This window comes from Budorcas taxicolor, chromosome 2 (genome assembly GCF_023091745.1).
Source record: "Budorcas taxicolor isolate Tak-1 chromosome 2, Takin1.1, whole genome shotgun sequence".
In the NCBI taxonomy this organism is placed as follows: Eukaryota; Metazoa; Chordata; class Mammalia; order Artiodactyla; family Bovidae; genus Budorcas; species Budorcas taxicolor.
Window position 1 is genome coordinate 156707757 of NC_068911.1, and position 144179 is coordinate 156851935.

General features: G+C 43.9%; 1 protein-coding gene and 1 pseudogene across 1 annotated transcript; both read right to left on the reverse strand.

Annotated features, from left to right (window-relative positions):
* Positions 1 to 2517: 2517 nt before the first annotated feature.
* Positions 2518 to 70537, reverse strand: SERPINE2 (serpin family E member 2). Its single transcript, XM_052664043.1, has 9 exons — positions 70411 to 70537; positions 31641 to 31921; positions 28359 to 28586; positions 22494 to 22691; positions 12339 to 12537; positions 10226 to 10326; positions 7983 to 8069; positions 4665 to 4748; positions 2518 to 3421 (listed from the first exon to the last, which is right to left on the reverse strand). Exons 2-9 carry the CDS (start codon positions 31897 to 31899, stop codon positions 3384 to 3386), a joined length of 1194 nt encoding a protein of 397 aa, XP_052520003.1. The 5' UTR covers positions 31900 to 31921; positions 70411 to 70537; the 3' UTR covers positions 2518 to 3383.
* A 21388-nt stretch (positions 70538 to 91925) lies between these two features.
* LOC128043773 (GTP-binding nuclear protein Ran-like) lies at positions 91926 to 92519 on the reverse strand (annotated as a pseudogene).
* Positions 92520 to 144179: the final 51660 nt, after the last annotated feature.

The following is a 144179-nucleotide window of genomic DNA, read 5'->3' on the forward strand; positions in this document are numbered from 1 at the left end:
CTGCAATGAGATCCAATCAGTCCATCCTAAAGGAGATCAGTCCTGGGTGTTCTCTGGAAGGACTGATGCTGAAGCTGAAAGTCCAATACTTTGGCCACCTCATGTGAAGAATCGACTCATTGGAAAAGACTCTGATGCTGGGAGGGATTAGGGGCAGGAGGAGAAGGGGACGACCGAGGATGAGATGGCTGGATGGCATCACTGATCGATGGACGTGAGTCTGAGTGAACTCCGGGAGTTGGTGATGGACAGGGAGGCCAGGGGTGCTGCGATTCATGGGGTCGCAAGGAGTCGGATACGACTGAGCGACTGAACTGAGCTGAACAGATGTATATGGGCTTCTCCCGTGGCTCAGAGGGTAAAGAATGCGCCCACAGTGCGGGAAATGTGGATTCAATCCCTGGGTCAGGAAAGTCCCCTGGAGGAGGAAAATGGCAACCCATTCCGATATTCTTGCCTGAAGAGAATCCCATGGACAGAGGAGCCTGGTGGGCTACAGTTCCCAGGGTCGCAGAGCTGGGGCCAACTGAGAAACCAAGCACATGCTCAGATACATACAGCCCGAGAACCTTGACATCATGAACCTTCCATACGCTGTTTCCAAGTTTTATGTATGATAAATTTGAAACATTATCTTTTGAAGAGGCATTCAGAAACGAGACCAGATACTGCCAAATTTAATATGCCCAGTAAAATCGGACTAATTTACTAGGGAGCAGAATGCCTGTATCACATAACAGGGCCACTACATTGACAACACAAACTCTTTTGGTCCTTTCTGGAATGAGAAGTGTAGAGTCAAGTGTTAGCACTGCAGGCACTTTTATATCTTCCTGGACTAACGAGCACTTAGTCCTACTTCCTTATTTTACATATACACTTGCAATAGTTAAAGACTTTTCTAGGCTAACATTCTCTTACCCTTCCAAAATCAAGCCACTTAGGGAATGGTCATATTTATCTTTGTACTGCCCGGTACTTGGTACCCAGCAGGAATACAAATGAATGAATAAAGTATATAATTCTCAAATTACTACTCACATTGTACCTTTTTAAAACTATTCAAAATAACTGGATGGGATCAGAAAATTGAACACCAGTAAAACTACTTTAAAAGGCTTTAGTAACTATACTAGCACGTTTGCTAGAATATAAGTGGTCTTAGGTAACCATTCAAAATAATTTTTTGGCATTTACACTTAAATCAGGAAAACAATTGTCCCCTTGCTCCCTTCTCTCTTGGTTAATAATCAAGGTTGTTATTGTTCAGTTGCTGAGTCACATCTGATTCTTTACGACCCCATGGACCGTAGCTAGAGAATACTAGGGAAGGTTGCCATTTCCTTTTCCAGGGGGTCTACCCAAACCAAGGGATCAAACCCAAGTCTCCTGCTTGGCAGGTGGATTCTTTACCTCTGAACCACCTGGAAGCCCTAACAATCAAGGTATCCACATTTAAATAGTTGCAAACAGCCACACTCAGTCCATCTGACAAATAATTGTAAACGACAAACTGGTGAAGAGTTGAATGTGAGGTTTTAATGTACAAGGAGAGGAACAGAGCTAATAGGTTTTTTAAAAAGTAGTTTTTGATAACTACTGTTCTTACAAACTATTCTTATTTAGATAAGGGTACCCAAATCTCTAGAAAATTAATAAAAACAGACAAAAAATGGTAAACTTAGAATTGTGATGAGCTCTCCAAAAACACAAAAGACAAAGAAAAAATCCACAAAACTTGCTTTGAAAAACAAGCGTTCTAGCTGTCATCAAAAATGAAACAGCCACTGTTCACCAGGTAATTTCTTTCTGCTCTTGCTACCAAACCCCTCCCTACCTTTGCTGGGAAGCCTCAGCCCTGGCCTGAGGAACCCTATCTAAAATTAGAGACAGGATTTCTCTGTGATAGTGGTTCCCCTGAATTGATGCTTTTGAACTGTGATGTTGGAGAAGACTCTTGAGAGTCCCTTGAACTGAAAGATTAAACCAGTCAATCCTAAAGGAAATCAGTCCTGAATATTCATTGGAAGGAGTGATGCTAAAGCTAAAGCTCCAATACTTTGGCCATCTGATGCGAAGAACTGACTCCTTGGAAAAGACCCTGATGCTGGGAAAGATGAAAGGCAGGAGAAGGGAACGACAGAGGATGAGATGGTTGGATGGCATCACCGACTCAATGGACATGAGTTTGGGTGAACTCCGGGAGTTGTTGATGGACAGGGAGGCCTGGCGTGCTGCAGTCCATGGGGTCGAGAAGAGTGGGACATGACTGAGCGACTGAACTGTGTGTGCTGTGCTAAGTCACTCAGTTGCATCCGACTCTTTGCAACCCCGTGGACTGTAGCCTGCCAGGCTCTTCTATCAACAGATTCTTCAGTCAAGAATACTGGAGTGGGTTGCTATGCCCTCCTCCAGGGGATCTTCTCGACCCAGGGATTGAACCCAAGTCTCTGGTTTCTCCTGCACTGGAAGGGAGATTTTGGGAGGTGCTGGGGCAGGAACAGTGACTGCCAGATTTAGGTGAGGGACGGGAAGGCCAGGGTTTTTTTTTGCTGTTTGTCTAACTGCAAAGGTTTATTAGAAGAGACTGAGGTATTTTTAAAAGGCTGTTTCTTTTGTTGTATTTTCAAATAGCAGAGAAATGGCTTTTTCTTCTTCTTTTTTTTTTTTTTTACTACTCATAACACTTTATTTTTACTTTGTACAAAATACAAAAATGCAAATCCAAAGAGTACAGACCAGTAGTTGACAGGCACACTGCACAACAGCAAACCTTATCTAGCAAGACATTAGTTTTTTAAACTTTATTTTAGTGGATACATGCATTATATAAAATAATAACAACAAAAACACACAAAGAGGCTAAAGATTTCACTATTTCTACCCCCAAAGTAATGCAAGATTACTTTCAAGACTTTGGATGAGACCCAAAAAAATTTTTAAAAGGCCAATAATATTTTTTTCATATAAAAGTAAAAGCTACCATAAAATGTCTTTTTTTTCCCCTCCCCCATCACACTGATTAAATTTTTCTGAAAAGCCACACATATAAACAAAACAAAACAAAAATCCTGAACTGGATAGTAAATACTCAAGAGGGTTGTTAACCTAGGTAACCGCTCAGTAGTTTAAAGAATCTTTTAGACATTTTGAAGCCTTTCTATTCATTTCTCAGTACAGTGTTCCACCATCCTGTCCCTTACCCCCCTTAAGACTTTTCAGAACAGAAATGCTGCATCACTGAGTCTCTGAACCTAAGAACTAGTTTTGAAAAAGAAAGTCATGTACAAAAATATTTAACAGAACTAGGCAAGATGTAGGAAAGGAGTCTTTTCTTCATAGCAAAGTAGTCTTTGCTCTGCATGGTTCCTTCCGTATACTCTTCAGGGTTTGTTTATCTGCCCCATGAATAAGACAGCACCTAGAGAATTAAAAGGAAACAAAGCATAACTCTAGTCCTTCAGATAAAATGGAAGATATATCTAAGGGGAGGTTTCTGGGCTGTCTTTAACCCCACTGCTCTTAAGCAATGCTATCCAATGGAATTTTTGCAGTGATGGGAGTCATATAACTGCCCCCTTTGCAGAGAAAGGAGAATCAGACTGTTTTTACACAGTGTGATGGCATCTCTCAAACACAGGATTTTAGGTTTTGTCTCTTCATTGTATGCATCTTCATTGTCCAATATGGTAGCGCTGGTCACATGTGGCTATTGAGCCTTTGAAATGTAGTTTAAGAAACTGAATTTTAAATTACATTTCAATTGTTGTTGTTTAGTCACTAACTCATGCCCAACTCTTTTGCAACCCCACGGACTGTAGCCTGCCAGGCTCCTCTGTCCATGGGATTTCCTAGGCAAGTATACTGGAGTGGGTTGCCACTTCCTTCTCCAGGGGATCTTCCCAACCCAGGGATCAAACCCGAGTCTCCTGCATTGGGGGGTGGATTCTTTACCTCTGAGCCACCTGGGAAGCCCTTCATTTTAATTAAAGTCAAAAAGCTAAGTCTCACGTGTGGCTAGAGGCTCCCGTTTGGACTGTTTGGCTCAGGAGCATACTAATTATAATGATTAAGATGCAATGAGATAAAAGGATAGGAAGCAGCTTAGGTTATTGATCAAAAGCAGAGTAAAAACTAGAATATGTTAGTTTCTACTCTGCACCAACATGAAGACAACCTCTTCACAAAGGCAGTCTTAATTATTCTTTATAACTGTACTAAGAGGTAGGAATTACTGTTATTCTAATTTTAAAGATGAAGCTAAAAGACAGAGCCAACTTTGAACCCATGACTCATGGAGCTAAGACTGACTGAACTAACAATTCTCAGGTCATAACAGCAGGGTGCCCTTACAAAGGTTGAAGACATGTAGCTTCCTGAAAAATTTACCTAATTGCATTTATTTAAAAAAAAGTTAGCAGACATCAAAAAGCCCCAAAGGACTGCAGAGCTCTTCAGATGTTTAAAAAAAAACAAAACAAAACAAAACAAAGAGACAAAACCTAAAATCCTGTGTTTGAGAGATGCCATCACACTGTGTAAAAACAGTCTGATTCTCCTTTCTCTGCAAAGGGGGCAGTTATATGACTCAAAGCATTGGCACTTGTTGACACATGGGAGAAGGATTCAAAGCTAGTGAACAATGGGAGAAGACAATCACTCACCTGTAGGATTATGTCGGATGAAAAACAGAAAAGGTCTGTCTACTATAAACCAGGGAGGCGATGACCTTGCAATCAGAATCGCAGCTGCAGGAAGAAAAGGAAAACCCATTGTACACCCAGCATGGGAGGCCAGCAAAGGCAGCACGTATTTCAAGGCAGGACATCATTCCTGTCCCAGAGGCTGGCCACGAAACAACAGGCCCTGTGGTCACCACTGACGGCACAGCCACCATGGGCCAGGCCCTTTCCAATCTGCCTCATGTAGTTCACACAAGCCCAATTCCTTTAGAAGACATGCTTACTCCAGGTAGCGCTCTTACGAGGATGAACTGAAACATATGACAGCTCTCAGAACATTATGTATGTTTGTGCTCAGTCACTCAGTTGGGTCTGACTCTTTGCAAGCCCATGGACTGTAGCCCACCAGGCTCCTCTGTCCGTGGGATTTCCCAGGCAAGAATACTGGAGTGGGTTGCCATTTCCTCCTCCAGGAGATCTTCCAGACCCAGAGACTGAACCCGTGTCTCTTGCACCTCCTGCATAGGCAGGTGGGTTCTTTAACAGTGTATGCCACTTAAGAAGCACCCAACACATATTCACTGTTACTATTAACTGTGCTTCATTCATACCATCTACCTAGCTAAGGCCTGGCCCCTGGTCCTTCTGGCCTATCCGAATCCTTTCTCAGTACCAAGGACCAGCTCACTTCTCATCCGTTTTGCCTGTGCCTTCTCCCTTGGGCTCATCATCTAGACTTCCTTCGCGTTGGCAGTATAGACTGCTCATCTGGGGCCTACTACCTGGCACCGCTGTTCAGCTCACCTGGTGCGGACACTGGACGCAAACGTGTCTACGCTTATGGTCTTAAACACGTTTCCTCTGCCCTGTTTCGCAACGGTAGCTCTGATCTAATAAGCCAGTGATAAGGCCTGGCAGAAGGGCGGATATCTGGCATAACTGCCCCATGCTTGCTGCAATGGCCCAGTCTTCTTCCTCAAACCCCTGGGAAGCTGTAATGACTTAGGCTTGATGTTGTAAGGGACACAGCTATAGCTATGCTTGGACAAACTGCTCAACCTAGGGTTATTACAATCAAATCAAGAGTCAGCAAGAGATATGGACTGAACTGTATCCCTCAAAATCTGTCTGCTGAATCCCTAGCCCCAAGTGTGACTGTATTTGCATACAGGGTCTTTAGGGAAGTCTTTAAGTTTATTTTCAAATTTTTCAAATTTGATTTTGGCTGTGCTGGGTCTTCGTTGCTGCATGGGTTTTTCTCTAGTTGCGGTAGGCAGGCTTCTCATTGTGATGACTTCAATTTTTGGGGAGCACTGGCTCCAGGGCACAAAGGCTTCAGTGGGTTTGGCTCCCTGGGCTCCAGGGCACAAAGGCTTCAGTGGGTTTGGCTCCCTGGGCTCCAGGGCGCAGGCTCAGTAGCTGCGGTGCACGGGCTTAGTTGCTCCACGGCATGTGGGATCTTCCCGGATCAGGGATCAAGCCTGTGTCTCCTGTACCGGCAGGCGGATTCTTTACCACTGAGCCATGAGGGAAGCCCCAGGAAGGCTTTAAGTTTAAATGAGGCCATGAAGGTAGGGCTCAAATCTAACAGGACTGGTGCCCTTATAGGAAGAGAGTGAGAGGCCAGGGATGTGAACACACAGAAGAGGCCATGCGGGGGCCACAGGGACCAGGTGGCCGTCTGCAAGCCAAGGAGAGAGGCCTCAGGAGACACCAACCCTGACAACACCTTGATACGGGACTTCTGCCTCCAGAAATGAGAAGTCAATTTCTTTTGCTTAAGCCGCCTACTCTGTGGTAGCTTGCCATGGCAGTCCTAGCAGACTAATACAGCAGGGCTGGCTTCGAGGGCATGCGACCTGGGCAGTCACAAGACCCCACACGCACAGTGGCCCTATACTTGGTCTAGTGCTTTGTGGATGCTGACTTGAAATTGTTGTTGTTGTTTTTTAATATTATTTACTTATTTGACTGTACTGGGTCATGGTTGTGGCATGCAGGATCTTTAGTTGTGGCGTGTGGGTATCAATCCCTGATGAGAGATTGAACCCAGGCCCCCTGCATTGGGAGCACAGTCTTAGCTACGGGACCACCAGGGAAGTCCTTGAAATTCTTATTAAGTTTTGAACAAAAGGCTCCATGTTTTCATTTAGCATGGGGCCCTGCAACTTACGTAGGCGGTCCTGACAGTACTAACGGCAACACTTCTCAATAACTTTGGCAAAATTTAGATGTCACTTTCTAGCTCTTTGTTTTAAATGTTATTTTAAGGAAATAAAAATTAAATGTTTATTCTAGAAAGGCAATAAAGGGTCTATTTTGAGCACAAGTGGTACATTTTAATGAAATATTTGACCCAGTTACAAGTAAAGCTAAGACCGTCAGTTTATGAGTTCACAGAGTTTGGCCAGATCTATTCATCCAATTTCGTATGGATAATTAGGGGGTACAAAAACCAACCTAAGACTGTTCTGTTTTCTCCTCCATTATATGAGCCATTGAGGAGAAAGCAAATGTGGAAGTTCTAATTATCCAGGAAGGCTGCGGAGCAATCCTGCCAGAATTCAACAGTTGCTTGCTAATTCTTCACTTGGTCCTGGATAGACTCAATTGGCTATTTTCCTATTAGTAGTTGCTAGTATTTTGTGTTTCAATATGAAGATGGGGCTTTTCTGCCAATAAGAAGCCACAATATGCTTGATCCATCTGAGGGTGGGGGCGGGGGGTGTCAGTTAACTACCATCCCTAGGTCAAGTCTGAGGGGCAACCCCACAGACTGTAGCCTATCAGGCTCCTCCGTCCATGGGGTTTTCCAGGCAAGAGTGCTGGAGTGGATTGCCATTTCCTTCTTCAGGGGATCTTCCCGACCCAGGAATCGAACCTGAGTCTCCCGCATTGCAGGCAGATGCTTTACTGTCTGAGCCACCAGGGAAGCTGCATCAGAACACAGCCGTGCCTGTTTGCTTGTATAGTCAGTCTATGCTGCTTTCACACTGCAAAGGCGGAGCTGAGAAGTGGAGAGGGAGCCTGTACAATCCACAAAATCATAAACTAGGTCCCATCCAGCTCTTGATGGAAAAGGTCTGCTGACTCCTGTCCTGGAGGAATTTCTACTGAAGTACTTTCTGTAATGTAACAGACCCTGAGCTTCATGGACGCGGGTTTTCCCCAATTCACCACTGTCTCCCGAGGGTCAGCCCGCAACGCCTGGCTAGGAATTGCGGCTCAGGACACAGAAGCTGAGTCGATGAAGGAACTGGGTGTTCTTGCTCCCAGCCCCGAGACCCAGGGCTTACTTACTTGTTGCTGCTGAAGCTTTGGTTCCATCTTCACTGACTTCGATTTTTGCTTTTTGCAAGATGTGAGAAACATGAAGGTTTTCTGACCCTGTTTCCAGAAAATAAACAGAAACAACATTTGCTTGATATGCAGGCTGCTGGGTTGGGTGAGAGAAGCAATCCTGAAGCCATGGCAAGTTTCAGTCCTTAAAAGGTGTTAGGAAAGGGTGGGACGAATCCAGAGAGTAGCATGGAAACATATATTACCATATGTAAAATAGATAGCTAGTGGGAATTTGCTGTATGACACGCAGGGAGCTCAAACAACGACAACCTAGAGCGATGGCACAGGGTGGGAGGGGGTTCCAGAGGGAGGGACATATGTATACCTATGGCTGATGCATGTTGATGGATGGCAGAAACCAAGACAATATTGTAAAGCAATTATCCTTCAATTAAAAATACATAAAAAAAAAATCCAAAAATCAAAACAAAAAAGTGTCAGAGGAAGTGACTTCTGACAGTCCCCATGATGGAAGGGTGTAGCGTGACTGTCAACTGTGGTGAATTTCAGTCTCTGCTAAGTGAACTGTGACATCACTTCACAGCAGGGAGTCCGGGACCACAAGTGTGTTATTGCCTCTGTCGGTTCAACTCCTATCACTTAAGAATTTTAAAAAGGGCAGAGCTTTAAAAAGGTAATCTAGTTTTCTGGAAGAAGCAAGCCAACAATATTACTTTTCAATTACAGAATCTCACATCCAGGAAAAATGTAGCACTTACACACGGGGAACCTGTGGCCGAGAGTGTTAAGAAGCTGTCCCCCCGTCACATGGCTCATTACTGGCAGAGTAAGAGCGGTCTTTTCCTAACAAAAGTCCCTCACTTAAGGGCAGAGTAGTGACAGAGGAGGAGGAGCCAGGCTCAGAAGTGCAGCTAGGCCCCTGGGACCTTCTGTTGAACACCCTTTCCTTCTCAGCAAACCTCACCATTCCAGCAATACCCACTGGGGTCAGCATTTGAGGAGAATGCAGACAGAAGTTAATGTTGACCCTGATGGGACGCAGGTCTGGTGCAAAGGGAGAAAAGTGCTTTAGGTGTTGTCTGCTTTTAAATCGTCTGCACTGGTGCTCAGCTCTAATGTGACTGATCATGAATGAGAGACACGTTTCCAGGGCCCTCGTCACCTGCATGGTTAAACAGAACGTCTCAGGAGAATTTCTGGCACCTGCTCCTCCCTCGGAACACCTGTGAGCGCCCTGTCACAGGTATCTAGTATTTAAGCTACAATGCGTAATCCGGGAGGGGAAAGTGCAGGGTGAAAGCACTTCCCAGGCTGCACTGGGATGAGCTTGTTCAAGCAAAGACGCTGACTCAGTAGGTCTGAGTCAGACCCACGATTGTCAATTTCAGACAAGGTGATGCTAATGCAGCTGGATGAGGGAAGAGAGTTTGGTTAACACGGGATGACAGTCTCAGAACATCCATGGAGCTGCAGTTTTACCAGGGGAGTCACGTTAATCCCCACGACAGGTACCCAGGTGTTCACTACCAGGCAGCTGAGGTTGGTGCTGAACTATTCTCTTATCACTCAAGGGGAAAAGTATGAAATGGAGCAAAAATAATGTTTAAGCCTTGTCTGTGGAAGGAGCTGGCTATGCTATCAATTAAAAAGACAAAGACCAACCACTGAGATATGACTCCAGGGGAAAAAAAATTACATGCAACTGGCAAATGAAGGGATATCATACCAGCTGTGTCCTAGATGGTTTGGCAAAGGCAATTAATGAGCCTCCTTTGAATTTATATTTCAGATTAATGGGATTGAGATGCCAAAATCCTATTTGCACATACTGGCACCTGCAGTTGTTTGGTGGAAGTTAAGCCATTTGAGAGCTCAAACATTCTTGATCTTGAAAATTTGAAAATACAGGAGAAAATTGTGCATTTGGGAAAAGAAGAGACTAATATCTAATTAAGAGCCAAATTTTTAGGTAATGGAAACAATACATGAAATGTTTCTTTAAATGCATGCAGTCACGTAGGTTTCCCATGAAATGTACATGGGAAAGGTAAGGGATGGATGACTCGTGCTGACATAAGTGATGAAGGCTTGGTAGCATCATTTGGTGAGGCATCCAATGAAACCCTGAAGAGTGTTACAACAACACATTCCTAATGTTGACCTTTTCCTTCTGAACAAATCAGAAATTCGGTTTATAACATACTGTTCAAGTTTAAGAGCAAGTTTTAAATTGAACATACTTGTTATTTTTGCAAAATTCGCCTTTGATGGATCAAACATATCGGTGATGCCAAGGACTTTCAGCGGCTCCTTCAAATCTGTTTGTGCCACAGCTGTGAACCTAGCACAAAAGCAGAAAACGGGGAAAACCATTATAAATGATACAGAATGATATAATCAATCCCAGTGGGAAAGAATGTTTACAAACGTGTTTTTAAATGTATACTCTGAACAGTCATATCTTAAATTTTAACCCCAAGATTTAAGTACCAGGTAAGTAGAGAACAATCCATCTCTCAAACATATATATGGCAAAACGGAACAGTAACAGCAAATAGTGGGGTCCTCACCCTCGTGGGCAACAGGCTCCCCATTCTAGCCTGAGGAAGAGCTATGCAAGTACTTTCTCTTATGCTGAATGGGGAGATACAGGGTTGCAATAGGAAAGAATCTCTGTATTCTCTTACAAGTTAATTGCTAAAGGGATGTTGCCTTTAAGCTTAAATTATACCTGCTGGCCCATCTCTGGGAACCCTGCCTCCTAGGTAATCAACATTAAGCTAACACACTTTTGTTTGGCTCATAGGAAATAGGCCAGGCCCATCTGTGAAAGATTGCAGGGAGGAAGAAATTGACACATCCTCTCTGGAGACTGATGGAAACCAGGAAATGTTCAACTTTACTCCCTCCCCTTTTAGTATAAAAGAAGCCTGAATTCTAACTCAGGCAAGATGGGTCTTTGGAACACTGGTCCACCATCTTCACAGTCTGCTGGCTCTCTGAATAAAGTCGCTATTCCTTGCTCCAGCAACTCATCTCTCTCTCTCTTCCCTTTCTTTTAGAATATTTTTTTTATTTGGCTGCTCCAGGTCTTAGCCGTGGCACTTGGGATCTTTGATCTTCATTGTGGCATGTGGGATCTTTAGTTGTGGAATGTGGGACCTAGTTCCCTGACCAGGGATTGAACTCAGGCCCCTTGCATTGGGAGGAGGAAGTCTTAGCTATTGGACCACCAGGGAAGCCCCAGCAACTCATCTCTTTATTGGTCTATTGCTCAATAAGCAGTAGACTCAGTAACAGGGTATTGACAAGTGTTTAGTGTTCTACAGTGTTCCCCCGTATCCAACCACAGAACCACCATGGTTACTGGGATTGTGGATGCTCAAAGGGAGGAGATACATTCCTGATAGTTAAGTGTTTGCATTCTGGAAGCATTTCACCATTAAATCAGGGGGAAACATTAGGAATGATATTCCTTTGCATATGATATGGATTTGTGGGATACTTGGACTATCTGGCATTATAGCTATACATATGTAAATGTCAGTTATTAAATCTGTCAACAGAAGATGTGTTTACCAGATTTTATCACATCCTGTGGCAGAGCAGCAAGGGTAAGTGAGCAGACCCATCACAGATGGGTTGTAGTGGTAATTTACTTACAATGATAATTTATGTACCTCACCAGCCTATTCATTTATGGCAAGCATTGCCTTATGTGAAGGCTTATTTTACAACAAAAAACTCTTGGGAGGATTATTATAATACTCATTATGAATATATGCCTCTGATTGCTTATCTCAGTGACTAGAAAATTAAAAGCTATCAGAACTGGAAGGTATGCGTGCGTGTGTGTTTGATCCCATCCAACTCTTTGCGACCCCATGGATGTAGCCTGCCAGGTTCCTCTGTCCATGGGATTTCTCAGGCAAGAATACTGGAGTGGGTTGCCATTTCCTATGCCAGGGGATTTTCCCAGCCCAGAGATCAAACCCTCATCTCCTGCACTGGCAGGTGAATTCTTGACCACTGAGCTACCAGAGAAGCCCCCTTTGAACGATGAGATATACTAAAAACCCTTGTAGTGGCACAGCAGCTTGTGGTCTGGTAGAGGGCTTAGTGACCAGGATGTTTTCTCTCCTTCCCCATTGTCATTATCCTGCCACAGAAGAGGCACAGGGATTGAAAACCAACTTCTACAAAAGCATAGCTTTGTATTCCCACCATGCAACTTCCGCAAAATAAAGCGGGGTTCCATGATGCGTCAGCCTTCGGTTGTGCGGTATGTGACACAGTCACTCCCAGGGCTCAGGGCTCCCGCGCTTCTCTCTTTTGGGGACAGGGGCTACTTACTTGGGCAGGATGACCTGCACCCGCTTGGGCACCATGGTGCTCACCCAGCTGTCGATGGTCTTGGTGCTGATGTGAGGGACAATGGCCGAGAGTGGGACGGAGCTCTCTGTTGGCAGCGCGATCAGCATGCTGATGCTTTCGCCGTGGTAGGGCAGCTCGATGAAGTTGTACCATAAGCCACTGGGGGTGCTTGTAGACCCTGAAGAAATCAGAGGCAGGTTCAGGGCACCCTTGGTGACTTCCAGAAGGAGCATGCATGGTTGCTGATGGCCAGGGTAGTTTTTTATTTATTTCTTTGTGATGACTTTGGGGCACATACTTTAATCGTTCTCCATTTTTTATATGCCCATTTCCCAAACATGCTTATTCACCTTTTGAATCTTTCAAATCTTCGGGGCCTGCCACATAGTGTGTGTGTTAATCCCCCAGTCGCATCCATCTCTTTGTAGTGCCATGGACTGTAGCCCACCAGGCTCCTCTGTCCACGGGATTATCCTAGGCAAGAATACTGGAGTGGGTTGCCATTTCCGTCTCCAGGGGATCTTCCTCACCCACCCAGGGATCAAATCTGCGTCTCTTACGTCTCCTGCACTGGCAGGCAGGTTCTCTACTGTCTGAGCCATCAGGGAAGCCCCCACCATATACCACATAGCAGGCATCAACAAACATTTCATTTTCAGAGGATGGCCATTCATGCATCCGTTCTCCTTTTAATTGTAAGAAGACAACTGAAATTCAAGCCCCACATGTATATTTTTAAAAGATGAGGAACAGCTCATTTTCAAAATCATGATAACATTCAGGTGAGTGTGTCAGGTGGTTTGGTCCTAACTGCTTCGCCTTTGATTTCATTTTTTGTATTATAAGATCTCTAGAAGACAAATAAATGCCCAGCCACGTTCGTCTACACAGCACTCACTGCTTTCCCCCTTCATTTTCTGTTTTTATGAAAGCTTCCAAAAATAGCTTTCTTAGAAAGTCAAAGACAAGGGCAATTATTTCTTCCTTCCCTGGTAAAGAATTCTTTAGTCTAGACATGTCTAGAATGCCTTTGGCCACACTAAATCTAAGTAGAATTAAACCAGATCACAAGGCATGTAGAATACAGTGCTTTGTAAGAAGTTGACCTTTATCAGATGGATGAAGGGATGAATGTGAGCTGCCTAAGCATGATTCTTTTGGTGGAGTGTCTGTGTGTGTGAAGAGGAATTGTCGGGGTGTGGGGGTGTAGTAAACAGCTTCCCCTGTTTAGAGTCCACTCTGTGCCAGGCCCACATCTACTATGCAAACACATTTAGAATCTACAGCACCTCACAAAGTAGATTTAAGCAGTTCTATTTATAGCTGTGAAAGTGAAAGTGTTAGTCACCCAGTCATGTCCAACTTTGCAACCGCATGGACTGTAGCCAGCCAGGTTCCTCTGCCCATGGGATTCTCCAGGTAAGAATACTGGAGTGGGCTGCCATTCTCTTCTCCAGGGAATCTTCCCAACTAAGGGATCTAACCTGGGTCTTCTGCATCACAGGCGGATTCTTTACTGTCTGAGCCAGCAGGGAAGCATTTTGTAGCTGAGGAGGCTACAATTAGAGACACTAACTAACTTGTCAAGCAGGGACACATGGCTGAGAAGTGGAGCAGAGCTCCCTAATGACTCAGTATGTCTAAACCCAAAGGTGCTCCTCCTTTACTCCCACTCCCTACTCATTCTTCATCCATTCTGGGAACCACCATGAGCGCTTTCTGATAGTTTACGGTGCCCGTGATCACTAATAAAGACCCAGCAATGACTTAAACCAGCACTTCTCACAAAGTCATCTAGAGAACACACAGCCTGCAAGACACCTGGTAGACAAAATGAATTCCACATCTCAGGAAGCTCCGGACACTTGATTCTTCTTGCACATTCATAATACACAACAGTCCGAGAAAGGCTCTGAGAGGTCCCGAAGAAAACTGTTTAACTCTAGTTATTCCCAGGTTTCCCAAATTTATTTGATCTTAGAATCCTTTTATCCCACGTGAAGGGGCTTCCCTAGTGGCTCCGTGGTAAAGATTCTGCCTGCCGATGAAGAAGACAATTCCTGGGTTCAATTCCTGGGTCTGGAAGACTCTGGAGAATGAAATGGCTGCCCACTCCAGTACCCTTGCCTGGAGAATCCCATGGACAGAGGAGCCTGGTGGGCTACAGTCCATGGGGTCATAAAGAACTGGACATGACTTAGTGACTACATAACAACAACAATCCCATGTGAAACATTCAAAACATTTAGCAACTAAGCAGTACAACCGAGGATCGCCCATCAGAGTCAGCACAAGTGCAGTCACGGCGGGTGTTGGGGAGAAGCCCAGGGTGCAGGTGTGGGGCCCAGAGGGGCCATGAGCATCCCAGGAAAAGAGCCTTCCACAGAGCATGCCTGAGCATCCCAAGAAACCTTTACATTAGCCATGCAATGGGAGACCTGTAAGAATTAACTACGTGAATGGAAAACCAGCATTTCTAGATTATGTGGAATTCTGAAATGTTTTCTTGAACACTTCCAACTTTAGAAGAAGACCTCAGTGATCCTGGTGAGGTTCCTTAACCTCTGTGTGCCTCCTGGTTTGGAGAACAGAGAGATCAGGAATATAAAAAGTGTGAAAAAGCGTAACCAACAAGATCCTACTGTAATAGCACAGGGCACTCTGCTCAATGTTAAGTGGCAGCCTGGAGGGGGGACTTGGGGGAGAGCGGATACATGTAAATGTATGGTCGAGTTCCTTTGCTGTCCACCTGAAACTATCCCAACATTGTTAATCAGCTATACTGTAATATAAAATAAGAAGTGTGTAGCCCACAGGATCATTGTGAGGATGAATTTAGAAGCCATACACAAGGTACTCAGTGGGATTTCCCTGGTGGCTTAGTGATAAAGAACCCACCTGCCAATGCAGGAGACGTGGGTTTGATCTCTGGCTTGGGAAGATCCCCCAGAGGAGGAAATGGCAACTCATTCCAGTATTCTTCCCTGGGAAAAATCCCATGGACAGAAAAGCCTGGCGGGCTATACAGTCCATGGAGTCGCAGAGTTGGACACAACTTAGTGATTAAACAACAAGGTTCCCAGCAAGGCCCGGACATGGTGGGTGCTCAGTGAATGCTGGCCCCCTCTTCCTCCTCCTCTGAATGACCAGGAAGGACAAAACATTTAAGAATGAGAGAAAAGAGCAAGTGAGTTTCTCTCATGATCTTCACTTGACTGTTCTTTGGGGATGACCTTTGGTAATCACTGCATCTGAGACAAGGAACTTCAGTAAGCCTTTTCTCCAGACAGGGATTGGGAGGGAGGTCCTGATGAAGGGAGAGACTGCAAACTTTGATATGTAGTGAAGTGAAGTGAAAGTCGCTCAGTCGTGTCCGATTCTCTGCGACCCCATGAACTATACAGTCCACGGAATTCTCCAGGCCAGAATACTGGAGAGGGTAGCCTTTCCCTTCTCCAGGTGATCTTCCCAACCCAGGGGTTGAACCCAGGTCTCCCACATTGCAGGCGGATGCTTCACCAGCTGAGCCACCAGGGAAGCCCAAGAACACTGGAGTGGGTAGCCTATCCCTTCTCCAGCGGATCTTCCCGACCCAGGAATCAAACCAGGGTCTCCTGCATTGCAGGCAGATTCTTTATCAACTGAGATATTGGGGATGTAAGAAACACTTTTAGCTGTGTCTGTGTGTGTGTGAGTCGCTCAGTCGTATCTGACTCTTTGTGACTCTATAGACTGTAGTTTGCCAGGATCCTCAGTCCATGGCATTCTCTAGGAAAGAATACTGGAGTGGGTAGTCATTCCCTTCTCCGGGAGATCTTCCCAATGCAGGGATTGAACCTGGGTCTGCTGCATTGCGGGCAGATTCCTTACTGTATGAGCCACCAGTAATATGACGAAATGGTGAGGCTCTTAGAATACATAACACTGCAGCAGGACACGGCAGGCTGTCCCTGAGGAAGAAGCACGCGAGCAACTCGTGGGTCACTTGGTGTCCCCTGTTCCCATCATATGCCTCTGCCTGTGGAACTGCCCAGGCACCTGGGGTGCTGGTCTCAGCTCAGGACACGTGGACCTCACTCTTACCCAGGTTCTGTCTCAGGCTGCCTGAGAATCCAAGATGAGATTCTGTGTCTTTCCCCTGCATCATAAAATAGTCTCAGCAGAAAATGAAAATGATGGGAAAGAAAAACAACAACAAACCACTTCCTAATAAACCTTTTAATTCTCAGAGAAAACATTAGGTTCCTATGATGGTAGAGCTCATTTTTGGAAACTCTGAAATCTGGGAAGTTGCTAATAAAGGACGGCTCCGTAGCATGAAATAAGGACCTGGAGGTGTTCATTAACCACTTCTAGAAGTGTTTTCTGTTCTGGTGAGAATCAAGGTCATGAAAAATGAAGTTATGAGCTGGAGTGTGTTCCAGGTGGGGCGAGAGCTGCTACTTCTACCAGGGAATCCAGCCTCGGGGGGACACATCGTTAACTGATCAGTAAGGTGAATAATGGCTAATCAATTTGCATCTAGTTGCTCAAATCTGCCTGATGTTCCATTTCTCCCCAGCCCCACTTCTCATCACAGGAGCAGATGACAAACGTCAGCTAGGATGACTCCATACACAGCCCCCTTCCACGCTTATCTTTGCTCGTGGAAAGTGAAAGTCAAAGTGTTAGTTGCTCAGTAGTGTCTGACTCTTTGCAACCCCAGGGACTGCAGCCCACCAGGCTCCTTAGTCCACAGAATTCTCCAGGATATAATCCTGGAGTGGGTAGCCATTCCCTTCTTGGATCTTCCTGACCCAGGTATCAATCTCAGGTCTCCTGCACTGCAGGCAGATTCTTTATCATCTGAGCCACCAGGGTGAAAAAACACTTTTCCTCTCCGTCCACCGAATCATGGAAGTACTGCTTTCATAGCATGGTTGTACAGAGGGCAAAGGTTAAAGACACGGTTATCTGGAGTCAGAGGACCTGGATTCAAACCCTGGCTCCAACACACTAGCTCTGGGACTTGGGCAAGTTCCTGAACTCCAAGTCTCAGTTTCTCTATATGTAAAATGGGATGATAGTACCCACTTTACAGAGCTGTTGTGAAAATTAAATGAGATAACTCATGCCTAGAGCTCAGCCTACAGTCGCTACACACAGAAAAAAGCCTTCATCTATGGGTGTGAGCAGCTTTGTAAGATACTTTACTTCCTGAGCGTCAGAATCAATCCATCAGGAGAAACCACACCTGCTTCAGAGGGGCACAGCTCCTGGGTGGAATGAACCAGGTGAGGAAGCGGCATCTAGGGATTTTGTGTCAAAGCAGAGAGCCTGTTGCCATCCCAGACCTCTTTCTGCCCCAGGCCCTCCATCCTTTAACATCTGGGAAGCAGACTGAGGGTTCTCCAGTGAGGAGAATTCCTGGAGTATATAGAGATGTGAATGGAGTAGCCCCATTCATTCTAAAAAGACGGGAAAGGGTGAGAGAGGGAAAAATCAGTTTTTTCTCTTAGATGAATGAAAGTGAAAATGTTAGTTGCTCGGTTGTGTCTGACTCTTTGTGACCCCATGGACTATAGCCTGCCAGGCTTCTCTGTCCATGGGATTCTCCAGGCAAGAATACTGGAGCAGGTTGCCAATTCCTTCTCTAGCGCATCTTTCCAACCCAGGGATCAAACCCGCATCTCCTGTATTCCCTACATTGCAGGTGGATTCTTCACTGCTGAGCCACTAGAGAAGCCATCTTAGATGAATGGCGATCCACAAAATCTTTTAATGAACAGGCAAAGACTCAAACATTGAAAATACGGAGAAGATTTAGAACTTTCTGTAGGTGGTACTTTGCGGATGGTCTGGTTTTTCTGGAAAGCCCTATAAAGTACTCTGATTCCTACTTTAAGTCCTATAATGGAGGAGATAACCACGGTTCTTAGTGTTAAGAACCCTTCTCAGCCTGTAAAAAAGGAGAGAGAATATTTTAAATATTCAGTATCAGGAAAGCCTTGTAGATGAAAGTCCCTCTAATTACTTCAACTACAAGCAGCTTTGTGGATTTCGGGGTTCTTAAGGAACTGTTCAGGCTATTCTTAAATAGAAATCGAAATATATATTTGAGAAAAAGAAGCACACGTTGATCCACTGTACATGGTAGTCTACAATCAGGCTGCAATGGAAAGGGAGTCTGGGGAGAGTTGATGGAGACGGAGATGTGGTTTGAGCAACTGGGTTGAGTACTGGTGCCATTTGTTGGGTGAAGGAACACTGTGGGGAGAAGCAGACGGTGAGGGCAATAGTGTGTCTACCTGCGGGACTAGAACTTGGTAGACAAACTAAGCGGACATGTAATACGGACACACGGGCATGAGCTGTAAGCTCAGAGGAGAGTGGAAGCTGGAAACATACTGTGTATTCACAGAACACATGCGCACATATTCATATACATGGATGTCTGGGTCTCTTAGGTCTAAATTCATAGCAATAAAAATAAAAAAGTTGTTAACAATGTTGACTCAGCAATTCCTATCCAAGGAAATTACTTTTATTCATTTATTCATGTGGCCATGCTGCATGGTTTGTGGGATCTTAGTTCCCTGACCAGGAATCAAACCCAGGGCCCTGGCAGTGGAAGCGCAGCGTCCTAACCACTGAACCACCGGGGAACTCCCAAGGAAATTATCTCTAGCAGTTCCAACACAAACATCTAAAGATTCATGTACAAGAATGCTCATTCTAGTGTTGTTACAGGAGAAAAGTAAACGGCCATCCAGAGGATACTATGATATGCGGAATGCTATGTAGCTGATAAAAGGATCAAGCAGATCCAAAGAAGTGACATAAAGTTTTCCAAGGGAGATTGTCTAAGAAAACAGATTACCGAATAGAAATTATAGTGTAATCCCATGTATGCAAAAAGTTGCACAGACATTTTATATACCCACAGGAAAAGTCTCAAATGATACACCAAGCACTTAATAGGAGTTTTTATACTGGAAAGGGGATTATAGGGGAATATTTTTTTTCTACCTTATATACTGTTATGTTTGAAGATTCTGCAATGAGTGTGAAATATACTTCCACTAATTTTAAGGCTTTTTTTTAATGGAAAAATTTCTGCCCTCAAAGTACTCACAGTTTATGGAACTTCAGTCAGAAGGGTTTTCCCCTCTTATTTCCATTCTCTTCCTTACTGTTTTACTAAGTGAATCCTCTCAGAGACCTTGAGATCTCGGGTGAAAAGTCAGGAAGGCTGATAAATGGGTAAATGGAAGAGCAATGTTCCAGCAAAGTGATCAAGGATGGCTCAGGTTGGCTGAGGCCCACAAGAAGCTGGGCAGCAGGCACTAGAGGCCATGTGAGTGACCAGCTGCCAGGACAGCCTGCCCCCCAACCCTGGCTGGTCATGTGGGTCAGACAGTGATGAGACAGGCAGAAAATGGGTGACCTGCTGGGCGGTCCACTGTCATGAAAACAAAGGCCTGCCTGCGGCCACCATGGACTACTGGGCTTTCTTCACAAGACAAACTGGCCCCCTCTTTCCATGAAAAGCTGCCTTGCCAGCCAAAGGGGGAAACCTAGGAACAGACAATGCCACTGGACTCTGCTGCATGGTCCATGGAAGGCCCTGGGTTCCAACCCCAGGTGCAGAAAGTGGGGCAGGAAAGACGGCCCCAGGCCACCTGCAGTGTTGACTTGGGACCACGGGGACTTTCACAGTCTGCTCTGAATTCAGCACAGGTGAGTCAGGGTCCAACAGTTAACAGGCAGGACACCAAACAGGGGCAATTAAGTTTCATGGAGGGACCATTTATGAAGCAAGGGGAGAACACAGAGGAGTCATAGGATGGTCCCCTGGGCCACAAACCTGAGCGCCACTACCAGCCCTAGGCGGTAGTGGAGGGGCTGGTGGCCCAGAGACAAAGGGCCCTTGGACAGGTCCTGACAGCGGGAGACCTTGCCTGGAGAGATGAGGTGCCCCGGTGATGCAGGGAGAGCGCTGGGGTGCCAATGCCTGACCCAGCTCTTCCCCTTTACTCCACCGCCTGCTGGTTCACCCCATCTGCCAACCAACAGGAAACCCAGGGGCAAGGAAATCCACTGATGCGGCCTCCTGGGGGCTCAGGAGGGGACGAGCGAGAACATGAATCAGAGAAGGCGGGGAAGAGATCCCCCACACTGTGGACCATAAGAACGCATTTGTCTCACTTTCTGTAAAGCGCACACATATTCTTAGATAAATTAGTTCTTAATTGAGAAGCCACCTGGAGATATAACTCCCTCCCAGGAACATCCTATATGTTCAAGAAATTCCTATGAATACAAACATTTTCATCTTCATGGGAATGTCTACAGAAGACTTGCATTTGAATCTTTCCTGACTTACTCATTATTTTTCAGCAACAGAAATATACAGTGAGGCCCTCTCCAATTTGGTTTATTAGAATGTACAAATACTGATCTAAAACAAAATAGCCTTTCTTCAGACAGGAGCTGGAGGCAATGCTAGTGTTCCAAAGATGTCTTCCTAGGAAACATAACCTCCAAGTGATTTATGGACAAAATAAGCCTTCTATTTTAAAATTTTTATTTATTTCCTTTTTTTTGGCCATGCTGTGTAGCTTGTGGGATCTTAGTTCTCTGACCAGGGATTGAACCCATGAGAGTGTGGAGACCTAACCCCTGGACTGCCAGGGAATTCCCAAGAGACTTTTACTCTCCTCAGTTTCTTTGCATGACATCTTTCTGTAGGACTTTTAAGTACATATTATCTTTAAAAAAATGTATTGAGTGAGCAGCAAAATACCACCTGGAAGCTTAATAAATGACAAAGGGGAAGAAAAGTGACTTTGTTTATTGTATCCCTCCCATGAGTCATTCCTTAATTTAAAGAATTAGGCAGTTAGACATATGAAGAGACGTGTTGATCTAATACATACTGTCTATGCAAACAGAGTACTTGGGACCCACATGTCCACATTGGAGACATGAAGGCTAATTTATAAATGAAAAGGGAGCTTAACTGGACCACGAGTATTTCAATGAAAGCAGGTTTATAAAATAACCGCCAGCCTTAGTTCTCTGTGGTAATGAGGCAGAAATGGGTCATTTTGCCCCCTTGACTATAAAACTGACATATGCTCATTTAAAAAATTTTCAAACTCAAAGAAAAAATAATCATTTTAAATACTACCACTTAACATTTTATTGAACATCCTCCAAGACATGACTGTATGAATATATAGCAAGTATTTTACATAAACGAGATGAAACAGCATCTGCTGTTCTGTAACTTGTTTTCTGAAATCAACCACATATTATATAACTTTCTACTTACATAAATCTAATTGTCATGTGTGTTCCACTACATGCACGTGTATAGCTTCTATTTGTTTGCCAGTGTGTGGTTATCGTCAGATTATAAATCCCTTGGTGTGACACTGTTGGGGCATCGCTTCTAGAAAGTCAGTCAGACCACAGCCCCCCTAACCCCACAGCACTCAAGGGCACCCATATCCCCCCACACCAGAGTCATGACTGGGTTGGCCTTGTCAACCTTTGCAATTTTTGCTAATCTGATCAGTGGAAAAGAAATCTAATTTTTACTTTCATTTTTAATTTGGTAATGTAAGATGGCTAATGATGAGTTGACAATGCATTCATATGTTTACTGTCCATTTATACTTCTTATGTCCTAAATTGCCCTTTTATCTTTAAATTTCAACCTAAAAGGGATGCATGTGTTACATACTAATACATGTTGCTGTTTAGTCGCTAAGTGGTGTCCCACACTTTCACGACCCCACGGACTGTAGCCCACCAGTCTCCTCTGTCCATGGGATTTCCAGGCAAGAATACTGGAAGGGGTCGCCACTTCCTTCTCCAGGGGACGTTCCTGACCCTGGGATCAAACCCACGCCTCCTGCAGTGGCAGGCGGATTCTTTACCACTGAGCCACCAGGAAAGCCCATAGTATATAACCTTTGTAAATAATGCCAAGACTTACCATGAGCTTTTAAAAAAATCCTGCCCTCCCCTCCCCTGTGCTTTTTAAAAACTAAAAAGGCAGACTGCCCCTGAACTTAGTGATAGCACTCGAGGGCCTTTTCACGGCTGGCACATTCTAGAACACAGCCTCACCCGGCGTGAACTTACCGCAGCGGAACACAGAGAGCTGGGCCAGCATGGGCACTTGGTAGGACTTCCCGTCAGCTGCCACAAACGTGCGCTTCTTGGTGTTCTCAGGCAGAAACCGTGATCGCCACAAACCCTTAAAATACACTGCGTTGACCAGGACCAGTCTGGTGAGGGCACCATTGAGAAGATCTGGGGATAGCAGATTGTCGATCATACCTGTGCAGGCAGAGAACAGACACGGAGGACACTTGGGACCGGCCATCCATTAGCGGGCAAAGGCAGCTGAGGGATTGGGGGAATGAAAAAATTTAACAAGTTTTAAGATTCAAAGATTTTTAAAAGACCTTTCACAATATCCTCTTGTCCTTCTAATTGTTTTCCTCACTAAAAATTAAAAGCTGAAAAATTAAAAATCAGTGAACTAGAAAATACTTCAGAGACCCTCTATTTAGAGTCACCACACTTTTCATCAAGAAATTCTTTTAAAGTTGTAGGATATAACAGCAACGTACTAAAAATCTGTATCTCTTTCTGTACACTCACAATGACCAATTAAAAAATAAAATGAGAACAAACCCACTTATAATAGCATCAAAAATAATCAAAGGAATATATCTGATAAAAGCACAGGACAAGAACACTGAAAAAAATTATTTTAGAACTAATACCCTATAAGCTCCCTGTTTTAAGACATTTTACTTATCCGCATAAGCTATACTCATTAATTCATTTCTGTGTTTGATAATAACTGACACGTATGGCTGCCATGGAGGGCTTTTGGTTGGTACAAGATAAACTGGTGTCATGTTGATTTATTTTAACTCTTGGGTTGATTTAATCCCAGTTAAAAATAAAGGAACATTTCAGCCTATCCAATGTTATCAAAGCTAAACGCTTAATTTCTCTTAAGATTTTAGGAATGTGGAGCATTAGTTTGGAATCCCTGGTTATTACAAAGCTACTTAAAGAAGAGGTGGGACTAAAATCGGTATCTATATTGATGGGCCAGGGATCCGTCTAGGCTCATATTACAGAGAATATAAAGAACCAGGGTCTGTCTGTACGGAAGAACTATTTGTTAAGAGCTCTTCACAAGACATCGGGATGGTCCAGCTTGTTTGTGCTGGAGTGGTTTCAGGATGCTCTTGTGAATGCATGAAGATCCCCCTCAAGTGCTATCTCTGCCTAAAGCTTTGGATTTTCATTTAGGTTCCTTTTGCTTGGCTTTTAAAGATTCAACTGTGTATTGGTGTGTGTGTGCACCTGTGTATGTGTGTATATCTGTCTCTGTGAGTGTGTACAGGTTTAAGAGAGATCACTAATACCAAAACTATTAAAAATGAGTTCACTGTAGCTTTTAATCCAAAAAGTACCTAATATAAATGCCTGTTACAATACATTAAATGGTGGGAATAAAACCAACAGCTTCTGAAGAAGCAAGACAATCTAATTCAGCAGAGAGAGCTTTAAGTCCTTTTAAATGAAGCTCAAGAAGACTCAGATGGACAATAAACAGATGTTTATGTGAGTCATGGTAAAGAAGCACACCAGCATGGATATACCCTGACCCGCAGGGTTCTCAGTAAGTCAGTGTCATCACTGCTCTTTACTTACACCAGGGGGCGCCAATGCCCCCTTACAGCAGGATCTGTAAGGAGAGCACAAGCGCTATAAATAGCCATCTTTCAATGCAAGGGGCCTCTGTGAACACTGGATCCCGTGGGAAGGAAGTGAGAATTCTGTGCTCCAGTGAGTCAGTTTCCCAATAGCTGTGTGTTGCCTTCGCTGGGACCATTATCCATCCAGTCCGACTCCTACATACCTTTGAGATACAGCTCAATGGTCCCCTCTTATAACTCTTGTCTGACCCTCCTCCCATCTCCCAAGAGTTTCCATAAAACCCAGGGCTCAGCACTGTCGTTACCCTGCAGCATTTTATTCTAGCCAAATGTAACATCTGTCTCCCTCAACTAAACTGTGAGCTGCACAAGAACAAGCACCCCATCATTGATTATTGAAAAATCACATCTAAGACTCTACGTTCACTCTTCTGTCGGTGCACACCAACAGTCTGAAGCAACCTCTTCTGCCCTTTTTCCTGAGACAGATAAAGCCTCTTACTGCCACCAGGTTTAGGCTAGCTCAGCGGTAAAGAATCCGCCTGCCAATGCAGGAGACACAGGTTCAATCCCTGGGTCAGGAAGTTCCCCTGGAGAAGGAAATGGCAACCCACTCCAGTATTCTTGCCTAGCAAATCCCAGGGAAAAAGGAGCCTAGTGGGCTACAGTCCGTGGGGGTCACAAAAGGGTCAGATACAACCTAGCAACTAAACAAGAACACTGCTACTGGTAGAACTAAGATATAATAAGGAAGCACAAAGAAATAAGAAAAAAATGCATGGTTTAGAGGCAAGGAGGGAGCTGCCATCAATAATTGTCACGAACATGCATCCATCATCTATCCACCCATCCATCTATCCATGCATTTGTTCTTTGATGCCTGCTTACCATGTGCCAGGAACTCTTATAGGTAAGAAAACAAAACAAAAATAAATCCTGCCCCTCAAAAAGCTATAGATTAGAGAGAGGTGGAGGCTGACATAAGTGACTTAGAAATACAATTGTAATAAATAGCCTGCAGTGAAAGTACTTAAGGATGTGAAGGCAAGTAAGAGGGGGATCCGATCTGGTCAGCGAGATCAGGGATGGGTGGGCTCCTTGAGGAAATATTATTTGAGCCTATAACTGTAAAAATAGTTCACATTCACCAAACATTATTTCCAAAGTGTCAACCACTCTGTTAAATGCCTTATGAGTATTATTCACATTCCCATCACAGCCTTAATGTTATTATAAGAATTCTAATAGGTACCGCTGTCTTTTTTTTTCTTTCCTTCAGTTTTTCTTTTTTTGGCTGCACCATGAGGCTGGAAAGATCTTAGTTCCCCCATTGGGCATCAAACCCGTGCCCTTGGCAGGGAAAGCATTAAGTCCCAATCACTGGACCTCAGGAAAGTTCCGGTTCCGCTATTATATCATCTCCCCATTTTACAGAGGAGGATGCTGAGGCGCGGGGAGTTTAAGTAACCAGGCTGATGTTACATGGCCAGTAGGTGGCAGAACTGATATTCAAACTACTTACTGCTTGTAAGGGCTATGCCATTCATGAGATAATGTGAAATAAATAGGCCAGGGGCTATCGGGGAGAGAAAGCATTCCAGGAAGCAGGATGCACGGGGGTGTCTGTGATTGGAGACAGGATGGCCGAGACTGGGATGGGGCCCTCATGGTTGGGTCTGAGGCCATAGAGAGGGTGTCCCAGGCAAGCCATCACCATATGCCTGGCACACTGGAAAGTCTCCCCCACCCCCTTCAGGGCAGGATCAGTCATCTCCACGTGGTGGTCTTCCACATGTAGACTGATTCACCTCCAGTGTCTCCCTGAGACCTCACATGTAGCCAAGTGCCTCTGAGTGGGGCTGTCTGAAAATCTGTAGGAGTGTTTCTGGCTGAGTGGACAGTGACCAGAGATACTACCTGTCTTGAAATGTTCAAAACAGCCCCACGCAATGAACGGTCCTGCTTCCTGCATAACTTTCCAACACTCTGCTGCAGAGTCATGTTGCTGAGAAACCTGCTCAAGGTCATCTGAGCCCAGAACCTCACTTTTCTTGCTTATAAACACAAAGTATTTTTTTTAATAATTTATTTTTAACTGGAGGATAACCACTTTACAGTAGTGTGTTGGTTTCTGCCATATATTTTGCGTACTATTGATGGACACTGAATTTGCCGGGAAAGTGATGACCATGCAAACCAAGAGGAGCCTGTACTTGTTTTGATTGGAAATTTATGAAGAGTTTTGCAGGGTTTTAGAAAACAACTGCATCAATGATGGTAACACAGCCTGTGGTTTCTGTGTTACCAGTAGAGCAGGCCTGACGCAGTCTGCTTTTGCGGCTGTCAATTCACAGTGTGAATGTCAATTCCCATGTCAGTTCTTACTCTAAGATTCTGTTGCATATTCAGGGGTGGCTATACCCAAGGGTTTACCTTTTGAACTACATCCATAAACTACTTTTGTTTTTCCTAATATTACAGCTTGGCATTATATTAATTTTTTAAAATTTAAGTATGTGTGCATAGGTTTCAGGAGCTATGCATTTCACTTCAAGAGAGTATGAAAATCTTTTTTTTTTTTTTTTGACAGCGGGAGTTAGGTCTGCAGGGTTGAAGAGCACTTGTTTAGCCTTACTGCTTTCCTTTCCCCAGATGCTGTGAGCAATGCATTGAGTCAGTGTGTGTTCAAAGTGGCCTGAAACTGTCGGGCGGCATCCTGAGGGACTTACTGCTCCCAGGACACAGCAGAGGAGAAGACTAGGTGGCATCTGACATGTCACATCACACAGCCACTCCGCATCTGAGTGCCATCAGCTTCCTGCCTCTGTTCTCAGTCTTACAGGCTCAGAAATCACACTAATCCCCTCCCACTCGCTGGTCTCCTGATCATTTCGTGGTTTCAGGAAGAGAGCCTAGGTTGCACCATGCAGGGTCCTGTTAAGAAGGGATGGCACGGGTTTACCAACACCACCCTGGCTCTCCTCCACCCTCCAGAGCATCTTTTCTAGCCCCTCATGTGGTTTGCAAATATTTGCCTTGACAAGTTTAGAGGAAGACTGGGGGAGAACTTGCTTTAGTGCAGAAGGCTAGGCCCCTGTCTCAGAGCTTCTGCCTCAGCAGACTAGGGGTTCAGTGATCAGAATTCTAAACACATGCCCTGGGCTGTTCTGGGGCTGGAACCATGCTTCAAGAGATGTGACCGGGAGAGACAGAGTTTCTCCAGGTTTCCTCTTTGGGCTTATTCTCCTTCTTGAGTCTCTTTTGCTTCCACTCTCATGACCTTAACTCCCCTCTTTGTGAAAGACGGTTTCCAAATCTCTGTTTTTAGCCTTAACTTTTCTCTGTTGTTCTGTACCTATCCCACCTCCTGAATGTTTCCCCTGAAACTGCACTTCACAAATGAACAGGCTAAAAGCACTGATGTTAGACATTTCTTCAGTTTCACGGGGAACATTTGTACACATGCACAAATGACCATCACGGTGGACGTGCTCTATCTAAGGAAGGGCACGGTTGTGTAAGCACATGCCAACCACAACCCACCAACACACCTACTTCCTGCGATGACAGAGGCAAGAGGGGAGGAAGGGGACGAGAGAGGCAAAACAGGGGCAGGGGGCCGAGAGGTCCAAACTGTTGTGTAGAAAATACACTACAAGGATGTATTGTGCAGCACGGGCATATAGCTAATATTCTGTAATAACCGTACATGGAGTGCAACCTCTAAAACCCGTGAATCGCCACACTGTACACCCGTACCTTATATAATACTGTACATCAATTATACTTCAATAAAGAGAGGCAGGAAGGTGTGGGGAGGGCTCAGTCCTGAACCTTACAGGCTGAGAAGCACATTCTGGGCAAGGGGGATGCAAATATACAAGCAGGAAGAAATGAGCAAAAAAAAAATCTGCGGAACAGACAAGGGCCTGGGGCAGGGACCTGGAGATGAGATGCATCGAGAAAGAAGAGAATCCTTGGAGCTGTATCCTGCCCTGGTCCCTGAGCCGCAGGGAGACAAGTCCCGGGGGTGGGGCGGTGGGGGGGAATGAGCTGCGCCCACAGCAGGAAAAGGGAAGGAAGAAGACTGAGCCGTGGGGCTGCTAAGAGGGAGAGGATGGTGCAGTCAGTGGGGTCCAGGGCTTTCAGCACGGACAGGCCGCTGGACTCACTGACCTCAGGTAGGGTCTCAGAGCCTAACTCATGCCTTTGTCCACAAAGCAGAAAACCACCCCCACTCGCCCCGGGACCCATGGCCACTCACCCTGCGTCTCGTTCCTGACCCACGCGTTGATGGACGCACAGGCGGAGGCCGGGTCCTCGAAGTTTGCATTACGGACTTCACACTGGAACACGTCCTTGTTCCTCGTGACGAAGGGCACTTCCATCTTAGAGTCATTCTTCACAAACACGGCGTTGGCCACCGTCACGATGTCTTTATTCTTCTTGGAGACAATGGCCTTGTTGATCTTCTTTAACATCTTACCGACTCCTGAAGCAGAAAGGAGAAAATGCAGAGATATTTTCATAAGAATTCAAGGCTTTCTTTTTTTTTTTTTAATATCATCTAGAGTATGGAAAACAAGAACAGTATAATAAAAAAGATGAGTATGAGCAGCAAGAGACTAAATCATCTGATTTTTCAGTGGCCTCCTGTTACGAAAAGAGGGGAGGGTGGAAAATAATACGTAACTGTTAACAACCCCTCAAGATCAACTGCAGGCTTCCCAGATGGCTCAGTGGTAAAGAATCCGCCTGCCAATGCAGGAGATGCAAGTTCGAACCCTGGGTTGGGAAGATCTCCTGGAGAAGGAAATGGCAAGCCACTCCAGTATTCTTGCCTGGGAAATCCCATGAACAGAGGAGTCTGGAGGGCTACAGTCAGTCCATGGATCGCAAAGTATCAGACATGACTGAGCACACAGACACACGAGATCAACTGTACGTCTTGCCTGAAAACAGGCATCTCCCTGGGCTGCTCCGCACCTCCCCCGTGTAGACCTCGCTCTCCTGGAAGAGGTTCCTGGCACCAGGCCAACAGGGAGACTAGAACCCTCGTCAGTTACGCACCCACGGGGGAATCAGCCCAAGGACTCTCCTAATCTGCCTCTCTCTCTTCTGAAGCGCTATTTCCTTTCCTGACAAAGATTTAATAGTTCAATTTCTTGTCTCTATTTTGGAAAAAAAAAAAAAAAGGTATCAAGAAACATCAGAAAGACTATGAAAAACTGCCATGTGCCACCATCCAAGAACAATGTGATTTTTACTTGATACCAAGCTCACAAAGGGGATTCATTTTATGGTGACATAAGCTTTATTTTTGACTCCCTGGTGGCTCAGAGAGTAAAGCATCTGCCTACAATCCGGGAGACCCGGGTTCAGTCCCTGGGCTGGGAAGATCTCCTGGAGAAGGAAATGGAAACCTGCTCCAGTACTCTTGCCTGGAAAATCCCATGGACGGAGGAGCCTAGTAGGCTACAGTCCATGGGGGTCACAAAGAGTTGGACATGACTGAGCGACTTTACTTTTCACTTTCCTCTAAGCTTTATTTTACACAAGCGACTTGTATGCACTCCATTTGGTTTCAGGGCATGGAAAAGAGGGAAAGAAGTCATAGAGGATGAAATGCGTGCCTACAAGAGAGCTTGACTCACAGATCCGTCTAACTCACTTGGGGTCCTTTCAAAATGACACTGTTCTAAAACAACCAGCAGGGTCACCTTGATGGTCACTCTGGAAGAGGGCAGGTGAGAGCCCCACGGTCCGGCCCTTTGTGAGGCCTCTGGGGACCCCACCCCTCGTGGGTTCTGAGAGGCGGGCCCAGCAGGAGCAGGCAGGCCCCCTGTATGATGAAGGGACCAGCCGCCGTCAGGGCCCAATCCTGGCACTCGTTCCTTCCAGCGGCATGGCCTCCTCCACCGGCCCCGGCCCCCTCCTCAGAAAAGGTCAGGGCAGGTCCTCCTCCCCTGCCCTGGATTGCCTCACCTCCCTCCACAACCCACGTACCGCCATCCTGAGTTCCTAGAGGCTGAGCCCAAACCAGGGCCTGACAGCCCACCCGGGCTCCCCCGGATGAGTCTGTCGTGTGAACTGACGGTGAGCGACTTTGGGTCAGGGGAGGTTGCCCACAGACCGATATGTCAACATTTCAGAAATACTACCTGACATGGATGTGGCTTGGCGGGAAAACAAACAAGAATCTAGTTGTTCTTTTAAAATGGTGTTGGCCGGCAGGGCCTGGCCGGCCCTGGGAGAGGCCAGGAACCCTATGGGTGGTTTGCTCTGAAGTTATAAATCACCAAGACTTCTGTGGGCTTCCAACGAGGGCAGCACAGTGTGTTCCAAGCATTTAGTCCTCCTCTGCTTCCAACAGGTGAACAAACTGCAAACTCAAGAGGAGGTTTCACGCTGTGTAAACAAGAGTGAGGGCCAGCGTGGGAGGGCGGGGGCGGGTAGGCCTCTGGGGCTGGTGGCCCCAGAGGAGGCTGCTTAGAGAAGAATCAAGCTGGGGTGCAGAGGGAGGCGCTCAAGCTCCCAAACCCCCATCTCTCTCCTCTGCTCTGACGGTCAACAGGGTCAAGACTCCCAGAACCTGATGGCAAGTGGGAGTGGAAGAATGTGGGTGGGAAAGCACCTTCACTTCCCAATAAAGCAACCAAGAACCAGACGTGAAAAAGGAATTGTTCAAGATCACGGTGTCCACTGGTGCCAAAGACCAGCGCTGCCCCCCATACACCATGCCCTGGAGGAGGTGGTGGATGGAGACTCGGGTAAGAAAACCTGAGCTAAGGCTGAGTGACAACACTTGGAGATGTAAGCCCCTAAGTTTAGGCAGGTAATTCAAACAGGGTTTCCTTTCAAGAAAACAAAACCATTCCTATTGGGCCTTACTTGAAAAAGAAATCAAGCTTTTGAGTTTGCAATAGTGGTAGAGTCACAGGAAGTTGCAAAACCATATATTTTTCCCTGTATATTTCTACCTTTCACCAATTTCCCAATGATAGTATCTTGCATGATGGTAGGATACAGATCTACAACCAGGAAACTGCCACTGGCCCAGTCTCCCATGCACTTGTTTTACATGCATGCATGTGGGGTGTGCGTATATGTGTGCAGCTCTTTGCAATTTCACCCCCCATGGAGACTCATGTGTCCACCATCAGTGAAGACGCAGATGGATTCCCTAGCACGAGGCTCCCCACTGCTGCCCTCCATGGTCACAGCCACCCACCTCCCCAAGCTTATGGATTTAAAAGCATATTCACAGCCATAATGCATTCTGAGCCCTGTACACCATGGGGGTGGGGCAGATGGGAAGTTTTGCTTGAGATGAGAAAACAGGAGCATCCAGAGATCAAGTGCCTGCCTGTAACCCTACAGCTGCAGAGCAAAGCCCAGAGCCCAGCTCTCCAGAGCCCCAGCATTGCCACTGGCCCCTAGAGGAGGCTGGTCCTCAGGCGCAGGGGGCGCTAGCGAGACCCCTCCCGGCTGAGCAAGGGGCCCTCCTGCCCGGGACACCTGCACAGCCAGGCCCAGACACACGCACCGTTCACGCCGTATCTCATCACTGTGGTGAGCTGCTTCTTGGTCCTGCCGTCGGCTCCCAGCTGTAGCATCCCCAGGACAGACGCGATCCCGTGCGGAGAAATGATGATGTTGTCATGAGGCTGGGACTTGACGATCTGATTGAACACCTGGATGCCCGTGTCGGAGCCGAGTTCCTCCAGAGACAGAGGGTTGAACTGGGAGCACACAGAGGGAAACGTCACGGAGGCCACCAGGAAGAAGGGGAAATGCCAATTCATGGTTCCTTCCAGCAAGGACAACCTGAAAAAGGAGACGGAGAAAATATTTATGTTCTATACTGAACAAACATTTACGGAGGAACTACTTTGTACTCGGGATTCCCTGGTGGCTCTGTGGTAAAGAATCTGCCTGCCAATGCAGGAGACACAAGTTCGATCCCTGGGTGGGCAAGATCCCCTGGAGAAGGAAATGGCAACCTTCTCCAATATTCTTGCCTGGAAAACCCATGAACAGAGGAGCCTGGCAGGCTACAGTCAAGGGGTCACAAAAAGAGTCGGACACGGCTCAGCGACTTAACAACAACAAAACAACTCCGTACCCAGGTAGCTATGATTTACTAAATTCAGTGTAACTGCAGATCTTTACTATAGACAAGATAGAACAGCATAGATGAAACTGTTTTCCTTTCTATTTTGTGAGGGGGATGGGAAGCTAGAGGAAGGAAACTTCCACTTGCTGGTCCCGAGACTGTGGCAAACACGACTCTAATCATTATTTCTTTTCCATAACCACCCTTCATCCCATCATACCAATATTTACTGAGCACCCGCAGTGTGCCAGGCCCTTGTCTAAGTGCTGAGCACAGACTGTAAAGAAAATGGTCATGAGCCCTGCCCTCCTGGAGCTTATATTCCAGAGGGTAGACAGAAAACCAGGAGGCAATAGAGTCCTTTCAGAGAGGGATCAGGGGCCCAGCAGTATGAATGGTGATGTAAGTGAAGGAAGCAGTAGAGGTGGGGCAGCATGGGCCTGGATGGGCAAGGAAGTCACTTCTGCAGAGGGACACACGTGCCAAGGCCAGAGTAACCAGAAGTGCGGATCGGGGGAAAGGATCCTCCACGCAGAGGGGCAGAGGAGAAGCAGAGATGGGTTATCAGAGGTCGATGTGGCTGCAATATAAGGGACGTGGGGAGGAGGGGAGGGGGAGAGGGTGAAGTAGAAAAAGGGGCCAGATTCTGAAGGGCTTGTCAAGCCCCATCCGGTTCTTGCATTTCATTCTACGGGTCGTGAGAAACCACTGGAGGGTTTGAAACAGGGAGTGAATCTCTCAGGTTGCTGAGATTATCTTATTAACTACACGTACACGATTTTTACCATAAGCATATGATTTTCTTAACTAAAGAATGCTTAATGAAACTAAATTTAAGTGAAATAAATGTAAACCTGCAAGAGGGCAGAGCAATCGGAGATGGCATTGTTTACAGATATTGTCAGTTGTGGTGATTCCTTTGAAATACGCTTTCTTCCTTGACTACTACTGAGCTTTCTTTGGCTGTGACAAGTAAGAGGTAGGAAATTTACATGTGTTTATGGAAAAGCAAATACTCTCGTTAAATAAGAATTTGGAAGCAGCAGCTGGTAAAACCAACACAGAACTCAAGATGTGGCTAACCTGGCTCCTCCCTAGATCTGGGCTCCTGATGGGCACAAATTTCTCCAGGAAACAACTGGTCCTCCTGTCATATGCTTCCCTGGTGGCTCAGATGGTAAACAATCTGCCTGCAGTGCAGGAGACCAGGGCTTGATCCCTGGGTCGGGAAGGAAGATCCCCTGGGGAAGGAAATGGCAACCCACTCCAGTATTCTTGCCTGGAGAATACCATGGACACTATGTGTATTTGCATGGGGAAGGTAAAGGGTGTGTCTTCAGAGAATAAGACAGAGGGGAACCTTTTAGCAGAGGTAACCTGGAGGGGAAAATAGTGTCCATGTGCTCCAGGGAAGGAAAGGGAACCAGGACAGCATCAGGCAAACACGGGAATGTGTGTTCCCTTAGTTCTTGTTTAGTCACTAAGTCGTGTCTGACTCTCTGCAACCACCAGGCTCCTCTGTCCATGGGATTTTTCAGGCAAGAATACTGGAGGCGGTTGCCATTTCCTTCTCCAGGGGATCCTCCCGACCCAGGGATTGAAGCCAGGTCTCCTGCATTGGCAGGTGGATTCTTTACCACTGAGCCACCTGGGAAGCTCCGTGTCTCTTGTCTTCCTCTCTACTTACTTTTCCTGCTCCCCACTCCAGGGGATGTTCAATAAATGCATGTGGGATTAAACTTGATGCCTTATATACGTTCTATTTTTGCTAATTATTTTTCATTGCAGCAAAATAATGTTATTGAGCATGACTACAAAATGATTCCTTTTAAAAAATTTATCTTATCTCTGTGTTTCTGGCTGCACACAGGCTTTCTCTGGTTGTGGAGCATGGGCTCTAGGCTCGCAGGCTTAAGCAGCTGTTATGCACAGGGTTAGTTGCCCGACAGCATGTGGAATCTTCCTGGACCAGGGATTGAACCCCTGTCTGCTGCATTGGCAGGTGGATTCTTAACCATTGGAGCACCAGGAAAGTCCTAAGAAAATGATTCTGTTTAGTCCTGAACATCACTCGCTTTTAGCTTCAAACGTTTTCCAACAGAGTAAAATGCACTAGGGTGGGAAGAGGCACCCACTACTTCCCCACCTGCTCCCTACTGAACATGCAGGGCCCCAAGGTGAACCACTAAGGTCATTGTTCAAAGATGATGGTGCAATATTCTTTATATTGGGAAACAAGCACGTTACAAAAAATTCAGAACATTCCGAGCTTAACTGTAGAATGAGAGTGTAAATACAGCCTGTCTAAATTCAAAACATGTAAGTGACCTACATACACTCCCACTCAGGGTTTTCCTATGGCCAGGGTGGCCTAGTCTGACTTTGGCACCTTGGACTGGCTCTAATACCACAACAATCCTCTGAGTTTCTTTTGGCCTGGTTGACAATGCAGAGCTCCCCAATCCTGACTATGGAAGCTTTACTCAATGCATCTAAAAATTAGACATTAGACACTGTGTCCATCCCCTCTCCCTCCCTTCTTCTCCTTTTTTTTTTTTTTTTTTCTGGAAATAAATGCCCGCTTTAACCTTTGAGATACTACAAAGCCAGCATAAATATAAAACAGTTGGTACCATCTTTGTTACAAATCCGGTGACTGGTACCAACTTCATCAATCTGAACTGTTGACTCTAGCATTTTGGTGGACTCTGGCAGCTGCCTTCTGTGTGCCATAATCCATACTCCCCAAACCTCCCAACAAAATTCTCCCGGATTAGCAAATATTTGAATCTGCATACTCAGAAAGGACACCAAATTGGTTTGGCCTCTGCTAGCTTAAAGTTGATTTATCCAAACACTATAGATTTATGTAGAAGATTGTAAAATGGGTAGAAAGGATCAGTAACCAGAAAAAGCTATGTTCCAAGGTCTTGCAATCAGCAAAGACTGTCTCCCAAATAAATAGCCACCTTATTTAGCAGAATTTTGCTTGGTTGTGAATTTTAGCTAAAAGAACAGTTTCATTATAAAGTGGGGGAAGTCTGCCAGGGGTGTTTTTCTTGGTTCCTTGGATTGGGAAGTTTTTGAGAGATGCCTGTGTGTAGTTTCATAACAGTACACTGGGACAGGGTCTGAGGCTGTGCAGAACTTGGAATCAGAGCTGTTTGTGATTGATGTTCTGGGCATAACTTCTTCTTGGCTTCAGTTTCATAGGCTAAATGCTCAGCTGTCTAAACTTACCTGGCTTGTGCGCATGTCTAAGATTAAGCTTTTACTTCTTCCCAAAGTTCCGTAGCCAGGACAGTGAGTATTAATCCAAACGTTACTATCGGCTGATAACATTCCTGATATGAATACATATTCATGTTCAAACAGTCTTTTACATGAAATAACTGGTAGAGTTATCAGGCTTTGAAATGCTTACTCTCTAGAAGGAAGAGATTCTCATTATGGGAGGAACATAACATCCTATTTTATTTTTTTAAGAGAAATTACACTCTAAACATTCAGGTTAAAGACGGAATAAAGATGTCGCCCAGATGTATTACACAGCATCAATATGGACGATCCTAAATCTATTTAAATGGTTCAATTTCTTGAATAATCTTTTCATAGTAGTGAAAATTCTCTACTTTAAGCCATTCTTGTAGGGAGATCACAAACCTATAAATAAAGTCATTACTACAGGTGAAAATGAAAGTCGCTCAGTCATGTCCAACTCTTTGCAATAGTCCATGGAATTCTCCAGGCCAGAATACTGGAGTGGGTAGCTTTTCCCTTCTCCAAGGGATCTTCCCAACCCAGGGATTGAACCCAGGTCTCCCACATTGCAGGCAGATTTTTTTACCAGCTGAGCCACAAGGGAAGCCCATTATTACAGGTATATTTTTCCAAATGTGGGCTTCTGTTTCCCCATGAACTTCTAGTTTCTCTTACTTCAAATCTTTCCTTTCCAGAGTGAGGAATGTTTTTGAACTTTAAGTGAGATTTTGTGTTGTAAATTTGGCTTCCCAAATGGCACTAATGGTAAAGAACCCGCCGGCCGATGCAGGAAACACGAGAGACGTGGGTTTGATCCCTAGGTCATGAAGATCCCCTGGAAAAGGAAATGGCAACACACTACAGTATTCTTGCCTGGAGAATCCCATGGACAGAGGAGCCTGGTGGGTTAGTCTGTAGGGTTGCAAAGAGTCGGATACGACTAAAGCAGCTCAGCATGCATGCACACACACAGTGTTGTAAACTATGGGTTGGCAGCTTTGCAAACAGGGCTTCCCTGGTGGCTCAGTCAGGAAAGAATCCACCTGCAATCCGGGAAGCAGGTTTGATCCCTAGGTCGGGAAGATCCCCTGGAGGAGATGGTAACCTACTCCAGTATTCTTGCCTGGAGAATCCCATGGACAGAGGAGCCTAGCAGGCCACAGTCTATGGGGTCGCAAGAGTTGAACACAACTTAGCAACTAAACCACCATCAGTGTTGCAAATGCCAGACTCAGAGAGCACTCTGACCACCTATATAAATGTACCACCTATCAAGGGCAGCCATTAGAGAAACACACTCTTTACAGGCCCTGTGACTCAACCATCACTTCTAGAAAGACGATGGCTCCAATGTGCAGCTCAAATGCTCAGCCAGTGCCATGCTTCAGTGCCAGGCTTCCCGCTGTTTGCTGACTATTTTCATCTGATTGTGCAGGATACTATCTCGGCCTGAAAACCCTTCACTGGTGGGTCGTGGAGGGCCACTGGCCTGAAATCTCTCATATTTATTTGGCCGCCCTGGGTCTTCGTTGTGGCACATGCGATATTTGATCTTCACTGTGGGATCCTTTTTAGTTGCAGCATACAAACTCTTAGTTGTGGCACGCGGGATCTAGTTGCCTGACCTGGCATCGAACCCGGGCCCCCTGCACTGGGAGCGTGGAACCTTAGCCACTGGACCACCAGGAAAGTCCCCAACTCTTCTCTTAAAGGGCTGGTTTCCCGTGACTGGGTCTGTGGCATTGCTTCTCTCCCTGGCCCTCCACCTAGCACACCAGGGCTTCCCCCAACTCCTTCCATGGCCTGTGGGAAGTATTCCCTTATTGTCTCCGATGGGACTAGCCACCCCCTTCTCTGAATTCCCATAGCATTTTCTATCTACACCTCTCATTTTGTTTTTCAAGTATTTTTCTCCCTCCCACCTAGACTGGAAGTTCACAGAAAGCAGGGCCAGAGCGCTTTAGAACCCCCATGCCCTCAGGCTCTCGTTTAGGGCCCCGCCATTGGGGAGGAAAGCTAAATCTGAGGTCTAATCCAGCTATGTGAGGGTTTGGTCTGGAATACAAGGTGCTCTAGAAATATTTCAGGCCAGCAGTCCCCAACCTTTCTGGCACCAGGGACCAGTTTCATGGAAGACAGTTTTTCCATGCACCGAAGATGGGAGTGAGGGGGATGGTTTCAGGGTGACCTGCACGAGGAACATACAACCTAGCTCTCTTGCATGCACAGCTCACAGTAGGGTTAGTACTCCCGTGAGAATCTATTGCCATGGCTGCTCGGACGAGAGGCGGAGCTTGGGATGTAATGCGAGTGATGGGGGCCGGCTGTAAATACAGATGTTTTGCTCACCTCCTGCTGTGCGGCCTGGTTCCTAACAGGCCATAGGGCAGTACTGGGACCCCTGTTTTAAGCAACTAAAAGTGAGAAGATGTCACATACAATCTAGATGTAGAGTTCTCAGGAAAAAGGAAAATTGATGGGTATCTGGTAACACAGGGCCCTTATTCCCACGGCAGACATCCAGCACAGCAACCGCCCCTGGTGCTGACGCCTGCTTTTCTGCTTCCCTGGTTCCCTCTGCACCCCACTGCCTCATCCCCGCCAGTTACCATCGCTCACATTACCTCCCTTGTAGAAAGGCCTTGTGGCCAGATTCCTGCAGTCGCTCATCAGTTAAACAACGGGGGACCAGTAGAGCTGGTCACAAAAGACGAAGCTTATTTTCAATCTTATAAATTCTCTCTCTTTTTTTAACAAAACAAAACTTCTTTTACATAGAACACATGAGCAAGTGATAAGTAATATACTTGTCAGCTCAAATGATAAATAATGTGATATCTGTCAAGTCTATTTAAAATAACAAATAAGATGTCTATAAACAGTTTTGGGGGGAAAACACTGGAAAGACTCTTCTGGTGCCAACTCTTAGCCAGATGATTCCCATCTGTTTTAAGAGGACACAGGAGTGTCTAATAAAAAATGCTCCATCCCTTCTTATTCTCCAAAATATGTTTAAAGTGATGTATTGGGTAAAATGTATATATTTTTAAAATCTTTCTGTCATAAAAGATTTCAAGTATATGCAAAAATAAATCCTCAATACCTAACATCCAGATAAAATAACTGTTAACTCGTGGCTTATTTTCTTTTAAAATCAAAGATTATTTTGGAAGTACATGCTAGACAGTATATAATTCAAAGTATTTTCAATATACACTCTAAACCTGAGGAATACATACACATATTATCCCCCTCAAAAATTAATAACTATTTATTATGTTAAATATCTAATCAGTGTTCAAATTTCCCTGATAGTCTTCCATTTTTGCAGTTTATTTAAATCAGGATCTAAATAAGCTCCATACCTGGCAACTGATTGACATGTCTCTTGTCTTTTTAAAAATCTTTCCCTGGTTACTTTATTTTTAACTTTTTCCTGGGAAGTCTTTCTTTGAAGAGACCAATTTGTTTGTTCCATCATTTCCCAGTCTAGACTTTGCTGACTGCATTCATGTGAGGCTGTTTAACAAGCTCCTCTGTCTTCCTTACTTTCTGTAAACCCATACTTAGACCTAGAACACTGGTCTGCAAACTCCTGGGTCCGATCTGGCCACACTTTGTTGCTTCGTCTCCGGCTGCATTTAAGCTCCTACCGCAAGTTGAACAGACAGCTGCCCAGTTGGACCGCAAAGCCAAGAAACATTTACTACCTGGCCCTTCATAGGAAGTTTGCCAACTTCCGCTCCAGAGGCTGATCAGATTTAAATCTCTTTTTTTGAAGGAGTATTTCACAGAGGTTTTGTACAAGGGGCTGGAATCAGGAGGCAGAGGCTGCATGTGTCTTTTTTGTGATGTTAGCACTTACTCATGATCATTGCCTAAGTGCATTGTTTTATTACGGCTTGCCAAATGGTGCTGTTGTAATTCTTTCTTTCTTTATTAGTTGGAATATTTCTATAAAAAGAAATTTCCCATAACCAACTATTTGGTTGTCTTGAGGTTCAGTTTGTATAGCAAAGGCAATAATCCATTCCTTATATCATTCTCTAAATAATGACTTGGTTACTCAGAATCTTAATGTTAACCAGAGGGGGTTTCCTTGTTTGTTTGCTTAGTATAATTATGAACGCATGTTTTCCAACATATTTTAAGGCTTTTGATTGACTGAGATGCTATTACTTTTATTGATGCTCAAAACAACCCTCTTCAGGCTGGCCCCTGAACCTTTTATATGACCCTGCAGTCTCAATAGCTTCCTTGTTTCTGGTTTGGCAAGATGTTCTAGGCTTGTTTGACATACTTCCTGTCCCAGTTGGAACCAGATACTTCTCTAGGGAACTCTGGTTCCTTTTAGTGGGAGACAATATTTAGAGACCACAATCTGAGTATCTTGATCAAATAAACCCTAAATTAACCGTGGGGATACTGGGCAACAACAATGTGGAAAAATACAAATTCCATTTACATCTCTCTCTGGACTACAGCCAAATATTAAAATTCAAATTATGGAAGACAGATTGCTTATATGTGAACTAGTTTGCTTCCCAGGGCTATACAGCCCTTATAGTCCTGGATGCTGAGAAGATGAGGGTATGAGCTGGGCATGAAAAGTTGGGCTAGGATAACTAAAACAGATCACCCTCATGTGGAGGTGGTAAGTCTCCTGGATCAACCCCATCCTCAGTGAGACCCTAACAATGCAAGCTCCTAGAATGAACAACTGGCCCACAGCATGACAAGGAGAGTCCCCCAGTTTACCAGGGGGAGAGGGGAGGCATGACAATCAGCTCCCTCCCCTTGATAAATGCTGACACATTCTCAAGTATTAGGAAACTGGAAACGGTTAATATCCTTCTGATTTCAGTGCTTCTAGGATCCTGGTTCTCGGAAACTAAGACCCTTCATTAATTTGCCTCTGGATTAACCAATTCTTCTAGCAGGGGGCTACAGGAGGTAGAGAAAAAGAACAGCATATCAGATTATATTAGAATCATGACATCTCCCAACAGATTTCTTGATAGAGCTTCCCAAAGAAGTAAATATGAAGGAAAGGCATTGGGCTGCCAGATTGAGACCTCTAAGAGGCCTGAAGTAGGACTGTGCTGCCTAGCCATCAGGCCAATGCTTCTCACCAATGCTCTGCCAACAGGCAATGGCCTAACTGGTAAGGGTACTTGGCAAGAGGCAGCCTGGAGAACTTCAGGAGTTGCCCTATGGAGGTGAAGTCCATGTCTGTAAAATGACTGTAGCTGTTAATGCACAAGTATCTGTGGTTAAGTCTGGTCCTATGATGGAGAGAGGGGGACTCCAGTCCCTCAAACCTCTACAAACATTACTGATAAATGTCCACCAGAATCTGTCCTCGTTGCCAAATATCTACCACATTCTCTTAAGATAGAAAATTAGATAAACAAGCAAAAGGAAAGGGCATCTTGATATCCTTCTTGGGAAGGTATGGAGTGTTATCTGAATGAGTTAGCATTCTTAAGACTTAAGAGAACAAACAGGAAATGCCAGCTGATCAAAGTGACAGCAGCTTGGTGGTTTTAAAATGTCTCCTTTCAGGTTACTAGAGAGAGGCTTAGAGAGACCTCTTTGGATTTTTTTCTTAAATTTTTTAAGACTTCAAAGCAGATGCTTGATCTGTGACACTAATTCCTTTTGCCAAAAAGGAACCTAAAAATTCCCAGGAAAGAAATGTTCAGCTACAGAAATGTATGGCAACAGCGTCTAAAAGGTTCCTTCAACCAAGAGACACGTATTGTAAGTATGCTCTAACTAACATCCAAGTGCCTTTCATCCACACACCATTCATTCTGAAATCTCTTTTGGGGTGAAAGGGAAAGGCTAGGAGAAAGAAGGTAATTGGGGTTTTGTTACTTTTCCATCTCTTTTTTTATGGTTCTTTTTTTAAAAATTGAGAATTGTCCAACTTTTAAAATATTTAAAATTGTCCAACTTTTATCTTTTAAGATAATGGGACGTTTATTTTCTTTTCCTCTAAGTGTCAGGGGAATTTTATCTAAGGTTCAAATCTTAGTTTTACCATCCACTAACAAAGAGATCCAAGGCAAGTCACAATCTTTATCAACTTCAGCTTTCTCGTTTACCATATTAGAAACTGAATTTCAAGGGTGGTCATGGGAATTCCATCTGCACAACAGAAAGACAGACAGGACCGAGCACAGTGCCTGGCTCAGAGCAGGGGGCTCAGTAAATGTTGTCTCGTCTCCCTCGATGCTCAAACAGTCTCTGATTTTCATTTCAATAGCTATTAAGAAAGTCTCAAGGATTGAGCTAAGAAAACAGGTCAAACAATACTTCCACCTTAACAGAGCCCTGTCTGTATATTTACAACTTCTTTAGACTATTTACAGAAAAGGAGACAGCAACCCACTCCAGTATTCTTGCTTGGAGAATCCCATGGACAGAGGAGCCTGGCGGGCTACAGTTCACGGGGTTGCAAGAGTCAGACACGACTGAGTGATGAAACCATCACCAGACTATTTACACAGAGCAGTACAGTGCTGGTGTGTTCCCACCTCTTTATAAGAGAAAGAAGGGGTTTTATATGGTGGGAGTGGAGATAGGTAGGGCTTCCCGAGTGGCGCAGTGGTAAAGAATCCACCTGCTGAGGCAGGAGACGCAGGTGTCAGAAAGATCTCCTGTAAGAGGAAATGACAACCCACTCCAGTATTCTTGCCTGGGAAATCCCTTGGACAGGGGAACCTGGCAGGCTTCATCCACGGGGCCACAAAGACTTTCACAAGACTGAGCAACTGAGCATAGGAGGCAGGTAAGTATGTTCCAAAAACCCTTTAATGGTTGTGTGATATGTTTTTTTAGGCTGCTGACTTGGGCCATTAAATGTTTTACATGTGATGTCAAGTCCTATAGACTTCCTCACTGACAAATCTTTAAGACACAACCATTTATATGGATGACTTTCTAATCAATAGCCTAAAATATTAGAATGATACGGACTGGTGGTTCTCAATCTTTAGAACAAGGCAGCACATTTTTGAGACCTAAGAAAAGTATTACAGATGCTTCATGATGAATTATATTTTTAGTACTGGTGAAAAGACACAATAAAATACTACCATGAATCCATAAACACCATTAAAATGCAAATTATATCTATCTATACATAGTAGCATCTTGATACATTTTAAGCCAATCATGTTTTGAGATATTATTTATTCAGTCTATACTGAAAGTCAGACCAGGAACATGACTTTTCTGACCCTTGAGAATAACTCTGTTGTCATCTACAGGTCTTCAATTCATAGGTAAGAAATCAATGCTCTCTAGACTTGTTGCTTAAAAAAAAAAAGAGTGAACAGTAAGTGCTGAAAGTATAAATTGATAAAATTCTCTCTGAAAAACAATTCTTGGTATGAAAATTCTTAAAAGTGTGTATACCTATTGGAACAGTAAGAGCTCTTCAATCTTAAGGTAACAATAATTATAAAAGATTTGAGCCTAAAAAGGTTCACTGTGGAGTTGTTTCTCGTAGCAAAATCACCACAATATTCTTTGCATTAGATAAATGCAACAGCAATGATCACTGCAACCTAAATTTCCAAGGGAGGGACACCGTGGGTGACCTCTTAGCAGCTCTGTGCCCTTTTCCTCCAGCTTCTGTGTGCTTTGATGCTAACTGTATATACCCGTTATTTTCAGAGGCTTGCCACTGCGAGTTGGAACCCACAATCTTAGTCAGTTGTAAGTGGCTGGGAGGTTACATACACCATTCTGCCCAGAAAAATTAAATAAACCTCCCAGCTCATACAGATCATACAAGGTGAAGAGATGTCTGAAAACTGACACATTTAGCCAGTCTATCATGCTGACTCTTGGGATGCAGTTTAAAGGGTCAGCTGAGGGAAAAGTAAAGAAACACTGCCTTCTTTCTCCCTCTCTGTCTTGTGCTTAAATCATCAAATACTCAGAGTAAACAAGTGACCACAGCTCTGCAGAGCACAGGGACTGAGCAGAATCCTTGTGCCTCTAGGGCCATGGTTCCAGCTGGGAGGGGGGTGACACTGCCCCCCGCCCCCGGCCCAAGGGACATCTGGCAACGTCCGGAGATGTTTGGGTTTGCCCTACGTGGGAGGGGGTGCTACTGGCTTTTCACGGGTTGAGGCCAGGGACGCTGCCTGAGACGGCTCCCCGCTGCAAAGAGACATCCAGCCCCAAATGTTAGTTGTGCCAAGGATAAGAAGGCTGTTCCAAAGCACAAAAAAGCACACACGTGCACTCTTCCCCATGTATCACGACTGACCTTCCTTAACTTAGAATCGAGGCCTCAGTCTGATCACAGACTTGTTTCTTGTCGAAGGGACAAATGTCACAGTAACTCTCCCTGGAACTCTGGGCCCAAGGCTTCTCTACCTAGGGGAGGAAGGCATCCTGCCCGTCCCTTCTGGGAATCCCAGACGGGAAGCTTTGTGTTACCATTAGAGAAAGCTGTGGCCTGTCAGCCGCCTTATCAAAGCGGGCTCTTCTACAAGCCTGTGAAGTTCTGCGGCTGGAGCGGGGGTGGTGCCCATGTCACCCCGAGCCCCCTGCAAGGCGCAGCATGGATGGCATTAACAGCAGGCACAGCTGTTCCTGCACCGTGGAAGGACCAGCCCAAGCGTCCCTCTGCTGTGGCTCACCCCGATGTCCCTCCCATAAAGCAGGAGCAACCAGTCAATACCCCCATCAGCCTGCCCCTCCCCACTGCCTACTCCTCCACACCCAGTGGTCCTTTCTTTCTCCGCCCCCCTCAATGGCTCAATGGTAAAGAATCCATCTGCCAATGCAGGAGATGCAAGGGACACAGGTTTGATCCCTGGAGAAGGAAATGGCAACCCACTCCAGTATTCTTGCTTGGAAAATTTCATAGACGGAGGAGCCTGGCAGGCTTCAGTCCATGGGGTCACAAAGGGTTGGATGTGACTGAGCACGCACACAAAGCAAAGCCCGCTCTATCATTCAGGCTCACGGCACCAAAACTGCCAGGTACAGAGAAAAGCCTAAACCGCTCACACGTACCCTACATTTATACTTACGGCTGACTGCGCTTACTCCTTGGCATGTTTCTGAACTAATCATATTCAGTTACATGCTTAGCTAAGCAAAACTGAGCCCAAACCTCTATTTTCCTCCCTTTCCTCATGAAAAGGGAGCAGAGGCCAGCAAGAGAGGGAAGGAGACTCAGCTGATGAATGCTGAATTGCGTCTCCAGGCAAGCCCTGCGCAAAATCACCCACAAAATGCCACCTGCAGGAGGTTCCCGTTCTGCCCGTAGAGATGCTCCTCGAAAGGAGCATTCAGAGGTAGTGGGAGGCCTCCCAGCTCTGGGAATGATGGAGGTGCTTTTCCTAGGCTCTGAGGGCCCCTGCCCTGGCAGTGTTAACCGAGGATGTGGGCTTTAATCAGGCAGGAAGTCGAAGACTCCTGCATCCTTGCTCCAGGCAGCAGGGGAAGGGGGTAAGGAAGCCGTACTCAGCTAAGAAGAGAGGAACTCTAGATTTCGAAGGCTCAAATTCACAATGAAACCTGCTTGGCTCTTTTGAAATCAGGTGGTCTTTCTGAGGATGTCACATAAAGAACTGATCAATGAGGAGGTACCGTTCGTCCATTTATCAATTTCACAAATATTTACAAAGCACTGGTGTGCCAGGAAGAGGACTAGGGGGAGAACCTGGACAGAATGGGCTCGGTGCCTACACTCTGGAACAATCTAGTGATGCAGTTCTCCACCGGGGTGGTCTGTCCCCCAGGGAACATCTGGCAACAGCTGGAGGTCTTTGGTCATGATAACTGGGTGTAGGGGGTAGGGCGCTATGGGCATCTAGTGGGCAGAGGCCAGGGTGGTGCTCAACACCCTCCAAGGCTCAGGACAGCCCTGCACAAGGACCTGTTCACTCCAAAACATCAAGAGGGTAGAGGTTAGAAACCTTGGTCTAGAGGGAAACAGATTTCAATGAGACCATCATGAATCCTGGGTGGATGTTTACATTCATACTGACATATCTGCTTTGCAAGTGCTCTGACAGCAAGTACAATGGACAATAGAGGAGCCGAGACACACCTGGGGAAAAGAAGGGACAGGCAGGGGCCGGGGAGGTGCTCTGAGGAAGGGCCAGCCTTGCAGGATGAGCTTGAAAGGACAAAGCAGGAGGGGGCTGGGGGCAGGGGAGAGTGCTCCAACAGAGGATCTCATGTGCAAAACAGTTTTATGTTAGGAGGTCCTGTGGATGGTTCTGGAAACAGAGATTTTGATTTTTTTTTTTTTTTTTATTTAAACTCCATCATCATTCTACAGTCCTTGTAGGACCAGGTCTACCCTGGGGCCATAATCTTAAGGAACAACTCATCATGACACACACCTCCTGAGTCTAAACTAGACGGAGGCTGGAAGAACAATGCTTCACACTCCAACATCCATCCTGCCCCCTCACGTCTGCCTTCGGGACCCACGATCAGACGCTGCACGGTAAAGGAGGCAGGAATCTATTCTGTCTTAGATTTGAAATTAAAAGTATGACTCCCAAAATGAAAAACTGATGAACTAGACCTGGTGGCTCACTGGTAAAGAATTTGCCTGCCAATTTGCCAGGTTTGATCCCTGGGTCGGGAAGATCCCCTGGAGAAGGGAATGGCTCCCCACCCCAGTATTCTTGCCTGGAGCTGGAGAATTCTACGGATAGAGGAGCCTAGTAGAGAGTAGGACACTACTGAGCAACTAACACTTTCACTTTTCATTTTCATCAAAAATAAGAACATTTGCTCTAAACAAACTTATGGTTGCCAGGGGAAAGGATAGGGGAACAGATAGTTTGGGAGCTGGGAATGGACATATACACACTGCTATATTTAAAATGGATAACTAACAAGGACCTACTTCTGTACAGCACAGAGAACTCAGCTCAATTGTATGTGACATCCTGGATGGGAGGGGAGTTTGGAGAATGGATACATGGATTCTGTATAGCTGAGTCCCTTTGGTATTCACCAAACTATCACAGCATTGTTAATTGGCTATGCCCCAATACAAAATAAAAAGCTAAAAAAAAAATTTGTTCTACCAAGGACTCTGCAAGGATGATGAAAAGACAAGCTACAGATTAGGAGAAAATATTTGCAAACATCCTATTTAAGAAAAGTCTAATATGGTATCTAGAACACACAAACAACTCTCATAACATAAAAGTTAAAAACAAACAAACAATTCAATCTGAAAATGGGCCAAAGAAACAGACTGACATTTCCTTGAAGAGAACATACAAAAGCCAAATAAGCCCATGAAAAGATATCCAACATCATGAGCCATTCAGTTCAGTTCACTCAGTCGTGTCCGACTCTTTGCAACCCCATGAATCGCAGCACGCCAGGCTTCCCTGTGCATCACCAACTCCTAGAGTTCATTCAAACTCATGCCCACCGAGTCAGTGATGCCATCCAGCCATCCCATCCTCTGTCCTCCCCTTCACCTCCTGCCCCCAATCCCTCCCAGCATCAGAGTCTTTTCCAATGAGTCAACTCTTCTCATGAGGTGGCCAAAGTATTGGAGTTTCAGCTTCAGCATCAGTCCTTCCAATGAACACCCAGGACTGATCTCCTTTACAATGGACTGGTTGGATATCCTTGCAGTCCAAGGGACTCTCAAGAGTCTTCTCCAACACCACAGTTCAAAGGCATCAATTCTTCGGCACTCAGGTTTCTTCACAGTCCAACTCTCACATCCATACATGACCACAGGAAAAACCATAGCCTTGACTAGACGGACCTTTGTTGGCAAAGTAATGTCTCTGCTTTTGAATATGCTATCTAGGTTGGTCATAACTTTTCTTCCAAGGAGTAAGCATCTTTTAATTTCATGGCTGCAGTCACCATCTACAGTGATTTTGGAGCCCCCCAAAATAAAGTCTGACACTGTTTTCCCTGTTTCCCCATCTATTTCCCATGAAGTGATGGGACCAGACGCCATGATCTTTGTTTTCTGAATGTTGAGCTTTAAGCCAACCTTTTCACTCTCCTTTTTCACTTTCATCAAGAGGCTCTTTAGCTCCTCTTCACTTTCTGCCATGAGGGTCGTGTCATCTGCATATCTGAGGTTATTGATATTTCTCCCGCAATCTTGATTCCAGCTTGTGCTTCTTCCAGCCCAGCGTTTCTCATGATGTACTCTGCACAGAAGTTACATAAGCAGGGTGACAACATACAGCCTTGACGTACTCCTTTTCCTATTTGGAATCAGACTGTTGTTCCATGTTCAGTTCTAACTGTTGCTTCCTGACCTGCATATAAGTTTCTCAAGAGGCAGGTCAGGTGGTCTGGTATTCCCATCTCTTTCAGAATTTTCCACAGTTTACTGTGATCCACACAGTCAAAGGCTTTGGCATAGTCAATAAAGCAGAAATAGATGTTTTTCTGGAACTCTCTTAGGGAAACACAAATTAAAACACCACCACAGGCTGGTACTATGCACCTATCAGAACGGCTAAAGTAAAACCTAGTGATGATACCAAATGCTGGAGAAGATGCAGAGAATCTAGACTGCTCACACATTGCTCGTGGGAAGGTAAACGGGTATAGCCATTCAAGGCAACAGTTTGGCAGTTTCTTGTACGTGTTGAACCATACGATCCAGCTATCTTAAACTTTATCTAAGACAAATGGAATCTCATCATCACACAAAAGCCTGCACCAATGTTGTAGCAGCTTTATCTGTAATAGCTTCAAACTGGAAACAACCAAGATGTCCTTCAACCAGTTACTGGTTAAATTAACTGTGGCACATCCTACATGGAACACAGCACAAAGAAGGGACAAGCCGTGGATACACACTGCAACTGGGATGGGTCTCAAGGGAACTGTGCTGAGTGAAAAAAGTCAATTCAAAGGGTTACCCACTAGGAAATTCTCTAGCAGTCTGGTGGTTAGGACTGAATGCTTTCACTGCTGGGGCCCAGGTTCAGTGCCTGGTTGGGAAACTAAGACCCCCTACAAATCACACGGCACAGCCAAAACAACAACAACAAACCGAAAGCCCAAAAATCACGTATGCTGTATGATTCCATTGATAAAATAGTTTTAAAATAACAAAATTATAGAGATGGAGAACACACTAGTGGTAACCGGGAATCAGCAGTCTGAGAGAGAGGTGGGTGGATGTGACTGTAAGGCTGACGTGAGAGGTCCTGATGATGAAACTGTTCTGTGTCTCGACTGGTAGTAACACGAATCTACAATATGATAAAACTGCATAGGAGTCAGTACACACACACACACAAGTACATGTAAAACTGGACGAAATCTGAACAAGGTGGAGGATTATACAATTCAATGCTAATGTCTTAGTTGCAGTACTGTAGTTATAGCATATATTGCTGGGTACTACAGTTGGGCACGGGCTTTCCAGGTGGTACAGTGGTGAAGAATCTGCCTGCTAATGCAGGAGACGCAAGGCATATAGGTTTGATCCCTGGGTTAGGAAGATCCCCTGGCATGGGAAATGACAACACACTCCAGTATTCTTGCCTGGAAGATTCCATGGACAGAGGAGCCTGGCAAACTACAGTCCATGGGGTCGCAAGAAGTTGGATATAACTGAGGGACTAAACACACACACACACACACACACATAGTTGTGCAAGATGATACCTTTGTAGGAACTAGGTGAAGGGTTACAGGCGATTTCCCTCTACTGTTTTTTGTTATGGCATCTTAAAATGAAAAATTAAAAATAAAAAGCATTATTTTAAAATTTTAGTCAGCAAATGCACCTAAGACAGACCTTTGCATTATTTACTTTCTTTTCCCAATACTGCAAGCACACTAAAAATGTCAATATTCTAAAAAAAAAAAAAAAAAAAGTCAAAACTATGTGTCTGAATAATTCTGCCTTTTCATAATTCTTTGAGAGAGCACCAATTCTTAGCTGTCTTGGCCACTGTAAGCTCTGGAGACAAACCACTCAAATTCAAACCGGGTCCCCCACCAATTCACTGCCTGATTTCTGACAAGCGCTATACTTCACCTCCCTACTGCACAGGACATGTAACAGTGGTCCCTGCTGATGAGCTGATGTGAGGAATAAAAAAGGGCGGCACGGCTCAGGTTCTTCGGACAGTTCCTGAACACCAAGGAGTCCTTGGGTCTCTGTCCTCAGTCTCCAAACAGCGACTCTTCAGCCCATCCTAACAGTTCTTCTTCAACTGCAAAACTTCCCCAAATTCCAATCTCTGAAAATCAAAGGGAATTGTTAAAGCTGCCTTTTCTGTTTTATTCATGGTCTCTTTGAAACTGTGGGCCGTTGCCTTCATTTCTCTGGGCCTCAAGGATCTACTGTATGACTTTATCATGGTTTCACGTGTGGGCGCAGGTCCTCAGGGAGGGGATCTGAGAGCAGCCCTGCCCTCCCAGGGCAGCAGCTGGGCCCCGTGAAGCCCCCTCGAACAGCCCTGGTGATGGTGTCAGGGCTGCTCTGGAAACATTTTTTTTTTTTTTTTACAAAAATGTATCTGATGTCACTGGGAGACCTGATATGGGTATCAGGCTACAGTGACTTCCTGGTACTCCTTCTGAGACTGCCAGGCTCAGGCATAAGGAGACATGTTTCCTACCAGCTGAAAATGAAATAGGGCAGGACCAGACCGATAAAATTCAGAAAAGAGTTTCAGCGTGGCAAAGCCAGACGAGCCCTGTCTCAGAAGCGTGAATGGTGAGCAGAGTCTCATTACTGCTTTATTTACTTAGGTGGAGGGGAAGTCTAATACAGAAAATGCTTGATGATTGCCCAAGGAAGCCATTTAGAAATCACTCTGAGCTGCACTGGAAAGCCTATTATGATGGTCACTGGAGAGAAGAAGCAACCCGGGAGAAATATGTTAGATTTTAGCTCACAGTTCAGTTCAGTTTAGTTGCTCAGTCGTGTCTGACTCTTTGCAACCCCATGAATTGCAGCACGCCAGGCCTCCCTGTGCATCACAAACTCCCGGAGTTTACTCAAACTCATGTCCATCAAGTTGGTGATGTTATCCAGCCATCTCATCCTCTGACCTCCCCTTCTCCTCCTGCCCCCAATCCCTCCCAGCATCAGGGTCTTTTCCAATGAGTCAACTCTTCACATGAGATGGCAAAGTATTGGAGTTTCAGCTTTACCATCAGTCCTTCCAATGAACACCCAGGACTGATCTCCTTTAGGATGGACTAATTGGACCTCCATGCAGTCCAGGGGACTCTCAAGAGTCTTCTCCAACACCACAGTTCAAAAGCATCAATTCTTCGGCGCTCAGGTTTCTTCACAGTCCAACTCTCACATCCATACATGACCACTGGAAAAACCATAGCCTTGACTAGAGGGACCTTTGTTAGCAAAGTAATCTCTCTGCTTTTTAAGATGCTATCTAGGTTGGTCATAACTTTCCTTCCAAGGAGTAAGCATCTTTTAATTTCATGGCTGCAATCACCATCTGCAGTGATTTTGGAGCCCCCAAAAACAAAGTCTGACACTGTTTCTACTGTTTCCCCATCTATTTCCCATACTCTAAAACCCAATGTTTCTTTTCAAAAGATACAGAGAAGTCCCCTTACCCGTTTTCACAGAAATTCTATGATGGGAAGAAAAAAGAGCCCTCCTCTAAACTTGCTGTTCCTCCCTGTACTACCTATATCCCAGTAAGGGCAGCTCCCCATCCATCCAAGAGTCTAAGCAGAAAGTCTGGGAGTCACCCTGCATCCTCTCCCTGACCTCATTTAACCATCAGCAAGCTCTATCCTTCTACCTCTAAGATGCTTCCTGAATGGTCTCTCCTCTCCACCTCCTTTGTACTCCCCAAGCCACCGACATTCCTGGAAGAGGACATCAGTCTCTCACACCCAACCCAGAGTCTGCACTGTCCAGTGACCTTGCTGATAGGGAAGGCTGACCTTGACCCTTGGCGCCAAGACCTGCATCAAACAGGTCTTCCCTGAGCTCTTACCCTCCCACAGCCTCCAATCCGGCTAGTCTGGTCTGATCTAGCTTCCTCTGCAGCTATACTCTCCCCCTGGCAGTATGCAAAACCTGCCAGGCTCTTTCCAGCTTCAGGTTTCTATAATCCTGCTCTGACTACCACACTTGTTGCCTCTTCTCTTTTTCCGGGAGTGGGGAGGAGTGTACTTTTTCTGTCCTGTTCACACTTCCCCAGCATCCAGTGCTGCACATGGGACACCACAGTGCTCTCTTGGTAACCAGGCCATCAGTGAAGAAGCCAGGCCTTTGGTAATCACTTGAATTCACCTCATGTAATAATACTGATTTGGGGCTTGCCTGGTGGCTAAGAGGTAAAGAATCCACCCTGTAATGCAGGAGACATGAGTTAGATCCCTGGATGGGGAAGATCCCTTGGAGGAGTTAGCTATAATTTAGCAACTAAACCACAGCTAACATCGATTACATAAGCCACCATCTTGCAAGCACTGAAAGGTTCGTTCAGATTTTTCCATTAGATGTTATGGAAAAATCCAAACGAATCTTTTGACCAACCCACTATTTGGGGAGTCATTTCTTTTTTTCTAAAAACAAAACCAAAAACTTTCTAGACCAGGGCTTCACAACTTTGGCACTACTGACGTTCTGTGTTGGATAGCTCTGTGTTGCAAGGCATGCTCTGTGTATTTTAGGGTGTTTAGTTGTCTCCCTGGCCTCTCCTATCAGATGCCTATCAGATGCCACTCGTGGCTGTGACAACCAAATGACTGCAGACACTGACAAATGTTCCTGGGAGAAAGGGGGCTCACCCCTGCCTAAGAACTGTTGATCCTGAGAAAAGTTAAACACTAGTGGTTAAGACTTCAATTCTGCCTACAGAATGCCTAATTAACCCATGCTTTGATTGAATTGCAGGAGCAAGAATGCATTTTTTCCTAATATCTAAATTTTATTTTTTAAAAAACTTTTAATTTTGTATTGGGGTATATCCCTGATAGCTCAGTTGGTAAAGAATCCACTTGCAATGCAGGATTGGTTCCTGGGTTGGGAAGATCTGCTGGAGAAGGGATAGGCTACCCACTCCAGTATTCTTAGACTTCCCTTGTGGCACAGCTGGTAAAGAATCCACCTGCAACGTGGGAGACCTGGGTGTGATCCCTGGGTTGGGAAGATCCCCTGGAGAAGGGTAAGGCTACCCACTCTAGTGTTTTGGCCAGGAGAATTCCATAGACTGTATAGTCCACAGGGTCACAAAGAGCAGGACACGACTGAGCTACTTTAACTTTTCACTATCATAGCCAATTAACAGTGTTGTGATAGTTTCAGGTGAACAGTGAAGGGATTCAGGTATACATAAACATGTATCCAAGGGATGCATTTTTGAGGGGGCTTGCCATGTGGCATAGGGGATCTTAGTTCCCCGACCAGGGATCAAACCCACACATCCCTGCAGCAGAAGCTCAGAGTCCTAACAACTGGTCTGTAAGTGAAGTTCAAGAATGCATTTTAATACAGTGTTACCTAACCGGCATTTACATCTTTTCAGTTCGATGGGAATATGCATTGCAAGCCTCTCATAACATTTATGAACAACCACGGAGGGGCTAGTGGGTCCGTCCTGAGAGACTCAAGCTAGCTTTCTGCACCAGTGCGCTAGGCAACAGGCTGAAGTGAAACAGGAAAAGTGTGGCAGGGGTGGGGGGATGGAGCAGGTAGTCCGAGAAGAACTGGGGGAAGGCTGAGGCTTCTTACTTTTGATCTAACCTTCTGTCTGTGCCTGGTGTGTGAAAACAGGAGAGAGCGCCAAGAGGACACCTTAATGCTTTGGGTCCTTGCTGAGTGCCCTCCTGCAGGCAGCCTCAAGTTCTCTTTCTTTCCATGCTGTGGCAGAGCCCAGGAATGAAATGGGAAGGATGGAATCTCAATGCTACTCTCAACCCTGTCGACCACCTGCCCCTTAGACTAACATAAGGCTATTGAGCTTGGAAGAATTCAAAATGACTTCCTACTTTTACCTGCCACACTGCAATAATATTTTCAATTATTGGTTAAACTGCAAATACTCCCACGAGTCATTTAAATAAATCTCACATGTATGAAATAGCCAATTGTGTTCTCAGAGCAATTCCCAGCTGTAAAAATAGACCCACACTGAATGTACTTTTTTCTGTAGCTAATTGAAAATACTGCACATAGAATGCATGAGTGAAAGCCCCCAGGAGGAATTTCAATTTGCGTTCCCTGTTTTAAAATGTACAATCAAATGCTGTCTTAAAGTGTTCTGCACATTTGAGTCAATACTGCTTGCCTGAAGCCCCAACACTCCTAAATTTTCACACCAGGAATTGATGACCTGAGGTTTTTAATGCTCCAAGTGACTTTTTAAACAATGGCTTTAAGAGGGCTGTGTTCTCCAAGAATACAAACATTCCTGGACTTGATGGATTCAGACCTCTGCGGCCCAGAGAGGGCTTCCCAGGTGGTACTAGTGGTCAAGTACCCACCTGCCAATGCAGGAGACACAGGAGACGCTGGTTTGATCCCTGGGTCGGGAAGATCCCCTGCAAGAGGGCATGGCAACCCACTCCAGTATTTCTGCCTGCAGAATCCCATGGGCAGAGCCTGCCAGGCTACAGCCCATAGGGTCACAAACAGTCAGACATGAATGAAGTGATTAGCACACACGAGGCCCAGAGAAAATCCCCCAGGAGGCAGCAACGAGTATTTAAACAAAATCCCAAAGGAACATTTAAGAAGATGACCACACCATATTTATGCCATCTTCCCTGGTGGCTCAGTTGGTAAAGAAACCGCCTACAGTGGAAGAGATCTAAGTTCAATCCCTGGTTCGGGGAGATCCCCTGGAGAAGGGGATGGCAACACACTCTACTATTCTTGCCTAGAGAATCCCATGGACAGAGGATCCTGGTGGGCTTCAGTCCACGAGGTCACAAAGAGTCAGATACAACTGAGCAACTAACACACCACTCTATATTTATACATTGTCTGTTACCACACCCTGGCAAGAACCATCCAACCAGCAAACTTATGCAAAGCTTAGAAATCATCCGAAGTGATGGGAAGTATAATTCCAAATTTGGCTTCAATCACCCAATACTGAGATCCTTCCTTTAGTCTGACTCAGTTTCCCTCGCTGAGGTCCCTGCTGGTGCTTTCTGAAGGAATCTGGCGAGGGGAGAGGGCACAGAGGAGGGAGGTGTTCTAACCCGTGTCCACTTGGACATGGTGGTGGAATAAGACTATTGAGCCCTAGGCCTGCCTGTGCGGGATAAATCACACCCCTGCTCTGCGACTCCGCTCTCCCATCAAATCAGTGATACCTGACCCCGGCCCCATCCAGCAGAATCCACACACGAGACACCATCCTGAGAGGTGACCTGACAACTCTGGTCCCACAGAACTCTTCCTCATGGGACAAGCCTTTACACAAAGCTGAGAGAGAACAGGGATTTCTGGAATTAAAAATCAGCGACTTACAATACTGTGTTGGTTTTCAGTTTTTTAGGTGTACAGCACTGTAAATCAATTATACTCCAAGAAAATAAAAAAAAAAGAATCAGTACCAGATACACACACACACAAAAAAATCAGTGACTTAATGAAAGTTCTCCTCACCCATCTCTAACCTCTGCTATAAGATACTGCAGTGAAAGATCATTAGGGATGGAGGAGGAGGCTGGGCTTCTTTTTGTCACGAAGTCACAGTTTTTTGGGGGGCTCCAAACTCACTGTAGATGGTGACTGCAGCCATGATATTAAAAGACGCTTGCTCCTTGGAAGAAAAGCTAAGCTAGACAGTATATTAAAAAGCAGAGACATAACTTTGTCATATAGGTTCATATAGTCAAAGCTACGGTTTTTCCAGCAGCCATGTATAGATGTGAGAGTTGGACCATAAAGAGGGCTGAGTGCCAAAGAATTCATGCTTTCAAACTGTGGTGCTGGACAAGACTCCTGAGAGTCCCTTGGACAGCAAGACGATCAAACTAATCAACCCTGAATATTCATTGGAAGGACTGATGCTGAAGCTGAAGCTCCATTACTTTGATCACCTGATACAAAGAACTACTCTTTAGAAAAGACCCTGATGTTGGGAAAGATTGAAGGCAGGAGGAAAAGGGGACGACAGAGGATGAGATGGTTGGATGGCATCACTGACTCAACAGACATGAGTTTGAGCAAACTCAGGGAGATGGTGAAGGACAGGGAAGCCTGGTGTGCTGCAGTCCCTGGGGTCTCAGAGTCAGACGTGAGTGAGTGACTGAACAACAACACAGTTTGTAGGGGAGAATGTCTCTCCAGTTTCTCAGGACCGGTTACGTTCACCAACAGGGGAGCTAGTGAGTCACTGCGCACAGGAGAGGGGAGGGCTAATTTATGAAGCTCTTCCTGTGTGCACAGCCCTGTGAATGCATGGTCTTACTGAATCTCACATGAGCCTTTTGGGTTTGAGCTGAAGTAACAGGTATGCAGAGAGGCTGAGTCATCTGCCTCACATCACACAGCAAGAAAGAGGCCTCAAAAGACATGGACATGCCCACCACCATGTGACGGACATTGCCAGAGGCTTCTCCCGGAGAGAAGGCAGAGGTGGTCCCAGAGAGAAGACAGGTAGTCTCGTCACTTGCCTCCCCTCATCCACTCCCTCTGGGTCCTCTTTCACTCCCCAAGTCAGAGCTCAGGATTGGCGCTGATCCCTTCCCCCAGCTTTGCCTCACCTTCTGCTCCTGGATGCTGAAAGTGTTCTGAGCACATCTGCCAAACCTCTGCCACGCTGCTGCAAGGGGCGCCCCTTCTTCCAGCATGAAAGTTTCTGTATTTTTTATGTTCTAAGTACCATCTGTGCTTGAGTACATGGTGTCTCCCAAACAGGACAGTTCCCTTGTCCAGCAGAGAATCCCAACACCTCCATCCCAGCGCCCCCATCCCGCAAGTTCTGGTCAACATGACTAAATAAACTTCATGACTGTATGTGAAATCACATATATTATGATCTAGAAATAGAACCTTTCCATTTCCACCTTCCATGAAGCAATTTAATTCAGAGTTTTCCCCAGACATCCTCTCCATGCCTGTCATCACTTTTTGAGTCTAACCATTTCCTTCAGCACATTATCTACTTTCCTTCCGAGCTGCCTGCGATAGTGTACTTTTCAAATCTGTGTGTGACACTTCATGAAAAAAGTCTATCCTAAGCCATAAGAAGCACCCCCACAGATCTTCAGAACAGTGGCCCTCACAGACAAAACTATATCTGTGATCCCCACAGCATATTACTGGCTGTGTTACATTTTAAAGTGACCCTTTGTGGCTTAGATAAAATTTGACCTGACAAAGTAGTTAACCTTCTGAGCAAACCCATTTCCTCTTCTTCAGAAGACAGGGCGATAGCTTGTGCTGTAGGTGGGAGTGACCATAAGACTGAAATACAGTCAACAAAATGGGAGTAGAAATGCTGCCTGCAGGCCTGGCCCATCCAGATCTGCCATATGCAACCTGCCGTGACCTTTCTGGTTCCACCAGTTTGATGCCGACCAGCATCATGCCCTTGGAATCCACCTGTTAAACGAAGTGGAACCACATGATGGAAAGAGGCTGCATCACTGAACCATCAGGCTGGAAAACAACACATCAATCTGGGGCTCTATGCAAGTGGAGAATAATGTTCCATCACGTCTGCGCCATGGCACATGTTTGGGTTTACTTGTTACAGCAACTAGCATGACCATAACTAACACAACACATTCAGCATTTGGTGACTGTGAAACCATGACCTCAGGAATAATGACTAAGCCTGTATTCAATTTCTCTGCCTTTTTAAAAAAATGCCTTTTCATCATGGAATCTCTCTAAGCACTCATACTAAGTACTGATAAAGGTGATTTCAGGCTTACGTGCTTTCTGTCTGTGTTCTCATGAGTCTCACCCATCCGGTGCTTTTGGTAAGCTCTGACCAATAAACATATCAAGATCTTTGCAAAATGGAAGATTTTGTAAGGACCCCAATATAGAGCAAACCTCTCTTTGTCTGAGAGACAATTTCAGAAAAATTTTCACTTCACATTCACACAGTTTTTGAACTAGGACACTCTCTTTTTCACAGACAGAATTCCCCCATTTTAGTGCCTTTGGGGGCTTCCCAGATGATGCTGGTGGTAAAGAACCTAGATGTCAATGTAGGAGATGTAAGAGATGTGGGTTCGATCCCTGGATTGGGAAGATCCCCTGAAAGACAGCAATGCAACCCATTCCGATATTCTTGCCTGGAGAATCCCATGGACAGAGGAGCCTCGGGGGCCACAGTCCATAGAGTTGCAAAGAGTCAGATACAACTGAAGTGACTGACTTAGCATGCCTGCAATGCTTTTTAGTGACTCATTAAGGCATCTCCAAGGTACCAGTTTGGCATACCTGACCCAGAAAAGAGCAGGCCTTGCTGCAATTTGGGACACTTCAGTGTCTTGAAGTCTACAGTATTTACTGAAAGTTACGTGCAAGTAACGTTTTACACTTTCCAAAGTCATATATTAAAACTGCCATATTTTTTATGAGATCTGATCTCTCTGCCATGGAGAAGTCATCTCCATGTATTTAGCCATAGATAGCCCAAGAGAGACTAAATAGCCAACTTTTATTACAGATACAAATAAGTAAATAGCAATTCGCCACAATTTAGGGCAAAATGGATTTTGTGGAGAGTAACCTGAAAGAAAAAGAAAGGGCCACATTACCCGAGAGGGCTGTGTGCACGTTTGTACTTGTCAGGCACAAGCCAATGCTTCACATTGTGCACACTCTTAGCTCTACACATACAGACACACGCAAACGAACACACATGAGTTGTAGCGACTGACATTTGGGAAACTCCTCTGAGGAAAGGGCTTTAGCATCAGCATGGCTGAGCCTCCCAGGCTCCTGGAAAGTGGGTATCACAGCGCTCAATTCAAGGGGGAGGAAACTGAGACCGGGACACAGTCCATTTCTTGCCCAGCTTCCTGACCCTCAGGGAGCCTCTGAGTTTCTCATTCATAGCACATCCTAGGGCTGGTCAAGTGACCTAATTCGTAATACTTCCTATTTCCCTGTCTGTAAAACAGGAACAGTTGAATCTCTCTCTGGAGTGAAGCTGCATTCTTTATCATCTCCATTCTTTAGCTTTGGAAATGATGCTCAGGACTGATGGCGGAAAGGTGGGGTGGAGGACGCGAGAGTATTTTGCAGGCATAAAACTACTAAGCGTAGAACAGGACACTTAAATCTAGGTTCATTTGACTTCCCAAGTCACCCTCCATCCAGTCATGGTCTGTGTGTTCGACCACCATTGTTTAGCCTTAGTTGTTCCCTGCAAACACTGTTTCAGAATCAAAAATCTCTACTGAGACACCCAGACCTGGAGTGAACATCCCGTGGGCAGGAATCTCAGAAGGGTGCTTCACACACTTGAATCTCAATGTTCTCACCTGTGAAATACAACTAATTTCCACCTTACTTAATTTCCATCTGTTTAGATTCAATAAGATCAGGTATAAAAGGTGTCTCACAGCACTTGACACCCTGATGACTCAGTGATCTTTTTCTTCATTCCTCGTCTCAAGCATCTTCTAGGCTCCTCTGTGTCAGGTACTATGGAAGGAGACCAGAGGAATAAAAGAGACTACAAAATCCTGAAGATTTCCTAGTGGGGCAGAGAAGACACACAAATAACTAGAACACATGATAGAGGGTATGAGAAAAGCACATTTTTGCCAATGTATATATATAAAATATACTTATCCTTCTTAAAGAAATTTTAGACTAATAAGTGATATATGTGCATGAAACAACTCTGTTTTCAGTAACTGCTGAATCAATCCACATTAGTATGACTAGCATCGGTCATGATTAATGACCTAGCTGCTCAAGAAGAGGTTCACTATGAACAGTTCAGCATCTCTGGCCAATCTTCTAAGTTGCTATTTTAATTAACGTGTCTTTAGGAAACGAACACAGGTTTGGCAAGACACGCTATGAGTCTATCACTAAAGTAACTTCAAAGAGAAAATTCATACTTTTAGAAAGAAAACTCTATAATTTAGTCATCACCCAGAATCTCCTTGGCATTTCCCAACTCATTGTCCGAGCAACAATTCAGGTTCAGGCATACACTGGGTGCTGTAAAAAGTCCCACATAGATATTTGCCAGTAAAATTCTTAAATCATACTAATGGCAGTAGAAAATACATTTCCTATCCAGGAATGTTGGCAATGGTTAGTCCAACATTCACAGAACTCTTCTGTATATTGAAGGAATCAAATCATAATTAGATGACCATGGGTTTTAAATATGTTCACCATGTGCTTAAAATGGCTATTTCTGGATATACGGACATCACTGGATACAATAGAATGACTTTTTCACAGTCGGACAAACAAGAACAAAAGGGGAAGACTTTGGATTCTGCATCTGCAGAAACCTAAATATTAAAGATTACTTTTACCTAAGATTACTTTTCCTATTGTATAATTTATTCATTCTTCATAACTACAATAAGAAAAAAAAAAAAAAACAGCACTCAGTCTGACAAGGCTAGCCTGCAATGCACCCCTAGAAAGACCTAATGGTAACACTTCTGCTTACATTTTCTCAAAGGTGGACTAAAAAGGAGTTTATTTCATGCACCAGCTATCCTTTGGTCTGTGGCCAATACTAGAGGAGCTGGAAGCTTGTGGAAAAGACAGATGACCAGCTGATCACTGGGAATACTGCTCACGAGAGTTTTACAGAAAAGGGGTCTGGAAACTAAGCATGCAAACACAGACAGCAAGTCACTCATTCATGAGGTCAAAGGCACAGTGAAAATGCAGGTCCCAGAGGAGTAAAACGTTCACATGGACTACTGTGACAAATAGAACCCCACCTCCATCTCGTCTCCTGCAAGTCAACTCCATTCAGAACTCTGCGCTCAGCACCTAAAGCATACTCTCCACTGCATCCTCACAACACTTAAGATGTGATTACCTTCATGCCCGGGCTTCCCTCATAGCTCAGTTGGTAAATCATCTGCCTGCAATGCAGGAGACTCTGGTTTGATTCCTGGGTGGGGAAGATCCCCTGGAGAAGGAAATGGCAATCCACTCCAGTATTCTTGCCTGGAGAATCCCATGGACAGAGGAGCCTGGTGGGCACAGTCCATGGGATTGCAAGAGTTGGACACAACTTAGTGACTAAAACACACAAAACACCTTCAAGCCCAGTTCACAGATGAAGAAACTGAGGCTTGGAGAAGTCTAGCAAACTGGCTACAGCCTCCTGACCTCCAGCTAGTATTCGATATAATCTAGATACAGATGAAAGCCCATTCATCTCTACATCCTCCATACTCTTGATTACTACACTATACAAAGGAGGAGGAGGAGGATGGGGAGAACATATACCACAAGATATGACAAACTCTGAAATAAAGTTAAATATAAAGAAAACCATAAAAACAAGTTAAATCTCAATGTTTTAACCTAAGTCTCTACACAGTTGTGGAGTAGACATCCTTTAAAAATAATGTCACCTTTGTTCTTTAGTTCAGTTTTATCCAGCTTAAACATATGTTATTCCCTTGGACTCCGGGTATATGCACTCTACCTTTTCAATCCAAAGGTCAGTATTAATTTTAGAGTGTGAGTCCCAGGGAAAAAAACAAGTATCTAAGAAACAACTGGGCCCAGGGGCCCAAAGGCGTGAAAACATTACTTCAAAGGTAACACAAAAGTATTAGCCTCTTTCCGTTTCTGTTTTGGTTGTCTTATTGAAGGACATCATACAGCAAGGAAAGAAGATAGTCTCTTGAAAGAAGGCCCGCGGTTTGACATAGGTTTCTTTTTGAGAGGTTATAAATATTGATGAATCATAAATCTTCGGTGGTTCGTAGTGTAGAGCTCACACGTTTACAGACCTGGGTTCAGGCTCTGGCATTGACACATACAGGCTGTATGAGTAACCACGGATATCTGGGCTGCTCTACACGGTTCTGCACAACTGTCTGAATGGGAATGATGTTAGTATCAGTCCTACAAGGAGCCATGAGGCTGGAGGAGGCGACGCTGAGCCTCTGCATACAAATACTAACCAGCACACCTCTCTCAATACTCCTTCTTCCTCTGACTGCAGGCTTTGGACACGTGACTCAGAACCTGGCCAATCACAGTCACTTATTCCCCTGCCCACAGCCATTGGTCCAGGGAAAGGCACATGACCCAACCTGAGCCAATTAGAGTGCCTCCCTGGGATTTTTTTCTGACCTGGACAGCCAGGAAGTTCATCTTTCCTCTTTGATCCGCAGACTGTAGGCAGGTCAGCTTGAAGGTGCCTGCAGTTATATTCAGAGACAAGACACGGCGGGAGAGAAAGGAGGCACAAAGACGTCTAGTTCCGGTCACCTCCAGGGTCAAAGCACCCTTGCCCTGGCTCGAGGTCAGCAATGTAAGCTAGTAGCTCCCCTCAGGCTCTCCGTGTTTTTGAGTCAGTTATTTTGATTACACTTGATTATACTTCTGCACTTGTAACCAAAAAGATCAGACAGTAATTAAAGTGCATATAATCTAATCAGTGACCAAATCCTCAATAAAAATAATTTTCTCCTAAGTGGATTCATTGGTTAAAAAGAAAAAAAAAAAAACTTTTTTTAAGTAGAAAAGGCAAACACAGCCATTATTTGTACTCAATTTTTCCAAAAGGAAGAATCTATTTTCATTTTCAGTCACCTTGTTCATTTTCCAGTGGGGTTCGTATTTCTCAGCTGCCCACATTCACTTTCAAGATTTGGCCCATAAAAACAAACAGTTATTTTTTTTCTATAGCTGTATTAGTTGACACTAAATGCAGAGGGTATGCTGGGGGTGGGACACAGGGCGGGGACAAAGGACTGATGCTATTTTTATCTTGCTCATAGAAATTCCCCAGGTTACTGGACTTCTCACTGCTGTAAGGTGGGGGAGGGCATTACAAAAACAAAACAAAGTATATTCACCAAGGTTTGCAATCACTGTAAGAAATCCTTTCTGCTTTTTCATAGGATTTATTTCTGTTTTACATTAAAATGTCTTCATATTATCATTCTCCCAAGAATGAACTGATAAAAATAAAAAGGCACAGTGGGCTTCAATTTTCCAATTATCTTCTGAGGCAAAGGGCAAAGTCTGAGGTCAGACTGAGGCAGGAGCATGGGGTGTTCCTGGTCTCTGCTTGAATTAGGGCATCCACCCCAACCTTTGAAGGAATTCAGGGAGGAAATGGGGATGAAATGTTTGTCAAAATGCATGAATGGAATTACAAATAGAAGACTGCTGAGGCTCAGTGGCCATCCCCATGCACAAAAAAGAGGCACAGAAGGAACGCCAACTTCTCTGGACTGGGCTGACATCCAGACCTGGAAATCTAACAGCAGAATAAAGGGAGAATCATTTACTGTGTAAATTGACTTGGCCTGTTAGGTGAAAGGTAGCATTTCTCAAAAGAGAAATAAAATTGTCCTAGTCTTTGAGTGTTCTTAGACAAATTGTGAACTTAGACATAAGAAATAACCTAAAGATGTAGTTTATTGCATTTGACTCCATTCCATACCTAAGGGTATTTTTTTAAACCCAATATTGATTTTTAGATTAGACATGCAATCTACTCATGAGGAAAGATGGTTCTGCAAAGAGAAGGCGGACACATTTATGAATGGAGACAGAGGTTTACAAAGAGGATCCCAATATATGGGACTCAATGTATCACACATTTTTATAAATGCCTCCAAGTAGGAATACAAACCAAATACATTTTCCCGTTGGGCCTCAATGCTATTCCTGAGCCCTAAAGAGCCAAAATGAATGATTTATTTGGTTGAAAAGAAAAAATGAAAGAGAAGAATTAATTTCATGAAGATAAACATAAAACTGCATTTAAGAAAAAATTTCATCTAGGCCTGATATTTATGAGAAAGCTGGATCAGAAAGGAAAATAAGCCAAGAAGTTAAACTGTTTTTCTTTTTTTTAAATAAGACATGTTTGAGATCACTATTTCAACATACCTATTGTATAGGTAAGGAAATTAAGATCCAAATGGTCAACTATATAAGTTCTTTATGGCACAGTGCAGACCCTCTCCCAACCCAGGCCTCCTTCCACTAAACTTAGCTTAAGACATTAGCCCAAAAACTGCCCTGGCAAATACTGGGGAAAAAAAAAATCGTAACAACAACAAAAAATGGGTCAGAAAGAAGACATGCTATCACCATCATTGAAAAGGTTAGTGGAAATAAGCTAGAAGGTATTCTACCTTGTGGGCTTCCCTGGTGGCTCAGTGGTAGAAAATCCACTTGCTAATGCAGAAGACACGGGTTCAACCCCTGGTCTGGGAAGATCCCCTGGAGAAGCAAATGGCAACTCACTCTAATATTCTTCCCTGGAAAAACCCATGGATAGAGGAGCCTGGTGGGCTATGGTCCATGGGATCGCAAAGAGTCAGACACGACTCACAAACTGAATAACAACAATTCTACCTTCTACAAATTGTGAAATACGAAGTATAGCCAGTGGACTTCAAGGAAGATGGAACGAAGCCAAAAAGGGTTCAAATGGGGATAACTGAAGTGAACACAGCCACAGAAGCCCTTCTGTGTTAGACTTCTACTTTTTTCTCAGTAATGTTGTCTTAGAAGACATGGTTGATCAAATATTCTTTTTATGTTAGGATATAGATTGATTAAGCGCAGAAGTACCAGCACCAGGGGTAGAGGTCTAGAGGCAAAGCTCCCCTTTAAGCCCAGAAGACAAGCACTGTTTCATAAAATGTGCAGCAAACGTGTGAAAGATATGAAAATGGTTTAGTTCAACACCCATTAAATGCCTTTGGGTCATACGCCATTGCTGGTGTAAGTGTAACCAGAACTCAGGCACTTCACACCACTTGGGAATCGGGTGGATAGAGCATTTTGCTATGACACAGTAACTACCATCAGAAAGGCATCCATTGGGCAGTGTACATGTGTGTGTAAACATACCACATGTGCATCAGGGAGGACTGGCAGATACTACCGGTCTTCAGGAAAGACTTTTTGGAACAGGTGACACTAGACATGAGTCCTGAAAAAGTGGAAGTTGGCCAGACAACAAATGCAGAAGATGGAGAAAGAGAATTCCAGGCAGAGGTCCAGTAGGAGCCAAGGTAAGGAGGCAAGGGCAGCATCATGGTGTGAGAATTCTGCAGGGAGTTCAGTTTTCCAAGAAAATAAAGTTGTAGTATTAGAGAAGACTCTTGAGAGTCCCTTGGAGAGCAAGGAGATCAAACCAGTCAATCCTAAAGGACATCAACTCTGAATATTCATTGCAAGGACTGATACTGAAGCTGAAGCTCCAATACTTTGGCCACCTGATGCCAAGAGTTGACTCTCTGGAAAAGACCTGGATGCTGGGAAGGATTGAGGGCAGGAGGAGAAGCGGGTGACAGAGGATGAGATGGTTGGATGGCATCACCGACTCAATGGACACGAGTTTGAGCAAGCTCTGGGAGATAGTGAAGGTCAGGGAAGCCTGGTGTGCTGTAGTCCATGGGGTCACAAAGAGTTGGACACAACTTAGCGACTGAACAACAACAAAGCAGGGAGGTGGGAAGGGACTGAAAAGCTTGGCCTTTGTCAGGTCATTACAAATGGCCAGCGGCCTGGGGAGGTGCTGGAGAGAAGGGCACTATGGAAAGTTCCCTGGTTGGATGCTGAGGACTTCTGGGATAGCACTGCCCAAAGGGAGCTAAGCGATCTTGGGAACACAGTGCCTGACTCTGGGCACCATGTGAAATGAGCTCTGCCACGTTCCAAGGGCTGAGGTCTTCTGGCTTTGGGACACAGAATTCAGCCTGCCCTGCCTCCTCCTATGGTAATGGGGCAGGAGGAGGGTGGTGAGGTCTGTGGAAATGGTTTATAAACAGCAGAGACTGCATCTCAGTACAGGTGAGACAACACCAGAATTATGTATCAGCAACTCTCCTTGAAGAGGCTCAAAAGTATTTTGAAAAACTCTGGTACAGCGCCTTTAAACGTGAACAGAAAGATCACGTCTTCAATCTGAGATACCTACCTTGTGACACAACACAGCTACTCCTTCCGAATAGGGCTTTGTCCCCAAGAGGGAGGCACTCAGCAGCAACGTGGACGATGGTTTGAAAGGGGTACAACACTAGTGTGAAAGACCAGGCAGGAGACGGTGCAGTCAGTCACTCAGGACTGCCCGTGGTCATCCCCCAGCCTGTGGCTGCCAGCTCAGAAGACCGTGGGCACTGGGAAGCTGCTGTAAGGAGGGACCAGGGAGTCCAGGGGGAGTAGAAAGCAAGCAGTCTCCAGCCTACCCGGGCCCTGGGAGCTCCATGCCAGGCACGTGCTGCTACATGGCAATGCAGGCCTCCTGTTCCAGGGCCCCTGGTTTTTAAGAGTAGCTGTAAATCCAAGCGATAACTTAACCTTTCTAAAGATTAACTCAATTTCTGTAGACTTGTGTTCAGGCCAATGACATGTCTGCCAGCTAGAAATGGCACACTGGCCATCACTGTGCCACTTCTGGACTGCAAAGCAGAATAGGACCACAGTGACTGCAGCAGAAGTTTAACGGATTTCACAGTGCCAGCACTAGGACCAGGACTTGGTGACTGTCTGGATGTAGGGGTCTGGTGGTTGCTGGAGGAGTCTGCTGACCCTGGGAGGTCCCTGCTTTAGCACCCTGGTGAATGGTGGCGCCATCACGTAAAATGGGACAGGTTTTTGCTAAGGATGAAACAGGTGTGGGGTGGATGATTAAAAACTAAAATTGCTTTTGGACTTATTGTGGGTTTTCTACCTCAAGAGCATGGATCAGCCCACTAGACTGTAGGGAGCTAGCTGGAGATACAATCTGGGACTTTGAACTGGTGAAAGTGGAAGCCATAGGAAAATGGTAACTCTAACACTCCTCATAGAGCTCAATATGGATGAGAACTGAGCCCCAGGAAACCCCAGGAGGTAATGGAGTTGCCAGGGAGGCAGAAGGCAAACCAGGAGGAGATGGCAACTAGGGAAGAAGAAAAGTATCCATGAGAAAAAGAAGAAAGATCCATACCCAGTCCTGCAGAAAGGTCTACAGGACATCCGCAGATCCTTCAGGAATTGTGGTGTCTAGACAGGGAAAAAATGGAAACAGTGACAGACTTTATTTGGTTGGGCTCCAAAAATCACTGCAGATGGTGACTGCAGCCATGAAATTAAAAGACATTTGCTCTTTGGAAGAAAAGCTATGACAAACCTAGACAGCATATTGAAAAGCAGAGACATCACTTTGCCGACAAGGGTCTACATAGTCTAAGCTATGATTTTTCCAGTAGTCATGTATGGTTGGACCATAAAGCAGACTGAGTGCCAAAGAATTGATGAGTTTGAGCTGTGGTGATGAAGAAGACTCTTAAGAGTCCCTTGCACATCAAGGAGATCAAACCAATCAATCCTAAAGGAAATCAACCCTGAATATTCATTGAAAGGACTGATGCTGAAGCTTAAGTTCCAATACTTTGGCCACCTGATGCAGAAGAGCTGACTCAGTGGAAAAGACCCTGATGCTGGGAAAGATTGAGGGCAGGAGGAGAAGGGGGTGACAGAGGATGAGATGGTTGGATGGCATCCTCAACTCAATGGACATGAGTTTGAGCAAACTCTGGGAGATGGTGAAGGACAGGGAAGCCTGGCGTGCCACAGTCCATGGGGTCACAAAGAGCTGGACACAACTGAGCGACTGAACAACAACTCCTACTGTGGGGAGACTGGCCAGGTTGCAGAGAGTTGAGAAGAAAGGGGAGCCTGAGGAAGGGTTAACTCACTTCAGAAGACTTGGATACACAGGTGGTCACTATAGCTGAGTTGGGGATGCAAGGACAAGGAGGTTATGGTGTTTTAAAAATACTGATAACATGTACACCCATGGCTGATTCATGTCAATGTATGGCAAAAACCACCACTATATTGCAAAAAGCATCAAAAGTAATTACCCTCCAATTAAAATAAATAGATTAATTTTTTTTAAAAAAAGAGTTCATGGGGAAACATGAGGCACTGTCATATGTGTGTCTGTCTCTCTGATCTTCTCTAAGTCCCAGTCCATCTCCTGATTTTTCTTCTATTACTCTACCTTATTGCAACTCTATCAGAGCATAGTTATGTTTGCTTTGTGTCTGTCTGCTTCCACAAGAAAGACTGTTCCAGGAGAGCAGGGACCTGCTGTTTACCATACATCAGGGCCTAACAAAGTGCCTGGACACAACAGCTGCTTAAGATTTCCTGGATGGGTAACTGTGGAAAAGTCTGCGGGAAGGAAATGGGGTAGGACATGGAGAGACATCAATCCAGTGACTCCTGTTTTCCCGACAGAATGGGTCATTCAGTTCAGTTCAGTCACTCAGTCATGTCCAACTCTTTGCAACCCCATGAATCACAGCACACCAGGCCTCCCTGTCCATCACCAACTCCTGGAGTTCACTCAAACTCATGTCCATCGAGTCAGTGATGCCATCCAGCCATCTCATCCTCTGTCGTCCCCTTGTTCTCCTGCCCCCCAATCCCTCCCAGCATCAGGGTCTTTTCCAATGAGTCAGTTCTTCACATGAGGAGTTTCAGTTTCAGCATCAGTCCTTCAGCATCAGTCCTTCCAATGAACACCCAGGACCGATCTTTAGGATGGACTGGTTGGATCTCCTTGCAGTCCAAGGGACTCTCAAGAGTCTTCTCCAACACCACAGTTCAAAAGCATCAATTCTTCCGTGCTCAGCTTTCTTCACAGTCCAACTCTCACATCCATACATGACCACTGGAAAAACCATAGCCTGGACTAGATGGACCTTTGTTGGCAAAGTAATATCTCTGCTTTTTAATATGCTATCTAGGTTGGTGGTTTGAACATTCTTTGGCATTGCCCTTCTTTGGAACTGGAATGAAAAGTGATCTTTTCCAGTCCTGTGGCTGCTGCTGAGTTTTCCAAATTTGCAGGCATACTGAGTGCAGCACTTTCACAGCATCATCTTTCAGGATTTGAATGGGTCATTAGTCACCTGCCAAAGGGGAAGAAGGTAGGGAAGAGATCTCCTATGGTCAAGAAGAGTTGTGATGGGAGGACCAGTCTGCAACCTGGAAGGCAGGAGCCTGCGGTGCAGAGACACTGAGATGCTGATTTCAGAAGCTGAGCAACTCTGGGTGAGGGCAAGACCCAGAGGTACAGGACCCAGTAGCGAGAGTGGGTGGAGGTCCCGGGAGTTGAGATGGTCAAAGAAGCAGGCATGGGAGCATCTTCCACATGAACTGTGGGACTAGGGGAGGAGAGAAAGCCCACGGGTCAAAGCTGTCCATGCTGTGGGAGAGGGACTGGTTGGCAGAGGATGGCCACAGAGACGGGTAGCTGGGACCTGACTAGGTCCCCACCTCATTTCCAACTCTGCCACCTCAAACAATCTCTGACTAGTATCTAGTTACTGACGTGTGGAACTGAAAATTACTGTCCTTTAGAAACTGACTCATTTCTGTCCTTTTAAAATTACACTAATAAGTGAAGTTCACGGGGGATGAAATTTTCTGCATAGATTCATTTTTTAAAGAATAAAAAAAAAAGATGACACCTTGCTGACCTTCAGTAATTGCCCTACACTGTACAATATTTTTGAACCTCATTTCAAGAAAGAATCAAACCTCAGAGTTGAAAGAAACCTTACATGATTTCAGCTAACACCTTCATTTGCATGCCTGAAGAAAATTTTCACTGAAATATTGCAAACAGCACATAATTACTAATTTAGATATGCAGACAGCATTGAAGGTATCTTCAATTTCTGAAGTGTGCTTTAGATATACAAATTAGCAACGCTTACATTTTTCCCAGTTATCAGTGTTCAACTTTCGATATAAAATCTCCAAAGTATAAAATTATCACGTAGATTGCTCCTGAACAGTTCAGAGAAGTAAACTGCTTCCTGGCTTGAAAGAGGAAGTCAAATCTTCAAACACCTTTTCATGTTGATGCTAAATATAAGAATATAAATATAAAAACGCTCCCTGAGAAGTAGTCAAAGCAAGCCACAGCAGCATTCGAGATTTCTCAAGAGAGACATAGGCGAAGATTATTTTTCGTTCATTAAAACAGTAAAACCTTTGAGAGCATCTTCCATGACACCTGAAGGTGGAGTGCTGTCTTATGTAATAGAAGCCTTCCCTCCGCACTCAGTTTGTAGGCAAATTAAACACCCAGTTCCCCCAGAATTTCTGAGTCCTTTGACCTTACCTGTAGGCACTGATTAGTATTGCAAGTCCCATTGCGACAGGCGATTAAAAACAAAAACAAAAAAAAAAAAAAGGAAAGATCTGCTTCACAGGGTTAAATCGGAGGCAGGAAACCAATTTAAAGGTTCTCCCCCAAACCACCGGTTACCCCCACCCTGCTCAGGCAGTGGTAACAAGTAGGAGTCCGTAGGGGTCCTCCCTAACAGGAGGTGCACCAGTAAAGTACGGGGTAGGGGACGCCCGCGAGTACCTGGGTACCCCAAGTTCAGGGTCAGGGGCGCCCGCTAGGACGGACCGGCAGCAGCCACGGCGGCTCCAGAACTCCCGGTCGCGGGCACACCTGGACGCCACCGCACGCGCGGCCCCTCGGCTCCCAGCCCTGGTCCCACCCCGGCTCCCCGCGGGGCCGGGCCCGCACGCCGCCGTGGCCGAGGCAACCGGGTCGGGAGAGACTGAGAAAGTTCCTCCGCCCGACGCCGGCGCCCTCGGTCCCCGCTCGCCCCGCAGCCTCCTGGCCGGGCGCAAGGTCGCGGCGCGGAGCCTGCGGCGCGCGGAGCCCCGGGACCGTCTCCGGCGCGGCGGGCAGCCCCGGCCGCTCCCCTCCCACCCCTCGGGCGCCGGGGATCGGCCGCGGGCGCGCAGCCCTGTACTCACCGCCCCTCGCTCGGGATCCCCAGGTGGCGGCCGCGGGGCGCGGCGCGGCGCGGCCCGAGCCGGAGCCGGGTATTGGCGGGGCGGGGGAAGTCTGAGGAGGAAGAGCGGCGAGGAGAGAGGCAGCGGCGCCCACACCAGCCGCGCAGCCCGGCAGCCCTACAGCGCGAGCCGCCGGCCACAGCGGCGGGGGCTTTATCGGCGGCCCGCGCGGCCCCCGCCCCTTCCTGCCGCCCCCGCCCCCGGCCCGCCCCGCCCCGCCTTCCCGCCGCCTTCTTTGTGTGCCGGCGGCTGCCGCGTCCCCGCGCCCGCACTCCCGGGCGCCCCCGCTCCCGCCGCCGCCCCGCCGAGGCCCCCCGCTCCCCGCGGGTCCCCGTCCCGGGGCTGCGCCCGAACAGCGCCGGGAGACACGGCGACCCCGAGGTGCGGCGCCAGCCCGGGCCGTGCTGCACGTGGGTCGCCGGGCTCGGCAGGGGGTGTGGGAGGTGGGGAGGGACCCGAGGACTCGCGGTGCGTCCCTGGGACGCCGGGCGAGTCGTCTGGGCTTGTTCCCCCACGCCTCCATTCCCCAGCCCGCCTCGGGAGAGACGGGGTGGGAAGCCTCGGGAGAGTGCCTACCGTTCCGGGTGATGGGGTGAACGGTGCCAGGTCGCTGCTGGGGACGGACAGATCGCCGGGTGCCCCAGAGCCGACTTCTGCCGGCCTCGGGGACAGAGAAGCGGCCGCTGGTCGCCCTAGGCAATAGGCAGACGAGGGAATCCAGAAAACTGAATTCCTGCTTGTGGTGACAGCGTAAGGTACCCGCAGAGCCCAGGGCATCCGGCCCTTCCCAACCGGTTACTGCCGCCGATGGGACCTTGTGCGCCGCAGAGAGGCACAGACCCCAGAGGCTGGCGACAAATCACTGTCCCACTTCCATCTGTGTTACCCAGATCTCCCGTCTTCAGCCCTCCTTTGCGTCAACTTAGGTTCGTGGGTACCCAACTTTAATGACATATAATTTATGTCGCCCTTAAACAGTGCGGAATCCTCATCACCAGGCCCACGGCCCCAACTGTGAGAAAAAAAAAAAATGTAAATTTGAAACACGTCCTTGAACTAAGCTTGCACGTACTGATGAGAGCATCTTGGACTCTTAGAAGGGTTTTCACAGCCTCTCATATAGGGAAATTATCTATGGGAGGTTTGGCCCTAAAACAAAAAGGAAACAGTCCACCAAGAGAAAATGCCTTTCACTGCTTTACTCTCATGTCTAGTATTTATATTCAGTTATATGCAGGATACAGATCCTTTTTCCTTGTTCCCTCTGCCTGAAATGCTTTTTTTTTTTCTCTCTACGGTCTTCGTAATGACTACTTCCTTTTACCTAGGGTCACAACTCAAATGTCACCATCTCTAGAAAACCTTTCCTGGTCACTTGAGCTAAAGCCACTTCCTCCTTTCTCCAACCCATTACATTCTTCATAACTCTCATCATGATTTTTTTCTTACCTGTTTCTTGGCTAGTTTTTCGCCCATCCTTCCTCATTAGAATATATACTCCCAGAAAGCAGGGAAGAGAAACCAGTTGAATGTGGTTTCTAACTCACCTAGTTCTTAGTGCCTGAAGCCAGTACTCCCTCAAAGTAGTTGCTCAATAAATCTTTGTTGACTAATGGGTGGACAAGTGCCAAGTGACTATTAGCAAGGTTAGGTATTGCTTCAGGGTCAGGGTTATCGCTTGGTCTCATCTGGCAGGGTGAGCTGGAGCTGGGAACAATGAGATGGAGGTGGAAGAGGATAGAGGAGAAAGCCCAGAGGTGGAGAATCTGGGATTCATGTGTTTGAGAAACTGGGATTAATGTCTTCCAGATAGGAGTCATCCAGGGGACTAGAGGAGAAACAAATGAGAACCAAGATGTAGGTGAAGCCAGCTTATGAAAGCCTGCCTGACCCCCCCCCCCCCCATCCATTTCTATCTCTATCACTTTTGAAAACATTTATTTTTGGTTGCGCTGGGTCTTTGTTGCTGTGTGTGGGCTTTCTCCACTTGTGGCGAGTGGGGGCCACTTTCTAGGTTCGATGCGCCGGCTTCTCATTGCGGTGGCTTCTCTTGTAGAGCACAGGGTAGAGGGCTCGCGGGCTTCGGTAGTTGCAGCACGTGGGCTCAGTATCTGTGGCACACTGGCTTAGTTGCTCCCGTGGCATGTGGAATCTTCCTGGACCAGGGATCGAACCCATGTCCCCTGCATTGGCAGGTGGATTCTTATCTGCTTACTCCATCACGTTTTTTAAACTGAACACTTTTATTGAGATAATTGTGAGTTCACATTGTAGTTGTAGGAAATAACAGAAAGGTTCCTTGTATGCTTTGTCCTGTTTTCCCCAAGGGTAGCATTTTATGAAACTACTGTATAACATCACAATCAGGATATTAATATGGCTAGATTGATTCATGTCTCAAACATTTTGATAATTACTTTCAATTTCAAATTTTTGGTAAAATTACTCTGATTTTTGAAAGAAATGCATATTATTTTAAAGGTGTCAGTCTCTTGTTTTAATGGAATCAACTTTTTTTTAAGGTGAAAAATGTTTTGTTTTCCCAGTTAGAACATAGTGAGGGTTCAGATTCTTCATCTATAAAAGACAGTCCAAAATCTTTGGAACTTGTCTCTGACCATTCACTTCCCTGCTCTACCCAGGACTGTCGAAGGAACGTTTTGAGCAATACTGTACATGACTTGTCAATTCTGAAATCAGACAGGATGCAGTGTTAACTAATATGCTGAACTATGCCTAGCCACTAATGGGCCTTTCTCTCTCCTTGGACATTGGATGAGACTGCCAATGAGTGCCTCCCAGAGGGAAGTGATTCAAGACAAAGGCCCATTCTGCCAGTGCGATATGCTGGGAATATCAACTATGCTTGCTACAGAATGTGCATGGAGGCTGCTGGCCAGTCTCCTCAATGCCAGCAAGAGGACATAGGTGCAATCTCTCAAGCTTTCCATGTCACTCAAGTGACCAGTCACGTTGATACCCATCATTAGGGGCTGCCCAAAAGAAGCTGTGTTGTTCCTACCTCACTTGGTGCCCATGAGCAGCAGTTCCTCTGGTGTTTGACCCTCACTGAAATGGATTTTTCATTGGTGTGCATTTTCAATCAGCATTTCCCTCCTGTCTCTACCTCTGTTTTGTTTGAAAAATCCAAATCGCTTAACACTCCTACCCACTTCTTTTTCTATGACTTCACATTCATAGCAGGATTTCGTTTTGTCCTTCAATTGTGTGGCTTGCCTTAATCCTCTGATAGAGCTTCAAATTGTTTATTCCTTAAAAAAAAATTTTTTTTTTCAAGTGACCTGGAGTTTAGCCAGCTCGAGCCAGTCTCTGAGTTTGGCTTTGTGTCCATAAGCTGCAGTTGGGAGAAACGCAAGAAAATGCCCAAACAGAATAAAACAAATGATCTATTTAGTCTCGTTTCCTCTCTTGGAAGAGGTCCAGCTTTGAGTGCTTTGGAAGAAGATGAAAATCCACCCCCCCCCCCCGCCCCACCCCCACCATTCCCTCAAATACCCAAACAGTATGACCTTGTATTTAAATAAAAACTACCCTTAGCTCCCAATGGGTGATGGTGTTTTGTCTGGAAGAACTACTGATGTTTCTATAATAAGATAATAATGGTTGCTCCTCTCCTATCTAACCCCTAATTTAAAATACATTTCATCACAAGTCGACTTGTTACACAACTTCACAGATGCAAATGCTGTTTCACAATATGGTTTTAACCAGAGGCAAGGAGATTGGTTACAACAGTTCACTTAGACAATTAGTTTCTGGGGCTATTGCTTTGGTCTGATTTCTTTTTTTTTAGCTTATAATAGGCAATTGTCTTTTTATTTCCCTTTCAAGTTGGCTTTCAAATAAATCCAGTTTCCTCTTGCTATAACTTCTGAAACAATTCACACTTTCCCATTGTCATCAATACTTTTCCCCAAGAGCTTCAGAGAAAAGACATCGCTAGGTGCTGTGTTGAGAATGACTTGCTACTTATATTTGACCAAAGGAAATGGAAAGCCCTGGGCGCTGATGGTCATTGTGATGCTCATCCATTAAGACAAGAGCCTAACTCTTCTTCTTTTTATCACTGAACAGGGATGCCACGTCTCTTCTTTTATACTCTCTCTGCCCTCTCTTCATACCTGTGTCACTGTGTCTCCCTCACCACCCTTCTCTCTCAAAAGTTACCAGTAACTTCCAATGCCAACCCCAGTGGTTTTCCATCATTCATTAACACCCTTGTTCTCTTGGCACCATGGAACTCTGGTGTTTTGTCCATTTTTGAAATTCCTTTGCCTTTTCTCTCTCCTCCAGTTCCTCAGCCAGCCTTCATCTTTGGCTCGTCAAATCTTCCTCCTTCCACATGTGGGTGCCATACACTTGTCTGCCCTCAGCTGTTCTCCTCTCCTTCAAATATTCTGTCAGTGGCAGGACCATTGATTGGTTTGTGGCCACCCCCGTCTATTCCCTGTCCTTTGATTGCCAAATCTGGTTGCCTTTGAAGAATTACCTCTCCTGCATTATGCATCACCTTGTTGGCAGTGGATGACATGGTGTGTTTACTTCTTCTAGCCAGGGGATGGACATATGACCAAACTCACTGGATCCCTTTCCAGGACCCTGAATTCTGAAAGGAGTGGGGAAAGTAGTTGGAACTGACTCATCCTAGCTTGCTAAGATTGTTTATGAGTTCTTCCCATCTGGATCTCCAGAACCATCTTGGTCCCTGACTCTTCTGATTAGAAGTCCTCACTGGACTCTTCTTTGTTAGATTTGGTTTCTGTTGCTTGTAACCAAGGACTGTTAACAGAGACATTCTAGATGCATGTAACTTTGCTTAGTTCTGGATGATTTCCAAGCCTGTATCTACAGATGACCTTGACCCCTGTCCAACTTCCTACTCCCATTATCTCCAAATACCTGGCAGATATTTCTAATTCATATCCCACCATCACCTCCCACCTAACATGTCTAAAGCCAATTTATTATCTCCTTGCCAAAGCATCTCTTCTTCCTGAACTCCATAAGGGAGCAGTCCCCAACCTTTTGGGCAACAGGAAACAGTTTCATGGAATACCTTTTTTTTCCATGGATAGGGGATAAGAGGGCTGGCTTCAGAATGATTCGAGCACATTACATTTATTGTGCACTTTATTTCTATTCTTACTACATCAATTCCACCTCAGGTCATCAGGCATTAGATCTAAGAGGTTGGGGACCCCTGCCATAAGGATTTTAAAGGAATGACTACCATCTCAGTCACAGAAACGAGAAGATAGAAATGAATTCTGACAACACCTCTTCCCTTTATTTATCCTATATCCAGCCATTTCCTGGTTGGGATTAATAGCATTTTCCTGACATCTCCCATCACTCCAGCAGTCTTGCCTGGAAAATCCCATGGACGGAAGAGCCTGGTAGGCTGCAGTCCATGGGGTCGCAAAGAGTCGGACATGACTGAGCGAGTTCACTTTCACTTTCCACTTTCCTGCATTGAGAAGGAAATGGCAACCCACTCCAGTGTTCTTGCCTGGAGAATCCCAGGGACGAGAGAGCCTGGTGGGCTGCCGTCTATGGGGTCGCACAGAGTCGGACACGACTGAAGTGACTTAGCAGCAGCAGCAGCAGCACTCACATATATGGACCCTAAACAGGCTTGGCTGGAACTCCGTCTTCTCTCTCCTCCACTTTGTTCATCTTTATGGGCCTTTCCCCTCCTTTCATATTTCAAACTAAGAGGCTTCTTTCTACGTTGATTTTCCAGCAATATGCAGACTTCTTTACATGATAGCGCAAGACTCTGAGAGGGTGAAACCAGAACTTGCAAGACCTCTTAAGGACTAGCCTTGGATTTAGTACAATCTCACTTCTGTTGCAAGGCTTCCCTGGTAGCTCAGCTGATAAAGAATCTGCCTGCAATGCAGGAGACCCCAGTTCGATTCCTGGGTTGGGAAGATCCTCTGGAGAAGTGATAGGCTACCCACTCAAGTATTCTGACCTGGAGAATTCCATGGACTGTATAGTCCATGGGGTTGCAAAGAGTCGGACGTGACTGAGGGACTTTCACATACATACACTTCTGTTGTATTCAGTCACTTCTGTGACATTCAAAGCAGAACTATCTCAAAGAAGGAGGAGTAGACTCTGCTTCTTGATGAGAGAGACAATAGTCACCTAGGGCTACCATAATAATATATCATAGACTTAAACAACAGACATTTATTCTCACACAGAGATCTTAGAAATCCAAGATCAAGGTACTCCTAGGGTTGGTTTCTGGTGAGACCTATCTTCCTGTCTTTCGAATGGCTGCCTTCTCACTGTGTCCTCATGTAGTCTTTTTGTGTGCGTGAGGAGAGAGAGAGAGATCTTTATTGTTTCCTTTTATAAGGACACCAGTCGTATTAGAGAAGAGCCTCACACTTGTTTCCTCACAGATATGCAGAAAATAGCACTCTAATGGCAGAAAGCAAAGAGGCACTAAAGAGCCTCTTGATGAAGGCGAAAGAGGAGAGTGAAAAATCTGCCTTAAAACTCACTGGTCCCATCACTTCGTGGCAAATAGATGGGGAAAAAAATGAAAACAGTGGCAGATTTTCTTTTTATTGGGCTCCAAAATCGCTTCAATAGTGACTGCAGCCATGAAATTAAAAGATGCTTGCTCCTTGGAAGAAAAGCTATGATAAACCTAGGTAGCGTATTAAAAAGCAGAGACATCACTTTGTTGACAAAGGTCTGCATAGTCAAAGCTATGGTTTTTCCAGTAGTAATGTACAGATGTCAGAATTGGACCATAAAGAATGCTGAGCAGTGAAAAGTTGATTCGTTTCAACTGTGGTGCTGGAGAAGACTCAGAGTCCCTTGGACCGCAAGGAGATCAAACCAGTTAATCCTAAAGGAAATCAACCCTGAATATTCACTGGAAGGACTGATGCTGAAGTTCCAGTACTTGGGCCATCTGATGCAAAGAGCCAATTCATTGGAAAAAACCCTGATGCTGGGAATGATTGAGGGCAGGAAGAGAAAGGGATGACATAGAATGAAATAGGTGGATGGCATCACTGACTCAATGGACATGAATTTGAGCAAACTCCAGGAGACGGTGAAGGACAGGGAGGCCTGGTATGCTGCAGGCAGTAGGGTTGCAAAGAGTCAGATGTGACTTAGCAACTGAAAAACAATCCTAATTACTTCCTGAAGGGCTTATCTTCAAATTAGACCCACACTGGTTGGGGCTTCAACATATGAATTTTGGAGAGACACAATTTAGCATAAAACAAGAGAAGTGGAAAAGTCACTTTGCAAAGGACCTGCAGAATGGGAGGGATCAATTTTGGACTTAATTCACCATCTTTCTCAGCCACTGAATTAATAATTTACATGCTTGACAATTTCCCCTTCTCAGCCTAGCTGGTGTTGAGATCTCCTCACTCAGCACTCTTGCAGCTCTAAGTACGGGTTGTTTATGTCTCATGACCACATCCTGTCTTGGGTATAAGCTTTTGGTTTAGGCTCTAACTTCAAGGCAATCACAACTTTTTTCATATCTTTAAGTTTTTATTTCTGTGTTCTCTTCTAGCTCCCTATACCATTGCATGGGGGTAGAACTAGACGACCAGACCCTGGGAACCAGAAGACCTAGGTTACTGGCCCATTCTTCCTCCTCTTGATTGTGTTTGTGAGCAAGTAATTTGATTTCTCTGAGCCTCAGTTTGAAAGAATAGCAATGCCTTTTTAGGTTTGTCGTGAGAGGAAATATGATATTTAGCAGGAAGCGTTTTTTGAAATCCAAAGAACTTCACAGATATGATTACTTGTATTACTCTGGTTGGGCTGCCATAACAAAATACACAGAGTGAGTGGTTTAAGGAAGAGAAATTTATTTTCTCTCAGTTCTGGAGACTGGAATTCCAAACCAGGGTGCCAGCATGGTCAGTTTCTGATGAGACTCTCCCCCTTTGGTTCTGGGTGCCTTCTTCTCAATGTGTGCTCACACAACATCTTCTTCGTGCCTATGAATGGGAGAGAGAAAAAGAGAACTCTGATGTCCCTCTTATAAGGAAACTAAACCTATTGGATCAGGGACCCACCCTCATGACCTCATTTACTCTTAGTTTCTTCCATAACAACCCTGTTTCTAAATTCTGTCACACTGCAGAATAGGGCTACAACAGATACATTTTGAGGGGACAAGGATTCATTCATAACATTACTGTTGTTTGGGGCATCTCAGGTGGCACTTAGAAGTAAAGAACCCACCTGCTAATGCAGGAGGCATAAGAGATGTGAGTTCGATCTCTGGGTCAGGAAGATCCCCTGCAGGAGGAAATGGCAACCCACTCCAGTATCCTTGCCTGGGAAATCCCATGGACAGAGGAGCCTGGTGGCTATAGTCCAAAGGGTTGCAAAGAGTCAGCCATGACTGAAGCAACTTAGCATGCATGCACTGTTGTTTTTTTCTGGGAGAACACAAACATTCAGCCCACAACATTATTATTGTTAATTCTGAAACACACAATTGATTGGTTTTTTTTTTTAATATTTATTTATTTGGGTGCTCCAGGTTTTAATTGCAGCGTGTGAAATCTAGTTCCCTGAGCAGGGATCGAACCTGGACACCTTGCTCTGGGAGAACAAAGGCTACTGGGCCACTGAGGAAGTCACGCAATTGATCTTCACTGGTCTGTCTTGGTTCTTTGTTGATTCTGCTCTATACCAACTCTTCTGGTGTGCCTTCCATAGTGCCTGGCACATCATAGAAATCAATAGATAATAGCATTTATTATTGTTTTTCCAGTCCCTATGGACAGATGTTTGGGAAGAGGAAAGTGAAGGCAAGTGTTCTGAGACTTCCAGATCTAAACAGAAGGAATGTCTTTTCCTAGGTTCCCAACTTCACCAGGTTAGAAAACTGTCTTCAAATGTCCAGGAAGACCCCTGAATTATCAAACGTGACTCAGATTGCAGAGTGAGAATAACCAGGGTTTAAAATCTCAAGAATGGCTTCTGAGTGAAAAAGAAAAATTTTTTTTTAAAAATCACAGTTTGCTTAATAATCTCTGTAGCCAGTCACAGGGCAGGAGCTGAAATGCACAGCCTCTTGCCTCCCTGTAGGGCAGCTCCTGCTGTCTCAAGCTTCCAGCATCTGCTGTGGAGAAGATCCCTGTGTTCTACCCTCTTCAGCTTCCCCGTTATCACCTCTCCTTACACACCATTTTAGATTTAATGCAGATAACCATGCCCCATCCTTATGAGACCTTGAGAAAAGACTGGTTCTTATTAAAGAAAAAGTCAGTTATTAAATCATACCAGACATAGAGATCCATTGTCATTTTTACAGTAATAATTCCATAAGGGACCACTAAAGAAGCCTCTATAGTCTTTCCAAACTATGCGTTGTGCATTTCTACCCTGAAGGATCTAGGAACCAATGACTGAACCTCAAGGGACCCTGTAAGTGTGATCCTTGACTAACTGTATCTATCAGCACACACTGCTGATGCCTGTGTCATCTTAGCATTGAACATTTCTTCAGACTTCTAGAGTGAAGAAGGAACCTTACTGATCAACAGGCCAGCATTTCTTAAAAGTATAATCCAAAGATGGCTGCAAGATCATCTTTGAGATTCTTATTAAAGTTGCACCTGGGAATCCATCTCAAGATCTACTCATTCAGCAGCCATCTCAATATGAATTTTTTTTAACAAGCCTGTCATATACATCATTTATACACATACATCTAAACACTGATGTAGTCCAAGCCTTTACTTCTTTAAAAAAATGTTTAATTGAAGTATAGTTGATTTACCATGTTGTGTTAGTTTCAGATGTACAGCGCAATGATTCAGTTATACATGTTTATATCTATTCTTTTTCAGATTCTTTTCCCTTATAGGTTATTACAAAATATTAAGTAGAGTTCCCTGTGCTATACAGTAGATTCTTGTTGTTTATGTATATATGAGTGTGTGTTACGTATATGTGTGTGTGTGTGTGTGTGTGAGTTCCAAACTTCTAACTCCCCTCACCACTTTATCCTTTGGTAACCATAAGTTTGTTTTCTGTGTCTGTGGGTCTGTTTTACCAAAAGTTTTACTTTAGTTTTAGGTTTGAAGTATTTATTAACAAAATAAATCACTCTTTACTCACAAATAAACAATTTCAATTTTTTATAGAAGATTATTTGACTTAATCTCAATATACAGTCATTAAAAGGAAAGAAATAGAAACAACAGAGAGAAGTAACAGCATCAGTCAGTTCAGTCAGTTCAGTCGCTCAGTCGTGTCTGACTCTTTGCAACCCCATGAATTGCAGCATGCCAGGCGTCCTTGTCCATCACCAACTCCTGGAGATCACTCAAACTCATGTCCATCGAGTCAGTGATGCCATCCAACCATCTCATCCTCTGTCGTTCCCTTCTCCTCCTGCCCCCAATCCCTCCCAGCATCAGGGTCTTTTCCAATGAGTCAACTCTTCTCATGAGGTGACCAAAGTATTGGAGTTTCAGCTTCAGCATCAGTCCTTTCAAAGAAATCCCAGGGTTGATCTCCTTTAGGATGGACTGGGTGGATCTCCTTGCAGTCCAAGGGACTCTCAAGAGTCTTCTCCAACACCACAGTTCAAAAGCATCAATTCTTCGGTGCTCAGCTTTCTTGACAGTCCAATGCTCACATCCATACATGACCACTGGAAAAACCATAGCCTTGACTAGATGGACCTTTGTTGGCAAAGTAATGTCTCTGCTTTTGAATATGCTGTCTAGGTTGGTCATAACTTTCCTTCCCAGGAGTAAGTTTCTTTTAATTTCATGGCTGAAATCACCATCTACAGTGATTTTGGAACCCCCCAAAAAATAAAGTTTGACACTGTTTCCACATCTACTTCCCATGAAGTGATGGGAGCAGATGCCATGATCTTAGTTTTCTGAGTGTTGAGCTTTAAGCCAACTTTTTCACTCCCCTCTTTCATCAAGAGGCTTTTTAGTTACTCTTCACTTTTTGCCATAAGGGTGGTGTCATCTACATATCTGAGGTTATTGATATTTCTCCTGGCAATCTTGATTCCAGTTTGTGCTTCTTCCAGCCCAGCGTTTCTCATGATGTACTCCGCATATAAGTTAAATAAGCAGGGTGACAATATACAGCCTTGACATACTCCTTTTCCTATTTGGGACCATTCTGTTGTTCCATGTCCAATTCTAACTGTTGCTTCTTGACCTGCATATAGGACAGCATATACATCACCAAATTGGGCCTACTACCGGAATTGAACTGTGCTGGAAAGTCCCTCGTTAACAGCAATCTGGAGTCCCAAGCGAGGAAGTGTCCTGGGAGGTGCATCCACTCCATGGGTGAGAATTTGAATCGCATTTTGGGGTCTCCCCCTTATAATCTCAGGCCACAAACTGATATCATTAGTTTGCATGCAAAAATGCAGCTCTGGTTTTACATTTGCAATGCTATTTGTTTCACCTTGTAAGTCACAAAATTTCTTAGGCCCTGGGCTAGGGGAGAGGGGTCCTGGCCAGACCCTCAGGGGTTTAAGAAATTATAGGGCCCACTCTCTTTCTTATCTAAAGTGCTGCCTGATCTGCTGTGCTTGCAGGCAGTCACAGAATCCTGGCAATGTCCAGGAAGATCAGAAGCAGGTTAGAGGCCAGCTCTCCTGCTCCTGAATTCTGAACAAGATTTTCTCAATTTCAATTTAACAGGGTCTATTTCTGTTTTGTGAATAAGTTCATTTGCTTCACTGTTTTTTAGATTCAACACATAAGTGACATCATATGTTATTTTTCTTTCAAACCCTTACTTCTGAAGACATAGTCCTTAGACTGGTGGTGTCAGTATCACTGAGTAGCTTGTCAGAGATCCAGAATCTCAGGCCTTATCCCAGACCTACTGAATCAGAACAAGATCCTCACTTGAGCCATATGAACATTCAAATTTAAGAAGATTGCTCAAACTCACTTATATACAAGGCAGCTGGGATCCAAGAAGCCAATTGACTTGCCCAAGGTCACATGGGTAAACCATGGGATCATATGGGTAACTGGATAGGAACCTATGCTTGCAGTAGGTGGACCCCTGGAGAATCCAGGCACCTCTATTTTCTAGCCTAAAATCTTAGGTAAGCCCCTGAACATAGCACCAAACTTGCCATTATTCATTGTTATTGAGGTTTCATAGGCCTGTTGAAAAGGTAAAATGAAAAACATGTAAAGAGCACCTGAAAAATTCTCAGTAAACAGCTCTGATGATCGTTACTCTAGCTTGGATTTCCTGATTCTGTGCTGCCTCCTGGGCATCCCATGTTGCTTGCAAGAAATGGGAAAAATAGTGCTTTGGATAAATTTGGTCTTTTTGAGCCTATTCTATCTAATTTACATTCTGGGGTTTGAAAGAATGAGGACAAGGGTGGGGGCCCTCAAAAGGAAAGTAAACACAACATGATGCAGCTGAAGATTTCTCAGATCCTTCTTCCCAACTCCTCCTAGCTTGGCCCTTCCTTTGTGTCCAGCAGAGACAGCCACCCCCTGGAGAAATGATCAGGTGAGTGAGGTGTTTGTTTGCACATTTCCACTGCCTTCAGGGGCTTCTCCCTTTCTTCACCCTCCTCTGACCCCCAGCATTCTCACACAGACTCCCTTCAGCCTTCCTAAAGGGGGCTCCTCCTCTTCCCATCTCCTGGAAAGCTCAATAAACTTAGGGTCTTACCCTGACACATCAAAAGTCACCTTCTCTGTGCCTCACAACAGAGGATGGCCCAGGCAAGGGCCATCCTCTGTTATGAGGCACAGTGATAAAGCAAATGTGTCCGACTCTTTGCAAGCCTATGGAATATTGTCTGCCAGGCTTCTTTGTTGATGGGATTCTCCAGGCAAGAATACTGGAGTGGGTTGCCATGCCCTCCAGGGGATCTTCTGGACCCAGGGATCTAACCCACATCTCTTATGTCTCCTGCATTGGGAGGCAGGTTCTTTACCACTAGTGCCACCTGGGAAGATTCACTTCCTTTCAAATAATATTTGCATTTTAATAAGCTCTTTTCTTGTCTTAAACACTAAACAGTGAGCAATATATTATCAAGTTGTTAGGGCATTTATATGATGGTGTAGGCTTATGTTATATTCTCTACAGAGTCCTAGAATCAGTCATTTCTTCAAGGAGCCCTGATTCCTTTTATTGGGGAGCAGCATTTAGAAATGAATATCTGGACACCATGTGTGTTTGTTGCTGCTGAGGCATGGGGCATTGCCGGAGTCGCTATGCTAAAGTTTTAATGCATAAGTTATATCCGTATATATGATACCCAATGGCTCTGAGAGTGTCCCATCTCTTGCTCACTGTACATCTCCTGCTTGACCAGCTTCACCTACACTTTGTTTACTTAACTGACATTTCCTCTTAGTTGTAGAGCCCAATCACTGAATGCTAACATACTTGCCCTCGGCCCCAGCTGGTGATGGTTCTAAACTTTAAATCAGAACCATCTCTACTAGGATAGTTTATCAAAGGGCCATCTTCTTCTGTTGGTTTTCCTAACATCAATTGTCTGTATAAATGGTAACCTCCCTCTCCCTCTTCCCAGCCCCTCTCCTCTCCCCACCAGTGAAGACTGCTGCCATGTCCTGCCTATTGTCTGCCACACACAGTGGACTGTCACTTCAGGACCTTGCTTCCAAAGTCTAAGTTCCTCCCTATCCATTAAACCACTGATGTCTCTGTAACTGATTCTGGACTCTTTTATTCAGTCTTGAGGCTGAGCAAATGAGGGCTTGCAGGCCTGTGGAGTACATCCTAAGACATAGATGTGAAATAACCCACTCAGTGCCTCTTTAAACCTATATTCTGGACGTTTACTTTGATTTACTCATGAGAAAAGGTTTTCGTATGTTCTAGAATACATATCTTTGTAACGCTGAATGCTTCTGACTCTTATTCATGGGAAAATACACTCTGTACCACCCTACAGCAAGACAATTAGCTCAATAGCAATTTTATCTGACACCCATTAATATATCAAGATGTATATTCACATAATACATTTGTACTTGGATCAAAATCTGGCAATAAGTCTGTAAAGTTGCCAACCAATGAGTAGCAATAGTGGTTTGTCTGTGAATGCCATCCTCCTTTCTTGCTAGCAGAATCAGAATTTCATTCAGGTATCTATCCATCTATGTCTCTGATACCTATCTTAGAAGTAAATCCTCTTTAATCTTGGCCAGCGATAATTTTATTCTCTTTGCCAGTGCTTGGTTGAGAGGTAGAAATTATCCGTAGGGAAGTCAGTTGGCAGGAAGCTTCTGAAAAAATTTGTCTTGACGATAAAAAGTGGTTTGTACTGAAAGAGGGGATCACTTCTATTTGTTGCCCAGAACTACAGCAATCACCTTGTGACTATGGGAGGAACTAAGTTACATGCTGAGGATGGAAGAGACAAAAGAAAGACTTTGAGTCTTTGATGATATCACTGAGCTGCTGAATTAACCAACTCAGGGGATGCCCTACCTAGGAACACCAAGTTATATAAGATAATAAATAGCCCATATTGTCTTGGGAATTTTGAATCATTATTTCTTTTACTTGCAACCAAAAGCATCATCATGAATACATCCTACTTTAGAATATTTTAAAGCAATTAACTTTTAGGAGAATCCAAATCCTTTTTCAGAATTCACCCATTCACTCACTCATTCATTTTAAATAAATATTTACTGAGAAGTGGCAGCAAAAAAGAGATTGATCAGTAATCACATACACATAAAATGAAAAACTGTGATAATCAGTAAGAAAGGAAAGTATAAGAAACTATGTGAGGGAAAACTGGAAGGATATAATTTAGACTGAAAAGGAGTGGTGTTAAGACTTCACTTAGCAAGTGATGTGTGTAAACAGAGGTCTGAAAGCAGGTAAAGGAGGAGGAAGGTATAGGGATGAGGCACAGTGTATGCAAAGCAGCAGCATGATGCCCTGGAGGAAACTGAAGATCTATAAGATGAGGCTGAGAGGTTGCGGGAGGGCGTAGTACATCGCAGACTGAAGAGGTCTGCAGGCTCCAGATGACACAGGATGGGAGACTGTAACAATACGGTCCTGCAGACCGTAACAATTTCTCTCTTTCTTCTACGAGAAAAAAAGAAATAAAGTTATGTGCTCTAAGCTGCGCTTCTCTAGTAGCTCAGATGTTAAAGAATATGCTGAGTCTGCAATGCAGGAAACCCAGGTTCAATCCCTGGGTCAGGAAGATCCCTCAGAGGAAGAAATGGCAAACCACTCTATTGTTCTTGCCTGGAAAATTCCATGGACAGAAGAGCCTGACAAGCTACAGTCCATGGGGTCGCAAAAAGTTGGGTATAACTGAGTGACTAAACACACACACACACACGCACACACACACACACACACACACACAGTTGTGCAAGATGATACCTTTGTAGGAACTAGGTGAAGGGTTATAGGCTATTTCTCTCTAGTGCTTTTTGTTATGGCATATCAATCTGCAATATACAACCTGCCCAAGCCTGCAGGGCCATGGCTTTCCCATGACCTCTCCTTTTAAGAAAATTTTGGCTGCACCACCCAGCTTGTGGGTGGGATCTTAGTTCCCTGATAAGGGATTGAACCTGCATTCCCTGATTGGAAGTGTGGAGTCTTAACCACTGGACTGCCAGAGAAGTCCCCAACCTCACCTTTTTTCTCCCATCTGTCTATGTACCATCTCTCCAAATATTCGTCTTGAATCAGGATCATGAGAATCATAAGTGTGCTGACAAAAGCCGAACACCCATGGAGAGCAGAGCAAAAGGGAAGAAACGAAGAAGCAAAAGCAAAGTATTTCAGTGGATGAATGGGAGTGGAAGGGTGGGACCCTCTAAGTCAACAGGCTGCCCCCATCAGCTCTGCATTTTAAAAGATCATTCTGGCCCTGGTTTGAATCTGCTGGTAAAGGGTGAGCACAAGCATAGGTTAGGAGGCCCCTGGGATGAAATTGCAGAAGCTCTGATGGCTCAGACCACAGTGATGGAGGAAGAATACAGGTGCAGATATAGGGAGAGTAGTGATAGGATGGAGAAAGGGTGGGTGGAGGGTAGCGTCTCATCATCAAAGCTGTGGATCCCATTTTCAGGAAAATGAACATTCTCAACGTTTTATATAAGTACAGTGACTCCTATTGTGGACTCCTGAAACTCACTCTCTCATTCCTGAGCTTAACAGTCCTGCCTCAAGGGGCAGAGTTGCAGACTTTTGGAAAAAAAAGTACTTCCTTCATCCCCGCTTCTGATAGCAACTGAGTAACAGCAGGGCCAATGTTATTCTTTGTGAGGGTTGCCCCAAGTAGTTCAGTGTTGCCTGACCTGAGTAAAGCCTGAGTAATAGCCCAATACCTGCAAGACCAGGGCGCCACCTGCGAGGAGCCTGGTCAAAAGGACAGCGCAGGAAGGGCTTTCATAACTTTTTTTTTCCCCCAAAAAACAATGAGTAAAGAAGAAATGCAGTTTCAAAATGGGAAAAGCCAGTGGATATCTAGGGGAATTCTGGGGAGAGGTGAGAGGAGGCAGGCCCTCGATAACAGAATATCCAGGACAGATGCCGAGAAGTGGGAGGGCGTGCAAGAGGGAGCAAGGTCACATCAGGTCCCGTGACTCCCAGCCCTGCTTGTGTGGAGCCAGGCAGCTCACAGCGGCCCTTGTCCTGGTGGCCTATGCTAAGGAGCACAATGCCTGCCCCACATCATGTAGGGCTGGTCCATCAAACCTGCCTTCTGTTTTGCAGCCTGTGTTATGATGACGTTTTCCAACTTGGTCCCCAAGGCTGTAGGGACTCCTCCACAGGCCTGTGGGGGCGAGTAAGCAGACTCAGACTGGGCTAGAGCTGCAGGGACTGAAACAATTAGGAGTGATCATTTAGGAGATCCTGCCCAAGGAAGGTAGCTAGCCATGTTAACTATCAGGTAAGATTGGGTGTAATCAGGCCTGGCATAAGCAGCCAGCTGGTCTAGTTTGAAGATCAAGGGTACAGCAGTAAGATCTCTGAGTAGCCATAGTAACCAACATCAATGGTTGGTATTTTGAATCCAGGGGGGATATATTCTGGATGAAGCAGCGTTACTGACAAATGGCTGTTGGGTTGAGGAACAGGGTTCAGCTCACTGGAGAAACAAGGAGGCAGGAAGGGGCTGAGCAGGTTTTTAGGGTTCTAGTCCAGCAGGTAATGGATCAGGATCTGGCTGGATACAGTGAGAGGAAACACACAGTGCTGGCTGTGAGCAGGGCTGGAGGGAGTACACAGGTTCTGGTTCCCGCTCTGATCTTTCAGGTGACTGTTTATAAAGCCTCTTGATGAAAGTCAAAGAGGAGAGTGAGAAAGTTGGCTTAAAGCTCAACATTCAGAAAACGAAGATCATGGCATCTGGTCCCATCACTTCATGGCAAATAGATGGGGAAACGGTGGAAACAGTGTCTGACTTTATTTTGGGGGGCTCCAAAATCACTGCAGATGGTGATTGCAGCCATGAAATTAAAAGACGCTTACTCCTTGGAAGGAAAGTTATGACCAACCTAGATAGCATATTGAAAAGCAGAGACATTACTTTGCCAACAAAGGTCCGTCTAGTCAAGGCTATGGTTTTTCCAGTGGTCATGTATGGATGTGAGAGTTGGACTATGAAGAAAGCTGAGCACAAAAGAATTGATGCTTTTGAACTGTGGTGTTGGAGAAGACTCTTGAGAGTCCCTTGGACTGCAAGGAGATCCAACCAGTCCATTCTAAAGGAGATCAACCCTGGGATTTCTTTGGAAGGAATGATGCTAAAGCTGAAGCTCCAGTACTTTGGCCACCTCATGTGAAGAGTTGACTCATTGGAAAAGACCCTGATGCTGGGAGGAACTGGGGGCAGGAGGAGAAGGGGACGACCGAGGATGAGATGGTTGGATGGCATCACTGACTTGATGGACATGAGTTTGGGTGAACTCTGGGAGATGGTGATGGACAGGGAGGCCTGGCGTGCTGTGATTCATGGGGTCGTGAAGAGTTGGCCACAACTGAGCGACTGAACTGAACTGAACTATCTAGGCTCTGGGTCAGACACGAGTGTGGCCCTGGCCAAACTATGGCAACTGGATATGTTGCCAGGCGTGTCTCTCATTGCCTCGTGAGTACAGTTTGAACAACACCTACCAGGTAAAAGTCTCTGGTTTTCATCCTGGGCTCGCCTGAGACAGTCAGACTCCAACACTGGCATCTGGACTTTCGCTGAGGTGTAACACTAGAACTGCTCACCCCTCCATTCATTAGACTCTCCTCCCCGCAGGATTTCCCTTAGCCTGCTCGGTCCAGAAATTGTTCTCTTGGGGTGCTGACCATTCACCACCTTCCTCCAGAATCCTCAGGCAGCTGCCCATCAGACTGCGCACTCTGTCTCCACCTCCAGCACAGGGGATCACCCTGGTATCACCCAGCCATTTCTAGTCCGGGTCTTAGAGACAGATTTCCTGTTCTGAGTTCTGGCTCTGACACTTCCTGTGAAGTAAAATCTTGAGTAGATTTCTTCACCCACTGAGCCCTAGTTTCTTTACCCATAGATGAAAAGAATAACCCTAGAGCAAGGGTGGATAAAAGAATTTCATGCGGCCATGCATGTGAAGCACTTGACCTGAAGCCCAGCACACGTAAATGCTGTGTGATATTATTATTATAGCACATGATTGGTTCGTCTGGTTGGTCTTAGAACTGGTGCTGCCCGCTGCCCTTGCCCTGGCTCCTTCTTATTTTGGCTTCTGTCCTTTCTCCATCAGTCTAGAATGCTGCGATACTCTCAGGCCAAGGTGCCTTAATGTGCCTTAGGGAACCTCTGCCATTGAATTCATGTGAGAAGATATTCACATGTATATTAATATATACGCATGCAGCCATGACATTAAAACATGCTTACTCCTTGGAAGAAAAGTTATGACCAACCTAGATAGCATATTCAAAAGCAGAGACATTACTTTGCTGACTAAGGTCCATCTAGTCAAGGCTATGGTTTTTCCAGTGGTCATGTATGGATGTGAGAGTTGGACTGTGAAGAAGGCAGAGCGCCAAAGAATTGATGCTTTTGAACTGTGGTGTTGGAGAAGACTCTTGAGAGTCCCTTGGACTGCAAGGAGATCCAACCAGTCCATTCTGAAGGAAATCAGCCCTGGGATTTCTTTGGAAGGAATGATGCTAAAGCTGAAGCTCCAGTACTTTGGCCACCTCATGAGAAGAGTTGACTCATTGGAAAAGACCCTGATGCTGGGAGGGATTGGGGGCAGGAGGAGAAGAGGATGACAGAGGATGAGATGGTTGGATGGCATCACTGACTCGATGGACATGAATCTGAGTGAACTCTGGGAGTTGGTGATGGACAGGGAGGCCTGGCGTGCTGCGATTCATGGGGTCACAAAGAGTCGGACACGACTAAGTGACTGAACTGAACGGATGTATTTTTACAATTTTATTTATTTATTTTTGACTGTGCTGGGTCTTCATTTCTGCATGGACTTTTCTCTATTTGAGGGGAGCAAGGTCTACTCTCTAGTTGCCATGTGAGGGCTTTTCATTGCAGTGGCTTTTTCTTATGGGGCAGGGGCTCTACGCTGCATAAGCTCAGTAGCTATGGAGCATGGGTTCAGTTGCCCCAAGCCATGTGGGATCTTCCCAGACTGGGGATTGCACCCATGTTGCCTGCATGGGCAGGAGGATTCTTTACCAGTAGGGCACCAGGGAAGTCCCACATGCATATATTGTAAAGGAAGGATAGGGATCAAATTCCATCAGTTCAGTATGATTCTTCCTTTTTAAAAAATCATTTCCATCCTGAACAGAGAACAGATGGACCTCTACCCCTTCTGAAAACATAGTGAAGGTTACACCTCTTCTTTCAGAAAACTTGTTAAGGGTTGAGTACATAGGATTGATGGGAGAACATCATTTGATGCTTCAGCTTGGTTCACAGCAGGACTGGAATTAGTTTAATAATGGTAAGCATACAAGGAGATATTTGTAGGAAGGGCAATGACATGTTATTCTCCACCATCCCTAATAATAACAGTATAAAAGTAAGGTAGTTATAAGAGGGAAAAGTCATGGCATCTGGTCCCATCGCTTCATGGCAAATAGTTGGGGTGGGGGGGGGAATGGAACCAGTGGCAGATTTTATTTTCTTGGGCTCCAAAATCACTGTGGATGGTGACTGTAACCATGAAATTAAAAGACACTTGCTCCTTGGAAGAAAAGCTATGGCAAAACTAGACAGCGTATTAAAAACCAGAGACATCACTTTGCTGACAAAGGTCTGTATAGTCAAAGCTATGGGTTTTCCAGTAGTCATGTATGAATATGAGAATTAGACCATAAAGAAAGCTGAGTGCTGAAGAATTGATGCTTTCGAACTGTGGTGCCAGAGAAGACTCAGAGAGTCCCTTGGACCACAGGGAGATCAAACCAGTCAATCCTAAAGAAAATCAAACCTGAATATTCTTTGGAAGGACTGATGCAGAAGCTGAAGCTCCAATACTTTGGCCACCTGATACAAAGAGCTGACTCACTGGGAAAGACCCTGATGCTGGGAAAGATTGAGGGCAGAAGGAGAAGGGGACGACAGAGGATGAGATGGCTGGATGGCATTACCAACTCGATGGACATGAGTCTGGGTAAACTCCAGGAGTTGGTGATGGACAAGGAGGTCTGGTGTGCTGCAGTTCATGGGGTTGCAAAGAGTTGGACACGACTGGGTGACTGAACTGAACTGCACTGGGAGATAGTGAAGAACAAAGAAGCCTGGTGTGCTGCAGTCTATGGGATCACAAAGTTCAGACTTTGCAGCTGAACAACAAGAACAACAAAAGTCAGTTTAGGTACAAAGAAGAGAGGACAGAGATAGTTCTAGCAGAATAAGCTTAGGAAATACAAAACTTGGAATTGCCCTTGAAGTCACATTTAAGATATAGAGTGCAGCGATGTTACCATAGGTAAGCACTCAGTGTGGGTCTGTTTAGTCTATATGGTCTCAGAGGGAAGCAGTAATTATCATGGCATTTTTCCTCATAATGGATAAATTTCCTTCTCCTTCACCTTTTTTTTTTTTTTTTAAAGATATTTGAAATACAACTTTGCCCTGATTCTAAACAAAAAGGAATGGGAACGACAGTAACAAACAAGATCCCATCTCTCAATATTGTCATATGACTATAGCAGTCTTCTATTTGAAACTCAAGGAGGAAACAACTGTGTTCCAAAACACCTAAATATGCAGGTCCAAAAAATGAAGGTTTTTTTTTTTTTTTTCTTCACATTCACTCCAAAGCCCATCCATCTCCTTCAGCATCCAAAGATTAAGCACATGTTCTGCTTAGCTATATAATAAAGTGGCAAACACACCGTACCACTGACATCTCAGGACAGTTGCCTATAAAACTAGACTTCCAATGCTGGGCCCCAGCTTCACTTTCTCACAGGTCACAGTCTTCATCCAGGAGAGCATTTATCTGAGCAACCTCTAAATCGTCCTTGTACTGTGCTGCCAAGGCTGGGTCCATGAACACCTCTGGCAGGGCAAGAGCAGACAGGCATGGTGATAATCCCCCAGGTAGGATCTCCAATCAGTTTTCTAGCAAGCCAGAGGAAGGGCTTTTCAAAGTTGCAGTTAGGTTTGGCAGAAATGTCATAGTACTGAAGATTCTTCTTTCAGTGGAAGACAATGGACTTTGCCTTAACCTTGCTGTCCTTAATATCCACTTTGTTGCCACACAACACGATCGGGATGTTCTCACACACTCACACCAGATCTCTATGCCAGTTAGGCACATTCTTGTAAGTAACTCTCAATGTTGCATCTCCCGACCAGCTGTATCCCATACATTGAACTTAATCAGTCCTCTGTTGGTATGGAACAAAAGAGGATGGACCTCAACACCTAAGGTAGCTACATACGTCTTCTCAAATTCACCAGTCAGATGACGTTTCATGAATGTAGTTTTTCCTGTACCACCATCACCAACCAATACAAGTTTGAACTAAACTTGGGGTTCTCCTTGGGGAGCCATCGTGAAGCATCTCCACACCCATCTGACTGAGGGCTCCTTCACTTTTTAAAACTGAAAAGTTTCATTATATTTTAATTGATGTATAGTTACTATATAATATCATGTAAGTTACAGGTGTATGATATAGTGATTCAGTTTTAAAGGTTATACTCCATCTATGGTGGTGGTGGTTTAGTTGCTAGTCATCCAGCTCTTTGCGACTCCACAGGCTGTAGCCCTCCAAGGTCCTCTGTCCATGGAATTTCCCAGGCAAGAGTACTGGAGTGGATTGTCATTTCCTTATCCAGGGGATGTTCTCAACCCACATCTCTTGCATCTCCTGCATTGGCAGGTAGATTCTTTACCACTGAGCCATCTGGGAAACCCCATACTCCACTTATAATTATCGCAAAATATTGGCTATCTTCCCCATGTTGTGCAATATATCTTTGTAGCTTTTTAAAAAATTAAATTTAACATTTTATTGGAGGATAATTGCTTTACAATGTTGTGTTAGTTTATGCTGTACAACAATGTGAATCAGCTATATGTATACATATATTCCCTCCCTCTTGAGACTCCCTTCTGCCTCCCTCATCCTACCCCTCTATGTCATCACAGAGCACTGAGCTGAGCTCCCTGTGCTTCGGACTAGCTATCTATATTACATGTGATAGTGGACACCTGTCAATGCTGCTCTTGATTTGTCCCACCTCTCCTTCCCGCGTTGTGTTCACAAGTCTGTTCTCTATATCTGCATATCTATTCTTGCTCTGCAAAGAGTTTCAGCAATACCATTTTCCCAGATTCCCATATATATACATTAATATATTTATTCACTTCAGTTCAGTTCAGTCGCTCAGTCGTGGCCGACTCTTTGTGACCCCATGAATTGCAGCACGCTGGGCCTCCCTGTCCATCACCATCTCCCAGAGTTCACTCAGACTCATGTCCATCGAGTCAGTGATGCCATCCAGCCATCTCATCCTCTGTCATCCCCTTCTCCTCCTGCCCCTAATCCCTCCCAGCATCAGAGTCTTTTCCAATGAGTCAACTCTTCTCATGAGGTGGCCAAAGTACTGGAGTTTTAGCTTTAGCATCAGTCCTTCCAAAGAAATCCCAGGGTTGATCTCCTTTAGAATGGACTGGTTGGATCTCCTTGCAGTCCAAGGGACTCTCAAGAGTCTTCTCCAACACCACAGTTCAAAAGCATCAATTCTTTGACGCTCGGCTTTCTTCACAGTCCAACTCTCACATCCATACATGACCACTGGAAAAACCATAGCCTTGACTAGATAGACCTTTGTTGGCAAAGTAATGTCTCTGCTTTTCAATATGCTATCTAGGTTGGTCATAACTTTCAAGGAACAAGCGTCTTTTAATTTCATGGCTGCAATCACCATCTGCAGTGATATTGGAGCCCACAAAGATAAAGTCTGACACTTTCCACTGTTTCCCCTCTATTTGCCATGAAGTAATGGGACCAAATGCCATGATATTAGTTTTCTGAATGTTGAGCCTTAAGCCAACTTTTTCACTCTCCTCTCTCACTTTCATCAAGAGGCTTTTTAGTTCCGCTTCACTCTCTGCCATAAAGGTGGTGTCATCTGCATATCTGAGATTATTGATCTTTCTCCCTGCAATCTTGATTCCAGCTTGTGCTTCTTCCAGCCCAGTGTTTCTCATGATGTACTCTGCATACAAATTAAATAAGCAGGGTGACAATATACAGCCTTGACATACTCCTTTTCCTATTTGGAACCAGTCTGTTGTTCCATGTCCAGTTCTAACTGTTGCTTCCTGACCTGCATATAGGTTTCTCCAGATAAATAGATTTAATATATATTAATAAATAAATATATTTATTAAAATAAATATAAATTTATATATTTATATTTACTTATAAAATAAATATTTATGCATATATAAATATATGTAAATTTTTGTATTTATATATTTTATATAAATTTATATATATTATAAAATATAATTGGGTGGGACAAATAAATATAAATATATATTTATATTTATTTATAAAAATAAAAATATTTATTTTATTTAATAAACATTTCTTCAGCTCAGTTCAGTTCAGTTCAGTCACTCAGTCGTGTCCGACTCTTTGCGACCCCATGAATCACAGCACTCCAGGCCTCCCTGTCCATCACCATCTCCTGGAGTTCATTCAGACTCACGTCCATCGAGTCCATGATGCCATCCAGCCATCTCATCCTCTGTCGTCCCCTTCTCCTCCTGCCCCCAATCCCTCCCAGCATCAGTCTTTTCCAATGAGTCAACTCTTCTCATGAGGTGGCCAAAGTACTGGAGCTTCAGCTTTAGCATCATTCCTTCCAAAGAAATCCCGGGGCTGATCTCCTTCAGAATGGACTGGTTGGATCTCCTTGCAGTCCAAGGGACTCTCAAGAGTCTTCTCCAACACCACAGTTCAAAAGCATCAATTCTTTGGCGCTCAGCCTTCTTCACAGTCCAACTCTTACATCCATACATGACCACAGGAAAAACCGTAGCCTTGACTAGACAGACTGTAGTCGGCAAAGTAATGTCTCTGCTTTTGAATATACTATCTAGGTTGGTCATAACTTTTCTTCCAAGGAGTAAGCATCTTTTAATTTCATGGCTGCAGTCACCATCTGCAGTGATTTTGGAGCCCCCAAAAATAAAGTCTGACACCGTTTCCACTGTTTCCCCGTTTATTTCCCATGAAGTGATGGGACTGGATGCCATTATCTTCTTTTTCTGAATGTTGAGCTTTAAACCAACACTTTTGCTCTCCTCTTCACTTTCATCAAGAGGGTTTTTAGCTCCTCTTCACTTTTTGCCATAAGGGTGGTGTCATCTGCATATCTGAGGTAATTGATATTTCTCCCGGAAATCTTGATTCCAGCTTGTGTTTCTATTATTAATATATTTATCTTTTCTTTCTGACTTACTTCACTCTGTATGACTGACAGATAATATTTAATATGTATGATTGGTTAAATATTTATTTATTTGGCTGCACTGAGTGAGTCTTAGTTGCACAGCACATGGGATCTTCAGTCGTAACATGCAAAATCTTGGCTGGTGGCACGTGGGCTCTAGCTCTCTGACCAAAGTTTGCACCCATGACCTCTGAGTTGGGAACACAGAGTCTTAGCCACTGGACCACCAGGGAAATCCTTCTTGTAGCTTGTTTTATACCTTATAGCTTGTATCTGTTAATGCTCTCCCCCTATATTGCCCCTCCCTTGCTTCTCCCACTGGTAACCACCAGTTTGTTCTCTATATCTGTGAATTGGCTTCTTTTTTGTTATCTTCTTCACTTTCCATTGTTTATGTGTGTTTTTACTTCCCCATATTCTCTACTCCCTTTTTCATTTTGCCTTAGTGACTGTGTTATTGTTGTTCAGTCATTCAGTTGTGTCCAGCTCTTTGCAATCCCATGGACTGCAGCATGCCAGGCCTCCCTGTCCTTCACTGTCTCCTTCACTTGTGTCCATTCAGTTAATGTTGCCATCCAACCATCTCATCCTCTGTCACCCACTTCTCCTCCTGCCTATGATCTTTCCCAGCATCAGGATCTTTTCCAATGAGTCGGCTCTTTGAATCATGTGACCAAAGTATTGGAGCTTCAGCTTCAGCATCAGTCATTTCAGTGAATACTCAGGACTGATTTCCTTTAGAATTGACTGGTTGGATCTCCTTGCTGACCAAGGGACTCTCCAAGTCTTCTCCAGCACCACAGGTCAAAAGCATCAATTCTTTGGCACTCAGTCTTCTTTATGGTCCAACTCTCACATCCATACATGACTACTGGAAAAATCATAGCTTTGACTACATGGACCTTCGTTGGCAAAATGATGTCTCTGCTTTCTAATACACTAAGTTCATCATGGATTTCCCTGGTGGCTCAGATGGTAAAGCGCCTGCCTACAGTGCAGGAGACCTGGGTTCGATCCCTGGGTCAGGAAGATCCTCTGGAGAAGGAAATTGCAACCCACTCCAGTACTCTTGCTTGGAAAATCCCATGGACAGAGAAGCGTAGTAGGCTACAGTCCATGGGGTTGCAAAGAGTCATAGCTTTTCTTCCAAGGAGCAAGTATATCTTTTAATTTCATGCCTTAATTTCATGCTGTAGTCACCATCTGCAGTGATTTTGGAGCCCAAGGAATAAAGTTTGTCACTGTTTCCATGTTTTCCCTATCTATTTTCCATGAAAGAATGGACCAGCATGCCATGATCTTCATTTTTTGAATGTTGAGTTTTAAGCCAGCTTTTACACTCTCCTCTTTCACTTTCATCAAGAGGCTCTTTAGTTCCTCTTCACTTTCTGCCATTTAGGGCAGTGTCATCTGCATATCTAAGGTTATTAGTATTTCTCCTATGAATCTTGATTCCAGCTTGTGCTTCATCCAGCCCAGCATTTCACATGATGTACTCTGCATTTACTCCTGTAAATAAGCAGGGGGACAATGTACAGCCTTGATGTACTTCTTTCCCTATTTTGAACTAGTCTGTTTTTCCAAGTCCAGTTCTAACTGTTGCTTCTTGACTACATATAGGTTTCTCAGGAAGCAGGTGTCAACTACAAACAGGCACATACCAAGAGCATTGCCAATGGCTGAACAACAAAGGCATTTGCCATCTGCCTCTACAGAGATTGAACCCCATGCTGCTATAGCTGTTGACCTTCACCAACCCCTGAGGGAGTTCAGGGTGGAGAGAGGCACTCTGTGCTCCAGGGAATCTGGTGGGACAGGTCTTTAGATAGTTGGATGTTTTTAGGAACAGATTTTATGATCTCAATCTTTGCATCTCCTCATATCTAGAGAAGCACTAAATCCCTTCATGGTGACATCAGATCCTCATGACTAACAGAAACCTTCTGTAAAATGAGTGCTTCATGGCACTAAATTTCCCCTTCACCAAAACCTTGTATATTGACTTTCCCCCACTGCTGCTTTGGAGCAGTCTCTCAGAGCTATCTGAGATGCTGCCTCCCAGGCTGCAGTCCTCATTTTGCCCCAAATAAAACTTAACTCACAGCTCTCAAGTTGTACATCTTTTTAGTCGACAGTTATGGCAACCACGAGGGGACCCAGAGTGGATTTCCTTCCTTCCACTGGACTCTGTGAGGAACTGGAGCTTTGGTACCAGCAGTGGGCACTTGCACCCATCCACCTCCTCGAGGAGTGCAGATGAATTTGGGTAAGGCTCTCCTGTTTCTCAAATCTCCCATATTGGTTGAGATTCTGAGTTTTATTTGGTGGGGGAGCAGGTTACCTGCCTCCTCCCAGTAGAAAAGATACTGGCAGGGGGTTGCCCAGGTGAAACATCTGAGGCACACCCACTCATGGTCTAGACAATGAGTGGGGCTTGGTTGAAAGATACCAAGAAATTCCCACCCAGTCAAAAGATACTGAGTAGGAGGCTGGCTGACAGATGGCAAAATTGCCTACCCAGTGGAAAGGTACTAGGGAGGGGGGCTTGACTGGAAAAATATCAAGAAATACCTGGGGCTCTGCTGAAAGATGCTGAGGTTGCTCTGTTGTAGGAGACTGAATGGTCTTGGCTAAGTCATTAAGTAAGAGGCTGACCTGACAATTTTCTCAATTTGACTGCAATTATAGAATTTGTCAGGATGAAAGGGGGGAAAATATTTGAAAGCTTTGCTCTGAAGGGAAGGGACAAGACTCCTCCTGGCCAGGTTTGGTTTTCTCAGGTGCCTGAGAAATTTACGGGAGTGGTGGAGGCCTAGTCCTCATACCATGCAGTGGTCCCATAGGGAAACCCACTCATTAATTAAAATACTTGCTCATCTGGGGGTCACCATAAGAACTGGCCATTCAGTGACCTGAGCAGCCATGGTGGTCTTAGATTGCTGGAGGCAGAATCCGAGACACGTAAGAGGAGCTGAAATGACTCTGGGGAGGCTCCAGGAGGAGTTACGCTCACAGCAGCACATGGGCCCACTACACAAGTTCATGAGTGATTTTTATACCTGACAAATTCAGCTTAAAATGGGAAACAGAATCTCTCCAAAACAGAAACAAAGGGGTGTCAGAAAGCCAGCCTCTGACTAACACTCTAGCCAGATTCGTGTACAATACTACGGTGCTCATACTCACAAGTACCTAGTTAATTGGAGAAATTACATTAAAAGAGATCTCAACATAAATGGTCAAATTGGGGTTCTTTTGATATTCTAAAATTGATATTTTTGCACACACAGTTAGAAAAGGCCAGCTGTGATTTGACTGGTATCTAGAAGTTTCTAAAACAGGAAATGATAGAGTAAATTCTTCACAGAAAATCAATAAGAAATTTCTTGAAACTATATCAAAACTAAAAAAAGGCTGCTAGAACTGACTTTGCCAGGTCACAGGTCTAGTCAAACTGGGAAGTCACGTTTGGCATTTATGCCATTTGGCTTTTCATTTCTGGGCATCTCTTTGCCTTTTGTTTCATTTGGAGTGTGACTTCTGGCTGGTGAAGTTCTGGTTTGGTTTGGTTTTGTTGGTTTGGTTTGAGTACACAGACATCTGGAACAAACTACTTGAGCTAATATGGGAATTGCTCACTGTAAGGTTCCAGACTCCATCTGGGAACCCCTTGGGAAAAAAGAAAAAAAAATCTGATGGGTCAATCTATAGCTGTGATCCAATGACAAGAAAAATGGCCTAAAAATCTTAGATCTTTATTGACGTAAGATAGGAAAATGGACTAAAGTTCCCTTATGTCCAGGACTTCCTCCTATAATCAACAGCCAGGGGCTGATCAAACTAAGACCCCTACTTCCCCAGAGGGATAATCCCTGCTGGGACAGATCTGCCCTTGTTATCAGCCAAGTTGAGCACTATCTGGTCTAAATTTTGGCTATAAAACTATGGTCACAAAAAGATACGATTTTTGACAATGTGGTCACAATATTCTTTAGACTCCAAAGGAAGCCTGAAGAAAAAATATCTTATTAAGAATTCTTGCCCTGAGGAAATAACTTCTCTTATACCTTTAGATCAGAGTTCTCTGGACCACTTATCTAGACCATCTCTAATTCCTGAAACCAAAAGGAAAAAAAGGGGAACAAAGCCTTTTAAAATTTTATTCCAACTATTTTTCATTCATAACTAAGTTTGGAAAACAAAGCTATAGGATCTCTTTTGTCTATTTGAATACATGTATGTCTCAGTGTGTGTTTTTGTTTTTGTTTTTGTTTTTTTATAATATTGTTGATTGCTGAGACCAGTTTGTAAATGAGCTCTAATCTAATTGGCCTTATGCGGGTAAGTCACTTCAGTCATGTCCAACTCTGTGCGACCGCATAGATAGCAGCCCACCAGGCTCTGCCATCCCTGGGATTCTCCAGGCAAGAACACTCGAGTGGATTGCCATTTCCTTCTCCAATGCATCAAAGTGAAAAGTGAAAGTGAAGTTGCTCAGTCATGTCTGACTCTTCGCAACCCCATGGATTGCAGCCTACCAGGCTCCTCTGTCCATGGGATTTTCCAGGCAAGAGTACTGGAGTGGGGTGCTATTGCCTTCTCCGAACTGTCCTTATCAGTACTTCCAAATCAACTAATTCTAAATACAAGAGAAAGTAACCTAAATGAATTTCAGGTTCATGTGAACTGGAAAATATTCAGTATTAAATGCCTGATATTAATGTTTACTTGTTGATCTAAATAATGTAGTCATGTCTAACAGTAATTAACATTAAGCAGAATAGTTTCATTGTACCTAGGTTTAATATGTTAAATATTATATCTGTTACAAGTTTGTCAGCAAGGGAATTACCTCAAGTGAAGAAACTTCTAAAACAATGTAAATGAGATATGAACCTTTAGATAGACTGTATTAAAAGTAATTATGTTCTTTAGGAATATGTGTACAAAATGGTCTCTCCAGATTGGGGTAACTTGAACTTCTAAGGGTTGTGCTAAACTAAGTGTTGGAAGTCAATTGAATAGCTATGTCGTTTCCAAATAAAATAAGATTTTGAAACATTTGCTACTAAACACTGATTTCCTCTTACAGAGAAACTAAAGAGATTTAGGATTAAAAATAAATGATGTTTGGTGCCATCCTAAAATGTTCTATCTAAGAAAATTAAGGTTTTAGAAATAATCACTGGTATGTATGCTCACCAATCTATAAAATGCTAATATGAAAATCAGTTCTTGGTTACTTAAGGGAAATAGGAAGTGTGTTTTAGGTAAAAAAGGTATGGGGAATGGAACTGCATTTTATGAAGGGAAAAGGAAGTAAGCTTGACTTACAGGCGGCTTTTTAGGATGGGAGAATACAGTAATTGGTACAGAAATTGATAAGTTTTGTGAAAAGTGAACCATGAAGAAAGAGTTTTGTATATGGTTAGGTCTAAGTTTAAAATAAAGTTAATTAAGTTTACCTTTTTTAAGTAAAGTGAGCTGGTGCAAAAGCTTGAATTTAGCTTTTCTCTCTGTTAAGAGGACACCCTTTCTTCAGATACTGAACTGCCTTTGATAATAGATTTAAGTTTCTTTATCTCCTAAATGATCTGTTCTGAAATGCTTTATTGTTACTTTGGCGAAATGAATAGCTATTGTTTCACAATGGCCTATAAACCTATCTGACTGAGTGTTTTAAACCATTTTGATATTTGTTGACAAGACTTCCTAAATCATTCTAATGAAGAAGATTTCTAGCTAACTTTGGGATGCTTCAGAGGGCCCCTGAAACATCCCAAAGAGAGATATTACACTAATTAAGTTCATTTTGTATACAGAATTACATGGGGAGTATCGTCAAGTGAGTAATAAGTCTCAGGTTCTATTGCATGGTAAATGTGGCTAATAGAGATATCCTAGAAACTGTATGGAATTTTCAAAATTCTGATATGTTTGGGTAAAATGTTATCAGGTATAATTCTAGTTACTGTCTCAAAATATTGTCATAGCACTAACCAAATTTCACAAAAATGCTTCCTCTTCAAGAAGATTTATAAAAAGGACTTTTGGATAAATATCAGTTTCTGAACTGGGTAAGGATTCTAATGGAAAATCTGGTGACTTCACAAAGGTTAACAAAAGAACTGAATGAACTGGTGAATATGCTTATAACTTTTATGGTTTCTCTCTAAAAAATTACTAATTTGAATCTGTATTTTCCAGGTGTAAGAAAAAAAAACCTTCCTCTCAAACTAATTATGACAGTAATTTGGTAAAATTATATTTTATAAATAAATTGAAACTTTTAACTTTTCTCTCTAGCTGAACCCTCCAGAGACTGGAACCTCTTAGTTTCCAGTAACTTTATCAGGTAAGTTAAGAAGGTTATCCCAATAACAGGTACAGAATCTCAAGGAATTTTGGCGATCTTGAGAAGGGAGAAATTTACTTAGATCTGTCAGGCAAAATCTGTGATAAGCCTTTGGCATGACCTTCCTAGCCCTGAAAGGTTTTATTTTAAAAGTTCAGTCTGAGACTCTGTAAAAGTCTCAGCAAAAGCAAAAGAGTCTATGATCGATTATGGTTATATAAATCGTCAGGCCAAGATTATTGAGACCAAACCTATATTACAAACAGGTCTTAACTTAGCTATATTTGGTAAAAATGATGGTGATTTTAGGGAGAAAGAGATGTTTCAATGAATGTTAAATCCCAGTTTGTTAATGGAGGTCTGTATCTGCTAAGACTCATTTCCTGGATAGTTCTTTACTGTTAAGGTATATTGATGTAAATTTTAATTGAATTATTAAAGGACACTCTAGGGTTGTTTCTGAAGCTTATCTCAGTAATCTGTCTTTGGATGAAGATCAGACACCTCACATATGACCTACAACCAAGACTGGAAGAAGACTTAATTTAAGAAATTGTCTCCAACCTGGATGGAAGGATCTTTCTATCAGGTACTCTTAACTAGCTCATGGCTGGTGAAATTGAAGGGAAGTTAACTCTTGGGTTAACTCACACTTGCAAAGGCCCCTAAGCTGGACTGGTCCATAGAGAGGCTTGCTGACCTCAGACTCACCTTAAAACAATGCTCAAACAGAGGAAACTACACTACACTAGGATGAGGAGAAGATGGCATCAGAAGTAGACAGCTTCCCCAAAATGCTGATCCCACTCGTATGGTCATTTATGATGTCCTTGAATCCTTGGACCTATGCCTATCAATCAAATGTTTTCTATCATGGACACGAGTCTATGCTAGTTTAAAACTCAAACCAATTGTTTGGTTGTGGCCAATTACCTGTGTCTAGGACTTCTGGGTTACCTTGGTGGATTTCTTGCTCTAGGGCTCTGATTGGATATCCCCTAGGAAATTTATTTTAGATGAGTATTCAGTCCTATTCTATTTTCATGATATTACTAGATGGGATCCTCTCACCTGGCAAATTAATAATACCTGCTCTGATTCTGGCCATAGATTTAAGTTTTCTTTTAGGGTTATTCAAACTCAACCAGAGTGATGAGCTAAGTATCAATAAAAAATTAACCTCTCATCTATTAATAGGAAAATTCCCACAATTATGGGGTGGATCTACATGGTTAACACCAGGCTATGATCATTTAAGTTTAAAAGCTCCTCTACATTGGGAAGAGTTAAATCATACTAAAAATGATCAACCTGGTAATTATGAGACAAGACTGGGTGCTTTATGGGCTATGTCTATTATTACCCTTAGAGAGAGTGATTGGTATAGAACTCAGTGGATTTGTAGCACTAATTTATAGCCTTCACATCTACAGGGATGGATATGAAGGTGTAGCCTGGGATTCCCATAAATTTAAGGTCATACATGTTAACAAATTAGAGGTAACCCCAACCAATCTACCACTGGTATGATAGCAGTGGATCAAGGATCTGTATCCTACTGGTATGACCATTTAGCAGCTTTATATATGTGTGTGTGTGTGTGTGTGTGTGTGTGTGTGTGTGTGTGTCTGTGCCTGTGCCTTCAATGGAGTTAAAGGATGTAATTGACCATATCTAAGCCCACCAAGCTCCTCTATCCATGGGATTCTCCAGGCAAGAATACTGGAGTGGGTTGCCATTTTCTTCTCCAGGGGACCTTCCCGATCCAGGGATCAAACCCTGGTCTTCCACATTGCAAGCAGACGCTTTTACTATCTGAGCTACCAGGAAACCTTTTGTAAAATGAGTCCTTCATGGCACTGAACTCCCCCTTCACCAAAGCCTTGTATATTGACTTTCCCCCACTGCTGCTTTGGAACAGTCTCTCAGAGCTATCTGAGATGCTGCCTCCCGGGCTGCAGTCCTCATTTTGCCCCAAATAAAACTTAACATGCAGCTCTCAAGTTGTACATCTTTTTTTAGTAGACACAGGGAAGGTGGTCTGGTATTCTCATTTCTTCAAGAATATTCCACAGTTTGTTGTGATATACACAGTCAAAGTCTTCAGCAAAGTCAGTGAAGCAAAAGTAGATGTTTCTCTGGAATTCTCTTGTTTTTTCTATGATCCAGTGGATGTTGGCAGTTTGATCTCTGGTTCCTCTGCCTTTTCTAAAACCAGTTTGAACATCTGGAAGTTAGTGCACATACTGTTGAAGCCTCACTTGGAGAATTTTGAGCATTACTTTGCTAGCATGTGAGATGAGTGCAATTATGCAGTAGTTTGAACACTCTTTGGCATTGCCTTTCTTTGGGATTGGAATGAAAACTGACCTTTTCTAGTCCTGTGGCCACTGCTGAGTATTCCACATTTGCTGGCATATTGAGTGCAGCACTTTAACAGCATCATCTTTTGGGATTTGAAATAGCTCAGCTGGAATTCCATCATCTCCACTAACTTGTTCATAATGATGCTTCCTAAGGTCTTGAGAGTCCCTTGGACTGCAAGGAGATCCAACCAGTCCATTCTGAAGGAGATCAACCCTAGGATTTCTTTGGAAGGAATGATGCTAAAGCTGAAACTCCAGTACTTTGGCCACTTCATGCGAAGAGTTGACTCATTGGAAAAGACTCTGATGCTGGGAGGGATTGGGGGCAGGAGGAGAAGGGGACGACCCAGGATGAGATGGCTGGATGGCATCACTGACTCGATGGACGTGAGTCTGAGTGAACTCCGGGAGATGGTGATGGACAGGGAGGCCTGGCATGCTGTGATTCATGGGGTCGCAAGGAGTCGGACACGACTGAGTGACTGAACTGAACTGAAGGTCAACTTGACTTCACACTCCAGAATGTTTGATTCTAGGTGAGTGATCACACTGTCATGGTTATCCGGGTTCTTCAGACCTTTTTGGTACAGTTCTTCTGTGTATTCTTGCCACCTCTTCTTAATCTCTTCTGCTTCTGTTAGGTCCATACTGTTTCTGTCCTTTATTGTGCTCATCTTTGCATAAAATGTTCCCTTGATATCTCTGATTTTCTTGAAGACATCTCTAGTCCTTTCCATTCTATTGTTTTCCTCTATTTCTTTGCATTGTTAACTTAGAAGTCTTTCTTATTTCTCCTTGCTATTCTTTGGAACTCTGTATTCAAATGGGTATATCTTTACTTTTCTCCTTTGCCATTCGCTTCTATTCTCTATTTGTAAGACCTCCTCACACAACCATTTTGCCTCTTTGCATTTCTTTTCCTTGGGGGTGGTTTTGATAATTGCCTCCTGTACAATATTGTGAACTTCTGTCCATAGTTTTTCAGACTGATTTATCATGGAATGGCCTGGTGGTTTTCCCTACTTTCTTTAAGTCTGAATTCTGCAATAAGGAGTTCATGATCTGAGCCACAGTCAGCTCCAGGTTTTGTTTTCACTAACTGTATAGAGCTTCTCCATCTGTGGCTGCAAAGAATATAATCAGTGATTTCAGTATTGACAATCTGGTGATGTCCATTTGTAGAATTGTCTCTTGTGTTGTTGGGAGAGGGTGTTTTTCTCTTGGCAAAACTGTTAGCCTTTGCCCTGCTTCATTTTGTTCGCTAAAGCCAAACTTGCCTGTCACTCCAAATATCTGTTGACTTCCTACTTTTGCATTCTAGTCCCTATGATGAAAGGACATCATTTTCTGTGTCAGTTCTAGAAGGTCTTGTAGGTCTTCATAGAACTGTTCAGCTTCTTGGGCACTAGTGGTTGTGGTATAGACTTGGATTACTGTGATGCTGAATGGTTTACCTTGGAAATGAACCAATATCATTCTGTCGTTTTTGAGATTGCACCCAAGTACTGCAGTTCGGCCTCTTTTGTCGACTATGAGGAATATTCCATTTCTTCTAAGGAATTGTTATATAGTCTGAATTAGGGACTATAGTAAGATCTTTTTTATGCCTAATTAAGCTGAACCCTGGGTTTGATCCCTGGGTTGGAAAGATCCCCTGGAGAAGGAAATGGCAGCCCACTCCAGTATTCTTGCCTGGCAAATCCCATGGACCACGGAGCCTGGTAGGCTACCGTCCATGGGGTTGCAAAGAGTCAGACATGACTGAACGACTTCACTTTCACTTTCAAGCTGAAAGCTAATACCTTCTCTCCTTTCAAGTTATCCTTAACATATTACATATTTTGTCTCCCATCTTCACTCCAGGCCTAGTCTATGAATTGTTTTTAGTGATATCTTAATCTTGACAGGCTTCCCTCGTAGCTCAGCTGGTAAAGAATATGCCTGCAATGCAGAAGACCTCAGTTCGCTTCCTGGGTTGGGACCCACTGCCGTATTCTTGGGCTTCCCTGGTGGCTTGGATAGTAAAGAATCTGCCTGCAATGTAGGAGACCTGGGTTCAATCCCTGGGTTGGAAAGATCCCCTGGAGGAGGTCATGGCAAGCCACTCCAATATTCTTGCCTGGAGAATCCCCATGGACAGAGGTGCCTGGTGGGCTACAGTCCATGGGGTCGCAAAGAGTTGGACACAACTGAGTGGTAAGCACAACAGATAAGTCTTGACATAGAGCTGAAGATGATAGAGCAACAGGAGGGAGATATTTACTTTAGGTTTTATGCAGCTTTCCAAAGTCTCCTGGGCGTAGTTTGTCTGTGTAGACTTCTGATGTTTGAGTTCTCAGCGCCTGCTTTTTGCTATTCAGATTATGGAGCCCTGAGTTTGCTTTGGGGACCCACCTCCTTCTCTTCTATACACACCACTGGATGCACTCCTTTGGGATCTGAGGCAACCTAGCCCTCCCTTGGGCAAGATTAAGTAGGTGTCACAAGTTAGGCCAAGTGTCTTCCTAGAAGTGGAATCATAAAGAAAGTTGGCACAAAAAGACTAAAAACAGCTGGAGGCTGTTCATTAAGACAATGACAATTTGAAGGGGTGACACAGTAAAGAGATCCTGGCACCTCATATTTGGAGCTACTCTACTCCTTGTCTTTTCAATAATCTGTGGGGGCTTTTTATTTGTTCATTTTCGCTTTTCTTTTGATTATGAGAGTCATCCCATATCCTTCTCAACAAGTTCCTTTTTGCTTAATTTAGTTACAATTGACTTCTGTGCTGTAAGCACAGAACCTCAAAGACACTCCAGTACACTGTTCTTTAATAGATTATTAAATATTACAAACCAATTCCCATATGTTCTTTCATAAAACATCTTTTCTTGCTTTAAGGCACTAATAAAAATGTTGATTATTGGCATGGAGATAGTTGTAACATTTTGGGGAAGTCACCAGATGGTGACATTACATATTATTTCCTAATCCAATTTATCTTGAAATGTGTGTTTGTTAAATCTTGAGGAAATGCCTTATCATCATTATTATGTTATAGCTCTGCTTTAAAGAAAACAAGCTACAGAATATCTTGTGGGGATAGAATTTGGATGTGATGTAAGCAGTTCTTTGGCAGTATCTCAGAAGTATGTACTCTAACTTCAAAAAATTTATGTCTGAAAGCAAACAAATATCCTCAGATGGGGAATATTTCCTAAGTGGATGAAGCCAATATGTAGATTTTATTACAGTTCTGTCAGGAAGCAATGACTTATACATTGCTGTTGCTCACACATAAACCTTTCACAGAATATGATAAATGCTTCTTTGATATGTAAGCACTACTCTGAGCAAAACCCTCAAGCAGTGGACTCTGACCAGAAGCCACATGTGTGATAGAAAAGAACTTTGCTTTGGATTATATAGAAAATTGCAGATTAAATTGTTATTCAATATGGTAAGTAGGGGCTAGAGAAGAGTTTTACATTTGTCATAGGAAGTCCAAGGGTACTTTTCTTTTTTTTTGACCAGAGTTATTTCGGTAGATCAGATCAAAAGAAGAAAGTGGTGGTAACACTGAACTCAGTGCTGCTGACTATGAGAAACTCTCATTGGTAAATATCAGCTTCTATCAGAAGGGAACAAAAAAATTTTTTTTTTAATTTATTTTTTTACTGAAGGATAATTTCTTTACAGAATTTTGTTGTTTTCTGTCAAACCTCAACATGAATCAGCCATAGGTATACATATATCCCCTTCCTTTTGAACCGCCCTCCCATCTCCCTCCCTATCCCACCCCTCCAGGTTGATACAGAGCCTCTGTTTGAGTTTCTTAGCCATACAGCAAATTCCCATTGGCTATCTATTTTACATATGGTAATGTAAGTTTCCATGTAACTCTCTCCATATATCTCACCCTCTCCTCCCCTCTCCCCATGTCCAGAAGTCTGTTCTCCATTGGTACCCTGTAAGTAAATACTTCTAGATTCCATACATATGCAGAATGGCATATGAATAACAGAATGACATATGAATGTCATATGAATTTGAAATTTTTTATGAGAATTTTTTTTTCTCTTCTGTTTCTGGTTTTGATTTCTCTCTTTCACAAATGTTATACGTTAGGAAGTGCTGTGTAACAATCACTCCAAAAAGCAGTGGCTTAAAACAGCAAACATTACTTAACTCATCAATTTGTGTGTTGGCTGGGCAGTTCTTCTGGTCTTGGTTGGACTTGCTCATGCATAGGTGATGGGTTCATGGGCTGGCTGCTGGCTGGCTTTGCTGATATTGGCTATACTCTCACAGGTTTTGGAGAAGGAAATGGCAACCCAGACTAGTATTCTTGCCTGGAGAATCTCATGGACAGAGGAACCTGGCTGGCTCCAGTCCATGGGGTTGCAGAGAATCAGACACGACTGAGCAACTAACACTTGCACTGTATATTGGTCTAAGATGTTCTCAGATGGAACAACTAGGCTCTCCTCTACTCATCTTCCAGCATGCTACCTATACTTGTTCATATCCGGGCTGAGAGAGAGACAGAGAGAAATGCAGTGGGAGGAGGGGGCAGGGGGTGCGGAGGAAGTTAGAGAGAACAGGCAAAGTATTTTTTGAACTCTAAACTCAGAATTGGCACATAGATCTTTCTATGTCCAGAAGAGGAGATACAAAATCACATTGCAAAAAGTATGGATATAGAGAAGCATGAAAAATTGTGGCCATTTTTTATTTCTCACACTTAGGAGTGTTGCAATGCTGCTAATCTGGTTGTCTGTATGTGTGTGCCTATCTGTCTGTCTCTGTGTGTGGGGTCAAATGAGAAGAATGGATGGAGAGGGATAGTGGACCAGAAAGGAGGGTAGAAGAGAAGAGAGTTCATGTGGGTTGAATGTCAGAAAGAATTTTGGGGATTTGGTAAATGAGAGGCTTCCAACAGCCTCAGTGTAGAAGAGAAATAGGTGTAAGAGGAAATAGGATTTGGATACGCATTCCCAAGATTTAAGAACTTGATCTCTTGATATTCTATAAGAGATGCAAGTAAAGAATGAAATTTTTATTATGTAATCTTTTTGGCTATTGAGCCATGCATTTTTAAAATACAGCTGTGTAAGGCGAAGCACTGTGGAGTCCCAGGACTCATTTGGATTAAGCATTTAGTCTTCTAAAGGAAGATCTTTTTTAAAAAAAAAGCTCTACCAAACTTGAAGAAAATTAAAACACTGACTGTCTGCCCCACTCCCCCGCCCCATTCCCCAGGGAGGACAATCAATCACATCTTGATGTTTAATATTTCCTGAGCACTCTCAGGTTTAGCAAGTCAAAATTTTGAGCAAATGTGGTGTTTTCTGAAGACTTTGTGATTTGAGATTTTTCAAATATCCGTGGGAATGTAAAGAAATCGTGTATTGACTAATTTCTAGGCTCATGATGCTGCCAGTTTATTTGAACATTTGACAGCTCCTCTGAGCCCACACACTTTTCTTCACCCATTTCTATAATAATGGTGTTAGTGCTTAAGATCTGTAATACCTACAGAATGAATGGGAAATGCCCTGAAAGTTAGACCAACCTGTAATTCAAATCCTGACTAGCTACGTGAGCTTGGGCACATTTCTTACCTGACTAAGCTTTTCTAAACTCTTAACATGAGGATAGCAATCCTTTTGCATACATTTGTAGTAAGGATTAAAGATAATGTATAATCAGTGTTAAGCACATACATGTTTATTTTTGACTCCTTAAAAAGAGTCTATAAACCAGCCCTTATTCAACCAATGTCAAGATAATAGGATTTCTCAAATTTGGTCAAATAAGCTTGTCTAAAGTCCAGTATCATGAACCAACAAAGACCCCTTTTCTTCTAGTTACTTATAAGAGAAAACCCAGGGTGTAGCTATGAACTTAGGTGTTGGTGTTAGGTTTTATATGCTATGCCACTGGGGCCATTGACAAATAAATTGATCATCAGGTATAGTTTTTATTTTCTGTATAATTATTCAAGATTTCAGCGTACTTACAATTTACTTGGTGAAAAAAACAATATAAAACTTTAAAATGCAGTGAGTATTTAATGAAATGCTTAAACTTGGAGCTTTCCGGCCTTCAAGAAGAAATCAATAAAGGCTTAAGAGGATCTTGAAAATGAGGTAAGTTTTAGGGTATAGACATGTCAAAGAGAGCATCTGAAAGAATGCCTGGAGGGTAATATAGACCAGAAAGGCAGGTAGAAATTAGAGATATGAGTGGGTGCAAGCTGATCTGGTGGGGAAAAGTAGATGATGGAAGGTTTTGAATGCCTTTGAAGACTCTTGTTGGGGCAGAGGCTATGTTATCACTACAATTTTTGAATAAGTGGAAGACATCCTGAAGATTAATGCATGGCAGAGACCTCCAGATTCTTGAGGCCGAGCTGGAATCAAGGGTTGGTTGGCAGGAAGTCAGGCATATAGTGACAGAACCCTGCCTAATGTAGTGGTGGCAGGGGCAGGGAGAAGTCACAGAGACTCTTCACTATTGGACTTTTGGAGGGCTTTGGAGTTTTGGATTCTCCTGGGTCCTACTTAGTCAACTGACCACCAGTGTGATCCTGGCTCAAATATCTGCTTTGGGTAAAGATTCAGAAGGCAAAATCTGTCCTGTTGGATATTGGCTGGATGAACTCAGCATCCCTTTCCTTGTTGTCAACTTTGCGGCTCCTAAGGTACCTGCCTATTACATGTTTCCAAGCAATGCCTAGTTGTTCAAGTGCTAGACAAATAGGAATCAGAACAGTGGGCCTCACCTGGAAGTTGATACAACAGCTACAATTTTCTTTCTATCTGAACTCTAATAAAACAGAAGGCAGTTCTCTCCCTACCCCTGGGCAAGGGACAAATAGAAAAAGGGAACATGGGATGAAATAATATGGGTCATTTCCTTAATGACTAACGTTCATTTTTGCCTTCCCTAGATTGTTAATTATAGATAAATTGGTCCTCAGGCCACTTCAGGGAAAAGTGAAGGTCAAATAAATCCTCTAATTCAAGAGTCAGCTGGACTTCTAAAGCTATACTTTTCTGACAACTAAAGGATGAGAACTTAAATGTTTTAAACAAATGATTTCTACTTTGTCCATTCATCTAACTACAGACACTTAGGTTACTTCCATATCTTAGCTATGGCAAATAATACTGCAGTTAACAGTGGGGTACATGCTTTCTTTCTTTCTTGGGTGTGCTGAGTCTTTGTTGCTGCACGTGGGCTTTCTCCAGTTGTGGCGAGCGGGGACTACTCTCTAATTGTGGTACTTGGGCTTCTCATTATGAGGGCTTCTCTTGTGGAGCACAGGTTCCGGGGTGTGTGGGCTTCAGTAGTTGCAGCTCCCAGGCTCTAGAGCATGGGCTCAATAGTTATGGGGCATGGGCTTAGTTGAGCCTCAGCATGTGGGATCTTCCCAGACCAGGAATTGAACCCATGTCCCCTACGCTGGCAGGCAGATGCTAAACTACTGGACCACCAGGGAAGTCCTACATATGTTTTCTTCAGGTAAATACCCAGAAGTGAAATTGCTGAGTCATACGGCAGTTCTATTTTTAATTTGTTGAGGAATCTCCATACTTTCTTCCATAGTGGCTACTCCAATTTACATTCCCATCAATAGTGCATATGGTTCCCTTTTCACCATATCATTGTCAACATTTGTTATTTGTAGACTTTTTGATGATAGCTATTCTGACAGATTTGGGGTGATAACCTCATTGTGGTTTTGATTTGCATTTCCCTGATGATGAGTGATGCTGAGTATATTTTCATGTCTGTTGGCCCTCTGTATGTCTTTGGAAAAATATCTATTCAGGTCCCCTGCCCATTTTTTTTCAACAGTGTTGTCTGTTTTTTTGATTTAAGTTGTATGAGCTCTTTGTCTATTTTGGACATTAATTCCTTAGGGGATATACCTTTTGCTAATATGTTCTTCCATTCAGTAGGCTGCCTTTTCATTTTGTTGATAGCTTCATTTGCTATGCAAAAGCTTTGTGTATATATACATATATAGTACACATGCACAGATATACACAATGGAATATTACTCAGCCATAAAACATGAAATCTTGCCATTTGGGACAACATGGGCAGATCTAGAGGGTATTTTGCTAAGTGAAATAAGTCAGACAGAAAGACAAGTGTGACATGATCTCACTTATATGCAGTATCTGGAAAACAAAGCAAACAAAACAAAATGAAAACTGATTTACAGATACAGAGAACAGTGGGTGGTCACCAGAGGGGAGTGGGGTGGGGTGGGGAAAATACTAAAGAGCATTGAGAGGTACCAACTCAATGGACACGCGTTTGAGTAAACTCCGGGAACTAGTAATGGACAGAGAGATCTGGTGTGCTGCAGTCCATGGAGTTGCAAAGAGTCAGACATGACTGAATGACTGAACTAAACTGAACTGAAGAGGTACAAGCTTCCAGTTATAAAATAAATAAGCCACAGAGATGGAATAAACCATTAGGAGTATAGTCAATAATGTTGTAATAACTTTGTATGGGGGCAGATATCTGGCTACCAGACTTATTATGGTGAACATTCTATAATGTATGCAAATATTGAATCATGACATAGTATGCCTGAAACTGGCATAATATTGTATATCAACTATATTTTAAAAAACATTTCCATGTTTCCAAGCTGGATTTCAGCATGGAAGAAAGAAGGTAAAAGATTCAACCGGAGAAACCTCAAAGACAAGGTAAATTCCCTTCTAGTTTGAGGTGTTTTCTTATGGAGAGGCTCTGTCACAATGTGAGAAGGGGAGGGTGAGAGAGAGTGTTTTCTTGAAAGAATACAAATATTAAAATCTAACACTTAAATATTTACCTGCAAATCATCTCTGGACTTTCTTGGTAGCTCAGCTGGTAAAGAATCTACCCGCAATGCTGGAGACATGGGTTCGATCTCTGGGTTGGGAAGATCCCCTGGAGAAGGGCATGGCAACCCACTCCAGTATTCTTGCCTGGAGAATCCCCATGGACAGAGAAGCCTGTATGGGCTGCAGTCCATGGGGTTGCAAAAAACTGGACACAACTGACCGACTAAGCCAGCACACAGATCATCTCTATAGAAATCAAAAATTTAGAACAAACTGTGGAAAATTCTTAAAGAAATGGGAATACCAGACCACCTTATCTGTCTCCTGAGTAACCTGTATGTGGGTCAAAAAGCAACAGTTAAAACATTACATTGAACAACTGACTGGTTCAAAATTGCAAAAGAAGCACAATAAAGCTGCATATTGTCACCCTGCTTATGTAACTTATATAAAAAGTACATCGTGCAAAATGCCAGGCTGGAAGACTCACAAGCTGGAATCAAGATTGCTAGGAGAAATCCCAACAACCTCAGGTATGCAGATGATACCACTCTAACGGCACAAAGTGAAGAGGAACTAAAGAGCTTCTTGATGAGGGTGAAGGTGGAGAGTGAAAAAGCTGGCTTAAAACTCAGCATTAGAAAAACTAAGATCATGGCATCTGGTCCCATCACTTCATGGCAAATAGAAGGGGGAAAAGTAGCAGCAGTGACAGATTTTCTTTTCTTGGGCTCCAAAATCACTGCGGATGGTGACTGCAGCCATGAAATTAAAAGACACTTGCTCCTTGGAAGAAAAAGCTATGACAAACCTAGACAGCGTATTAAAAAGGAGAGACATCACGTTGCCGACAAAGGTGCATACAGTCCAAGCTCATGTATGGATGTGAGAGACGGACCATACAAAGTCCGAGCACTGAAGAACTGATGCTTTCAAACTGTGGAGCTGGAAAAGACTTGAGAGTCCATCAGACAGCAATGAGGTCAAACCAGGCAATCCTAAAGGAAATCAACTCTGAATATTCATTGGAAGAACTATCGCTGAAGCTGAAGCTCCAGGACTTCGGCCACCTGGTGCTAAGAGCTGACTCATTGGAAAAGACCCTAATGCTGGGAAAGATTAGGAGAAGAAGGCAGCAGAGGATGAGATGGTTGGAGAGTGTCACCGCCTCAATGGACATGAACTTGAGCAAACTCTGTGTTATAGTTGAGGACAGAGAAGCCTGATGTGCTGGCAGTCCCATGGGGTCGTGAAGAGTTGGACACAACTTAGAGCCTGAACAACAATAATAAGCCATTGATATTTATTTATTCAACAAATCCCTGCTAAGGATCTATCCTGTGCCAACTTTGTCTCAAGAATGAAAAAAATATGTCAATAAATGAAACATCCCTATTCATGTGGGGTTGACATGGCAGGTAGAGAAGCTGGACAAGAGCCTTATAAAAATACTCTCTGTCAGGGGGTCCTGAGTGTTAGGAAGAAGAGTTAGTCTGGGAATGGGGGTGAAGAGGGATGGAGTTGATGATGGTGACCTGCTCTTTTAGACAGAGTGTCCAGGGCAGCCCTCTCTAATGGGATGCTATCTGAGGGAAGCGAGGAATGGAGCTGTGCAGACTGGGCCCAGGGAAAGGGTGCTCTGTGTGGAAGAATCACCACATAGGGTAGCCAGATAAAATATAGGATGTCCAGTTCAAGTTGAACTTCAGATAAAAAACCAAATTATTTTTAGTATAAGTATGTCCCCAATATTGTATGGGACATACTTATACTAAAAAAAAATATCTGAAAATCAACTTGAACTGGGCATGCTGTATTTTATTTGCTGAATCTGGAAAGGCTTGTTAGATCTTGAGGAAAGAGTATACTTGGTGTGTTCAAAGAACAACAAGAAGGCCCAAGGTATGAGAAAGAGGAGGACTGATAGGAGATGAGGTCCTATAGGTGGCAGATGGCTGGATTTGCAGGGAGTCTTTAAGCTACTGTACTAACTTTGGCCTTGGCTTTTGAGTGTGATAGGATAGCAGGAGTCTTTGAGCAGAGAAATATCATGATTTATTCTTTTTTTTCCTGAATGCTTAATGAATTTCATTCTATACTCATTCAAACAAATTACTGAACATCTACTAGATTTCCTGAGCTAGGACAATGTTAGGATCCTGTCCCTGCACTTAACATAGTAGGCAAATAACAATATACATGTTTGGATTGGCATAGGTGGCTCAGCCCAGAGTACCATCGGTAGATGGGTTACTTGGGCCAGAAAAGTCTGAGGAGCATTTTGGAGGAGGTTGGATTAAATGGCCCAGGAAGGATGGGAGGAAAGGATCATACTCTGCTCCCTCCCTCCCCACCGTTTTAAGCCTGTAGATGTTGTCCTCTAAAATGTGAAAGGAGCTCCAGGGAGCCTTTTAGCGTCTGCACCCAATATTTTTAGAGACAGGGCTCCCCACTACATCACACAGAACAGCACATTCAGAAGCAAGCAAATCATAGGAGGAGCATCCATCCCCAGGTAACAGGTCAGAGGACCAGAACTCTGAACAGAGTCAAAATGGATCTTCACCACACTGACATACCACATGCACAAACCTTGTCTGAAGTGATAATATGCACCTCAATAAACCATTTTATCGAAAAAAAAAAAAAATCATTACTTTTCGCGATGGAGTCCTTTCTCTGTTAGCACCCAGGAAAATTCCTGGTGCCCCAGAGAAGCTGAAAAATTATTGTGGAATAAATATCCATCTTGTTCATCAATTTGCAGAATGCATTTTGAAATGCTTCCAATAGAGTAATCAGCTTCTTCAACTAGCTCTAATTTAACTCATTTTTTTTTTTTCCCAGACTGCCTAAGTGAGTACACAAGAGATTTCATCTCCTTTGGCTTCTCTGAAATGGCCAGAGAACCTCAGAGAAGGATAATGCTTGTGGTGTGGAGCCAGGGGACCAGCGCTGAGGATCTCCTGGTTCTCAAGGTGTGGTGTGCCTCTCCCAGTCAGAAATGCAGTCAGTGTAGATCCTCCAGGAGAGAGCCTTGGTAGGACTGGAGGACTGGTCTGTGTGCAAGCTTCTTTATTCTTCAGTAAAAAGCTATCTTAGGTTTTCCTGGTGGTGCTGTGGTTAAGAATCCGCCTTGCAATGCAAGGGACACTGGTTCGATCCTTGATTCCAGCAGATCCCACATGCCACAGGGCAACTAGGCCTGTGTGCCACAACTACTGAGCCCACACACTGCCACTATGGAAGCCCAGGCGCCTAGAGCCTGTGCCCTATAAGAGGAGCAGCCACGGTAATGAGAAGCGTGAGCATGCCCCACTCACCTCGACTACAGAAAGCCCACGTGCAGCAACGGAGACTCACCACAACCAAAATTTATTTATTTATAAAATGAGTAAATCCTAAAAACCAAACAAGAAGGCTCTACTAGGGCAATGGTTACCGCCCTTCTCTGAAGAATGCCAAACACATTCAGAAACAAATTTATGGAGACTCCCTATTTTCATGTCCTAGGCCGGATATGACAAATTGCCATAAACTGAGAGGCTTAAAACATCAGACAGAATTTGATTATTTGCATGGTTCTGCAGCCCAGAAGACCAAATCTAAGGTGTCGGCAGGGCTGTGGCCCTCCGGTCTTTAGGGAAGAGTCCTTTCCTGTATCTTCCATCTTCTGGTGGCTCCAGGTGTTCCTTGACTGTGGCAGCATCACTCCCATCTCTGACCCCATGGTCACATTGCCTCCTCCTCCTCAGTCATAAGATTCTCTATCTTATAAGGACATTTACCATTGAATTTAGGGCCCACCCAGATCCATATCTCAATATCCTTAACTGACTTACATCTGCAAAGACCCTTTCTCCAAGTAAGTTCACATTTACAGGTCCCAGGGGTTATGATGCAGTTGTATCTCTTTTGGGGGGACACCATCCAATCCACTATGGGGCTTCTCTGGTGGCTCAGGGATAGAGAATCCGCCTGTAATGCAGGAGACTCAGGAGGTACAGATTCAATCTCTAGGTCTGAAAGATCCCCTGGAGGAGGGCGTGGCAATTCACTCCAGTATTCTTGCTTGGAGAATCCCCATGGTCAGAGGAGCCTGGTGGGCTACAGTCCATGGGGTCATAAAGAGTTGGACACAACTGAAGCAACTGAGCACGCATGCATGCATGCATCCAATCCACTATACTCTCCCAAACACAAAACAGGGAGAGGATCAAGAGAAAGTGAAATTGTATGAATAAAGTGAACATGTGTAAGAAGATGACTGCTATTGTATAACATGTGCAAACACAGACAGCAGCAAGTGCTGTCATTGCCTTGCCCGTAAACCCCCGCATCCACCATTCCCATACACCTATGGCTTCTAACTGCAGGCACCTCTCACACTCTGCCTAAATATTCCCTCTCTTTGCTGGATTGTGTTTGCTCCAGTGCAGGTGAGGCAGAATGAAAGTTGCCAAGGAATTAATGCTCTAGGGAAAGGAGTCGGCATATGACAGATAGTAGTTAGGGGCAAATGTCCCAGCTTCCTTACTTTTCTTTTTTTATAAATCATGTATTTATTTATTTTTGGCGGTGCTGCATCTCTGTTCATAACCTTTCTCTGGCTGCAGTGAGCAGGGGGCTTCTCTTGTGAAGCGTGGGCTCTAGATGCTCGGGCTTCAGTAGTTACAGTATTCGGGCTAAATAGTGCATGGGCTCTAGAGCCTAGGATCCGTTGTTGTGGAGCAAGGGCTTAGTTGCCCCTGCAGCTTGGGGGATCTTCCTGGACCAGGGATCAAACTGGTGTCTCCTGCATTGGCAGGCGGTTCCTTACCCAGTGGACCACCAGAGAAGTCCTTCCTTACCCTTCTTGAGGAAAGCCAGTTCTCCCCAAACTTTCAGAGTTCCCTGGTGGGACTGAGTCCTAATTGCCCACATCATTAACTTTCTTGTTGACTTCCTTTTTTTCTCCATCTCACATCCTTTTCCCCCAGTGAGTGCTTCCTTGGATCACCTCCCCAGTAATCTACCCACATTGAAATAACTAGACTCAGGGGCTGCTTCCGGAGAAACCCAGCAGAAGACACATTTAAGCATATATGCTTTCATTTGAGTGCTTATTATGGTAAACACTGTGCTAACAACTTTATCATATCTAATTTACCCAGCAATAGCAGCCATTTGAATGCCACATTCTTACGATCATTTTACAGATGCAGAAACAGAAAGTAAGCATCTTGCTTACAAGTTCACAGGTAGTAAGTAGTACATAGAAAGCTGGGATTGGAACTAGCTCTATGGATCTTCAAAATCCACACTCTCCTTAAACCCTTTGTGATACTTAATTTTTATATTCAAGCTCCTGTCTTAGGTTCCTCAGGGAACAAACTGTGAGTTGGAGGTTGGTCAGTAGAAAGTTCATTGGGGAGTGTCAGCAATATCAGTACTCATGGGAGATCGTGAGTTGGTCAGAGGAACAAATTGGACTGTAACACACCATAAACAGAAGAACTGTACAAAAAAAGATCTTCACGACCAAGATAATCACGATGGTGTGATCACTCACCTAGAGCCAGACATCCTGGAATGTGAAGTCAAGTGGGCCTTAGAAAGCATCACTATGAACAAAGCTAGGGGAGGAGATGGAATTCCAGTTGAGCTATTTCAAATCCTGAAAGATGATGCTGTGAAAGTGTTGCACTCAATATGCCAGCAAATTTGGAAAACTCAGCAGTGGCCACAGGACTGGAAAAGGTCAGTGTTCATTCCAATCCCAAAGAAAGGCAATGCCAAAGAATGCTCAAACTACCACACAACTGCACTCATCTCACATGCTAGTAAAGTAATGCTCAAAATTCTCCAAGCCAGGCTTAAGCAATACGTGAACCATGAACTTCCAGATGTTCAAGCTGGTTTTAGAAAAGGCAGAGGAACCAGAGATCAAATTGCCAACATCCACAGGATCATGGAAAAAGCAAGAGAGTTCCAGAAAAACATCTATTTCTGCTTTATTGACTATGCCAAAGCCTTTGACTGTGTGGATCACAACAAACTGGAAAATTCTGAAAGAGATGGAAATACCAGACCACCTGACCTGCCTCTTGAGAAACCTATATGCAGGTCAGAAAGCAACAGTTAGAACTGGACATGGAACAACAGACTGGTTCCAAATAGGAAAAGGAGTATGTCAAGGCTATATATTGTCACCCTGCTTATTTAACTTCTATGCAGAGCACATCATGAGAAACGCTGGACTGGAAGAAGCACAAGCTGGAATCAAGATTGCCGGGAGAAATCTCAATAACCTCAGATATGCAGATGACACCACCCTTATGGCAGAAAGTGAAGAGGAACTAAAAAGCCTCTTGATGAATGTGAAAGTGGAGAGTGAAAAGTTGGCTGAAAGCTCAACATTCAGAAAACGAAGATCATGGCATCCGGTCCCATCACTTCATGGGAAATAGATGGGGAAACAGTGGAAACAGTGTCAGACTTTATTTTGGGGGGCTCCAAAATCACTGCAGACAGTGACTGCAGCCATGAAATTAAAAGACGCTTACTCCTTGGAAGGAAAGTTATGACCCACCTAGAGAGCATATTGAAAAGCAGAGACATTACTTTTCCAACAAAGGTCCGTCTAGTCAAGGCTATGGTTTTTCCAGTGGTCATGTATGGATATGAGAGTTGGACTGTGAAGAAAGCTGAGTGCTGAAGAATTGATGCTTTTGAACTGTAGTGTTGGAGAAGACTTGAGAGTCCCTTGGACTGCAAGGAGATCCAACCAGTCCATCCTAAAGGAGATCAGTCCTGGGTGTTCTTTGGAGGGACTGATGCTGAAGCTGAAACTCCAGTACTTTGGCCACCTCATGCGAAGAGTTGACTCATTGGAAAAGACTCTGATGCTGGGAGGGATTGGGGGCAGGAGGAGAAGGGAACGCCAGAGGATGAGATGGCTGGATGGCATTACCGACTCGATGGACGTGAGTCTGAGTGAACTCCGGGAGTTGGTGATGGACAGAGAGGCCTGGCATGCTGCGATTCATGGGGTAAAGAGTTGGACATGACTGAGCACTTGAACTGACACCATAAATAAGACTGAGGGCTAAAGAATGGATACTTTTGCACTGTGGTGCTGGAGAAGACTCTTGGGAGTCCCTTGGACAGCAAGGAGATCAAACTAATCAATCCTAAAGGAAATCAACCCTGAATATTCATTGGAAGGACTGAGGCTAAAGCTGAAGCTCCAATCCTTTGGACACCTGATGTGAAGAGTCGACTCAATGGAAAAGACCCTGATACTGGGAAAGATAGAGGATGGGAGGAGAAGTGTATGACAGAGGATGAGATGGTTGGATGGCATCACCGACTCAATGGACATGAGTTTGAGCAAACTCCAGGAGATAGTGAAGGACAGGGAAGCTTGGCATGTTGCAGTCCATGAAGTTGCAAAGAGTCAGATATGACTTGGCGACTGAAGAACAATAATAGCAGTCACAAAGACCTCACCCTGTTTTCTGGGGAGCTCAGAAACTGAGATGGTCCTTCAGTGTCATCCTGCCTTGAGGCAAACGGGGTGGTTATTTATATTCTCCTAGGATTATCCAGTCACTGAACATGGGCTGCCAGTGAGAAGAAGGCATGGTTTTGTGTGAAGTGGCTCTACTTGGCAGAGGACAGTTTCTGGAGGACGACTCATCTGAAAGTCCTCTGCTGTCAATTTGCAGCAACAGGGGGTGAGGGTATCAGCATCTTGAGAGGGAGGATCTGGGTGGCAACTGAACATGCGCATTGCTGTTTATCCTCTACACTGCTTGGATCCACTCTTTGTCATATAATACATTCTGCGGATAACTCTCCTTGGATTCTATTGATTTATTTTTCTAGAGATACTTGGAAGAAAACTGTTAGTAGGATGAACTATGGGTCCCATCACTCTAGCTCATCTCAGAGCTGCAACTAGTCTGAGAGGTCTGAACATTGGTCAGTCAGCCCTTCTCAGGCTGCAGCTGCTATATTTACCCATTCACTATCAAAACTGGGCATGACATTACCAAGAAAGGCTCAGGTGGGTCACCTGGGTAAGAAATATAATCTTCTTTCTGGAATAGCAGCCTCATCTCCTGTGAGTATCAGAATCAACCACTCCTGCCAGGGTAGAGGCAACTTGCTTTACCTTCTTGTTTCTTGGCACAAGGAGAGTGAAGCGACTGGGTGCAGCCCAGTAGCTTAAAGTTTAATGGGACCCTTGCTTTGCCCCTTGGTGCATGTGTTTCCATTCTGGGAACTAGGACCTTTACATCCATAGGAAGTAGAGTTTTGAAGCCCAAGAGCACTTCACTGGGCATGATGGCTGGTGGGACCACTCCTACTTCTGCATTGATTCTAGACACCTGTGTTCTACCTTCTGTGAGCCAACATCGTGCAATGGTGACTGGTTTAGAGTATATACTGAGTCCTGGCGCAGTGGAGGGGAGGGAAGGTAGCTTCTCTTCAGGGTATCGCCTTCAAGATGGTGCCCTAATTATACCTTATAAAGTCCATTCTATTGTTCTATCAGGCTAGCAGCTTTGGAGTGGCATAGTAAGTCATGGGACCAGCAGAGCCCATGGTCATGTGACCCCTGCAACACCTCTATAGTGGGTTCTTTGGTCCAATATGACGTTATGCAGGACCCATGTCAGTGGATCAGATACTCACACAGTGTTGCTGGGTGAGGTCCTTTGGGAACAAGAGGCCAACCCAGATCCCATAAAATGTGTTTCTATGTCTGTCAGAGTCAACTGCTGTCCCTTCTACGGTAGAGAGTCCAACGTAGTTCTCATCAAAAGACGGTGTTGTGTCACGGCATTTGAAACAAAGGTTTCAAATGTGGGTTTCATCCCACAGAGGGCTTGGGGAAAGGATGGTCCTTTAAGGTGGCCTTAATTTAAGGAGAGAGGGCTGACACTTTATACTCACTTCCCCACTGACCAGTCATTGCATGGGGTCCCCAGAAAGATAAAGACTTTGGGACAGACAGCTGCTTTCAGCTGCCGCGGATTCCCAAAGAGCAAGCCAGCTGAACGCCTTCACTTCCAATCGCACCAGCAGCTGGGGAAGGAGCTGGCAGCGCAGCACCTATGAGGGCTCATTCATCTTCTATGAGCGAAACTATGTTTGCCACTGTTTTTCTTCCCGGGAGAATAGATTGGCTCTGAATGGTCCTTTCTCAGAGCAGTTAGCAGATTGTTGGAGGTTTTTAGAAGGAATTATTTCAGTGGAGTGTTAGGAGGAGGTAGGAATCCAGGCATAGCAGAAATAACTGAAAAAAAGGAAACTGAGCTAATGACTCTAAACAGCCCTTGCAAGAAACTTTGTTGAGAAGGAGAAGGAGTCTGTAGATTTGGGGAGAATGAGTTAGAATACCTTCCTTCCCCAGTAAGTGCACTTCCAAAATAGATGGCTGGGGTTGTGGGGGAAGTTTGGACAAATTTTTTCTCTGTGATAAACTAATTAGTCCTCAGGGGAACCAAGTCTATAGTCCCAGTTTCGTTACTTCCATTCCAGCTGAATCGGCTGGCTGGAGAGCATCCAGGCTTCAGGCAAGCTGCAGCAGTTAAATCCAGGATTATCTGGGAGGTCAAGTTATTGACTCAGTCAGACAGACAGGGTGGGTTTATATACACGTTATCTACAAAACATTTATATCATAGCGTGTGAGGTCTGATGTTAGAGAGTCTAGTGGGGTTTGGCCGAAACTTTGAGGAAACAATCCTATTTATGCCCAAAAGGGAGAATAGATTTATTTTTCAAAAAGATGAACATAAGTGACTCTGGGATATTTTAACAGAACAAATTTGAAGGTGGCCGATAGATTCAGATGCAATCAGAAGTTTCCATGTTATCAAATGAGCAAGTCCATTGTCATTGTACTTTCTGGGCATCATTTTTGCTACGCATGTTTAGTGTATAAAATATTGAAAACCAAGCTCATTGTGCAATAAATATAACTGTTGGCCTGTATCCCTCAGGCCTGCCAGCCTTGTAGTTGCCCAGCCTCGAGACAGAAGAAAGAGCGTGAGACAGTGACAGAGACACCAGTGATTTAACAGATAGGGGCTTACACAGCTGATGCAAGGTCCTGGGGCAATGAGGCGCCCACAGTGTGCAGTTGACAGAGGGCAGGACAGAGCCGAAGGCTTTGCTACCTGTGGGAGTGGAGGTTACCTCTTATAGGGCAATTGACATCAGGGTAGTGCATCAGCTACCAAGGAAACCAGCAGCGGGGGGAATGTCCTTCACAGACTCTCAGGTTAATGACCTTCACAAGGGTGAATGGCTCCCTTTGTCCAACCAGCAGGTGGAGCTCTTCTGGTCTGAGGGACAAGGAGCAAACACATTCATGGAAGTACCGTGTAGATGAAGCAGGGACTGTTAAAGCAGGAATGTACAGAGAGCGAGAGAACAGCCATCGTGAGTGGCCTGACTATATAATACCTGACGAGAACAGGTGGGATTCTCATCTGCTCATGAATCATCTGAATAATTTCCTAAGTCCTATATTTGATTTTTTCCCTCTTGCCAGGAAGCCCTGCTCTCAGCCTAATCAGGAAGAAGTCAAACTGGTTTGAGCTGAGCTACGAGTATGAAACTGAGCAAAGCTTCAGCTTCAGTCCTTCCAGTGAAAATTCAGTGTTGATTTCCTTTAGAATTGACTGGTTTGATCTTTTTGCTGCCCAAGGGACTCTCAAGAATCTTCTCTGGAACCACAGTTTGAAAGCATCAATTCTTGGGCTCTCAGCCTTCTTTATGCTCCAACTCTCACATCCATATATGACTACTGGAAAAGCTATAGCTTTGACTATATGGACATTTTGTGGGCAAAGGGATGTCTCTGCTTTTTAATACACTGTCTAGGTTTGTCACAGCTTTCTTTCCAAGGAGCAAGCATCTTTTATTTCATGATTACAGTTACTGCAATGATTTTGGAGCCCAAGAAAAGAAAGTCTGTCACTGTTTCCATTTTCCCCCATCTATTTGCCCTGAAGTGATGGGACTGGATGCCATGATCTTAGTTCTTTTAAATGTTGAGTTTTAAGCCAGCTTTATTATCTTGAATTGAATGAAGAGTTGAACCAGGTATGTGTAAGAGTCAGGCATGGTTCATCCTTGGACATCTTAAGCATGTCCTTTATCGGAGAACAGTCTGGATTGACCTTCATGCTCAGCAACTTAGAAAGCACCTTTGTATGCTCAGAATCTTTTTCTTATGTCCCTCCAAACTCTTCTCATGGCTATCTCTTTTTCTTCCCTCAGAGATCTGAGCTTAAATGCCTCTTATGTCTAAAGTTGGGAGCTATTATTTGATAGGCAGCTGCTGTATCTAAAGTAGATACTTCCCTGTTTTTCTCTTCATCCTGTTAAAAATTTTTTTAAGAGCTTATAGGCTAATTTGTAATCATCTGGGAGCTTTCTAGGTGGGGCAGTGGTAAAGAATCCACCTGCCAGTGCAGAAGATGCAAGAGACACAGGTTAGATCCCTGGATCAGAAAGGGCCCCTGAAGGAGAAAATGGCAACCCACAGCAGTATTCTCGCCTGGAAAATTCTATGGACAAAGGAGCTTGGTGAGCCCATGGGGTCACAAAGAATCGGACATGACTGAACACATGCATTGCAATCATCTTATTTATGTGTTCATCTATTTCACCCAGCTGGATGTAAGCTCCATGAGGGCAGTGACCAATTCTGCATTATTTCGCAGTCAAATCCCAGTGCCTGGTACCCTGTGAACAGCCAATAAGCTCATGCTGATTGAATAAATAATAACGAACAGGTTTGGTTTGAAAAGGATGCGAAGGCAAAAGCAGGGCTTCATTTTAGTGTCAAGGTATAGAGTTGGTCTTGTTCTGTTAGTAACCAGCTCCCTAACTTTGGACACAGCTTTCAGTCTCTCTGGTCTTCACCCATAAAATGAAAGGTTAGAAGAGGTTCAGCCTGACTCTGCAGTTATGTGACTAGAACTGACACAGACTGGAGACATTTTCAAGTTTTACAAGTGTGCTAGTTTATGCTGTAGCATCACCTCAGGAGTTTCTCTTTCTAACTGATTTATGTACCTTATTTTTCATAAAGCAGCTTGTTCTGACCCAAGGTGTATCTACAGCCAAAACTGAACAAGTCCTTATTGGAAAAATACATCCATGTAATTAAATTCCAGGATTCATGATTTCCCAAACCACTTTACAGAGAGGATATGGTCAGTCAGTGTAGAAATTTCCAATACAAATTCAATCAAGCTGTAGGGTCCACCATTCAAAATGGTTACAAATAACATACAGGAAACTCAAACCTTTTGTGGTCTATTCAAAATATTTCACATGCTTGAAGCAATGGCCTTATTTACTAAGGTATCCACAAATTATTCTTTCATGCTAAGAACAAAGGTATTGAGAAATCCCCTTGGCAGATTTGTTGGTGGGGACAAAGGCATATTATTACCATTATATTTATTCTTTGACCACAGAAAAGTGGTCATCAAGGTTGAGAAACACATGACCCACACATGAGTTGCCAGTTGAGCTTGGGTTTCAGGTTCTTTTGTATGGATCAATGTCACTTTCATTAGCACCACAAGTAGAAGGAAGTCAGGTCTGATTCTCTTGGTTTCTGTGATATCAGAAAGTCTTTTCTGGGGTCGAGACGATTTCTAGAACCTAGCTATTCATTTCATCACCCTTAAAACTTTAGTGGTGGCTTCCATGGGGCTGGGGAGGGTAATGTAAAGCAAGTCCCAGCATCTATAATGGTTAGTAGCATTTACATTTTGCTGAGTAAGTCACACTTAGTTGACTTTGTGGCATAAATATTACTTAGAGCACTGAACTGCTGAGTTGGAGAAGTAAGTAACAGGGTAGAGGTGAGCTCAGCTGCAAGGACTCAAAAGACCATATCATCTGGGAATGGCTGGTCTGGAAATGAGATGCCCTAGATAACATCACTGACTCAATGGACATGAATTTGAGCAAATTCCAGAGATAGTTGAAGCACAGGCAAGCCTGCCTGCTGCAGTCCATGGGGTTGAAAAGAGTCAGACATGACTTAGCAACTAAACAACAATAACAAGGCTACTGTGGCCAGGCTGCTGTGTAGAGACTTCATCCATGGAAACATGGATGACCTAGTGTCTTTATTAACAGTGCACAGTGATAGAGTTTTTAGTTTGGATTCATACTCAGAGAGTGATTAAATGCATTTCTGTGTTTTAAGAGGGATTAGTAAAAGCCTATAAACCAAAAGGGTGTGTGCCAGAAGAAGCAGACTTTTTTTAAAGAAACCTAAATTCCGTTGATATTGACTAGACAGTTCTTTGAGCCAGTGGTAAAGGATGTATTTATTCAGACCTCAGATTCAAGTCTCCATAAGATCAAAGAAAAAAAATGTCCCAACGTGTCAATAAACACATTTTATACCCTTGTTAGGGCTTCCCTGATGGCTCAGACAGTAAAGAATCTACCAGTAATGTGGGAGACTCGGCTTTGATTCCCGGGTTGGGAAGATCCCCTGGAGAAGGGAACACCTTGGTTAATCTACCCCAGGAGAAAGTAGTTCCCTCCAGCCTTCCTCTTAGAACTCATCACGATTAAGAAGTCTTTGCCCCGTCTCCTTTTTCCGATTCATGTTTCCTTTTTGTTTTGCACACTGAATGTCATGTGGGGTCATAGTCCCCAGACCAGGGAATGAACTTGCACCCCCTGTGCTGGAAGCATGGAATCTTAACTACTAGACAGCCAGGGAAGTCCCTCTCCTTTTTCTTGCGTTTTCCCACTTTGCTCTCTCCCTGATCCCAAAGCCTTTCATGAAAATTTCTCCAGAGTGCTAGACTGTTTGCCTTTTCCCTTCTTTACTTTTAGTCGAGAAAAGTCCATATTCTCGCAGCCCCCGAACCTTCTAAAAGTGTGAATTTTACAGATTCCTTTCCCTTCGTGAACACATTATAGGAAATATGAATATAGATAGGAAATACAGGGTGTCCATTAAGTACAGAAACATAGATAATATTATGCTATTTCTTTATATATTGAGGGTCTCATAGAGAATATTTTACATATTTACTTTTTTCCCAGACTCTACAGACACTTCATATATTGCCTGAATCCCCGAGCTTCCAAGGCTGAAATCTATAGACAAAGCTTGAGGCTTTGTTGTTGCTGTTCAGTTGCTAAGTCACGTCTGACTCTTCGCAGTCCCACGGACTGCAGCACGCCAAGCTGCTCTGTCTTCCACTATCTCCCAGAGTTTGCTCAAATTCACATCCATTGAGTTGGTGATTCTACCTAACCATCTCTTACTCTGCCACCATCTTCTCCTCTAGCCTTCAATCTTCTCCAGCATTAGGGTCTTTTCCAGTGAGTCAGCTCTTCGCATCAGGTGGCTAAAGTATTGGAACTTCAGCTTCAGCATCAGTTCTATTAAAAAGTTATTATGTTAAGCTGTTCTTAGTCACATACAACAGAGTGTAGGAGTTTATTCACTCCTTCCTAACAGCAAGTTTTGCCAGGGCAGAGAGTGGACAACATATAGTGAAATGGAAACTGGGAGATGGGAGGAATCGTACAAGATGGTTAAGGCAGAGGCTCTGGTCCCTTCCTGCCACTCCAGCTCATCACCTTCTCAGTTTCTGCCAAAAAGAAATGGTCGGTGCCTAGCAGGTTAAATTCTCCCTACTTTTCTCAGCCTGGCTAATAACCAAGAAGTCCTAAGTTACTTCTTTCTTCTGGCTAACTTTATTCAGTCATTTTTCTTTTTTGTTTTGAACTTTTTATTTTATATTGGAGTATAGCCGATTAACAATGTTGTGACCATTTCAGGTGCACAGCAGAGTGACTCAGCCATACATATTCATGTATCCATTCTCCTCTAAACTCCCCTCCCATGCCGGCTGCCACATAACATTCAGCAGAGTTCCCTGTGGAAGCTACAGAGTTCCCAGTAGGAGCTTGTTGGTTATCCATCTTAAATATAGCAGTGTGTGCATGTTCATCCCAAATTTCCTAACAATCCCTTCCCCCACTCTTCCCCCTTGATAAGAGTCATTTTTCATGCTCTACAATGTGCCAGGCATTGTGCTAGTTGCTGGATGTGTGATAGCAAATAATGCATGTCCCTGCTTTCATGGGTCTTACAATCTAGGACTAACAGGAAACAGGCAAAGAAAAGAAGAAACCTGTAATCAAGTGTAATTAGCCCCATGAGGGAAGAAAATGAAGCTCTATAATAGAGAATAACAGATAAGTGACCTTTATTATATATCAGGCAAGAGAGTTCCTCTGTGGAGGTGAAAAGAAAAGGGAGAAGAGACATAGATGTGAAAAGAAAGATGGATGTTCCAGGGAGGGAAATAGGAAGCATGAAAACCATGACTCAGAGGGCCAGTTAGAATTTTAAGAAGAGTGTTCAACCATGAATCACTGACTCTACCTAAAATCTTCAGCAAATGTTTTCAGGCATTGAGTATTTAATCATAGGATGATTTATAGTTCTCATACCAGTTGACTAGTTTCTGGGTTGGGGTATATCTGACTAAGATAGAAGGATGGTATTTTTAAATATTTTTTTAAGCTCATTTTAAGCAACTGAATACTAGAGGTGGGGGGATTGGGGTGAGAGAGAATTCTTGAAGTCTAAATGAAATATAGGAGTTTCTCAGTTGATGCTAGTGGTAAAGAACCTGTCTGCCAATGCAGGAGACTCAAAAGACGCAAGTTTGATCCCTGAGTTGGGAAGATCCCTCCTGGAGTAGGAAATGGCAACACACTCCAGACTTTTCTTGCCTGGAAAATTCCATGGGCAGAGAAGCCTGGCAGGCTACAGTCCATGGGGTCACAAAGAGTCAGACATGACTGAGCATGAGCACAAAAGCACACAAATGAAGCATAATTTTTCAATAGATACATTTTTTAAATGTTTTCCTTGAATTCTAGGCACTTTGTCTCACTAAACCTCTTTTCACTGTTGGCACATTTTTGAGTGTCTAGGTCTCAAGTCTCCAATCCTCATGCATCTCAGAGAGAGGGGGATAGTTGGGGAAGAGGTTTTACACATGTGGTATAAGATATCACAACTGCTAGGAGTCCTTAGCAGTGCCTTGCGTAGGAAGAGGAGGCTAGCTGAGCTGAAGTTCCCTTCAGCTCTCCAGTTCTACGGTTGGCAGGAAGCCAGTGTCTTTTGTATTAGCCATCCCTTGTGTGTGCCTGTCAGACTTTCTTTTTTTGGAAAATTGTCCCTTCCACCATGATGGTGGAACATCAACCATGTTTTTCTTGACCTAGGGTGGGCACATGACCTAAGATTGGCCAATCAGAGTAGCTCTTTACTCTGGTAATGTTGATTGGACTAGCCATGAGCACGTGACTCAAGCAAGTCCCACCAGAGCCCTTCCATGAGGTTTTTATATTGGGAATACAGGAAGATAGTCTCTTTCTTCCTCCAGAATCAGAGGATAGACAAGGTGTGCTTGGGGCCATGAATAGATGTCTTCAGGTCAGATGGAGAAAGTGCCTGAGACTAAAATCGAGCAGTGGTGAATGGAAAGATGAAGAGGGAGTAAGTTCAAGTGTCACAAACAGCCCCAGATCTCACTATCTTTGAAGCAAGATGTACATATCAGACTTCCCAGCCAACACATTGTCTTTTTGGCTGAAATGCTAGTTCCAGTTGCATTTCCATCTCTTGCAGTCAACACAACTTCCAGTTTTGTTTTTCTTTCATTTTCACCAAATCTTGGTAGAAAACTTATATAAATTTATGTATGAGTTCCATCCACCACCAAACACTGGCAGCTCCTCATAGAGGACAGTTAGGTAGCTTTCCTGGACTCATTCAAATTTGTAACAGAAGACTTTTAATTCTTCAAGTACAGATTACCATCCAGAAAAAAAAAATCAAAGCATATGTTTGCATCTGTGATAAGAACAAACAGTAACAAGAATAAGTTGCTTAATGGGAATTTTACTTTATAACAACCTTCTTATCTAACTGGAAGTATAACTTTCAGACAAAGCTCTGTTCTCATACCTAACCAAAAAACCAATTTTTTTTTTTTTCCTTAGGTTGGGAAACAAGCAGAAATATTTGTTTTTATTTCTTGGAATTAGAAAGGAAACTCATAAGTTGCAGAGGTTGGTGACCTGTATTTGGGACTTGCACAAAGTGCTTCTACTTCTTTCTGAATGTTGAAAATAGTGGGGTTGTTGTCTGGTTGATTAAACCAATCCTGAAGATGAGTCATTAGATTTAAACCCCAGGAAGTGAAGACTCAGAGGGAGAGGAGTTGAGCCTGTGACCTCCTTTTCCATCCTTGCTCAGTGTAATGAAGAAAGAAAATCTAACCCGTGGATAAACTGGAAACACTGGAGGGACCCTAACTTCAGACCCACTTTTATCATGTTTAAGAAACTGAATAATAAAGTCTGTTAGCCTCTCTCAGTTTTCTTATTCAAATGAGTAAGAGTTCTCATGATAATTCTGTGAAAAATCTTGAATTGATGAAGCAGCCATCAGCAGACATTTTTAGTGATCTTAACACACAAAGGCTTGAAATGTCACTTAAGGAGCAAATCGGCGAGTCCCTGGGGAAAAATAACCACTTTGCCTTGGAATCCTAACTGTATTTCTGCCAAGTCAGGTGGGTCTGGGAAGTCCTAGAACTCTGTTTTATAGGATAGCATTCCTTTTCTTCATCCCCTTTTGCTACTTAGTGAAAATGACCAAATGCCATATCATAATGCTCTGGGGCAAATCAGAAACTTCAAGCTGGAAGAAAACTTATTCACTTTCCAGATGAAGACAGAGTGACTCACAGGAGTTTTGAAACTTGCTCAAGGTCTCATAAAGGTCTTATACTTTTTAAGGGTGGCTCAGTCACCAGGGGTGATGCTAAAGTTTTAAGCATTTGTCACAAATTCTGCCCAACAGATTGCACTGGCGTTTTTTTCAAAGTATGTGCCTTACAATACTGGTGAACAGAGGTTCTGGGCATAGATTTTGCTAGACAAATGAATTTAGGAATTAGCATATACCATATCTTTTCTTGGAACATACTGACAACACAGATTCTACAGTAAAAACTACATTTGACTACATTTATCTGAGAATTTGGGCTTTCTTTACCTATGTGACTTGATGGTAAAGAATCCACCTGCCAGTGCAGGAGATGCAGGTTTGATCTGTGGGTCTGGAAGATCCCCTGGAGGAGGAAATAGCAACACATTCCAGTATTCTTGCCTAGGAAATCCCATGGACAGAGGAGCTTGGTGGCCTATAGTCCATGGGATCACAAGAGTTATACACAGCTTAGCAACTAAATAACAACAGCAACAAAAATCAGCATATTAAATGACAAACCTAGACAGCATATTAAAAAGCAGAGACATTACTTTACCAACAAAGGTCTGTCTAGTCAAAGCTATTTTTCCAGCAGTCAGGTATGGTTGAAGAATTGATTGGTTTTGAACTGTGGTGTTGGAGAAGACTCTTGAGAGTCCCTTGAACTACAAGGAGATCCAACCAGTCCGTCCTAAAGGAAATCAGTCCTGAATATTCATTGGAAGGACTGATGCTAAAGCTGAAGCTCCAATACTTTGGCCACCTGATGGAAAGAACTGACTCATTAGAAAAGACCCTGATGCTGGGAAAGACTGAAGGCAGGAGGAGACAGGAACGACAGAGGATGAGATGGTTGGATGGCATCACCGACTCAGTGGACATGAGTTTGAGCAAGCTCTGGGAGTTGGTGATGGACAGGGAAGCCTGATGAGCTGCAGTCCATAGGGTTTGACACGACTGAGTGACTGAGCTGAAGTCAACAACAATCAGAGAATTTGCCCAATATATTTGACCAAGGAACACTTGTTGTGTGGAACATCCACTAACTTGAGATCAAAAGTGGGAAAACATACTTGCTGTTTGGTGTTTGTTCTGCCACAAGAACTCAGTCCCCTGGGTACATTTTTCACTTTTGTCCTGGGATTTATTGGGCCAGTTTAGATTTTATTTAAAAAGCTAAATTAAAAATTAAATATTCCACTGCAGGAAAAATTCAAGCATATTGTTTCTGGTGTTTTTATAGCACATCTTAAGAAATACCAAAGTACCATAACCCAGTGAAAGTTAGCTTGTGGTTCTTGGAATCAAAGAATCTGACAATTAACTATCTGAGTAAACTTGAAATATGAATCCATGAGTCAGGATGAACAAACCAGCTCTGCATGGGTGTGCCTAGCAGACTAGGAGTCATTAATAACCCTATGTGGGTCTATTAGCCAACACTACCGAACATCTTCCAGTGAAATTGCTACATCTCTCTAGAAATCATTTCAGATGCCTCAGGCAATGGCATAAGTGAATAAAAATGAAAAGGAGAGTGGTAGGAACCATGTTGAACTGGGGAGTACTTGATCACTTAAAAGCAAAAAAATAAAAACGTTTTTATCCTATGTTTTCCAAAGAAAACTCACCCGGGGACAGGATTAGTTACATGAGCTATCAGTGTACAGCCCTTGTCTTGAACTGAGAGATGTGCATGTGTGATTATTTGCTTAGTTGTGTCCAACTCTGTGACCCGCATGGACTGTAGCCCCCTTCCAGGTGAGAATACTAGAGTGGGTTGCCATTGCCTCCTTCAGGGGATCTTCCTGAGCCAGAGACGGAACCCATGTCTCCTGCACTGCAGGCAGATTCTTTACTGCTGAGCCATCAGGGAGGCCCCGAAACTGAGAGACGAGATTTAAGTAATAGCAGCCAGAATGATCCTAGAAAATAGTAATGTTCTGCTATCTGGTAGGACTAGGGAACAGAGCAGATGGCTTATCAACATCATGATTTCTGATTCACGATTGCAAACCATGAGTTTTATCTAACCAACAACATGTGGATTTGCCATTTCCATGCAATTGGCAGAGGGCAAAATGTATTTAGCATCCCAACTTGACTGATTATTATTGATTCTCTTAATGATTCATTATTGCAACCCACTCCAGTATTCTTGCCTGGAGAATCCCACAGACAGAGGAGCCTGGCGGGTTATAGTCCACAGAGTCGTAAAAGAGTCAGACACGACTTAACAACTAATATTAATGATTCAGAAGACACTAAAACTGCCTGGTGATGCTTTGAGCTGTAGTCTTATTGTATCAGGGAAATTCAGAGGGGGACACAAGGAGGGATTTAATGCTCTTAGGGAACTTTCTGTGATTAGGTTGGATCTTTAGAATTTGCTGGCCACAATTTAGAAACGAGAAGATTGCTAAAAAGCGAATGAAAGGTTGAAAGTCAGTAATCACATGAAAACTTAGTGGGTCATGGGCTTAGCTAGTTTTGTAAGAGTTGCCAAGAAGCTGCTACCTAAAGCAGGTTTTCAAGAGAGGAAAGGTAATTTCTTTTTGGAAAAGGTTTTTAAATTTAGATAAATAATCCTATCATCAGTAATGGTGAGAGTACTTGCCTTCCTAGATGCAGAAAAAGCCATGACCTGTGCTGGTTGCATTCGGATTCAAGAGCATTACCAAATATTCCTCTAGGAATTTCAGAACACAGGGCAATCTCTTTGTTAAGTCTCTAGAGGCAATGATGTTTCTTTTCTAGCCTCAGAAACATTCCCATAAAGCCTCTTACTGTGCCATACCAATTGTAAGCACTTAATGTCACCCAGAAAAAAAAAAAAAATGTGTTCACTGGAAGAACAGTAATACTGGCTAGCATTGACTGACTCTTTGCTGTATAGGGGAAAGGCACGGAACTGGGGCTTCGTGTATATGTGTGTGTGTGTGTTCTTAGTTGCTCAGTCCTGTCTGATGCTTTGGGACTACATGGACTATATAGCCCGCCAGGCTCCTCTGTCCATGGGATTCTTCAGGTAAGAATACTGGAGTGGGTTGCCATTTCCTTCTCCAGTGGATCTTCTCAACCCTAGGATAGAACCCAGGTCTCCTGCATTGCAGGCAGAATCTTTACCATCTGAACCACCAGAGGGACTCTACAAAATGTCATTAATTCTTACGGTGACCCCTATTTCTTAGGTAAGGAGACTGAGCCTCAGAGAGGTTCGTACCTCCTCTATGGTGACACGACAAAGCTACAAGTGACAGGGCCAGGATCATATGCTTTTTTTTAAATTGTAGTAAAAGTCACATAATATAAAACATACTATTTTAACCATATTTAACTGAACAGTTCAGTGGCACTAAGTACATTCATATAGTTGTATGAATGTACAATGAAACTCTCACCATCATCCATCTCCTGAATTCTTCATCTTCCTAAACTAAAACTTTGTCTCCATTGAACACTAACTCTCCATTCCCCCTCCTCACCCTTTCTATCCCCCAGCCCCTGGTATCTACCAATGTACTTTCTGACGGTATGAATTTAACAAGTCTAGGCATTTCGAATAAGTGGAATAAAACAGAATTTGTCTGCCCCTAATGTGTATTGGAATGTGTTTTTAAGGTTAAGTTAAAAGATGTTCTACAAATAGATTGTACCTTCTACTTTGCCTTATAGCAGGTTCTCATTGGTGGTGGTGGTGGTTCAGTCGCGAAGTTGTGTCTGACTCTTGAGACCCCATTGACTGTAGGCTGCCAGGCTCCTCTGTTCATGGGATTCTCCAGGCAAGAAAACTGGAGTGGGTTGCCATTTTCTTCTCCAAGGTTCTCATTAGAACCTATTAATATTTGCAAAGCAGAAATAGAGATACGGACATAGAGAACAAATAGACACCAAGGGGGTGCGGGGGGAAATAGGTTGGGAGATAGGGATCAATATATATATATATGCTGCTGTGTATAAAATAGATAAATAATCAGAATTATATGCTTTTCAACATACTTTGTAATAAGATATGGATTTGGAGGGAGTTGCTGGAATCTATATAAGTTATTGTGATTTGGGAAGATATGACTCAAGAAGAGATTTGAAGATGAATGAAACAGGGCTTTAGAGAGAGGAGGAGCACTGCAGCATTACAAGGGCACAATGTTATTCATCTTATCTGAGCTTTAAAACCAAGCGATGCACATATTTTGGCCATGTGACTGGGACCCTGCTGAGAACTTGGGTTAAGAGCATGTAGTGGGTTAAAGGAGAGTTGGACCATAAATAAGGCTGAGTGTTGAAGAACTGACACTTTTGAATTGTAGCACTAGAGAAGACTCTTGACAATCCCTTGGACTGCAAGGAGATCAGACCAGTCAATCCTAAAGGAAATCAACCCTGAATATTCGTTGGAAGGACTGAAGCTGAAGTTGAGGTTCCAATACTTTGGCCACCTGATGTAAAGAGTCGACTCATTGGAAAAGACTGTGATGCTGAGAAAGACTGAAGGCAAAAGGAGAAGGGGGTGGCAGAGGATGAGATGGTTGGATAGAATCACTGACTGGATGAACATGAATTTGAGCAACTCTGGGAGATAGTGGAGGACAGAGTAGCCTGGTGTGCTACAGTTCATGCAGTTGAAGAGTTGTACATGATGACAATGGGTTGAATAGTGTCCTCCTAAAAAATATGTCCAAGTCTTAACTCCTGGAACCTCAGAATGTGATCTTATTTGGAATAAGGGTCTTTGTAGATGTAACTAAAGTAGAGTTCTCTAGTTAAGATCATTAAACCCAATGACGAGTGTCTGTAACAGACAGAAAAGAAGACAGATGCAGAGCAGAAAGCCATATGAAGGTGAAGGCAGATATTGGAGTAATCTGTCCACAAGTCAAAAAATACCAAGGATTTTCAGCACCACTAGAAGCTAGGAGAGAGGTACAGAATGGATTCTACGTCAGGACTTCCAGAAGGAACCTGTTGTACTGATTCCAGACTTCTGGTTTCCAAACCATAAATTATTTCTCTGTTTTAAGCACCAGGCTCATGGTAATTTGTAGTGACAGTCCCAGGAAACTGATACAGAGTACCTGTCACATTTGTTTCTGCGGATCTGCTTCCACAGAATTCCATAGAGCTCTGGTGTCTCGCCAGGGTCAAAGTGTATCTTCTGAGAAATGGCTTCTTGATGGAGAAATTGATCTGAATGCTTTGGTGTGGAAGCTAGAACTGGGTCCCATAATGTGACCTCTTGGGGTTTCCCAGAGGGCATAGTGGTAAATAATCCTCCTGCCAATACAGAGGATATAAGAGATGCAGGCTTGATCCCTGAGTCAAGAAGATTCCCTGGAGTAGGAAATGGCAACCCATTCTAGTATTCTTTCCTGGAAAATTCCATGGACAGAGGAGCCTGGAGGCTACAGTCCATGGGGTTGAGAAGAGTCAGATACTACTGAGCGCTCACACAGATACACACACACACACACACACACACACACACACACACACACACACACTATGACCTCTTAAGTGGTCAAGTTTATTTTCTTGCTGCCGAATTTTCTAAACTGGCACTAAAAACAGATCACTGGTTTGAATTCTTCAACTCCTCATCCTGATTTCTCTTTAATTCTTTCTGTGATCTGGCCTTCATTTCTTCCGTGTCAGTTTCCTGGTTGGTAAACCAGGACTGCAACATCAGCTGCTTTACTCGACCACTGGCCAGAAAGACTGAGTAGTCTGAGTTTAAGAAATGTCACAGACATGGGCAGTACTAAGCCCAAGGAACTGGTGTCATTGCTGCTTCCAAGTTCTTTTGTCCCAGAAGCTGTTGCAGCCTTAACTTTTGGTGTTGCAAGTTAGTGATGATCCCCTGTAAAGGGTTAATATTCTGGCATCAACATATTCCACCACAGACTCATGATGCAATGTCTCAGTGGGCACCGTCAGTAAGCTGGTCATGGAAATGAAGGCCCAGAGCTCTTAGATGATGCTCTGAGATATACCTTTAGCGAAGATTCAAAACACACATCATGAGTCTGTAATGAGCTAAACCACTTTTTCCCAGTGGACATGTCTATCTAACCTATGCTACACTAACAGGTTCCTGTGGGTGAGAGGCACTCAAATACACTGCAAAGATACGAACAGGTAAGAAACATGTCCCCCATACTCAAGGCTAGTCTGTGCACTGTCCAGCATCACCCAGCACCATCACACTATTTCATTTCCTGTTCCATTTTGTTCTCATAAGGTTTAAGTAAAGTGTTGTCCTGGCAGCATTTCCTCTGTGCTACGTTTTGAAAATGTTTGCTCTCTTTGCTGGTAAAGGCAGGTAACTGTGATGCTTTCAGTTGGTGAAGCAACAATGCTCTTTCCACCTTCATCAATGCTAAGCATCCCTTCTTACTGTTTCACTCAAAATTTTTGGCAGGTATTTCTCAATAGTTTTTTGGTGCAGCAGCACTCATAACAGACAAAGTTTTTCTCCACTGAGCATGTATTCTGATGGGGAGAGCCAAACAGCACACAAATAACAAATATATGTACAAGGTCCAGGTGATGGTAAAGAGCTATAATGAAGAACTAGATAGGATAGGTGGTTAGAGGGTGTTGATAAGCACTTTCCTCCATTTTAACTGCCATAACTAATACCATAGGCTGGGTGGCTTACACAAAAGAAATTGATTCTCACAGTTCTGAAGGCTGAAAAGTTCAAGGTCAGGGCACTGGCTGAGTCAGTTCCTGGTGAGGACTCTCTTCCTGGCTGGCAGATGGCCACCTTCTTGGTGTGTCTTCACATGACAGAGAAAGAGGGAGTGCTTATAAGAATGCAAATCCGATTCAGTTTCCATTCTTATGACCTCACTTAATATTATTTCCTTTTGCAAATATAGTCACACTTGGGGTTATAGCTTCAACATGTGAATGTTGTGGGGACACAATTCAGTCATAGTGGTGAGATGATGCAAGTTGCTATTTTATGTAGGATGGCTGGGACAAGCTCCCCTGACATTTGATCTGAGAGATAAAGAAGTGAGGCAAGAAAACTTGTGGATTACTGGAGAACGCTTTCCAGACAGACAAACAGCAAAGGCAATGTCTCTAAGATAAGAGAGTGCTTGAAAAACAGCCAGGAGATCAGTGTGTCTGGAGTGCAGTGAGCCAGGGAGAGAGTAAAAGAAGTTGGATTCGGAAGAGCTCAAGGGTTGGAGCAGGTTGTGCATTCCTTTGCAGACAGTGGTAGGACCCTGAGTGATGGAGCGGTGTGATCTGACTTAAGCTTTAGGAAGATCCCTGGGCAGATGGTGGTGGTTCTCTGTGTATTTCTCTCTTGCTTCCTGTCGTGGTGACCCTCCAATGATGTCTCACAAGAATCCTTCCCCAACCTGTACACGTACATCTCTTCTCATTTTGAGAGCAGAGCCTATTTCCTCTCCTCTTGAATCTAAGCTCTTACAACTGGCTCTGACAAGAATGCAGGGGATGGGACATTATTGGACTGATGCCCCCAGACCTAAACAAAATGGGTCATTTCTGCTTCTAGCTCCTTGAAACCCAGCAACCATGCTATGGAGGAGCCCAAGGCACATGGAGACACCATGTGGAGGAGAACCATGAGGCTGTGGTCTACAGCCCCCGCTGAGATCCCTCCCAGGCAGCAGTGGGCATGATCATGGGTCAGTGCCATCTTGGACTTTCCAGCCCAGCCAAGTGCCTTAATATCTGCAGCCCTAGCCAGTATCATATGGAGCTAAAGTGTCACTCATCAGAGCCAGGCAATCCACAGGATCATGAGATAACGGAATAGCCATTGTTTTAAACTACAAATTTTAGAGTGATTTGTTATGCAGATAGAGATAACCAGAGCACCCCCTCTCTCATTTTCCCCTCCATCCTTCCATTACTTTTTCCTTCCTTCTCTCCTCTTTCTTCTTCTTTCCTACTTTCTTTTCTTCTTCTTCTTTTCTCTCTTATCTTTCTTTCTTCTTCTTTCTTGTACACCATCTCTGTTCACTCTCTCCTCCTACATTCAGCCCACACAGAAGGGATACAGGCTAAGCTGTTATGTCTAAGGAAATATTTAATAAGTAATTAGTCCATGAGAAAGATGCCTACCTACATGTCAAAGAATGGAAGGAAAAAGATCTGGGAAAAAGGTAAACATTTAAGTAATGTTCTTTTTCTTTTTATAAAAAAAATACCTGAGATATAATTGAGATATAACAACACTCACTTATTAGTCCACAGTGTTACAGACCAGAAGGCATGGTGTGTCTGGGATTTCTGAAGAGTCTCAAAGGCTGAAATTAATGCATCAGTTTGGTTGAGCTCTTATCTGTGAACTCCAGGGAAGAATCCACTTCTAGACTCATTCAGATTATTGGCAGAATTCAGTTCCCTACAGTTGTGGGACTAAGCTCCCCATTTCTCTGCTGGCTTTTCGGCCAAAGGCTGCTCTCTGTTTCTACAAGCTGCCCACATTCCTTGCCTCATGATCTCCTTCATCTGCCAGTCAGCAAGTGTGCATTGAATCCTTTCCAATTCCCAATCTCTCACTTTCTCTTCTGTGATGAGCTGGAGAAACTCTCTGCCTTCAAAGAGCTCAGGTGATTAGGTCAGGCAGGGATGACAGAGGATGAGATGGTTGGATGGCATCACCAACTCAGTAGACATGAGGTTGAGCAAGCTCCAGGAGATGGTAAAAGGACAGGGAAGTCTGGCGTGTGGCAGTCCATGGGGTTGCAAAGAGTCAGACACGACTGAGCAACTGAACTGAACTAAACTGAACCCAGATAATCTGCCTACCTCAAGGTCAATTATGGCATAAATGTAACCTAATCATGAGAGTAAAACTGATCATATTCACAGTCCCAGGAACTAGACAAAGGTACACAGGGCTTGGGGGAGAGGACTGTGAGGACTCTCTTATAATTGTGATGGTCAGTACCACATCTTTGTAAGTATTAGAGTTTTGCAAGACTTGGTTTTCTATGGAGTAGAAAGGTCAGACAATGAAGCTACTTGACTATGAGCTGAGATGCACAGAGACTTGTTTTTCAACCAAAGGAGGAAAGAGGAGAGCTTTTGTTTTGTTTTGTCTTTGTCAGTGGGTGTCCGAGAGTGGTGGAAGAGACAAAAAGACCAATTCAGCTCACACTTCCCACTACCACTGTGGATTGACTGTGAATCCTGGTCATAGCTCTGCATTCAGGAGATAAGTTTAAGTGGCTTTAAAAAAATCTTTTAAATAAAAATTTGATTTTTAAGGAAATATCAATGACATTTTATAAATCCCAGCTAAGGATGGGAATTTTGAAATTAATTTCTATTTTACCACCTTCTGGGAAATATTTTTTATCATTTCCCTTCCTAGAAGTTGCCATAAAATGTCCATAAACTTATTTTGCTTTGTTGCTGATAATTTGCATCCCAGGAAACACATTTCTTTGTCTTTTTCATCCGATTGTTTAAAAAGTCACTCTGATCATATTACTCAGCACTGTAGACTGCTGCTTTCTAGGTACCAGGAATCTTTTTGAAGACTTCAGTTGGTTTCTTTATTTTAAAGAATATCCAGACATCAACAGAGAATAATTACCCCCAGGGTAGCCTTTCCAGAAGTAGACACATTACCTAAAAGTAAACAAGAATAATTTTTACATTAGTGATATCTAAGGGTCCAAGGTTTAATGATGTGTTTACGTCAGATGTGCTTCTTGGTCATTCTAAGAACAGCTTCACTGAGCATCACCTGTCCCCTGACTTTATTATTAGGAGACAGGCTGCAATGTACTCTCATAGATAAGAGAATCGTGCCATTTGGGTGGGAGCCTGAGGAAAGGGGTGTAGTCTTGCCTAATCCAGGCAAAATTCATATTGTAAGGAACACTGACTTTCTCTATGCTTCTCAAAATAGTTAAGCTTACTCCCACCTCAAAGTCTTTGCACATGCTACTTCATTTGCCTGAAATTATCTTTTCCCATGTCTCCAAAGGGCTTAGTGATTTCTATCATTTTGGTGGGTGCTCAGGTACCACCTTCTCCAAGAGGGTGTCCTTGACCTTCATATCTAAAATGAATCCTGTCTCCTTTTATCATGTTACATAATTTCATTTTCTTCATAGCACTTGGGAAAGCATTGTTATACATATCCTTTGTAACCTGCTGCTGATGGAGACCTTTTATATTATTTTTAGATAGCTGACTTAGGTTAAAAACTGAGGCCAAATCATTTGTTACATATTTCTGAATTCTAAAAATTGGCATAAGACATCAGGGCCCGCCTTTCCCTTGGGTCTATCTAAACAGCTGCAGAAAATGGCCCTGTTAACCCCCAACAAAAGGGTAGGGAGAGTTTCTAGGGGGGGAAAAGGGAGCAGGAAAGAGAGAGAGAAAGCAAAGGACCACTGGCTTTGGGTAAAAATGAGAGGTTACTTCCTCCACCTCTGCCATGACTCTGCCCAGCCAAGTAACCCTGGAATCTCCAAGAGATTTGTTTCTGGAGCTGGAGTTGGAAAGACCACATCTGCTTCATGGAGAGAAGATTGGCGGAGCTATCAGGTGGGCAGGTTGACCCTGGTGCAGCTGTCTGAGTGCAGTGAGGGAGTTACTGTACACGTTTAATAAAGATTCTGGGGAGCCTGGGGTCACAGAAAACAAAGGAGAGTTTGTGACTCCTTCTTACCTAGAATTATGCGGGGGTAGGATGCTGAAGCTGAAGCTCCAGTATTTTGGCCACCTGATGCAAAGAGCTGACTCATTGGAAAGATCCTGATGCTGGGAAAGATTGAAGGCAGGAGCAGAAGTGGGCAACAGAGGACGAGATGGTTGGAGGGCTTCACCAACTCAATAGACATGAATTTGAGCAAACTCTGGGAAATAGTGAAGAATGGGGAAGCCTGGTGTGCTGCAGTCCATGGGGTTGCATAGAGTTGGACACGACTGAGCAACTGAACAACAACAAAGGACACTTAATGGAGCAGATGGGGTGCAAAGAGTGAGTTTGGACTGTGGTCTGGTGTACCTGGAGAACTAATATTTCCCATGGCTCTTGGAGGTCCTGGAAAAGGATCGCAGGGTTCTTTTTGCTCCAGGTCAAAGAGCACAGAGGTTGCCGGAAAGAACAGAGTTGCACTCTTGACCAGGTGACAAGGGAAGTGATGCCCACCTAGAGATCATTGGAAGGGGTTCGGTGTCCCAAAGTACATGCCCAGAGCTCATGATGAGATTCCATCATTTACAGACTATTTGGTCTAGCAGATGTTTTTCTAACGAAAATTTATCAAACCAGTTCAGTTAAAAGTAAGATATGACAGTGACAGAAGGCTTTAGCACTGCACCATCAGCTAGAAGGTTTGTTTGCCTAGGGCAGAATATCTGGTCAATGTCTGGCATTTCTTGATGAGCATTTCATTATTTGGAAAGAATTCTAGACATAGTAAGACACACGTCCAAGATATTACCAAAGCAGATATTTTTATAAATGTGAAGAAAACGTTCTAAACAAGAGTATGATTCAAAAGGGAAGGGCATTTCTAAAAGTGCATGATGCAGAAAAGGAAGTCTCTAAAAACACCCCAAATTGTCCCCCAGGGAGCTATCCAGTGAGTGCACATTTTAAAAGGTCATGTACAAAAAACTGAATGAGCCAGAGATAACCAAGAAGGAAAGCAAGAATCGTGTTGTGAAAGTGAATGACTGGGCTCAAGGAGCACTTGTGAAAAGTGAAGGAAACTAAAGTTGTAATATCTGTTCTCCGAGCAGAATATGGGGGAAATGGCTCAGAACAATGTTTTGACAAGATAGTGAACATTAGCAGGTAAGAGAGATGTCAGAATTTCCCTGGCCCTGTAGGGGGCAGGGATGAATTGGGATTGACATACATACACTACTGATACTATGTATAAAATAGATAACTAATAAGAATGTACTATATAGCAAAGGGAACTCTACTCAGTGCTCTGTGGTGAACTAAATGAGAAGGAAATCCAAAAAAGGAGGAGATATATATATATATATATATATATATATATATATATATACACACATAGCTGATGTGTTTTGCTGTGCAGTAGAAATCAGCACAACATTGTAAAGCAACTATACTCCATAAAAATAAATGAGATAAAATATACATCCCTAAAAAAAAGGAATTTCCTTGCTCCTGTCTTCTTTCTATCTCTTTGACCAGGGCTAATGGGCATCAAACTGGGTAAGTATAGAAAAATCACCACTGAAAGAGACTTGAATTTTAAATAAATGGATAGATCTATCAAGTTACTGGATCAAGGAAAGAAAGTATTCAATTCTTGCCAAAGTTATGTATGGAGTTTATACAAATTCTAATTAAAATCCCCATGGCTATATGTTTACCAAAGCATATGTTCAAGGATGATTATAGCTGCACAACTTATTATAACGAACATTTGGAAATGATCCAGCAGAATGTATAAATAAATTGTGGATTCCCACAATGGAATTCTATACAGCAATGAGAATCGGCACCACAAATTACAATTTGGATGAATTTTACAAACATAATGCCACCTGATGCACAGAGCTGACTCATTGGAAAAGACCCTGATGCTGAGAAAAATTGAGGGCAGGAGGAAAAGTGGATGACAGAGGATGAGATGGTTGGATAGAATCACCAATTCAAAGGACATGAGTTTGAGTAAACTCCAGGAGTTAGTGAAAGACAGAGAAGCCTGGTGTCCTGCAGTCCATGGGGTCGCAAAGAGTTGGGCACGACTGAGCGACTGAATAACAACAATGATGGAGACAGATCAGGCAGGTTGAGGAAGTATGGCTCAGCTGGTAAAGAATGCACCTGCAATGCGGGAGACCTGAGTTCAATCTCTGGGTTGTGGAGATCCCCTGGAGAAGGGAAAGGCTGCTGCTGCTGCTAAGTCGCTTCAGTCGTGTCCGACTCTGTGTGACCCCATAGACAGCAGCCCACCAGGCTCCTCCATCCCTGGGATTCTCCAGGCAAGAACACTGGAGTGGGTTGCCATGTCCTTCTCCAATGCATGAAAGTGAAGAGTGAAAGTGAAGTTGCTCAGTCGTGTCCGACTCTTAGCGACCCCATGGTCTGCAGCCTATCAGGCTCCTCCAGCCATGGGATTTTCCAGGCAAGAGTACTGGAGTGGGGTGCCATTGCCTTCTCTGAGGGAAAGGCTACCCACTCCAGTATTCTGGCCTAGAGAATTCCATGGACAGTATAGTCTGTGGGGTCACAAAGAGTCGGACACGACTGAGAAACTTTCACTTTCACTTGAGGAAGTATTAGTTCTGTGAAAATTTGAGTGTGTGCCTGTGATTTGTATACTTTGCTGTGTGAATGCTA

Excerpts from the sequence above, each read along its gene's own strand:
- SERPINE2 (XM_052664043.1), bottom strand. The coding sequence starts at position 31,899 with ATGAATTGGCATTTCCCCTTCTTCCTGGTGGCCTCCGTGACGTTTCCC. Across the intron at positions 8,070-10,225 it reads GAATTTTGCAAAAATAACAA|GGTCAGAAAACCTTCATGTT; the intron begins GTATGTTCAATT and ends TTCTGGAAACAG. Across the intron at positions 4,749-7,982 it reads CAAAGCTTCAGCAGCAACAA|CTGCGATTCTGATTGCAAGG; the intron begins GTAAGTAAGCCC and ends TTCTTCCTGCAG.